Below are 136,798 nucleotides of genomic sequence, written 5' to 3' on the forward strand. Positions count from 1 at the left end.
AACCTGGAGATCGACCCCAACGCGCAGTGCGTCAAGCACGAGGAGAAGGAGCAGATCAAGTGTCTCAACAGCAAGTTCGCTGCCTTCATCGACAAGGTCGGTGTCCTGGAGCGCGCCCAAACTCTGTGCCCTGCCTGAACCTTCAGCTCCTGGGTTAGTTGTAGAAAGTTCGTGCCTGGAGTTTTTAAGCAAGCTCTGGGGTTGATGGAGGACGCTGACACACCTCAGGTGCTCAGAGCGATGGAGGCAGTTGGTTCTGGGGGCAGGGGCTCCTGGACTGTTAGCACAGTTTTCATGCTTGTATACAATCTTTGTCCAGATGGGAGAGTGTTCCTACGGAGAGGCAAGGACAATTGAAACTGCCTGTCAGATGGAGGAAACAATGTATGCACACTGGGTATACAGAAAATGGGCACAGACTCACAGCGTCATTCTACGGGATGGATGGTCTTGCTGCCAGGAACTCTGGACACACACACACACACACACACACACACACACACACACACAGCCATCTCCACTGTAGACATGCCTGAGCTCACAGGAGTGGCAGCTAGAGAGAGATTGGAATCACCTGCAGGGGCATGAGAAAAGGCTCCCCACGTGATTATGGGATGCCAGGATGCAGATCGGCATGCCAAGGCCATGGGGAAGGGAAGGGCTGAAGTGTGTGGTGGAGCCTGCAGGGCGCTAGGATCACGGCAGGAGCACTGCATGGCTGTTCCCTGGCAGGTGCGCTTCCTGGAGCAGCAGAACAAGCTCCTGGAGACCAGGTGGCAGTTCTACCAGAACCGGAAGTGCTGTGAGAGCAACCTGGAGCCACTGTTCAGCGGTTACATCGAGTCCCTGCGGCGGGAGGCTGAGCACGTGGAGGCCGACAGTGGGCGGCTGTCCTCAGAGCTCAACCACGTGCAGGAGGCGCTGCAGGGCTACAAGAAGAAGTGAGTGTGGTGGGGCGGGGGACAGCCTGGATCTCAGGTCAGCAAGTTCATGTATTGGGCTGAAATACAAATAAAACCAAGAGTGTTAAGATGAATCCCCTGTTCCAGTGAGAGGAACATCTTCCTGGAGGTGGGACATGACTCACCTGGTTGGGGTGGCCCCTCTCTCTCCAATGTCCCATTGCCAGCCAAATCGCTGCCTGATTCTCCCCATTTCCAACCCCTTCTCCTTCTGCAGCTATGAGGAAGAGGTTGCCCTGCGGGCCACAGCTGAGAACGAGCTGGTCAGAGTCAAGCAGGTGACTAAGGCTGCATGTGGCTCACCCACATAGGAGTCTGGCGGGTCTTGGTGGGATGGGAGGAAGCATCTGATTCTTCCTGTATTTCCTCAGCTATGAAAGGGAATTTATGTTTTAAGATTTGTTTTTATTGGAAAGGCAGATTTACAGAGAGAAGAGACATAGAGAAAAGTCTTCCATCTTCTCTTCACTCCCCAAGTAGCCACAATGGCTAAAGTGGAGCTGATCAGCAGCCAGGAGCTTCTTCTTGGTCTCCCATGTGGGTGCAGGGTGTTAAGGACTCGGACCATCCTCTACTACTTTCCCAGGCTATAAGCAGGGGCTGCATGGAAAGTGGAGTAACCGGGACATGAATTGATGCCCATCTGAGATGCTGGCGCTTATAGGGAGAGGATTAACCAATCGAGCTATTGCACCAGTCTTAAAAGGGCATTTTTTATTTTTGGCACCACAGTGAGTCCACAGGGCAGGATTTCTCTGGATTGTTCGTGAGAGAGAACAATCCCAAAACCTCTCACTCACTACATGATGCTGGGGTTGGAGGGGCGCTCAGACATCCAACTTGCAAATCTGTGCCTGTCACTCAGAGGGAGAGGGGGCACTGGGGAAACCACTGGGGCAGCTTGGGACTGCTGTGTGTGTGTGTGTGTGTGTGTGTCTTCAGGAAGTCGACAGGGCCTACGTGCGCAAGGGAGACCTGGAGGCCAATGCTCACAGCCTGGTGGAAGAGCTGGGTTTCCTGAGGACTTTGTATGAGGAGGTGAGAACGGGGTGTGGAGGGTTGGGGGGCAGTCACCTTCCTCTCACCTCTGTTCAGCACCAGTCTTGGCATGAAGGAAGTAAAGTGACCTGGTGGCTGGGAGGTTTGGTGTTTGCATATATGTGTGTGGCGGCGGGAGGGCAGGGAGGGCGGCAGCTCTACTCTGCATGGATTTGGTTGTTGAATGAGACAGAGATGCTGGTTGGCTCTACAGGAGATGAAAATCCTCCATGCCCACATCTCCGACACCTCAATCATCGTCAAGATGAACAACAGTCGGGAACTGAACATGAACTCGCTTGTGGCTGAGATCAAGGCTCAGTACGATGACATCGCCACCCGCAGCCGGGCTGAGGCTGAGTCATGGTACCGCAGCAAGGTGGGTGGCACAGGGGTGCCTGCATCCCCGACAGGGCAGTAGAGGGCTGAGCAGTACCCCTGAGTAAGACTTGTTCCTTCAGGGGGATCTGCCCTCACTCCTCCACCATGAGAGAGTTCCTTCCCAGGGCTGGGTAGGAGACTGGGGCCACACTGACAGGGCAGCTGTGTGAGTGGTGCGTGTGTCAGGGGTTGCTCTTGTCACTGTGTGAATGGAGCCCTCCAGGTATGCAGTGTCCAGTGGGCAGGGCTGTGCACGGTGATGTTTGACATAAAGACTCAGGGATGAGGAAAATGACTTGATCTGAGCCTTGGGGACTCCTGCTCTTCCCCTCAGTGCGAGGAGATGAAGGCCACGGTGATCCGGCATGGGGAGACCCTGCGCCGCACCAAGGAGGAGATCAATGAGCTGAACCGCATGATCCAGAGGCTGACGGCCGAGGTGGAGAACGCCAAGTGCCAGGTAAGGCTCAGTGTGTGCCAGGCCAGAGTGATGGGCCCACCCCAGTGTCACACAGGACACCTGCCCTAGGGGAGTCCATTGTGTGTTGTCTGGCCAGTTTGCAGGACTGGAGTCCCAGTTCCTGATCACTCAGGGGCCTGGGTGGTAGGTGTCCCTGGCCAAGTGGGGGAGCCTGGACCCATGTAGGACATAGAGGGAGAGTCCCAGGGGTCAGAACCTACCCTGTTTTCTCCTGGGTCCACAGAACACCAAGCTGGAGGCTGCTGTGACCCAGTCTGAGCAGCAGGGCGAGGCGGCCCTGCGGAATGCCCGCTGCAAGCTGGCAGGGCTGGAGGAGGCCCTGCAGAAGGCCAAGCAAGACATGGCTTGCCTGCTCAAGGAGTACCAGGAGGTGATGAACTCCAAGCTGGGCCTGGACATTGAGATTGCCACCTACCGCCGCCTGCTGGAGGGCGAGGAGCACAGGTGAGAGCCCCTGAACAGATGGATGGAGCCTTATTTGCATGCACCTACTCTAATTATTTGATCCACCACTTGCTCTGTCCCCTTCCCTTCTTCTGCTGCCACTTGGAACCCTTTCAAGGCCTCTGTCTGCTTTGAGGTTCATGAGAGCACTCTACAAAAGGTTCAAGAACTTCAGGATGCTTTCTTTGTCTAGTCACTGTTGAACAACTAGTAATTGACAAGCGGTCTCTGACCCTGAGAAAAGGCACCCTAATTTGTACCACAGTGGATTTCAGGTTCCTCTGTGACTTCACACAGACGTGCCTGGAGTTGGGTTGCCAGGTTCCTGGGAGCTGATAGGAACTGGGGGTCAGACTAACAAGAGAGATAGGGGAGCAATGGCCTGGAGCTGAGTCCTTGGGGATATTGCTGGTCCTGCTCACTCTAGGACAGCCTGGCTCTACTCTGATCCCCTTTTGGGGCAGGTTGGAGGGAGGATGCTGGGATTCTGGGAGTGCTGGATTCCACATCTTCTCTCCTCTCACCACCTGAGAGAGGCTTCTGGGGGTGGGGTGGGGAATGCCTTCAGAGTGGGTAACCGTGTGATTTCCGGGATCCTGGTCGGGCATCAGTGCCCTGTGCTAATGCTGACTTTTCCTTTCTGCACCAGGCTGTGCGAAGGCGTACGTGCTGTGAATGTCTGTGAGTAATCAGGGCCCTTAAAGGGAGGCTGAAGTTAAAAGGCAGGAGGAACTTTGAGGCTGAAAGGGCGGAGTGCCCAGGAGAGCAGTGGCTGCATTCCTCCCTAGCCACATGCCTTGAACAGACTAACTCCTTCCCTCCGTGCACACCCATCTGCCCATGAGTGCCATTTTCCCATCTAAACACATGTGTCCCAATGTTCCTGGGTGCTGTGGGCTGCCGGGGTGGGGGGTAGGGGACGCTATGGTGGGAGGTGGGGCTGTGCACCCCTCCTAGGGTTCTGATTCCTGACCTTGTCTGTTGCAGGTGTAAGCAGCTCCCAGGGTGGAACCGTGTGTGGGAACCTCTCTTCCACCCGCACCTGTGGCTATGACTCCCGTGGGATGGGTCTGTGCGGCAGCACTTGCAAGAAGTGTTAAGCTGGCAGAACTCAAGGCTGCACTTGAGCCCTCAGCCCCGTCATCCTGCCCGTGGGTGGCAGCTGGTCCTTCTGTCCCACCTGGGGGCAAGGCGCGGTTGCTCGGTAGCATGCTGCCCCACCTTCCCAGCTCCTGCTTTTCATGTCTGACATGAGGAGTGACAGGCCTGCCCCCACAAAGGGGATGGCCTCCAGACCCCCACCTCTCAACCTGCCCCTTCACCCACTCCCTTGTGTTTCCCTGCCTTTCTCCATTCTCTGCTGTGTGTGATGAAAATAAAATCACAGCTCTGTGGTAATGCATGTCAATCCTCCTGTCCCTTATTTCAGGCTTAGAGGGGATGAGGGAGGTCTCAGGAGGGAAGAGAGGCAGTGAGTAAGACACACACACACACACACACACACACACACACACACACACACACACACACAGAGGTAGATAGAAATGCCACTCATTGGTTCACTCTCCAAATGCACAAAATGGCCGGGGCCAAAGGCAGGAACTGGGGACCCAATCCAGATCTCTCAAGCAGTTGGTAGGGGCCCAGCTCCTGCAGGCATGCCTGCCGCCTCCCAGGTCTGCATTAGCAGGAAGCTGGAGCCAGGTCCTGAATGGGCACAGTGATGATGTGGGCTGCAGGCATCTTGGCTGCATGGTGAACCACCTGTCACGCCTGACTCCTTCGTGTGTGTGTGCCTCTTGGTTTGTGTTTATTGAGGAGGATTCAGTGCTAGTGAGTGTCAGGCACAGTGCTGGCTCACGGGAGCTGCTGAGCCGTGTGAAGAGAATGAGTAACTCTTTGTTGGGGACTCCAGCTGTCCCCAAGCCACCTCTGGGAATATTGCAATGATGTTTGGAATTCAGAAGGTTCCATGGTCTGACTGTGGAGTGCATGTGTCAGAGCTGGACCTCCTTAGAGGTTTAGTTGGAGCAGTGAACAGCACATCCAGGTGCACATGGAGGAGATGGCAAAACATCAGAGTCTGCAGAGGACACCTGGTACCACAACAAAGGTCGGAGGACAGAACAAATTGATCAACTACCCCAACTAAGTATTGGTAGTGAATATCTGGGTAAATGGAGACTCTAAGGTGGACTGTATCAGCCAGTGGTTTCTGGGGGAGATTTCATCGTGCTTGGAGTGGTGAGATTAGCAGTAATTCAGAACTGTTGAACTATCAAAACCTCTTAAGCAGGACCCTCGGAGCATGCCCCACATTGGGGACCCTCGGGTGGTGTCAGGTGGTTGTCCTCCATCCCAGGGTGCAGAGGCATTTGGGAGGCGGGGTGTGGCTTCTCCCCTTATCTGCTCCTTTCTCCCAGATACAGGAAGGAAAAAAAGAGAATGTGGAACTGGTGGTCTCACTCACCTTCTTGTAGACCTTGACCCTTATCACCCTAATCAACTATGTAAAAATCATCCAAAATAAATTAAGAGTTAGGAAAAAAACTCATTATTTTCTCTCTGCTCATACTTTTAGCTTTTCCAAAAATATTTCGTATTTTTATTGGAAAGGCAGATAATAGAGAGGAGGAGAAAAAGAGAAAGAATCTTCCATCTTCTGGTTCACTCCCCAAATCACTGCAATGGCTGGAGCTGAGTTGATCTGAAGCCAGGAGCTACTTCTGGGTCTCACACATGGGTGCAGGGTCCCAAGCACTTGGGCCATCTGCATTGCTTTCCCAGGTCATAAGCAGAGAGCTGTATCAGAAGTGAAGCAGCTGGGACATAAACCAGCTCCCATATGGAATGCCAGTGCTTGCAGGTGCATTAACCAGTTGGACCATTGTGCCAGTCCCTAGCTTTTGTTTTAATTTCCTTTTCTTTGCAAGGCCCTGCTGTAGCCAAGGTTTGAGCTAGGCTGAAGCTGGGGGCAGAAACTGCATCCTGGTCTCCCCTGTGGGTGCAGGGCCCCAATGATTGGGTCATCATTTACTACCTTCTCAGGTTCATTAGCAGGGAGCTGGATCAGAACCAGAACAGCCAGGATTTGAACCAGCATTCCAATATGGAATGATGGTGTTCCAGCTGGAGGCTTAACCCACTAGGCTACAACAATACCACCCTGGTCTTTAGTGTGTTTTTTTTTTTTTTTTGTCAGTTCACCAAACCACATTCCAGCTATTTTTTGAAAATTGCCATTGACAACTATTTTTTTTTTTTTCAGATACAGAATTCTGAAAAACCTAATTGGCCTGAATCATCTAATTCCAAGATACTATAGACTATCTGGAAAAATGGAATTAAAAGAGACTTAACCATGGTTGAAAAGTTTTTAAAAGCCAAGTATAGTCTTTTTTTCATAACACCTGCTTTCCATACCTTTCTGTGACTCACTATGTACATCGAGTTTTTAAGACAATGAGACAGTGGATGAGATAGCAGGATTCAGGTCATTTGCTGTGTTTAGGCAAACGTGCTATAGGAAGCTGGTGGGGAAGTAGGGGGTGCAGTCTGCCAGGGGAGTGATGCCAGCCGTTCTCATCCCTGATGGCTGTCTGCCCATAGTTGTCTGGGTGTGGCAACATTCTCATGCTGACTCAGCAACCTCTGCCATCTTATGCCTGTGATAACAGGGGTAGTGAGTTTGAAGACAAATGATCGGAAATGTTCTGATCTGGGGACCACACAGGAGGCTGTGGGACAATGTTAGATAGTTCAGCCTCTAGGTCCCCAGCATTCTGGGAGGGAAAGGGGACAGGCATGAGGCCAGAGAACATCTGAAGAGGTCCATTTTTGTGTTTGAAAGAGACCTCCTTTCCCAGCGTTCAGGAAACCTTAGGCACATTCGACAAGGGAAATGTGTGGCGCTCACAGGCACACCTTGCTGAAAATCTCAAACCCTGAAGGTTTATAAAGCCTTGGAGAAACGAGCGGAGGGAGTGGGGAAAACCGCCTCCACCAGCAACAACAAAGAGATTCTCAGGATGGGGTGGGGTGGGGGCCGAGACCAGTGAGAACTAGAAAATAGCAAAAGCATCCTTCAAAACAAGGGCGAGGGCAACACAAAAGGCACGTGGATGTGTTGTCCTCAGACATGTGCTGTGAGCAGGTGCTGAGGGAGAGCTTCTTCGGGATGCAGACAGGTGGCCCCGGCTGGAGGGAGAGGCTGCCGGCTGGAGCTTGCCGTCCAAGGGAAGAGAGAGCTGCTGGAAGTGGCCAGGTCAGTGAGTCAATTTGATCTGTGTCTGTCTTGTAAGATAAGGGACTGTTTAAAGCCAAAATCTGACATTTTCAGTGGTGTCTGTAGGAGTGGAAGATGTGCCACGATGCTGTGGGTTGATGTGGAGGTGAGCCAATGAGCTGGCACCAAAGTGAAGTGTTGACTGTCAGCTGAGAAGTGGCAGTTGATGATGTCCACTCTAACTAGGATTGCTCCAGTAATGTTTGCATTGTTAGGTTTAGAGACGGCACTGGAAACAAAACATTGCTAGAAAGTCAACAGAATAGATAAAGCTAAACACTTTTGTATTTAAATAACAAAAAGGAAGACAGGAAAGAAACAGTAGAGGTAAAAAAAAAAAAATGACCCCTGCGGCCAGTGTTAGTGGTATGGTTGATAAAGATGGTGCCTGTGGTGCCTGCATCCTATGTGGGCACTGGTTCAAGTCCTGGTTGCTCAATATCCCATCCAACTTTCTGTTAATGTGCCTGGGAAAGGGGAAAGCAGTGCTTGGGCCCCTGCACCCCCGGGAGAGACCTGGAAGAAGCTCCTGGCTCCTGGGCTTGGCCCAGCTCCATTAATGTAACCATCTGGATAGTGAACCAGCAAATGGAAGGTCTCTCTCTCTCTCTGTCTCTGTCTCTGTCTCTTTCTCTCCTCTCTCTAGCTCTGTCTCTTCCTGTTTCTCTGCAAATCTACCTTTCAGATAAACAAACAAACAGGTAAATACTTTTAAAAATGGAATGGAAAGAAGTCTCAAACAAAACACAACAGCTAGGATGAGTGGAGAAAGTAAGCCAGTTGACTGGAACCCACGCACACCCATAACCACAGCTCATGTAAACGTAAAGTCCCACCTCCTCCATGATGAGGAAAAAGTTCAATCCAAAAGGGCAAGAAACCTGAATTGATATGTCGGAAACAAGATACGTGAGTAGCTGTGTTCTTAGTTGCCAGGGAAATTCAGATTCAAACCATAGCCAGGACAGACAGAACAGCCCCCACTGTCTCTCCAGGTCTCTGCGCTCTCCCCTGGGGCTCTCAGGCAAAAACCACAGGATTCCCTGGACGACAACATGCAGAAGTCGGAGAGGACAGTCAGGAAGAGACCCCTGGGAAAAGAGGACCATTTGGTGCCTTAGCCCCGTTTGTCATGTTGTCTCTGAAGTGCACCGTGCAATCCAGAGGCCCTGAAGTGAGCCACTCAGGGAGGCCAGAATGTTGGGGTCCTTCGGCTGTGATGAAATGGGGATTCATATAACTGAGCCTCCATCTGCCCCAGGTAGCTTTCTGAACCTCGCAGGGCAGCACGATGGGAAATCAAAGGCTTCTGTTGCTTCTCTCTGCCTGTCTCTAAGTAGTAATCCCATTTCGTGCAACTTCTTGCCTAGGAGTAGTTTCTGTTTGCACATGAGCCCCACTCCCACTAGAAGGCTAAAATTGAGCATGCAAACCATCCCAAGTGTGGATCCACTAGAACTTCCATGGAAAGTGAAAGGATACAACTATCCTGCCAGAGCGTGGCACCATCTCACAAAATTCAACATGCTCTTATCAAACGACATAGCGATTTCCCTCCTGGGTATTTCAAGAGAGACAAAAACAGGTCTAAGTCACACAGATCTGTCCCTTTGATAACAGACTTGCAGGAGCTTGGTTCATAATTGTCCCAAATTGGAAATGACCCAGATGCTTATTAACAGATGGAAGGATGCACAAACTGATGGATGGCCATACAATGGGTATCACTCAGCAGTATGAGACATTGAACTCCTCCTGACTCGTGAACAGTACGGAAAAACCTCAGAAGGACCATGCAGGATCAAAAAGGACAGACACAGAAGGAGAGCAACGGTGTTCCTAGTCTTCTGTAGTTCTAGGTGTAGCATTGCCAGAGGCCGGCGTGGAGCAGTGGGTAAAGCAACCACCATGGGGGCATTGGTTCAAGTCCTGGCTGTCCCACTTTGAATCCAGCTCTCTGTGTATGTGCCTGAGAAAACAGCAGTAAATGATTCAAGTGCCCGGACCCCTGACATTTGCATGGGAGATGTTGTTGGAGTTTCAGATCCCTGGCTTTGGTCTGAACCAATCCTAGCCATGTGGCCACTTCAGTAGTAAACCAGTGAATAAGTATCTCTTTGTCCCTCTTCTGTTGTAAATTTGCCTTTTAAGGAAATTAAGTCTTAAAAAAGAGCTAGTGGGGCCCAGCGCATTAGCCTACTGGCTAAAATACTTAACTTGCATGCGCTGGGATCCCATATGGGTGCTGGTTCGTGTCCCAGCTGCTCCACTTCCCTTCCAGCTCCTTGCTTATGGCTTGGGAAAGCAGTGGAAGATGGTCTAAAGCCTTGGGACCCTGCACCCATGTGGGAGACCTGGAAGCTCTTGGCTGCTGGCTTCAGGTCAGTTCAGCTGTGGCCATTGAGGCTACTTGAGGAGTGAACCAGCAAATGGAAGATCTTTCTCTCTGTTTCTCCTTCTATCTGTAAGTCTGCTTTTCCAATAAAAAAAAATCTTGGAAAAGAATTGGTGATATTGATTTACACAGTGATAAAAATTAGACCAGTGTGTGCCTGGAGAGTGGGGCGGGTAGGGTGGGAAATTAATGTCAAAAGGACATACAGGAACTCTGTGATGATGGATGTGTCCAATATTTTCTTTCAGTGTTGTTAAAATGGTGTGTACATCTACCAACATAGTTGAACTGCACTCCTAGCATGTCTAACTATTTTGTAATCCTATATTGTATAAAAATTACATTTAAATAAGTTGATAAAGTAGATTGAGATCCAATAAGATATTTAGAAATAAATCTAACAAATAAGTGAAAAACCTATACTTAGAAACATTATAGGCGATGAAAGATACTAATGATCTAGCCAAGTTCGTGGAAAGCTTTACTAACATAGAAAACTCACCCATCCTTAAATTGGTCCACAGAGTTAATTCAACTGCGATAAGATGAGTTGGTTTTAGAACGAATGGGGGAAGGATGCAGACCAAGAATAGCCAAGGCACTGATGAGAAAATATAAACGAGTACTCTCTCTTTACAGATTCTAATGTTATAAAGCTACAGTAACTAAGCTAGTGTAGCCAGTGTTGTGGGTATTTGGGAAGTGAATCAGAGAATGGAAGTTCTGTCTTTCTTCCTATCTCAGATAAAGAAATAACAATTAAAGACATAGTCTTCTTATTCTGAGCTGTAATTTAAAAGCTTGGCTGGCAGTATCCTCAAGAACTGCCTATGGAAGTGTGCCGGAAGCTAGGTCCCAAGATGTGCACATTGGCATTGCTTATTGCAGTAAAAAGCAGAACCAATCCCACAGTCATACTCTGGAATACCAGGCAGCACTGAGAAATGGACAGAGCTACATGCATCATCAGAACAGAATGCAGAGGGAGGACAGCCAGTCCTGTCTTAGAAACTCGTGGGCGATGCAATTGTCTTCACGAAACTTGCAGGGAGGCTATGCAAAGCAACAGTTTGAACCAGAGATGAGCAAGGCAATGATTAGCTTAGCATCCTGGGACAGTGGCTGGGGCGGGGGTGGGGAGGGGGCGAGGCAGGGAAGGAATAGAACAGGGTTCAGGTTAGAGGAGCTGGGAATGGCATGGGCTCCAGGGGTGGGGTGGGGCTTTGGAGGCAAGGGTGGGTACACAGGGGGTGGGTATGGCTATGATATTTACATCATGAACTGCACTTTACAACACTCTTTTGAATGTGAGAAGTTTGTAAGACAAAAGGAGCACACAGGCACTCTAGTCCTAATGACTCTTTCAGTTCAGGGTGCTTGCCTTACCTGATTTCCCAACAAGCTTGGGAACTAGCATCCCAGTCTATTTTTTTGCCTTCTTGTCAATTTCCCACTCTGCTAACCAGACAGGTCTTCCTATGTCATGATTTCACATCTGGTTATCGTCCTGCCCATGCACCCTCTATGGCTCCCCACTGCCCGTTTCATAAGCCGGTTCTCCTTAACGCCACACACTTCCTTGGCCCGAAAGTGCCCTTATCCCTCCTGCACTTTCCTTTAGCACTCACTCCTTCAAGCCCCAAACTGGGGTTTCCATTTCCCATCTGGATCACTGGGGCTTCCAGTCAGAACACTAGACCACAAAGCCCTTGGACAGAGAGGCTCGGTGCCCAGAGCTGGGCATTCTGGCATCACTTGGCTTGGAGGTGGTGCCAGCTGCTTCTATCATGGTGAGGCTCACCCGTGGAGTGGAGCTTGCAGGTCACACACAGTCGGGGATCCTGGATGCCACCTGGATCAGCTGGAGCCAGCAGGGTGCAAGCTTGCCTGCTGTGCCTGAAGTTTGTGGCTTGGGAGCAGTGAGGGGCTGAGAGGCATCTAGAGCGATGATGACCTGCAGTGTGCTCCCACCTCTTGCCACCACTCCCCCTTCTGTGGAAAGCCCCCACCGTCTGTGCTGGGGTGGGGTGGGGCTTGTGGCTTTCTCTGTCCCTCAAGCTGTGGAACGAAGTGCGTGGGCTTAAAATGTCATCCGGCTGGTTCAGCACTGCCTCAGGGCCACAAGCCTTGGCTCCCTCTGCCCTTGGCAGAGATGAGGGGCAGGGGCTTGCCAGATCGTCAGCTCAGTGCACCTGCCAAAGCCCCCAGGAGATGGTGGCAGGAGAAAATTGGGAAGAGCAACAGGCACTGGGCATGGGCTCCTGTCCCTAGGCAAGGGCAGGAAGGGAACACTGTGTTCCACTGACTGTGTCCCTGGAGAAGGCCCTGCCCGCTGTGGCCTTCCTTGTGTGTGGGCAAGCAGCTGGAACCAGGACGCCTGGCACTGGCTTGTGGGTCATGGCATTCACTGAGTTAAGGAGGAACCTGCACATGCTTAGATTTTACAGAAGTTTTTTTTTTAAAAAATTGGAAATGATTACAGAATATAAATGATTTTCACACTTGTTTTGACGATCATAGAAAGTCAATGTAGTCAGAATAATATGTTGTATATAATATAACATATGACATATAATAGGTTAAGCCTGTTCTAGGACAAAGCCCATGTGATCCTTAACTAAGAGCTTGCCTTAAAGGATGGTCACCTGCCTCACTGACATTGTGCTTGGGTGCAAACGACACTGGGCACCCCCATGTCCCATGCAGCAGGGGAGCCTTCTGTGTTCTCTTTGTAACCCTGGGACAGGGCCAGAGAGCACACAGGACTTGAAATCTGGTATAACCAGCAGGCTGGTTTTTACGTTAGTAATTCTGTATGACGTATGAATGATGATATAAATATACAAATGGCCCTGGGCAGATAAAAGATTCCTCATTCCTGCCTTGGGGACAGCAAAGATTGTCAGGTAGAGACATGAGGATTGTGACACAGCTATTGTTGGTGGGGTGCATATGGAGGGGCTGGTTGGGATCTGCCTTCCTCACCCCACTCTACCCTACTGCCTCCACCCTGCAGTGTGAGGATGCAAAAGTAACTCTCCAGAAGCAGATGCAAAGCCCGAGGCACAGCAAAGAGGAGCTGAACAGGCTTAACCAGGCTCCCCAGAGGGCTAGCTGTGCAGATGGACAGCTCTAGGAGTCAGGTGAGGGGTGGGAGCAGGAGGGGAGGGAGGTGTCGGCCCATCACTTGGCAGAACAACAAAATACCTGGCACTGGGTCCTTTGCAAAGAGACTCCTTCAGCCTACAATGGTGCTGTGTGCCAGTCCAGTGGTGAGGACTGTGCTCAAGACAGTAGATAAGCAGAAAGGAAAAGCAAGTGCATGCAGAGGGTGCCAAGCCAGGAAGATGGCGTGGGCAGCTGTGAGCACTTGCTCTTGTGAAAGCGCTGGGTGGACTTGGCTTTGCTGAGTGTCCAAGCAGACACAGCTGTGGCTGTGCATGTGTTCCAGGTTCAGCTCTCTGTATTCCAGGTGGACACTCAGCGCATAGGTAAGTATGGATGAAGGCAAACACCTGTTGGTACCAAGCTATTTTGGGGGATGCACACCTTTGAGCATCTGTGAGATTTGTAGCTAAAACTCAGTTTTCCGAATCTTCTTGGAAAAAAAACCCCAGATATTCAGCTAAGTGAAACACTGTGATACCCTCATATTAGGCTGAAATAGAGGTCCCTGTCTTTTCCATATGGCGTGTTGGCTTCCTGGGGACCAGAGTCACCACCATACCCGATTGCATCCCTTATCACCAAGGCCGAGAGAGGGACCTTGGTCATTTATCCCTGCCTTGACTCTTCTTGGAGAAGAGAGATGGTGCTGCATCTTGGTCTCTAAGGTGGAGAAATGAAAGACTCAGAACACGAAAGAGCATTTTTCTTGGTGTAACTGGGCACTTCAATGCTTTAACATATGGCTTTGGCCTGGATGCTCCCAGCCAGCTCAGCCCCTTCAGGCATCTGCATTTGTGATGCAAGCTTAGAAAGAAGAGGTGTCCCATGGCTGTCTTCCTTCTCTCTCTCTCTCTCTCTCTCTCTTTCTCTCTCTCTCCTCTTCGTCCCCAACAGCCTTCTTCATGGCATTCCCATGGCTCCCTTCTCTCTGTGTGCAGGTGCAAGCATCTTAGAGTTGGAAGCATATTTATCCTAGGAATGGGTGACTTTGGGGAGAAGCAGGGCACTCGGGCTCAAGGGCTGGCAGAGTTAGGGAGAGGTGGAGCCTGTCCCGCTCTTCATCCTCTCACTAGTTGCAGCTGCTGCTCTACTTTCCAGAGTGACAAGCACACCCCACCATGGCCAACATTTGCAAGCATCTCCCTACCCTGAGGCCACCTATTCTAGTCTCCTGGGGAAAAAGCTGGCATTCCTGCTGGTGGGTTTTTCTTTTTTAAGATTTACTTATTTATTTTTTATTGAAAAGGCAGATATACAGAGGAAAGGAGAGAAAGAGAGGAAGATCTTCGATCTGCTGTTTCACTCCCCAAGTGGCCACAATGGCCAGAGCTGAGCTGATCCAAAGCCAGGAGGCAGGAGCTTCTTCCACGTATCCCATGCAGGTGCAGAGTTCCAAGGTTTGGGGTCATCCTTGACTGCTTTTCCAGGCCACAAGCAGGGAGCTGGATGGGAAGTGGAGCAGCTGGGACTAGAACCAGCGCCCATATGGGATCTCAGCACTTGCAAGGCAAGGACTTTAGCTGCTAGGCTTCCATGTCAGGCCACTGTTTTTTTCTTATAAAGTCATCACTACAGCGCCATCCTGTGGGAAGGGGCACTCACTGCCTGCCCATCTCAGGTTCTTGCAATAGTGTCCTCAGACATGATACAAGAGGTGACGGCTAGTCCCAGAGCTTCACCCTAAGATCAGATAGTCATCACGTTGTTTGCATCCTGTGCCACACACACACACACACACACACACACACACACACACACACACACACTTTGCAGCACGCATGCTCCCTCCTCACAACGATGGACAGTCTTTGAGCCCAGCCCGGTCCTGCAGCCCCTGAGGACGCTCTGTAGTCTGGAAGGGGAAAGAGAGGGAGGCAAAAATGTCTTTGTCTATGATTTCCTCTTCCCCACCAGCCCTGCCAAGCGGAGAAAGCCAAGCAGCTGCCAGCTCTGCAGGAAGAGGGTGCCTTAGGCAGTGCCAAGGGCAAGCTGGCTGGCAGTGGGCCAAGCAGGACAGGGTGCAACGGCGTCCTGAGTGCAAGGAGCCCTGATCGGCCAGCTGGGACAGGACTTGGAGATTGCCACTTACTGCCAGCTGCTGGAGGTGCAGGATGGGGAAGCGCTTCCGGTATGACCACAGGGATTGTAAGGTAACCCACCCGTCCTTGTCAACCCTAAAAGGCCAGTTGGGGATGCAGAAGTTTGTTTTCCTGGACCTGAGTCTAATGAACAAACCAGAAGGCTCAGCTTAACCTACACCCTGGGCCAGTGGAAAGGAGCCTGGACAACTCATTCCCTCCTGGGATCCATATCTTCTTGTCACTGGGCCTAACTCCCCCGCGAGGAGGAAGGCAGGTTAGAGAAGCAGGCAAGGACTGGCTTTTAGCCTCAGCAGGAAACACCGGTGAGGCAGTGGAGGATGGGAGGTGGGGGGACATGGGGTGCAGAGTGAGCGAGCTATTGTAGGCGGGGTACACCATTACATGGCTTATTTCTTCTCCCTGCAGGCGTCCTCTAGGATTTGGGGCAGAGAGCAATAGTGAGTAAATAAGAGGCAAAGGGCGTGGGGGAGGGGGGATGGAGGGATGAGGGCGTGGTCTAGTTGATGTGTCACGGTGGGTCTGGATAGTGTGCTCAGCAGTCCGTGTGCCCGTGTGCTGGGGCAGGGAATGAATGGGAGCACTTGAGTGCCTCGTCCTTGTCAGGCGGCTCTCGGCTGAGCCTGGAGCAGTGCTCTGGCCCTGCGGTCCAGCTCAGCCTCGGCCCGCACATCCACCTGCTCCTGACCGCCACCCGCGGCTCCGAGTCCTGGAGACGAGCGCCCCTGGCGTCGGCTGCGCGCTCTGCGGCTCTGCGGGCTGTGCAGGAGACTAGCTGGTCGCTTAATGCTGATTTTTCTGGTTGCTGACTCCTCCTCCCCAGAAGAAAAGCAACTCCAGTACACCGCGTCCCCTACATCGCGCGGGGCTAAGTCGCCCCTTTCCCTGTTTTCCCGAATCCCCTCCAGCGGGGCATTTAGGGTCCTGCAGCATAAGCCTGTTCTTAGATGCAGTACATAGCTAGGTGCTGGTGCAGATGGTACACACGGCCTGTGGCCCAGCACCCAGCTTCTCGAACCAGCTACCCCTTTACTCCAGGGTTTTCTTATTTGCAATAAACAGTTGTGCAGGGGCACTGAGCTGTCTGGTTTTTGAGCAAAGATATAGTTGGTTGGATGTGGGGGTTAGGGGGGACAGAGGTGTGTGTGTGTGTGTACAATATCAGGAGTCCAGCTCAAGCCTGCTCTGGGCCAGGTGATGTAATTTCATGGTGATTTGATATTATAGAACCAGGATGTGGTTGGGGGAGGAGTGTTCAAAGAGCCCTGGGGAAAGTGAGGACTGGGGGCTGCGCAAGTCCAGCTTGGGGCCCACAGGCAGCTTTTCCAGGCAGAGGGGCTGAGAACTGTATTTGTTCATGAGTTCTCCTGCTCATGAGCACTTGCCCAGCAGCCTCCTGGGGTCCTGTGTGGACACTGATCCCAGGGATGTGGTAGTGAGTAAGGACTGGACAGCTGAGAACTCCCAGGAGGGTGTGTGGGCCATAGCAGGGGACACAGACCCAAAGGAAAAGAGAGAGGGATGGGTTGAGGGCCCTCATCTCCTAGTGCCCCTGGCACTCTGGGAAGGAATGGCACTGACTCCTGAGTTCTGGCTTCACAGTGTGGTTCAGGGGTGGGGCAGGTCCCTAAGATGAACTGCTTGCAAAGGGAGAATGTGTTGGCTCCCATCTCTGGTGGTTCTCAGTCTGAGTGCTCGTCTGGTGATGGTGTTCCTACAGGTGCAGGTAACCGGGAGGGGTTAGGTGGGGAGGGCTCTCTGTGGTCTGTTACAGAACTCCTGGGACTCAGTAATGGAGGCTGTACCCTAGCAGCCCCATCTAATCCAGTCACCCCAAGAGCCCCCTGGGAGAGTAAGCTTCTGTCCTGTTAGTGGTGGTAATGTTAGACTTTGGGGACTGTCGCACCTTCAACACACAGTCCTGGGAGGGACGTCTAGCATCCCCAGTGACATCCAAGCCATAGCTGCAGGGCAGTGACTTACAGGGAGGCTGCTACAGGGGCTGACCCCTTCTCCTGTTTCCACATCTAGAGTGTGGCTTGGGGTTTTGCAAGGATGTTGGATGTTAGGGGGCAAAAGGTGGACCTGTTCTGGGGAGTGAAATGAGCCCCAGAAAAGTTGTTTCTCCACCAGGCTGTCGGGAGAGCTCACATTCTTTTCTGTTGCGCAAAGGATGACATCACCCATGCACCTTGAGAACAATGGCTCCTGCCTTGTGTGTCCCTGGGTGCGGTGAGGTGTGTCATTGGCCAGAGGCTGTGCCTTTACCTTTTAAGGTGTTCTAGTGCCAGAGTGTCTGCGTTTGCTGTCCTGCTTCCCCACCTGGCAAACAGGTATCCCAGAGGCCCCCTGCCTGCGTCAACAGAACCCTGTCACGCAGGAGGAATGGGACCGAAACTTGGCTGGCAGGCGGCCACTCACCCGAGGGACAAGGAGGCACTGCCTCCAGCTGGCTCGCCTCAGCTGCAGGTGATCAATGCCAACCTTCACCTACAACGTAAATATCATCACAACAGCCCCGGTTCCCAACACACTGCCTACCAGTGGTCCCCCCTCTCCTGGATTCATACTGCTCTGTGGGTGCTGTGTTCCACTGGGAGGTGATGGAACGCTGCTGCGCTGGTTCAAGTTGGCACCTCCCGACTCCTCTGTGGGTAGTGTGGGCAGAGCTGCCACCCAGCACTCTCAGGCAGGCAGGAGTTAGGGTGTCCATCCCGCATCCTGTAGCACCAAGGGCACGTGACCCATGCTTTCCTGTGCAAACTCCTCCCCTCGCCCCCAATCGGGGCTTGCCTGCTGTCAGTCTGGGAGATTCCCCAGCGGATGTGAGGGGCAGCCTGGAGTCGCTTTGCTAGGCCAGGGTCATATGCATCACCACCAATGTCTGTCTGTGGTTTTGGGACTAACCATCAGAGAAGCTTCCCTGGCCACGGGACCACATTCCAGGTCAGGGTGGGAGAGCCTTGGCTGGCATTTCTCTGTACAGTCACGAATCAGCCATTTATAAGCTGTGTGCATCTGGGAGACTTCTGAAGGGAACAGGATGACCACTGGCTCAGCCGTTCTTTCTGAGTGGAAGGTGGGCCCAAGGAGTCAGAGCCAGCTGCTGGCGCACCAAGCCTGCCTCACTCGTCCCTGCCTTTGAACCTGCTGACTGCTGCCTTGGCTGTGTTCTTGGCTCTGTCTGTACCCCCTAAGGACAGGGGGTGGCTGTCTCATCCACGCGTCCCTAGGGCCTGCCAGATTGGGAGACATGACCGATGTGAATGAGTGGGGGTCTTTACAGCCCTGAGGGGTCTGGCTTCCTCTGGGAGGAGTTGAGTCCTTTTTCTTCCTGATTATTTGTACATTTCAGCCAAGCCCATGGCAGAGTGGCAAAGAGATCCTTCCTGGCCACTACTCCAGTTGCTGGACCACAAGCTGACCAACCTGGAATAAAGAAGCAAAAGCCTGGATTTTCTTCCCAATCTCATTCTGACCTTGGCCAAGGTCCTCACTCCTGTCTGGGCCCCAGTTCTGCCTTTCCCCAGATCTGAAAGGGTGGAGTGCATGTCTTGTCTTCGGGTGTCCTCCCTTCTTTGTCTCTCAGAGCCCACATTTAGCTGCAAACCAGAACAGGACCTGTTGTAGGGTTGTTTGAGGATGAAAGAGGCTGCTTGCGAAGGATGTCAGACACAGCGCGAGATCCAGGAACACTGCTGAAAGTTTACCTCCAAGAGTTCTTTAGGGAAGGCGCTCCAAAGTTGAAGGCCCGCTGGCCCCTCTGTGTCCCAGCTGGAGTGACAGTGGGAGTAGGCCAGGAAGATAAGGGGTAAGCAGGTGCCAGAGGACACCTCCCCAGGTGGACAGAGCACCTGCCCATCACTACTGTCACATGAGCTGTCTTCTCCATCTGTGATCCCTGCACACAAGGACACTCATGGGGCCAGAGATGCCCCTCTGTAGCACACACGTTCACATGTCTAATCGTGCATATGGGAAAGAAGTGCACACACACACACGGCATGTCCCTGGAATCAAGCATATTGCTCCAGCCCTAGCCACTTTTACACACTGAGCAACGAACGCACAACGAACACTCTGGGGGACACTGGTGCAGAGCAGTGAGTTGCCACTAGGGGCGCTGACATTTCCGAGTGCCTGTGCAAGTCCCCACAGTGCTGCTTTCTCTGATTCAGCTCTCTGCTAATGCAACCTGGGAAACTCAGTGAATGATGGCCCTGTCATGCACGCGAGAAACCCAGATGCAGTTCCTGGCTCCTGGTTTCCACCCAATCTATCCCTAGCTGTTGTAGTCATTTGAGGAGTGAAACAGCATATGGAAGATTCCGTCTTTCCACATCTCTCTTCTTCAGTAACCAACAGGTGAGCAGAGAGCACACACACAGCATAGTTTGAATGCCACCCGGATGTTGATTTATCTGTAGATCCAAATCCTACTTTTATTTTGTTAATGAATGCACTCAAATCTAGAGATGGGAGGTGGCTGGCTAAAGCCACACAGTGTGGTATTCATTTTTGTCTTGTATTTCACCCTTGCCCCTCTCTACAAGAGCCTGTCCAGGTATGGGAACTGGAGAGAAGTGAGGGCTATGCAGCCAGGGTGGGAAGCAGAGTCAGGGTCAGAATTCAAGAGGAAAGGGAAAGAATGAAAATGTGGGTCATGGTTGGCTGGGCCCGTGAGGTCTGTGAGGCTGGATGGAGAGGCCACTGGAGGCCAGGGCAAGTCCAGTAGGGCTGTGCTTACAACTGGCTCACGAGCTGGACAGTGATGCGCAGGCAGAGCCAGGGCTTCAGCCGGGACTGGGCTCTGGGCAGCTCTTGCTTCCAGCTGTGTGGTGACATGGCACAAGGGGGTAGGGAGTGTGCTTAGGACAATCACACCCTCTGAAACTTTCCAAGGTTCTGTCCTGCTCAGAATTCCATCAGGGATGGCTGGCAGACCTTGGTTCGATTCTTTATAAGGGTTTGATTTCTGTAAGAGTCTGAGTCTTTTTCTTAAATATTTTAAAAACTTTTATTAGAAGGCAGATTTACAAAGAGAAGGACGCACAAAGAAAGGTCTTCCATCTGCTGGTTTACTCCCCAAATGGCCACAGTGGTCAGAGCTGAGTTCATCCAGATTTCCTAGTTGATCAGGGTCCTAAGGCTTTGAGATAACCTCCACTGTTTTCGCAGGCCACAGGTAGTGAATGGGAAGAGGAGCAGCCGGGACATGAACCAGTACCCCTATGGGATCTAAATATTTACTAGGGGAGAATTAGCCAGTTGAGCCATTGCAGCATTTTTGCACCATCCCCCCAGAGCCTGACTCTTGTCACAGCACCTACTTCTGGTCTCTCAAGATGGGTGGGAGTGGGGCACCTCCATTCCCACTCTGTTTCATGGTTCTGGATGTTTGCAGATTTACTCTGCTGTCAAGATGCATGTTGGGGGCTTCACATGGCCCACAGCTCAGCTGACATCCAGTAAGACCCTCATGAGCTTCAGGACCGAGGAGCTCCAGATCCTTGGGTGACACCTCCATCTCCCCCTGCGCTTGCGTTCTCTAATGACAGAGACAAGCAGCGCTGGTTCGGTGGCAGACACTGAGTGTATTACACAGCTGCTGAGTCCCCCTTGGCCTCCAAGCCAGGAGCCCTTGCCGTCCTCTTCCCTGTGCGGACAGGCACAGAGAAGCTGAGAGTGCTGTTTAAGGTCTCTGAGCCAGGCGGGAACACCCAGTCTGGACCCGTGCCCTTGCCTCTCGGGGCAAGTCATGTCACTACATTGCTATGCGCTGTTTTCTGTCTTTGAGGTGCTATTGGTTAATATGGTAGGTCCCCAAGCCTCAAAGTGACTCCATTAAAAAAAAAAAAAAAGAAGAAGAAGAAAGTAGGCCTTGTCAAAGGCTTTTGGAAACTTTAGATGACATTGACATATTCAGCCCTTGAAGCATCCCAATAAATGACTCAGGCACGCGTCTTCCCATCAAAGCAGTGAGTCATGTTTGCTTAAGCTTTGGAGAAGGCAATTTTCATTACCCTTAGCTTACAGACAGGCCTGAGTGCTGGCCGGAGGGCAGCGATGAGCCAGGATACAGCAAGGCACTCAGCCAAGGGGACGCCTTGAGCGCTGCTTTCTCCACCTGCAGGATGTGTGTTGAAGGGTGTGTGGATGAAATTGCAACCTGTGGGGGGGAGGGTCCAGCACTGCTGGCCAAACCTGAGAGGTAACGAGCCAATCCCTGGGCCTGTCTGTTCCATGTGACTTTGGACACAAAGCCCAAACCCCGTCTGACGAGACAAGGCGAATGCAGACGTGCCTAGGTTAACGCCATTGATTTATTGGGGAAGGCACAGATGAAGACATAGATGGATGGGACAGAAGGAGGGAAAGGCTGGCAGGTCCATGGGAGTCCCCGAGGTCCAGTTCCTGCTGTACTCTGCCCCTGTACCCCCTTCCTATGCACGCCTCAGTCAGAGGATTTCCTAGTGGGGAGCCCCCGAGGGAAGGGAGCTCAGGAAAATGAGAGGCCAGAGTATGAGGGACCTTTCAAAGCACTAGAGGGGGGCCAACTGAGGCAGGAAGGAGCCAGCGCAGAGCCAAGCAGGTAAGGTGCCGGGGCCTTGGAGCTAGACAGCGCCTAACATTTTCGGCAGCTGGAAGTGCCTCCGCAGGAGGTGTTGAGCTGGCCGCAGGGTGCACACAGGCCGGTGCTCACGGCCACGTTCCCGGTGCAGGGGGCACTGCACACGCTGCCTGTAACTGGCCGGGAGCCGGACACACACAGGTCCCCGCATACGACCCCACCTCGGGAGCTGCTGACACCTGCCAAACATGGAAGAAGACATCAGAATAGCAGCGCACAGCCCGCCCCTCCCCTTGCAGCCAGCCGCCCAGACCCCTTGCCAGTCACTGTGCCCCTCACTGGTAGTCCCAGCTCCCGACAGCTATCTGAGCCTTGCCAGATGCTCTGCCCATGTCTGAACTCTGGGTAGTCAGCAGCATATTATGGACTATTCAAGCTCATGTAGACACAGGGCTACAGTCGTCCTTTCCGATGCCAAATTACTCCAGCTAAACGGCCAGCTCAGCTTTCAGTTTAGCTATGACTGGGGCCCCTTCTTCCCGACTATAGCCTGTCTAAGAAGGGAGGCAGAAACCCTGTTCACCCATGGGGAGAATACTCACAGACATTCACAGCCCCAACGCCTTCGCAGAGCCTGTGGGACAAGGAGGGATGCAAGACTGAGTGACAGTACCCAGCCTCGCCTGGGATCTACTATCAAGGATTGAGAGAGAGAGCGAGAGCGAGAGAGAGAGAGAGAGAGAGAGAGAGAAGTCTCCCCTTAACCCAACCATGTATCAAAGGAGAGATGACAGTTCTAAAATGTGCCAGGACAGAACACTGGTCATGGCTCAGGCACATACAGGGGTGGGAATGTATTGAGGTTAGGGGACACTGGCTGTGGGCTAGACTAACTTGACCCTCACCTCTGCTCCTCGCCTTCCAGCAGGCGGCGGTAGGTGGCGATCTCAATGTCCAGGCCCAGCTTGGAGTTCATCACCTCTTGGTACTCCTTGAGCAGGCAGGCCATGTCCTGCTTGGCCTTCTGCAGGGCCTCCTCCAGCCCTGCCAGCTTGCAGCGGGCGTCGCTCAGGGCCGCCTCGCCCTGCTGCTCAGACTGGGTCACAGCAGCCTCCAGCTTGGTGTTCTGTGGACCCAGGAGAAAACAGGGTAGGTTCTGTCCCCTGGGTCTTTCCCTTCATGTCCTGCTTGGGTCACCAGCTCCCCCACTTGGCCAGGGACACCCACCACCCAGGTCTCCTGAAGATTAGGATGAGGACTCCGTCCTGCAACTGCCAGACAACACAATGGACTCCCATAGGGCACAGGTGTCCTGTGTGACACTGGGGTGGGCCCATCACTCTGGCCTGGCACACACTGATCCTTACCTGGCACTTGGCGTTCTCCACCTCGGCCGTCAGCCTCTGGATCATGCGGTTCAGCTCGTTGATCTCCTCCTTGGTGCGGCGCAGGGTCTCCCCATGCCGGATCACCGTGGCCTTCATCTCCTCGCACTGAGGGGAAGAGCAGGAGTCCCCAAGGCTCAGCACATTGCCAGGGTGACTCAGAAGGAACAGCGCTCAGCAGGTACACCCATATGAAGCAGGTGCACCCACACACTCAGCAGGTGCACCCACACACTCAGCAGGTGCACTCACCCACACACTCAGTAGGTGCACTCACCCACACACTCAGCAGGTGCACTCACCCACACACTCAGCAGGTGCACTGATGCACAGCAGCCCTGCCCTGCTGAAGGCCATCAGCCTCCTCAGGGACCAGAACCCCAGCCTTTCTCCTTGTCCCTCCCACTGTCACATCCTGTGCTGCTCACCTTGCTGCGGTACCAGGACTCAGCCTCAGCCCGGCTGCGGGTGGCAATGTCGTCATACTGAGCCTTGATCTCAGCGATGACGCAGTCCATGTTGAGGTCCCGGCTGTTGTCCATCTTGACCACAACCGAGGTGTCTGAGATGTGGGCATGGAGGACGCGGATCTCCTGCAGGGGGTAGGATAGAGGCAGGCAGGAGCTGATTGGGATCACAGCCTACTCTTGTGGTGCAGCATGCCCAGCTCTCACACAGAGGTACATGGTCTGTCCTCACACGGTCTCCAAGGCCCAGCCCACAGCCCCAGCCCAAGCTCTCCCTTCTAGGCGCCCTGCCTGCTCGCTGTCAGGCCCACGGCCCTCACCTCCTCATACAGCTGCCTCAGGAAGTCGATCTCCTCGGTCAGGGCCTCCACGTTGGCCTCCAGGTCTGACCTGCGCAGGTAGGCGCAGTCCACGTCCTGAAAGGTGGGAGGGGAATGGTCAGAGGGATCCTGCTGGTCACGCCCCTCAGACCCATGTCCTGACCCAGGATGGCCTACCAGGATGAGGTTCCCCAGTTCCCTGTCTCCAAGATGTCTCTTTGTGTTGACACCTCCCTGGGTGCACCCAGAAGCCTCCTCCCTCCCCCACCCGCCCCCCGCTGTAAGCACAGATCCAACAGTGACTGGAGAGGGTTCCTCATCTGTCACCCTGTCCTGAAACATCTTGGCCATCCATCCACCTCTCCTTTCTGTCCTCAACTCTCCAGGAAACCTGCCCTGGTTGGCTTCCAACCTGCCTCGCCAACCTCTCCATCCCATGGTCCTCCAAGAGGACACTTGGTCACTCCTGGTTCTGTTCCATCCACACAGCTCCCTGTCCCAAGGTCCTCACCTTCTTCAGGGCTACAAACTCATTCTCAGCCGTGGCTCTCAGGGAAACCTCCTCCTCGTACCTGAGACACAGAGGGAAGGGGTCAGAGCGGGCGGGACTGTCAGATCCCTCCTGTTCAGGCAGATGAGGCCACAATACCCCCCTCCCACCAACACACACACACACACACACACACACACACACACACACACACACACCGGCAGGGCATCTGAGTGTTCCAGGGGAGCCTGGCCTTGGAGGGCCATGTCGGAGGCTCCACTGTGATTTGCACAGGGATACCACAGTCTCCCAGCCTGAAGCTGCTCCAACATGGCTAGGACTCTGCCCTGGCCCAAGCAGGGAGTGGACATGGTCCCTCGCTCACAGCAGCACCCTGATCTGACATCTGAGTGTCAGCCCCAGCTCAATCTGAGACCATCCTCATGGTCTCAGTGGCCATCTGTCCACCTGGGGAGATGGACACTGCCTCTGTCTGGACCTGGCTCCGTGCTGCCCAATCCAGCAGCCCTTCACATAGGCCCAGGCACAACCTGCCATGCTGCTGGGCCACACTCACTTCTTCTTGTAGCCCTCCAGCACCTCCTGCACATGGTTGAGCTCTGAGGACAGCCGCCCACTGTCGGCCTCCACACACTCGGCCTCCCGCCGCAGCGTCTCGATGTAGCCCTCAAACAGAGGCTCCAGGTTGCTCTCACAGCACTTGCGGTTCTGGAAGAACTGCAGCTTGGTCTCCAGGAGCTTGTTCTGCTGCTCCAGGAAGCGCACCTGCCAGGGAGGGAGAAAGACGGGGGAAGTGGAGGTGTCAGCTGGCTCCTGGCACCTCAGAGCCAGCTCTGACCTGGAGTCCACACTGGGGAGAGGGACCAGAAGACATCCTCATCTCCTGCTCCAGGTCCATGCCTGGGTTTTCCCAGACATAGGGAATGAGAACAAGGTGCTGGCATATGGCTGCTCCCATCCTCAGGTGAGCTGCTGGGTCCCAGCTGGTGGCTCTGGGTGGCAGGTGGCAGGTGGCAGGTGCCACATCCCAGGCCAGCCTCATCCTCTGAAGCCTGCTGAGGCAGCAGCCAGGCAACTGTGTGCCCTGATGCACAGCAGAGCACAGCACGTCATCTTGAGAAGGGGTCCGAGGAGGTGGTGTCACAGGCCTTCTCCGGGGGAGCTCAGCTACCGCAGCCCCTCCCTCCACTCCCACTGCTTCTCACAGCTGGACCACAGAGGACACAGGCCTCACTCTCTGGCCTCAGCGTGGCAGCTGTGGTCCTGTCACTGCCAACTGGCCACATGCTCCCTCTGCAGGCTCTGCAGGCTCTCAGAACTGGAGCTGAGGCTGTCTGGGTCTCTAGTGCCCGTGCCTGCCTCTTCCATCAGTCTGGCATCTCAGAAAGCCCAAGACTGGTCGGCCCATGACCACTCCCAGTCCCCAGGTCTGCCTGGGCACAGAGTGTGGGCGCAGGCAGGGCGCGCTCCAGGACACCGACCTTGTCGATGAAGGCAGCGAACTTGCTGTTGAGACACTTGATCTGCTCCTTCTCCTCATGCTTGACGCACTGCGCGTTGGGGTCGATCTCCAGGTTGAGGGGCGTCAGCAGGCTCTCATTGACAGACACTGTGGTGATGCAGGGCGCGCTGGGCCCGCACACGCCGCCTGAGCGGTAGCCGAAGCTGCGCCCACAGGAGCCGGCGCGGAAGCCCCCGCACACGCTGTGGCTGCCGAAGCCCCCGGTGAGGCCGCGGTAGCAGGAGATGCCGCGGTAGGGGGCGGCGGTGATGCAGCAGCGTCCGGGCCGGGGTCCGCAGGCCGAGGCGCAGCTGAAGGTGCGGCCGCAGAATCCTGATCCGCAGGTCATACTGTTTTGGAACTTAAGTGCCAGAGGACTGGATTGAAGTGCTGGATGCCTCCTGGAAACTCGGACATGCACTCTTGTGCGCCCCACTCCTATTTATGCTCCGTGTTTGGAGGGGCTTGGTTATGCAGATGGGTTGGGGCAATTTTCACTTTATGGGCTTGGGCGGGTGAGCCGGCTCCATAGCCTTGGCAGAGTTTGCTTTCATGGTGGAATGCCCGCACCCTCCCTTTGTAAAGGATGCCAACCCTGGGGCCGTGATGGGACTCAGAATGTTTCATCTTCAAAGTGCTGGGCTGGGCGTGGGGGAGGGTAGGCAGGGGAAGGAGGAGCCTGTGGACACTGGAAGGGGCGGGTCTGGCTACTGAGTGTGATGTGGGGAGGAGGTGATGGGCAAGAATGTAATGTCCAAAAGTGGCTTCTGGAAGTTTCCAATCCACTGAGGGGTTCCTGTGCCCCCTCACACCAATCTTTACATTGGTGAAAGCATGCGACACACCACCCATGCTCCATTTGCACAGCTGAGTTCACCCTATTCCAGTCTTCACGTCCTCGACAGGGGCTGAAAGCAGAGGGAAGCATCAATTGCTGCTGTACAGCAGCGTCCAGTTCTTAGCTTTCAAAACTGACCTTGAATGTTTCCTAAGCCTCTTCTCATTTGACAAGCAGCGTGTGAGCGAGGCATCGTTTACTGACCCATTCCCAAAGGTGCATCCCCACGAACTTGGGTGCAGTTGGGTTGGTCTGAAGCCAGAAACTGCGAACCACAATCTGGATCTTCTATTGGGATGCAAGTACTTGAGCCTTCCACCACCTGCTGCCTCTTATGGTGGTCACTAGCAGGGAACTGAACTTGGGAACAGACTCAAATCCAGACATTCTGATATTGAATGCGGATCCGCCCAGCAGGATATTAACCCTTGCACAAAATGTCTGCCCCAGCATGCGTCCGCTGTCCGCAGCCCTCCTCTTTATTTTGAAAGGCTGAGAGAGATAAAGATAGGTATTCTATGCTAAAAATGCCCACCACAGCCAGGGCTGAGCCAGGATGAAGCCAGTAGTTTGGACCTCCACCCTAGTTTCACACCTGGTGGCAGGAACCCAAGTATTTGGGCCATTGTGGCTGCCTCCCAGCCACACTTACAGCGGTTGGATGAGAAGCAGATGTGAGACTGTACCTTATGATCTCTGACGTGGAATGTGGGCATCCCAAGCAGTGGCTTAACCCCCCAGTGCCACAACCCCTGCTTCCCAGCATGCATTTCCTTTTATTTTTAAAAGATGTATGTTTTATGTGTTTGGAAAGCAAAATGAGAGAGATAGAGATAGATAGATAGATAGATAGATAGATAGATAGATAGAGACATGAGGACGAGAGATGTTGACGAGAGATGATACGTTGTAATTCATTTATCTTGGCAGGCTACCCTGTGGTCGTCATTATGTGATTCTGAATTCTCACATCCACTTAGGAAGTCAGCACCACACAAGCAAACTGAGGCCTGGACGGGTTAGATGACTTGCCAAAGTCTCCCAACCGGCAAGCGGTCGAGCAAGGAGGTGTCATCTCACCTGCAAGCCATGGGGTGCGGGCTTGCTAAGGAAGACAGGCAGAGTCTGAGTGCGTTGCGATGTTCGGCACCAGAAGGGATGGTACATGTTTTGGAGGCTGGAGACGTGTATGAGTTGGATGTGCAGGACCATATGGCTAAGGACTGGGGGGTTGGTGGATAGAAGGCCAGTGTCTTGGCTGGGTGCCTACCTCTTGCGTGCTGTCATTTCCTTGATAGATTGTACGAGTGCGCTCACCCATATTTACTCTGTCCCACTCCAACAGAGCAGGGGCTAGAAAAGCCATCCCATAAAGTACAGAAGAGGAGGAAGCAGAAGTGAAATGGCATGGCTGCCAGCCCCTGTCAATGCTGTGCCTTAGTGCAAAGGGCAGACACAGCAGCCTTACGGGAGGAGGACGTGGGAGGGGCTGATAGAAAAAGACCTGGAAGGAGGAAAACAGAAGACCCCGGGTCTCAGGGTGGCGGCTTGTGTCAGCTCGGACAGGGGTCATGGACGGTGCCAGAGAAGGGTGTGGCACCTGCTGTCAGGTGCTCTCAGCTTTGTACCCTCAGTCCTAGGCTCCCGAGCCAGCTGGCTGGCCGTGAGTGCAGAGGAGAAGGGCGACTCATGGTGCATGTCACATGCATCTCACCTCTCTGGCCAGCGTAACTCCCCATAAAAATGACATTATGTAAACAAGAGCTCATTACTGGGGGCTGGCCCTTGCCAGGCAACTTTAGAGGTGTAAGAAGCAATTTAAAAACAAGGTAGAAAGACATGCAAATGTGACAGCATTTCATTACACTTCATGAATGATTAATTGCTGCTAATTTTTCCAGATCTGAAAGGACATTCAGCTTGTTTTCTTGGAGTAAGAAAACTGCTTGTGGTAGGGGCAGGTGGGGCAGGTTGGCAGAATTACTGTGTAAGATCTTGGCTCTTGAAATATAAGATCAGTTCATTTTAACTTTGTGGAAGTTTAGTTTATTTTTATTATGCAGCATGACAACGCATCAAAGGATGCATAGCTATTCTCTATATATCTTTACCTATAGAAAGACATAGACTGTGGGTGGTACCTCGTTCTTCTGGCACTATCTTTCTTCCTGGTCCATAGTGACCCCTCTCCTGGATCTTGTTTTTCATTATTCTTTTGCTTTATTTCTGGATTTAAAAAGTATGCATTTATTTGGAGGAATGGAGGGATACAGATTGAGATCGTCCATCTGTTGAATGCACGTGTCTGTGTCAGCTGGGGCTGGGCTGGGCCGAGCACTCCTGGACACTGCTCCCTGTGCATCATGCTCCTGTGAGAATACGCACAGTGTACTCCACAATGATGGGCTCCCAGTGGCTTCCAGAGCCCTGTACTGTGGACAGAGCTGCCCTGAACATCAATTCCACAACTTCGGCTGCTTCTGTGCAAGAATGTTCTCAGGGTCCGGCAAGGTGGGATGGTGGGTGTAGCTGCCCCTGGTGTCCCATGCTGGAGCTCCAGTGCAAGTCCCAACTGGGGCATTTCTGATCCAGCTTCCTGCTAATGTGCACCTGGGGAGGCAGCAGATGAGGGTCCAAGCACTTGGGCCCCTGCCATTATGTGGGAGACTCTAATGGAGTTCCTTGGCTCCTGGCTTCAGCCTGGGTCAGATGTTGTGAATATTTGGGAAGTGAGCCAGCTGATGGAAGATCTCTTTCTGTCTTTCCCCTTGTCTTTGATGATCTACCTTTCGAATTAATAAATGTATCTTTTAAAAATGATTTTCCCAGGGAATTTGGTTATTTGAAGACATTCTGTGTAGAAAATGATTTCATAGATATTCTTCCTAATTGGAAAAAAATAACATCACTTGATGTTCAGCTTAACTCACTTCTCTGCTAAGAGCCTGACATGCATGAACTTACCTATTTGTTACTGGCACCCTCTGCGTTGGGGTTCTAATTCGAGTTCTGTGGAGACTAGAGGCCTGGGGTGGGGGACTGGAGGCTGGCTCAGATTGTCGCTATGGATACAGCTGATGGGAGGGCCGGGCTGGTGGCCCTGTACCCCGACTGACTATGTCTGCAGTCATTGAGTGTCACATGTAGGTGGTGTAGAAACACAGTCCTCTGTGACTTTCTCAGGGTCCTGCAAGATGCTCTGTGGGCTCAGGGCCAGAGGATGGGTGGGCACACCTTCTTTGTGTGCCTCAGCCCCTGGTTTTAGGAGAAAGGCAGCGCATAAGCAAAAAAAAAAAAAAAAAAAAGATGGAAACTCTGCAACATGCCTACACGCTGTGGTTTGTTTATGGTTCCGTGCTTTGAGCTTGGTGCGTAGTAGGTGCTCCCTGAATATTTGTTGAGTGAATACAAGGAATCCCCGCTGTACATGAAGTGCTGAGTAATGGAGCCATCCCAGCTTGGTGATTAATTGTGTGAGGCTTTGTGGTAGGACAGAGTGGGGTGGGGATGATGGCAGCCATTCCTGCGGGCGGGGCTGGCGAGTAGTGTGTGTTCTTGACTGGTGCCTGAAGCAAAGTGGGAGTGATGAAATGTATGCTTGCCCGAAGCCAGCCAAATAGCCAACCAGGGAGGGCAAAGATCCATAAGGTCTTAAGGCAGAAGATAGATGGGGGGAGCAGGGTTTAGGTTGGGGAGGGAAAGAGGGGGAGCAGATGGGATTTCTAGGGAAAAGAGTAGGGAATGTGTGCTTTTAGACCCTGACTCATGTAGACCACTCCGGGGGGCGGGGGCGAGTGTAGGGGCTTGGTGGGGCGAGGTATGGTGGTTGGGGAGAATGGGGGAGGGAAGAATATTGGAGGGAAGTGGAGACAATGGGAGAGACTATGGGAGAAAGCCCTGGGGAGAATAGGGAGGGGGTACACCAAGGATGGAGGAGCAGATGGGGAAGGGGTGCAGCTGTAAGGTAGGGGCTTGTCTGAGGCAGGCAGCCCCCATCTAGATCTACAGGTACGGATCCTCACAGGGCAGCTGGAGTGCGGGGGTGGGGGGAGTCCAGGGACTCCTGGTGAGGGGGACCTCTCTCCCCAGGGCACAGCTGCTGCCTCAGCCTCCAGCCCCACCCACTGCCAAGTGCTCCTGGCTCATTGACCAGCATCTGGGCTGTCTTGGCTTGAGGGAGTGGGACTCTGAGTTGGGCCCCGCCTGGTGGGCAGAACTCAGAGGGACAGCTCCAGGGTCAGCAGTTCCACGGCTCAGGAGGTTGTGTTTCAGCCACTGTGCCACTCATTGCTCACCACCCTGCACCTGCTTTCTGTGAATGGGTTAGGAAGGGTGCAGCCCCTAGGATCCCTGCACCCTTGGAATGTGTCCTCTGGAGGTGGTGCTCACGGGCGGTCTTGCAAAAGACAGTGGGCAGTGGAGTTACAGCTGTCCATGGCTCTGCCTCAGTGGCTTCCTGTTTCTCTCCATGGCCCCAGCAGCTCAGAATCTCTGCTTCTTCAAGGGCCTTCAAGCTCCGCTGCTGCCCTCTAGCTGGCCCAGCTGCCCCCTCTGCTCTCCTGCTCTCTGAGACATCTCATGCACGGTTCTCACCACCGCTGCTCTGCTGGTCTTCTGTTCTCAACTTTTCCCCGCTGACTGGCTGCATTTCACAGCGACTGAGAGTGGACATGGCCAGCCTCGATGGAACATCCAAAATGCAGCTGTCTTTGCATTTATGCCCTGTCTCAACTCTGTCCTCCCCATCACACTGGAGCTCCAGATCCCACGTCTCCTCCCTCTTGCCTCACGCCTATCTCTTGCCAAAGTGGAGAACAGAGCTCAGTATACAGCTAGGGCATAGCAGCTGCACAATCCTTGAACAGGCCAACTGAGAGATGATGTCTTCCACAAGAGTGGATTGGGGTGAAGGGAGCCTTGAACAAGAACGTCCTAACATTGTAGCCATCCAGCTTGCCCATCTCCCCGGGCAACCTCTGGAGCAAGGCCCATTTGGATTCAAAGAATGGATTCAGATCTGCAGGTGTGAAGGTCATGCAGTCCACTCTGTCTCCATAAGCACAGTTGTCCTTCTAGAACAAGGAGGATTTTCCTTTTATGCTAAGCTTCCCTAAGAGGAAGATGAGGTAATGCAAGCTGCTCCAAGAAACCGTGGCTGCCAGTCCACCTACGAGTTGTCTTGAACTCTAACTCTGTTGTCCAGCTGTGCTGAGGTGGGCCTTGCCTTGCTGTCTTTGGAGTTCCATTGCACTTGGCTGGATTCCTTAAGATACATCCTCCAAATAAGGCCCCAAGTCCCAGCCCCTCTCTGTCCCTTGGATTGGCCCTCACGGTAGAAGAGTAGCTAACAGTCTTGGAGCTGTTTCTGTGTGCCAGGGGCTGTAGTAAGAATTGCCCGTATATTACTTTCCTGAAAGCTTCTGCTGGTCCTCTCAGTCAGGCGCCGTTGATGACAATTGAACATAGTTGGTTCAGGAATGTGGGTGAGTCTTTTCCAATCCAGTCTTTCAAGAGACTTGCAGCAGCTGCGGCAGCAATGACAAACATGACTCTTTCCTTTAATCCTTCCACCAGCCTTAGGAAGTGAACATTATTATTATCCCTTATTTTACAAACTGTGAAATGAGGTGTTAGAGGGTTAAATCATTGTCTGAGATGACATAGCTCAAAAGTGGCAGAGCAGGGATGTGAAACCAGTTTGGCATCTGTGTTCTTTTCCCTCCTTAGAGGTTTACTTTTTTTTAAAGAGAATGAGAATGAGAGAAAGAGGGAGAGGGAGAATGAATGAGAGAGAGCCCAACAACCTGACAGAAAGAGCCTCTATCCGCATAGTCACTTCTCAAATGCCTCTGATGGCCAGGGCTGGGCTGGGCCGGGAACTGGAAGCTTGATCCAGGTGGCCCACATGGACGACAGGGTCCCTTGAGCCATCTTTGCTGCCTTCCAGGAATCTGATTAGCAAGAAGCGGGAGCCAGAACTTGAAACCAGACATCTTCACATGGGAAACAATCATCCCAACTGGTTGCTGAGGCAGCACACCCAGTGCCTGCCCTAGAGCCAGTGTTCCCAGCTGAGAAGCCATGCATTTAAAGCTTTTGGCAACAGTCATGTTAAGGATTATTTTTATATAGTGATTCATGATACACATCCAAGAGTATTTCAAAAAGCTCACATTGAAAAATTAAGTTTAGGGCCCGGCGCGATGGCGCAGTGGTTAAGGTCCTCGCCTTGCACGCCCCGTGATCCCATATGGGCGCCGGTTCTAGTCCCGGCAGCTCTGCTTCCCTTCCAGCTCCCTGCCTGTGGCCCAGGAAAGCAGTGGAGGATGGCCCAAAGCTTTGGGACCCTGCACCCACATGGGAGACCCGGAAGAGGCTCCTGGCTTCGGATCTGCATAACATCGACCGTTGCACTCACTTGGGGGGTGAATCATAGGACGGAAGATCTTCCTCTCTGTCTCTCCTCTCTGTATATCCGCCTTTCCAATAAAAAAATAAAAAAAAATCTATAAAAAAAAAGAAAAACTAAGTTTAGGAGTGAGCATTTTGTGAGTGGTGAAGGTGCCACTTGGGAGCTTGCATACCGTATCTAAGTGCCTGGCCCCACTCCTAACTCCAGGTTCATTCTTGTGCACGCTGTGGGAGGTGATGGATGATACAGTTGTATCTCTGGTACCCACGTAAGAGGTCGGATTGAGTGCCTGTATCCTGGGTACCTACCTAAATGACAGATTGAATTCCTGGCTTTGGACTGGTCCAGTTGCAGCTGTTGTGGGCATGCGTGGAACGAACTAGCTGATGGGATGTCTGTCTATCCACTTTTCAAATAAAAATAAAGTAAATACAAATTTTAAAATGTAGAGTTACTTGTTTAGCCTACTGATTAAGATGTCGCTGTCGCACGTTAGAGGGCCAAGGCTTGAACCTGGTTTCACTCCAGTTTCCTGCTAATACAGACCTTGAGGCTCAGCTCAGGTAATTTCTGCCACTCACTTCGCAGACATGGCTTGAGTTACTGGCTCTCAGCTTTGCCCTGGTCCAATACTGGCCTTTGTGGACATTTGGGGGGAATGAACCAGCAGATGGAAGTTGCCTCTTGCCATCTTTCAGTCTTTCCCTCTTTTTACTCTTTAAATAAATTAATTAATTTAAAAGAAAAGCTTACTTAGGTGCAAAACTTTTCAAAATCTATGGAGTTTTTTTCATAACATGTATTTCCATCAACTTTTGAAGACCTCATACTAAAACAAACTTGTCTTTTAATTCTATTTTTTGTGAACTTTGTTTTTAAGTTTTCTTTTCTTATTTGAAAGGCACACTTACAGAGACAGAATGATCCTTCATCCACTGGTTCACTCTCCATATGGCCACAATGACCAGGGCTGACCCAGGTTGAAATCAGGAGCCAGAAGCTTCTTCTAGGTTTCCCACATGAGTGCTGGAGTCCAAAGATTTGGGCCATTTTCTGCTGCTTTCCCAGGTGCATTGAAAGGGAACTGGATCAGAAGTGGAATGGCTGAGAGTTGAACTGGCATCCATATGGGATGCCAATGTTGCAAGCAGAGGCTTAGCTTGTTGTGTCACAACACCAGTCTCTCCATGAACTTTTTTTTTTTTAAAAAAGATTTTATTTATTTTTATTGGAAAGGCAGATATATATAAAGGAGGAGAGACACAGAGAAAGATCTACTGTCCAATGCTTACTCCCCAAGTGGCCACAACAGTTGCAGCTGAGCCAATCCAGAGCCATTCTGAAGCCAGGAACTTTTTCCAGGTCTCCCACGCTGGCACAGGGTCCCAAGGGTTTGGGTCATCCTCGACTGCTTTCCCAGGCCGCAAGCAGGGAGCTGGATGGGAAGTGGGGCTGCAGGATTAGAACCGAGGCCCATATGGGATCCCAGCACATTCAAGGTGAGAATTTTAGCCGCTAGGCTACAGTGCTGAGACCTCCATGGACTTTTCAACATTAGTATTTCATAGATACAGAGCACAAACCAGTGCAACAACAAGGTCATGGAGCGACTCTCCTTCCTATACTCTGATGGATTCTTTTCTGTTCTAGTTTTTTCTGTTCTATTTTTTGCCTTTGTTAGTCGGGCATTTCAAAAACTTTGTGGAAAATGGGATTAGGCTAAGCCTCTACCGGCAGCCCTGGCATCCCATATGGGCACCAATTTGTTTTCTGGCTGCTTCTCTTCCACAACATCTCTCTGCTTATGGCCTGGGAGAGCAGCAAAGGATGGCTCAAATCTTCAGGATCCCGCAAGCACCTGGAGGAGGCTCCTGGCTTCAGATCGGCTCAGCTGCAGCCATTGTGGCCAGCTGGGGAGTGAGCCAGTGGATGGAAAAATCTCTGTCCTTCCTCATAACTCTGCCTTTCCAATGAAAATAAAATAAATTTTAAAAAATGGAATGGGATTACAAGGTAAGTTTATTTTGGTGCAAAAAATTTTTGATACCCATGCACTCCCCCCACCCCCATGACATGCCTTTGCATGAATTTTTGGAAAAGCTTTAAAATAAAATTCTGATTACTTCTGGTAGGCCACACTGTAAACTTAGAAAGAAGAGTTCCACAGATCCTTTTTGCCTCTCAGAGAGATGAAAGCACAGCCCTCTGCTTTTTGCTGTGGAGTTTACTGAGCGTATCATCTCTCTCTATATCCCCAAGGCAGCAGTGGAAGGAAAGCCTTAGCTGTTTCTCAGAAGAGCAAATGGCTTTGCCCCAGACCTTGGTCCTGACCCAGCCCTTGTGAGTTCAAGGCCCATATGAGGCTGGGTGGATGGCATGTGCTGATATGGATCTGCTCTGACACCTGCCGAGGTTGTTGACAAAGGACTGAGGAGCAGCAGGGACTTGAGCGAAGGATTAGCATGGAAAGCAGCAGGAACTCTGGACCGGCTGAGCTAAGGGTCTCTGCTTGGGGTCTGTTGGAAATGCTGGAGCTTCACAGGGGTCAGCAAGCTGCAGTGTGCTACTGGGTCTCCAAGGTATACCCCAGAGAGGAAGTGTCTTCTGTTGGCATGTGGTGGCTCAACGGCTGGACGACCAGCCAGTATCCTAGTGAGGGCAAATAAGTGGCAAGTTAGCACCTGGGAGTGGTGAGTAGGCAAAAGGACAGCAAGTGAGAACCAAGTGTCAGAGTGAGGGCCAGAAAGGGAAGGAGGAAGGAAGGAAGATGTTGATATGTATCAAAAGATAAGTGATTTGGGAACAGGTATGTATGCCGGTGTTGGGTTAGTCCACCAGTGATTAACTTAAAGACTGGCTCCGGAGCATCAGCACCACGGAGAGCGGCACCGACCCTCTCCAACTGGGCGGAGCACTTGGCACAGAGACCACGCCCTACTGGATCCCTGCCCAGCCAATTTACACACCTCTCAGTGTCTCTCACCATCTTCTGGAGGCTGAGGTGGGTGCGAGGGCAGTGAGCTGGCCCTTTGAAGAAGAAAATTGTGCCGTTTAGGGCAAAGGACCATAAACACAGCCGCATCTGGTCACCAATTAAGCATATTAAGAGAAGAGCCACAGTAGCTAAACAGCCCAAGCCCATAAAGCACTAATTGCGTGTGTCCACGTGGTCCAGGCAGGCTGCGCATATATAAAAGGCCTGCGGAGATCGGAAAAATAAACATCCAAACCAACGTCCGCTGGGCCCTCGCTAGGACGTCTCCAACCTCACAGTATCCCTAAGCTCAAACTCACACCATGACCTGTGGATCCTACTGCGGCCGCGCCTTCAGCTGCGCCTCGGCCTGCGGACCCCGGCCCGGACGCTGCTGCATCACCGCCGCCCCCTACCGCGGCATCTCCTGCTACCGCGGCCTCACCGGGGGCTTCGGCAGCCACAGCGTGTGCGGGGGCTTCCGCGCCGGCTCCTGTGGGCGCAGCTTCGGCTACCGCTCGGGCGGCGTGTGCGGGCCCAGCGCGCCCTGCATCACCACAGTGTCTGTCAATGAGAGCCTGCTGACGCCCCTCAACCTGGAGATCGACCCCAACGCGCAGTGCGTCAAGCATGAGGAGAAGGAGCAGATCAAGTGTCTCAACAGCAAGTTCGCTGCCTTCATCGACAAGGTCGGTGTCCTGGAGCGCGCCCTGCCTGCGCCCACACTCTGTGCCCAGGCAGACCTGGGGACTGGGAGTGGTCATGAGCCGACCAGTCTTGGGCTTCCTGAGATGCCAGACTGATGGAAGAGGCAGGCACGGGCACTAGAGACCCAGACAGCCTCAGCTCCAGTTCTGAGAGCCTGCAGAGCCTGCAGAGGGAGCATGTGGCCAGTTGGCAGTGACAGGACCACAGCTGCCACGCTGAGGCCAGAGAGGTCCAGCTGAGGCCTCTGTGGTCCAGCTGTGAGAAGCAGTGGGAGTGGAGGGAGGGGCTGCGGTAGCTGACACCACCTCCTCGGACCCCTTCTCAAGATGACGTGCTGTGCTCTGCTGTGCATCAGGGCACACAGTTGCCCGGCTGCTGCCTCAGCAGGCTTCAGAGGATGAGACTGGCCTGGGATGTGGCACCTGCCACCTGGCACCTGCCACCCAGAGCCACCAGCTGGGACCCAGCAGCTCGCCTGAGGATGGGAGCAGCCATATGCCAGCACCTTGTTCTCATTCCCCATGTCTGGGAAAATCCAGGCATGGACCAGGAGCAGGAGATGAGGATGTCTTCTGGTCCCTACTCTCCCCAGTGTGGACTCCAGGTCAGAGCTGGCTCTGAGGTGCCAGGAGCCAGCTGACACCTCCACTTCCCCCGTCTTTCTCCCTCCCTGGCAGGTGCGCTTCCTGGAGCAGCAGAACAAGCTCCTGGAGACCAAGCTGCAGTTCTTCCAGAACCGCAAGTGCTGTGAGAGCAACCTGGAGCCTCTGTTTGAGGGCTACATCGAGACGCTGCGGCGGGAGGCCGAGTGTGTGGAGGCCGACAGCGGGCGGCTGTCCTCAGAGCTCAACCATGTGCAGGAGGTGCTGGAGGGCTACAAGAAGAAGTGAGTGTGGCCCAGCAGCATGGCAGGTTGTGCCTGGGCCTATGTGAAGGGCTGCTGGATTGGGCAGCACGGAGCCAGGTCCAGACAGAGGCAGTGTCCATCTCCCTAGGTGGACAGATGGCCACTGAGACCATGAGGATGGTCTCAGATTGAGCTGGGGCTGACACTCAGATGTCAGATCTGGGTGCTGCTGTGAGCGAAGGACCATGTCCACTCCCTGCTTGGGCCAGGGCAGAGTCCTAGCCATGTTGGAGCAGCTTCAGGCTGGGAGACTGTGGTATCCCTGTGCAAATCACAGTGGAGCCTCTGACATGGCCCTCCAAGGCCAGGCTCCCCTGGAACACTCAGATGCCCTGCCGGTGTGTGTGTGTGTGTGTGTGTGTGTGTGTGTGTGTGTGTGTGTGTGTGTGTGTGTTGGTGGGAGGGGGGTGTTGTGGCCTCATCTGCCTCAACAGGAGGGATCTGGGAGCGCCACCCGCTCTGACCCCTTCCCTCTGTGTCTCAGGTACGAGGAGGAGGTTTCCCTGAGAGCCACGGCTGAGAATGAGTTTGTAGCCCTGAAGAAGGTGAGGACCTTGGGACAGGGAGCTGTGTGGATGGAACAGAACCAGGAGTGACCAAGTGTCCTCTTGGGGGACCAGGGGATGGAGAGGTTGGCGGGGCAGGTTGGAAGCCAACCAGGGCAGGTTTCCTAGAGAATTGAGGACAGAAAGGAGAGGTGGATGGATGGCCAAGATGTTTCAGGACAGGGTGACAGATGAGGAATCCTCTCCAGTCACTGTTGGATCTGTGCTTACAGCGGGGGGCGGGGGGGGGGGGGAGGAGGCTTCTGGGTGCACCCAGGGAGGTGTCAACACAAAGAGACATCTTGGAGACAGGGAACTGGGGAACCTCATCCTGGTAGGCCATCCTGGGTCAGGACATGGGTCTGAGGGGCGTGACCAGCAGGATCCCTCTGACCATTCCCCTCCCACCTTTCAGGACGTGGACTGCGCCTACCTGCGCAGGTCAGACCTGGAGGCCAACGTGGAGGCCCTGACCGAGGAGATCGACTTCCTGAGGCAGCTGTATGAGGAGGTGAGGGCCATGGGCCTGACAGCGAGCAGGCAGGGCACCTAGAAGGGAGAGCTTGGGCTGGGGCTGTGGGCTGGGCCTTGGAGACCGTGTGAGGACAGACCATGTACCTCTGTGTGAGAGCTGGGCATGCTGCACCACAAGAGTAGGCTGTGATCCCAATCAGCTCCTGCCTGCCTCTATCCTACCCCCTGCAGGAGATCCGCGTCCTCCATGCCCACATCTCAGACACCTCGGTTGTGGTCAAGATGGACAACAGCCGGGACCTCAACATGGACTGCGTCATTGCTGAGATCAAGGCTCAGTATGACGACATTGCCACCCGCAGCCGGGCTGAGGCTGAGTCCTGGTACCGCAGCAAGGTGAGCAGCACAGGATGTGACAGTGGGAGGGACAAGGAGAAAGGCTGGGGTTCTGGTCCCTGATGAACTGATGGCCTTCAGCAGGGCAGGGCTGCTGTGGGTGAGTGCACCTGCTGAGTGTGTGGGTGAGTGCACCTGCTGAGTGTGTGGGTGAGTGCACCTGCTGAGTGTGTGGGTGCACCTGCTTCATATGGGTGAGTGCACCTGCTTCATATGGGTGTACCTGCTGAGCGCTGTTCCTTCTGAGTCACCCTGGCAATGTGCTGAGCCTTGGGGACTCCTGCTCTTCCCCTCAGTGCGAGGAGATGAAGGCCACGGTGATCCGGCACGGGGAGACCCTGCGCCGCACCAAGGAGGAGATCAATGAGCTGAACCGCATGATCCAGAGGCTGACGGCCGAGGTGGAGAACGCCAAGTGCCAGGTAGGGATCAGTGTGTGCCAGGCCAGAGTGATGGGCCCACCCCAGTGTCACACAGGACACCTGCCCTAGGGGAGTCCATTGTGTTGTCTGACCAGTTTGCAGGACTGGAGTCCCAGTTCCTGATCACTCAGGGGCCTGGGTGGTGGGTGTCCCTGGCCAAGTGGGGGAGCCTGGACTCATGTAGGACATAGAGGGAGAGTCCCAGGGGACAGAACCTACCCTGTTTTCTCCTGGGTCCACAGAACACCAAGCTGGAGGCTGCTGTGACCCAGTCTGAGCAGCAGGGCGAGGCGGCCCTGAGCGACGCCCGCTGCAAGCTGGCAGGGCTGGAGGAGGCCCTGCAGAAGGCCAAGCAGGACATGGCCTGCCTGCTCAAGGAGTACCAGGAGGTGATGAACTCCAAGCTGGGCCTGGACATCGAGATCGCCACCTACCGCCGCCTGCTGGAGGGCGAGGAGCAGAGGTGAGGGTCCTTAGCCCCTTTCCCTCCCAGCTCTGCCTGGGCTTGTTAGTGTCCCTGTCACAGCGCTGGCATCATGCAGCCCGTGTCTCCACAACTCCCCCAACTGCACCTGGCCAGGTAATTTTTGGATGTCCTTGAGTATTCCCTAGGGCTATGCAGGTCTCTCCTTCACACTGGCATTGCTGTGTCACTTGCACCTCTTGCTCATGTCAGAACCTTGTGTCTGGCAATTGTAGCAGTTCCTGAGCAATTTGCTTGAGTCTGTGTGGGTAGCATTCTCTTCCCTTCCAGCCCCATCTTTAGGTCTGCTTAGGGTCCCAGTTTGCTTTCCTAGTCTGACTCTGACCCCGTCCCAGCCCTAGGAGTTGAGCTTTATCCCATAAGTTTGCCTTCTTTCTGGAAATCCATGAGTTTGCTGTCTGTTGCCATGAACATCTCCAGGTGGTGTCTGGTGTCTGGCAGCTGGTGACACTGAGTTAGATAAGCAGCAGATCCTGTGCTTAAGCAGGTGTGCATAGCTAGCAGGATTTTTGCCTGTGTGACTGCCTGGCAGGTGAGGGCGTGGAGAGGAACCAGGGCCAGTCAGCCTTTCAGTGGCTGAATGGCAGCTGCCCAGCTCCAGATCCCGTAAGATCAACATCCCCAGCGTATCTACCTGGTCTTTGTCTTTGGTTAATTTTTGTCCTGTCGCTCAGTTGCTGACTTTCTCAGCCTTCAGTTTAGTTTTTGCTCCTGTTGCGAGTGGGGAGAGGAGGGTGGAGGGAGTGGTCTGGAAGCATCCTGTGGCAATGGGAACCCAGGTTCTTGGAAGTCAGGTGATTCTCTAGTGAGACTCCCAATCCAGCTCCCTAGTAATCCCTCTGAACTCTGAGATGCTGGGGATCAGGCTCCGGCTGGCTTTGGGGATTACCTGTAGGCTGATTCGGCCCCTTCCACTGTTCTGCTTTAGAGGCCAGTGCTGTTTGAGGGAGCCTACATCTAGAAAGCTGGCAACTCCAGCTGGGTCTCTCAGAAAGTCAGGAGTGGGCATGGGATGGGCATCCTGGCACCCTGAGGTTGGGATCAGGTGTCTGGCAAGGGTCCAGCCTAGTGTCTGCTTTGTGTGACATCATCTTCATAGATCCCAGGAGGGGATTTTCCTAAGGGAATTGAGGCAGAGAATGGCTCAGACTCAGGCCTTTGTGGGTTTCTGGGGGTGCTGTGCCCCTTTAGCCCCCTCTCCTCCTCCCCCACACGGTGGAGTCCGTTTCTGTGGCCCAGGGATGTCACCAGCCCCCAGGCCGCGCAGTCAGGGAAGCTTTTCTGCCCCTCTGACGTTTGCATTCTGCTTTCTCTCCGCAGGCTGTGCGAGGGCGTCAGCTCTGTGAATGTCTGTAAGTAGTCCTCCCTGGGTCACTGCGGGGCGCGGCGGTGGTGGGGCGGCGGGCGTCTTTGGAAATTGGGGGTCCCCGCACGTGCGTGCCCACGCGAAAGCCACAGGGCTGGGGCAGCGGCTGACGCACGTCCGTACCTTTTCTTTCCCCATCTCCCCATCCAGGCGTCAGCAGCTCCCGCGGTGGCGTCGTTTGTGGCGATCTCTGCGCCACCGGTACTGCCCCTGCTGTCAACACTCGCGTCTGTAGCGCTCCTTGCAGCGGCAACGTGGTGGTGGGCACCCCCAACGCCTGCGCCCCCTGCGCCGCGCTCAGCACCTGTGGCAGCAGCTGCAAGAAGTGCTAGGATGTTGCAACCTTCCCCAGCCACCGCCACCACCGTCACCTCTGCCCGGCCAGGACCTCACGCACCCTGAATGCACCTTCAGTCTCCACCTCGCGCTCCAGCTCTGCTTACTTGTGCCTGCCGGGTCCGGGGGCTGGGGCGGCGCCTCGCTCTCTTTCCCTAGCCTTTCCTCGTAGTCGGTTTGATGTTCCACTGTCTCCTCCCTTTTTTCTGCCTAATGTTCTTCGCAGGCTTCATGGGTCCCTCCAGATCCCTGGCCCCCAAGCTTGGTGGAACAGTGCCGGGTCCTGGAATCTCCATTCCGCATGGAAGTGACCTGGAGCTTCTGCCCCGGGCAGGGCTGGGTGGGGCGGGGCGGGGTGGGGGTGAGGCCAGCCGCTTGCTGCTGTGGGGACGCGCCTCCCGTGGAATGGGGACACGCCTCCCTCCCCTCCAGCAGGGCTGCGTGTAGAAGCATCTAGAAGGCCCGTGACTGAAGTGCCCGCACACTGCTCTTGATTTCACCCTCTGTTTGCAATAAAGTCACGGTAGTGAATCAAACCTTGGTGCCTGAGACTCTTGGAGGTGGCGGCGATGGGGCACTCCTGGGAGAGTGCCTGGTGGATTTTTGCAGGACCTGCTTATTTTGTTGGTGGGGTGAATGTGAGTACTGGAGAGCTGGCCTTTGTGATCTTGGAGTAAACAGGGAAGACCCAAGGGTATTTCCTGGAGGGACGCAAGGCAGGAGCCAAGGTGGAAGTGAGAGTGTGAGGGCACGTGAGAGAGGCAGAGTGGCAAGGAGGAGGAGCAGCGGATTGGGAGCCAGGAAAACTGTGCTTTCTTTTTTTCAGATTTACTTATTTTGAGAGAGAGAGAGAAATTTATCTTTTGTTGCACGCTCGCTTCCCAAATGGTTGCAATGACCAGAGCTGGACTTCTATAAGCCAGGAGCCAGGAACTTCCTCTAAGTCTCCCACATTGGTGCGATGATCCAAGCACTTGGTCTGTCCTCTGCTGATTCCTCAGGCCATAAACAGGGTGCTGAGTGGGAAGTGGAGCAGCCAGGACCCCAACTGATACTCCTTTGGGATGCTGGTACCACAAATGGGAGCTTAACCTGCCATACTGCAACAACAGCCCTCAAAGAAAGTTTAATGCAAAGAGTTACCCACTGTCACAGGGAAATGGAAGAAGGAAGACTGGACTAGTAAAAGGCACAGCCTCGGAGGGACCACAGGCACTGCGGTCCTTGCGCCCAGGTCTTTTCGGTAGCAACATGTGCTCATTTCCTTGCTGCTCGCCCAGCTTTCCTTAGGAACTCCCTGAACGCATTCAGGTTCTGTTGGGTCCAGGTTGTAGCCTTTGTTAAGGGAGCACCCCTACTCCTAGGCACTAGTGGTCCCCACTTCTCTTTTGCCCATCTTTGTGAGCTCACCAAGCCCAGCAGCTTAAAACCAGACCATTGTTCATGTTTGATGGGTGGTTCTTTTTTTTTTTTAAAGATTTATTTTTTTATTGGAAAGGCGGATATACAGAGAGGAGAGACAGAGAGGAAGATCTTCCGTCCTACGATTCACTCCCCAAGTGAGCGCAACGGCCAATACTATGCAGATCCGAAGCCAGAGGCCTCTTCCAGGTCTCCCACGAGGGTGCAGGGTCCCAAAGCTTTGGGCCGTCCTTGACTGCTTTCCCGGGCCACAGGCAGGGAGCTGGATGGGAAGTAGAGCTGCCGGGATTAGAACCGGCACCCATATGGGATCCTGGGCGTGCAAGGCGAGGACTTTAACTACTGCGCCATCACAATGGGCCCATTGATGGGTGGTTCTCATGTTTCAGATGGGATGCTGGGATATCTGGGCACTGGGACTGGCTCAGCACAGATGGTGTTTAGGAGTCTGTTCTCTCTGGGCTGCCCGCTCTCTGATGACCTGGGATCATGTATTCTGATGACCTGGGATCAATATTCCAGAATTCCCGTAATATTGCTTCTGGTATGGGATTAAGCAGGGGTTAACTGAGCTGGAATTACTGCATTACATCTGCACCTGTCTATCTGTCAGTTTAGCATTCTCACCTTCCCAGAATGTACCTGTGTCTCCTCCGGGACTAGGAAGGAGGAGAAGTTAATATTCATGTGGAGGCATCATGAACATTCCAGAAAGCCTGACACACACTGAAACATCACCCCATTTGTAGCCTCCATTAAGGCATCACCCCCTATCGCATGGAGGAGAGTGATGGTGGGGTAGGGTCCCGCTCCGGCACTTCAGAACTTCCCTTAGCACCTCTCTGCCCACATGCTCCTGTGGGTGTTTGCCTTTCCTTTTCCAACGAATCCTGTCCTCACTTGGCCAGTGTGCACACTCCCTGCCGCCCTTTGAAATTTGATCTCTGTGGGAGTAAGAACTTGGAATCAAGAGTAAGATACCTCCACCCAAGCTGCCTTGCTGCACATTGGTCTGTTGGTTGGAGCACTGTGTGTGTGTGTGTGTGTGTGTGTGTGTGCGCGCGCTGGTGGAAGTGGCAGGTGTTTGGTTAGCAGGTAAGACACTGTGTCTCGCATGAGGGTCAAGCGCTCAGATTCAAGGGCAGCTTCTATTCTTAATTCTAGCTTCCTGCTAGACCCCGCGAGCCAGTGTTGATGGCTTGATAGGTTAGATGTTTGCAGTCATGTGGGATGGAGGGGCAGTCATATTTAGTTTCTGGCTGGTGGCTTTGGCAGAGTCTGGCTTCCACCACTGTGGGTATAAGAGGCGGGTGGACCAGCAGGGGGCGCCCTGCCTCTCTCTCTGATTCTCACTTGAATAACTGTGTGTGTGTGTGTGTGTGTGTGTGTGTGTGTGTGCGCGCGCGTGCTCAGTCTTAAAGTCAGCCGAGATTCAGGGGGAGGGGAAGTTGGCTGTATCTCTGATCAGGATTGTTGGGATTATTTCTGAAGACTGCTGCAGCAGGAGGACTCAATATGCAAATACAGTATCGGGACCTGGCACGATGGCTCAATGACTAAATCATCACCTTGCAAGCTCCCAGATGCCATTTGAGCACTAGTTTGTGTCCCAGCTGCTCCACTTCCCATCCAGCTCCCTGCTGTGGCCTGGGAAAGCAGTCAAGGACGGCCCAAAGCCTTGGGACCCTGCACCCACGTGGGAGACCCAGAAGAAGCTCCTGACTCCTGACTTCGGATTGGCTCAGCTCTGGTCATTGAGGCCACTTGGGCGTGAACCAACAGATGGAAGATCTTTCTCTCTGTTGATCTGATCTACCTTTTCAATAAAAATAAATAAGCATTAAAAATAGACACTCGACAGCTGGTATTTGTTGCTGCTGCTCTTACTGTTCCTGGTATATTTTGCCAGTTCCGTGTGCCTGAACTGTATAGCTATAGGCATATCAGGGCTGATATGGGGCAAGGAATATACTCCTTTTTCATCCCCGTTCTTGTCTCCTACAGAGTAAAGTTCCTATGTGGGGACCAGTGTGCATATGGGCGCAGGCTTTGTTCAACAGTGAGGGAATAGACACCCTCACATCCCTCGTCTGCTTCTGCTCTCATCTTCGAGACAGTAATTGACTTTGTCTGGTTAAAGGTCTCCCAGGCCGGCTTCTCATCTTTTCCTAGTACCCAGACCTAGAGCTCTTTGCAGCTAGCCTTACCCATTCCTTCATGGGAATGGAGCAGTAGGGGAGAGGTGGAGTTTAGGGTTGTGGGTTTGCTGCCCCGAATGGGCAGTAGCAGGATGGAAGGAAGGCATGCCACTTTGGGAGGGCTGGGAACCTTCCTGGCCTCCTCCCAGGCGACAGGGTGCTGATGTGCCAAGGTTGCCGGTCCCTAGGATAGCCTCCTTAAGGAGGGGAAGATAGGATTAACCTTACAGAGTATCGCGCAGAACAGAAAACAGCCCTGAAGGGGCTCGGCTTCTGCTCCTCACCGCATGGGTGCTCAGAGCATCACTGTGTCAGGTGTGAGGGACGGAAGGAGCAGGGATCAGGAGGAGTGGGTAGTGGGGCCAGGGGTGAAGTGTCAGTCTGAGCCAGGCATGTGGGACCAAGGGTGCTGTGTTTACAAGTTTGGACTTTGTCTTGGGAGCAGGTCAGGTTCATGTTTTGTGGAACTCGTTCTGACTGTTGAAGAGGAAGTGACCGGAATTCTAGGCGAGATGGGACTGCCAGGGGCACGGGGGTCACGGGTAGGAGAGGTGCATTCAATAGCTATTTAGGGAGCAGGCATGCAGTCCTGACGTTAAGACACAGAGGAGGGCCTTGACATGCTTTCCTGCTCTGGCTCTTGACTCGGCCTTCCTGCTAGTATAGACAGCAGGTGGCGGCTCAAGTGATGGGTCCCTGGTACCCACGTGGGAGACTTGCATGGAGTTCCCAGCTCATGGTTTGGGCTGCAGCCTGGCCATGGTTGCCGGGGTGTATTTAGGAAGTGAGAATGAGTTAGCTGCTGGGGCTCTGTCTCTGCCTTGCCAGTGGATGCAAAAAGCTTACAACAGGGAGAGGCACTGGGAAGGCGGGAGAAGAAGGTACATAGGGGTTAACTGATCGGAGGGAGATGCTTGGTTAGGCCATAAATTCTGGTGGGGGCAACCATGCTGATGGACTCAATCTGGGGAGACAGGAGGAGACTCTCCGAGTGGCTGCCATGTGAGTGTCGTGTGGGAAATGGGGGAGAGGAGAGTCCTTTCATGTGGAGGCCCAGCTTGTGGCGTGAGCCAGAGAGGATGTTGACCATGGCCAGGGACTGCTGGGAGACCTGAGCGGGAGCTAGAAGGTCCTTGGACCTGTTCTCCTGTTATTCTCTGGAGACATGGGACAGTCAGGCTGCCTGGGGAGCGGGAGAGGAGAAAGTGCCAGAAAGTGGAAGGGACAGGAGGTGAAGGGGCTGAGGGGGGTTTGGGATCGGGCCTCCAGGGACTGTGGCGTCCAGGGGTTCCTGTCGATGGGTGGGAAATGTCATAGAAGAGGTGAGGGAAGAAGACAGATAGTGCCCGTGGGAAGAGCTGGGCTGCAGAGGAGGCGGACACACAAGGACCCCTCCAGGTTCCTGCGCCCCACAGGTGGGCGAGGGGCTTCTTAACTCTGTCCTCCTGGGGCTGCTCTGACTCCTGAGCAGAGCCTGAGGGGCCGGTTGAGAAGGGCCCAGAAGCCGGCTGTGCCCTGGGCGGCAGACCTCGAGGAGGGGGTCCCCGAGCCATGAGTGGGAGCAACGGGGAGAGCTCTGTGTTACCTCCTCCTGCTCCCGCAATGCTTCGTTCCCAGCAGGCTGCAGGTACTGGCAGGACGAGTGTGTGTGAGGGCAGGTCGGGAGAGGTGCTGACGGGGCTGCATCTCCCCTGGTTTGGTGGGCAACGTGGGTTAGACAGTGGTGGGAGGTGGGGTCCAGGCTGACACACTGTGGGTGGTTTTGGACATTTCTGGTGGCTGTGGGAGGAGGCTAAAGCCACACACATGCACACGCATGCATGCATACGTATGTGCAGACACACACACACACACTCGCTGTCTTCCAACACATCCTGTGGTCTCCTCTGGAGGCACAAGTCCCCAGCCCCCACAGGCTGGGAGGTATGTCTGAGGTTGACAGAGTGGTGATCACTCCCCAGCCAGGGCAGGTGACACAGTTGGCAGTCAGCCCTACAGGTGTCCAGGTTGGGCACAGACCACAGTGACCCTGGTCCTCAGCAGTGGGTGGGCACTAGCTCACCCCGCAAAAGCAGGGCAAGGGCTGCTGTTGGGGTACAGCGGGTTGAAGCACTGCTTGGGACACTGGCATCCACCATGTCAGGAACTGGTTTCAGTGCTGGCTGTTCTGCTTCCGGTCCAGCTCCCTGAAAGCAGTGGAGGAGGGCCTGATTCCTCCGGCCCCTGCTCCCCAGGTGGGAGACCAAGATGGGGTTCCTGGCTCCTGGCTTTGCTTTGGTCCAGACTATTCTGGGGGAGTAAACCAACAGGTGAAAGATCTTCTCTTTCTCTGTCTAGTGAGTTTCCATTTCTCTTTCTTGCTCTGTCTTTCAAGTGAATGGATCCACATAAAAGAAAGAAAGAAAGAAAGAAAGAAAGAAAGAAAGAAAGAAAGAAAGAAAGAAAGAAAGAAAGAAAGAAAGAAAGAAAGACAGACATGGACACACGACATGCATGTTCCCAAGTTTATTGGAAAGTGGGAGAGTAGAGGCCAGCAAAGGGAGGCAGGGCCACCATATGTCTGCCTTTCCTCTGGGAAGTGGCTGGAGACCGCCACATGGGAAGTGGGCTCCAGCCAGGTTGGGGGGGGGGATGTATTCTCAGAACACAGTTTGGGGGCAAAACCCGGGCACACGTCTGTGCTCAGCTGGTGTGGGGGCAGCGACGTGGCGGGTGGGTATAAGCAGCTTCTCCGGCTCTCTTCCTGCCCACCTAGCACCTGCCCTGGCAGAAGGAAGTGCCTCCGCAGGAGGTGTTGAGCTGGCCGCAGGGCGCGCACAGGCCGGTGCTCACGGCCACGTTCCCGGTGCAGGGGGCGCTGCACACGCTGCCTGTCACTGGCCGGGAGCCTGACACGCACAGGTCCCCGCATACGACCCCACCCCGGGAGCTGCTGACACCTGCAAAAACAAGGACAGGGTCAGCAGGGCCTGGAAGATGGACACTCCACCCACCCCCCTCCTTTGGAGTGGCTGCTCCAGCACTCCTGGGAAGGCTGCCTGCCAAGACCTTCACTTCAAGTTCTGGAGGTGGGGAAAGGAGGCATGGATCTGAGTTCAGTGGCCTTGAACTAGACCCTTCCTCATGCTGGGACTCAGTATCCTCACCTGTTCTTGGGGAGGGAGAGTTCTACTGAGCACCCCCTGAGCCCTCCCCCACCCCTGCACCTGGTCTCTCTTGCTGCAGCCTCAGCCACGTCCCGCGGGATGGCACGGGACAGGAAGCACCTCTCCAGCATCTGTCTAGGGAAGCCTTAGTGTTACCCCACCTAAAGCTCTCCATACTCACAGACGTTCACAGCACCAACACCTTCACACAGCCTGAGTGGGCAAACGGGAAAGGAAGGAAATTAGTACGAGACCATCAGATGTCCCCTGGGTGCCAGCACAACACGGGGATATGTTGTCTAGTGAACAGAGGGGAAGAGTTCTGTTACAGTCCCTGTGTGCCCCTCCTCTGGTTGCATTGTGCGGTTTACAGCCTGTGCAGCCACACATGGCAGACCAGCTATGGGAGAGGCTTAACTGTAGGCAAGGCAAAATCCAGTTCGGTACAGAAGGCCAGGATGAGCTTGGTCAGCAAAACAGGCAGCATGTGGATCTTGGGACTTGGGGGCTTGACTGGAGGATGTTCTGAACCCAGAGTCAGGGTCCTAGTAGGATGTCAGTGCACATGTTGACCCTGGCCTTGAAATAGAACAGATGTGCCCAAGTCATGGTCCTCTAGGTTCTGGGACCCTAAAAGCCATGGATTTATGGTGGGGCTGGTTTTTGGGACTGATAATGGGATGTGAAGAGGTGGCAAGTGACTTGGGGAAGAGGGGGCACTGTGCCATTACAGTTCAGGGTTAGGAGGGTAGGGACCCACCTGTGCTCCTCGCCCTCCAGCAGGCGGCGGTAGGTGGCAATCTCAATGTCCAGGCCCAGCTTGGAGTTCATCACCTCCTGGTACTCCTTAAGCAGGCAGGCCATGTCCTGCTTGGCCTTCTGCAGGGCCTCCTCCAGCCCTGCCAGCTTGCAGCGGGCGTCGCTCAGGGCCGCCTCGCCCTGCTGCTCAGACTGGGTCACAGCAGCCTCCAGCTTGGTGTTCTGGGGGAGCAGAGAGACGTTGGAGAGGAGAGGGTGAATTTAAGTTTCTTGAAATTTCAGCCAGATCCAATCGGGTCCTTTGATGTCAACCTTGAGCGTTATGTCTCCAGTCAGCTTCTCTCCCTTCTGTCCTATTCACTTCACACACACACACACACACACACACACACACACACACACACACACACACACACAGAGAGAGAGGCCAAGAGAATCAAGGCTCAACTGGCATTCTCCATCTCCCTGACTTTCCAGAATTTCAGCCTAGCCCTCCTCTTTCGACACTGAGGCTGGGCCAAGCTCCCATACCTGGCACTTGGCGTTCTCCACCTCGGCCGTCAGCCTCTGGATCATGCGGTTCAGCTCATTGATCTCCTCCTTGGTGCGGCGCAGGGTCTCCCCGTGCCGGATCACCGTGGCCTTCATCTCCTCACACTGAGGGGAAGAGCAGGAGTCCCCAAGGCTCAGCACATTGCCAGGGTGACACAGGGGGAACAGTGTTCAGCAGGTGCATTCACCCACACACTCAGCAGGTGCATTCACACACTCAGCAGGTGCACTCACCCACACACTCAGCAGGTGCACCCACACACTCAGCAGGTGCACTCACCCACACACTCAGCAGGTGCACCCACACACTCAGCAGGTGCACTCACCCACACACTCAGCAGGTGCACTCACCCACACACTCAGCAGGTGCACTCACCCACACACTCAGCAGGTGCACTCATGCACAGCAGCCCTGCCCTGCTGAAGGCCATCAGCCTCCTCAGGGACCAGAATCCCAGCCTTTCTCCTTGTCACTCCCACTGTCACATCCTGTGCTGCTCACCTTGCTGCGGTACCAGGACTCAGCCTCAGCCCGGCTGCGGGTGGCAATGTCGTCATACTGAGCCTTGATCTCAGCAATGACGCAGTCCATGTTGAGGTCCCGGCTGTTGTCCATCTTGACCACAACCGAGGTGTCTGAGATGTGGGCATGGAGGACGCGGATCTCCTGCAGGGGGCGTGGGGGAAGCAGAATGGCAACTGTGTCACATGAAATTCTCCTCATTGGTGGATGCCTTACCGCCCTTCCCTGTCACCCCGGAGGTCATGTGAAGTCCCCTCTCATGTCTGGGTAGAAGCAGTTGAATGAAATCTATGTAACTCTGCCCAGATAGGACTTGACTTTAGGAAAGAAACTCAACTGTTTTCCATGCTGGCTTCTGTCTGGGCAAGGTGGCAAGGGGTCCTATCAGTGCCCACTTGGGGCCGAGAGCACCTTACCTCCTCGTACAGCTGTCTCAGGAAGTCAATCTCCTCCGTCAGGGCCTCCACGTTAGCCTCCAGGTCTGACCTGCGCAGGTAGGCGCAGTCCACGTCCTATAGAGGAGGAAATGTGGGGTAAGAGAAGGATGAGGCCAGCTCTTTGGGATGGAGCCTGGAGAGCCTGCTGGCATGTATCAGGGACCCTGGCACAGGCTGGAGCCAGCACTCACCTTCTTCAGGGCCACGAACTCGTTCTCTGCTGTGGCCCGGAGGGCAACTTCCTCTTCGTACCTGAAGTGGGCAGGGAAAGCAGACACTCCTCTGAGCAGCTGTGAATCTGGGCAGAATCCCAACCCCTGTCTGCTGGAGAATCCGTACAGGGTCAGGGAGGAACCAGCTGGATGTGGGTGGTGGGGGGCATTGAAACACCTGCTCCTGTGGCACCCTGGGCCACTGCGTAGCAGGTGACAGAGGAGAGGAGCTCGAAGCTGTGTGTGCATGTGCATGGTTGGGGCAGGGATGGCTGCTTCTCTCACATTTCCTTTTTGTCCGAAGCCTCTCTGTCTCCCAACTTCACCCTGAGTCTTTCCCTCGTGGCCCTAAGCTTACTCCTGTGGGTGGGAGGACCAGCTCAGGGACTGAGAGAGGGTGTGTGGTGGACTCAATGTTGTGGCTGAGGCACTGAAAGATGCCGGCTCTCCCTTATCCCCAAGGCTGGCGTCTTGGGAGCCTGCGGTGCTGAATCCCATTGTGTGCCTCATTTAGGAACTGAGGGTCCAGACACATGGACCCTTCCCCAGCACACTGCAGACTCTACAAGGAGAGGAGCCACATCTGCTCGAACTTGGATAGCTGGCTGTTTGGGCTGAATGTAGGAGTGAGCTGAAGCATATCTGAGCCGCTGAGGGCTGGACCACAAGGGGCCAGGGAGGATGAGTTCTGAGCAAGGTGTCAGCATCATTGCCCTGCTCCCTGAGCATCCACACCCCAGAGAGCCAGAGCCCTATCCACCCACCACTGGGAGCCTTTGCTTAGAGGAAGGGCAGGGCAGGGAGTGTGGGTTCCTTCCCACTCTCAGGCAGACTCGTGCTCCCAGGTCCTTCCCCAGTCAGCTCCCGTGGCCACACTCACTTCTTCTTGTAGCCCTCCAGCACCTCCTGCACATGGTTGAGCTCTGAGGACAGCCGCCCACTGTCGGCCTCCACACACTCGGCCTCCCGCCGCAGCGTCTCGATGTAGCCCTCAAACAGAGGCTCCAGGTTGCTCTCACAGCACTTGCGGTTCTGGTAGAACTGCCATTTGGTCTCCAGGAGCTTGTTCTGCTGCTCCAGGAAGCGCACCTGCCATCCAGAGACAGAGAGCCTGAGTCCCTCCTTGCAGAATCAGAGGACCATAGAAGGATGGGGATCCTGGCTCCCGGACCAGAAAGCTCCCTGACTCTCTGACCCAGTGCCCTCCAGAGTGACAGCTTTGTCACTCATCACGGCACCATTTGGATATTCTTCTTGACAAGTCATTTTCTTCTGCTTTAAGGCACTGCGCCAGGTGTCCTGAAGGAGTTCCAAACCGTGCTAAGTGTTGGCTGTTCCACATAGGGCATTGCACCCTTGGACAGAGCATTTGAGCCCTGGGCATCAGGCAGAGGCCACAGCTCATGTTGCTATGAGGATCAAATCATCCTTGGCACACCAAGCCCTGCTATTGCACCAAGCTGGGTGTGCAAATGCACAGGGGTCTCCTTGGGAAGGCTGACCATACAGGTTGGCATGTGAAGCAGGTGTTGATTGGCCAGGCCTTACTACAACAGGACAATTAGCAGCAGCAGTGTCAGCAATGCCTGAGAAGTGGGAGGCCGGGTTGGAGCTCAGAGCTGCAGAGCCGAAGGCTGAAGGCTTCCCCTGGGAGCTTCCGCCCTGCCCTGGCCCCCTGCTGTGTTTCAATCACAGACTGCTGAGTTCTGGAGAGAATTTCACACCTGTCTCCTTCCCACTGCAAGGTAAACTCAGGTCTCAACTTGGAAACCTCTGTCAGACAGCCTTGCTGTACCCCTGGTAAGTCCTTCCTCGTGTCACCCTCAGTCTCACATGCTGTTAGGAGCTCCAGAGTATCTCCTCACTTTTGTTTAATTTTTTCGGTTCTGCCTCCCTGAATGGGATTGGGGGGATGTCCCTCTTGAGGTTGGCTCCCGCGTTGCTCCCAACTAGGACCCTTGGTCTCCAGCTCCCCTCACACCCCTGCTGCAAGGTGGTAGCCTGCCGTAGGAGGAAGGGGGCCGTGGACTTGAACTGGATTCTGTCTGGGTAAATGGTTTCAGTCAAGTCCAGACTGCACACCCTGCCTGCTTCCCCAACCTCCCCGCAACCCTCTGCTACAGGGGCTGGGCCACTGCTTGCCCCAGATCTCCAGCTCCAGGCACCATGGCTTGGACAAGCTGTTGTGGTCCTACTCAGGGATCCAGGCACCCATGGGATGGAAATAGTGTATGCTGTCCTTGAGATCCACTTCCAGGGTCGCTCTTGCTAACCCTGCTCTTGACAGGAGGAGCTCCTCCTGGCTATACAAGCAACCATTTGGCTCCAGATGGCTTGCATATTCACCTGGTGGCCTCTTGATTACAAGGCAGTGCCACCTCCCATCACTAAAGGCTCTGTCCTTGGTCCTGCTGAAGTCTGCCCAGTTTTTCCACCACCATGCTGGCAGACGCTGATTCTATTCTTATTTCTCTGACTGCCTCCTTTCTCCTGGGCCCCAGGAGTTTCCATGGCAAGCACTCCCCTTCCAACTCCCTTCATTCAGTGCCCAGCCCAAGTTCTCCATGTCAGTCGGAATGCAGGCAGGGCGCGCTCCAGGACACCGACCTTGTCGATGAAGGCAGCGAACTTGCTGTTGAGACACTTGATCTGCTCCTTCTCCTCGTGCTTGACGCACTGCGCGTTGGGGTCGATCTCCAGGTTGAGGGGCGTCAGCAGGCTCTCATTGACAGACACTGTGGTGATGCAGGGCGCGCTGGGCCCGCACACGCCGCCCGAGCGGTAGCCGAAGCTGCGCCCACAGGAGCCGGCGCGGAAGCCCCCGCACACGCTGTGGCTGCCGAAGCCCCCGGTGAGGCCGCGGTAGCAGGAGATGCCGCGGTAGGGGGCGGCGGTGATGCAGCAGCGTCCGGGCCGGGGTCCGCAGGCCGAGGCGCAGCTGAAGGCGCGGCCGCAGTAGGATCCACAGGTCATGGTGATGGTTGGGAGATGCCCGGACTGTAGTGAGAAGGCGGCAGAGGCTGGAGCCGAGGGCTTGTGCTCGCTGAGCTGTGCAGCAGGCCCTTATATGCCCCGGGAGCCGCTGGCAGTTAAAGAGGTGGCAAAGAGGCAGGAGCTGTATTTTATGGGCTTGGCATCAGCCCGGCCACTTAAGCGGCAACCTAGCTTGCATCCTCGGTGTGGCTGCGTCAGCAATCGCTGGCCACGAGCCCCGTTTCATCTTCAAAGCCCTTTACAAGCTTCCTCCTCGTGCAGCCCCTCCCGTGGGCATTGGTGTGAGAAAAGGGCTGCAGGTGGCATGGGTCAGATGCTAGGCTCTGAGTGGCAGTGACCTGGGTGGAGCCTGTTTCCAGATCCTTCTTCTAGAAGCTGGGATGAGGTCCCTGGACCCCCAGCCTGCTTCCAGGGCGAAGAAATGTGTGACCTGTCCCTTTCAGGGAGTGGGCTGTGCCCAGCACAGCTCCTTCTTCAGAATGATCTCACTTTTCCTGTCATGAAGTTCATGGGCCAGTGGGAAGCAGGATGGGTTTATTTAGTGCAAAACCTTTTGAGATTTATTTTTATTTGAAAGGCAGTTATAAAGAGAGGAGGACACACACACACACACACACACACACACACACACACACACACACACACACAGATTTTTTTCCACCTGCTGATTCACTCCCCCAGATAGCCACAATGGTCAGAGCTGTACTGATCTGAAGCCAGGAGCCAGGGGCTTCTTCTGGGTCTCCCACATGGTTGCAGGGACCCAAGCATTTGAGCCATTCTCTGCTGTTTCCCAGGCCATGAGCAAGGAGCTGGATGAGAAGTGGGGCAGCTGGGACATGAACTGGCACCCATTTAGGATGTTGGTGTTACAGGCAGAAGCTTAGCTCACTGTGTCATGGTGCCTGCTCCAGCAAACCTTTGGACTACAGACCACATTTTCCATGGCCTTTCCTATCTGTAAGGTGCCCTTCCTCAGTGCCAAAGCCAGTTCCTTCTGTTCTATTCCAGAGTCTGTCTGGACAGAGCACCATCTCTAGCCTGGGGCAACTCCTCATGTAGGACACTTGCTAGGATCAGGAAAAACAGAGTGAGCGAGTTTAGGACAGAGGCAGGGCTGCTTGTCACGTTTCTGACTGTCATGGTTGGCTAGACACCCTAGAAATCAGGGAAGGCTTCTTGGAGGAGGGTGGGGGATCTGGGAGAGAGGAGTGTTGCACTGAGAGCAGTCCAGCTCTGAGTTAGGGAATAGGCTGTGTCTGTTCACTCACACATCCCTCCAGGAAGTACTGACCCAGGCCTGCCTGTGGATGCGCTGAATGGTGCTAGGTCCTGGGAACTCCTCAAAGACCTGGGGAGGTTGGAGGCAGGAAAGCATGGCAAGCACCTGGGTGGGTGCGGGGTGGCACTCTGCCATTTGGCCAGTGACGGAGGGGAGGAGAAGGGGCAGGAGTTGGGAAGGCCCTGTGGTTTCTAGGCTGAGGGCTTGTGTACTGGTGGGGAGGAGGGCAGGGGTAGTACTTTTGGCTTCTGCTTCTGCAGGGGAATCTCAGCAAAGGTCTTAAAAAATAAAGATTAATTAATTTATTTGAATCTCAGAGTGATGGAAGGGAGGGAGAGAGAGAGAATCTTTGATCTGCTGGTTCACTCTCCAACTGGCCGAAGCCAGGAGCTAGAAACTCCACCTGGGTCTTCCAGGTGGCTGCAAGGGCCCAAGAACTTGAGCCATCTTCTGCTGTTTTCCCAGGGACATCAGAATGGAGCCAGCTTGGTAGCGGGGTAGGCAGAATTTCAACTAGTACTCTAATATGGCAAGTTCCTGGGGCCACACACAACAAAGACTTGGTATGTGTGTGCCCACCAGTGAAAACGGAGAGCATTGTCCAGAGGTGCAGCCACCGGGGTCCTGAAACAGCACCACTTCCTTCCTTTCCCGGACCCCCTTGCTACGTGTGAGGGGTGGGTGCTCCTGTGGCTGCTCCTGGTGCTGAGCTCTGTGCATCCTTTTTGGGCCAGGGTGAGTGACAGCTTCAATGGCGGGACTGAGGGAGCCCACCAGGAGGTACTGAGCTTGGCCAACACTAGGGGGCATAGGCTTTTATGAGCCTCTGTGGTGGGGATGACGCTTGGATGTGTGGTGCCCGACCCAACCACCACCCAGCGCTGGCTAAAAATAGCCCTTTCCACACCCTCTGCAGCCTCACCTTTTGCTCTCCCTGGTGACTTCTGTGGGTGGGGAGGGGTGTGTCCTGCAGTGGGACCTTCGGTGACAGTGGAAGGACCATCTTCTGTAGGAGTTTAGGGGTGCAGCAGGTGCCACTGGGGGATTCAGTGGCAGAGCCCCACCCACCATGCACTTTGCATTAAGTTTCTGGGTCTCTGCACTCCTGTCTGGGCCGCAGGTGTGGCACAGGGACTTCAGGGTGGCGAGGGGGCAGTTACCACACACCTGGGAAGTTTGGGGGTGGCTAATTGGTTGAGTGACTGATCTGGGTTGGGGATGGGGAGGGCTGGTCCTTGTTGCTAAACCTTTGCCAGTTCAGACGTATGTCAGACATCGCAGAAAGAGCCGGTGTCTGCTTCTTCTTGTCTCAGTCCTTTCTGGAAGGTTCTGGGTGTGCTGCGGGTATAGTGTAAGTTCAGGGTCATGCGTGAAAACCATCCTCTGCCAGTGTTCCCATCACTTCATCTCTGTCCCCCAACCAGGTTCATCTGTCTCAACTCAGTGACCTTGGTGTAGGGCTGAGTGCAGACCCACACCGTGGCTTGGGGGAACTGTTAGGATAGGAGCCGGTGGCTGCATGGACCCCAGAGACACAAAGCCACGGTGTGAAGGCCAGCATGGCCCCCCTCTCTTCTTATATTTCCTGGATCCTTACTTGTGTAGTTGGAGCAGCAGAGCCACATCTGGCTGGGCAGGGGGAGGGATGCTACCTTGCTTTCTGTCCCCCCCACCCTCCCCAGCCCCTGTGACTCCGTACAAACACCATGGCTGGGTGTGGGTGCTAGGTGGCCGGCACCCAGTGTCCCAGGCCAGTAGGGATGTCTAAGGTGTCAGGAAACAGCCACCAACTTTACAAGGCCCCTGCGGTCACTCCAGGAAGCCCTAATTAGAGCAGCTGTTTGCAAATGGGCCAGAACAAAGAGAGATGGACAGGAAGCTGACAAAGGGCCAGCCTCAGCCACCTTCCACCCACTGGCTCCCGCCCTGACCACGGACCCATAAAGGCTCGGCCCGAGCCCAGGGCTGCTGTATTAGCTGAGCCCAGCACCCTGAGCCACACTGCCATGGGGGACTGGCAGAGTCCTGGCTGCCAGGGATGACTGTTGGCCCTGTTGGCCAGGGAACCTGACTCTTACCTACTGCCACAGGCCAGGAATGGGCCTTCTTTCTTACCATGTAGGGCTGCCTGTCTGGTTGCTAAGGGTTACTCTGACTTTTGTCATTTCATCTTGCCTTTCAAATTTATGGGCCTCAGGATTTTAAAATTGTTTATTCAGGCCTGGTGCGATGACTCAATTGGCTTATGCTCCCTTGCACACGCTGGCATCCCATATGGGTGCTGCTTTGTGTCCCTGCTGCTCCACGTTCCATCTAGCTCCTGGATTATGGTCTCGGAAAGCAGTGGAAATAGACCAAATCCTTGGTTCCCAGCACCCACATGGGTGACCCGGAGGAGGCTTCTGGCTCCTGACTTCAGACCTGTTTACCTCTGGCCTTTGTGACCATTTGGGAAGTGAACCAGCAGATGGAAGATCTTTCTGTCTCTCCTCTCTTTAAATTTGCCTTTCCAATAAAAATAAGTAAATCTTGAAGAAACGTATTTGTTCACCCATTACATAATTGATTTGAGAGACAGAGAGTGCTCCCACCTGCTGGTTTACTCCCCCACTTAGCTGCACAGTCAGGGCTGGGCCAGGCAGAAGCCAGAATAACTTGGAAGGCAGCCCAGTTCTCCCAGGGGAGTGGCCAGGCCTTGTCTACTGAAGCCATCCTGGCTGCCTTGGATCTGTGTTAGTAGGAAGCTGGGGTCAGGAGCCCAGGGACTCCAATGGGAGTTGTAGGGGGTACTTAACTGCTAGGTTTGACAACCACTCACTTGGTGAGTTTCTGATAAAGGAATGTGTGATGAACCCCAGTCATGCATTTTTGGGCATGTCAGCACATGTAGCTTCAAAATGCATTTCTGGAAGTGTGGAGTTGCTGGGTCCTAGGGCACAGTCTGGGACCTGGCTATGTACCTGTGCAAGGCCCAGCTGGCTGTGGACATCATGTGTACAGTGCAGGAAGGTGGCAGGCAGGGCTGAGTTCTCTGTAGTGGAATTGGAAGATTTGGAAGTCAGGACCCCAGGAGAGGGTAGTTCACCTCCACTAACTCTCGGTATTTTATGATGGGTTCCCCAAGCTTCGGTGAAGGCAAGCTGGGTGGGTGCCCATCGGGGCTCCAGCACTGAGAAGGCTGGTGGGCCCTGGCTTCTTCCCACAGACACCACACGAGGGGTCCTGTGCCTTATCTCATCCTTAACCTCCCCACCCTGGTGCTTCTGGCTTTGCCTTCCGTGGCAGAGCTCACAGTACAACCAGGCTGACAGCTTGGATGTTCTAGTTCAGCGTCATGTAGTCCCTTAGTAGCATGGTATCTGGTAGAAGCTAGCAATGGCGGAGTGTCTTTGTGGGGGCGACCACACAGTGAGAAGTTGGGCTCAGCTGGTGTTTTCAATAATCTATTCTCTCGGGAACTGCCTCCTGAGAGTATTACCCCAAGGACCTCCCACCAGAACCCCCACCCCAGATGCAATCATTTCTCCTTCAAGTCTTCACCCTTAATTCATCAATTCCTTTTTTTTTTTCTCTAAAAGATTTATTTGTTTTTTTGGAAAGGCAAATTTACAGAGAGAAGGAGAGACAGAGAAAGACCCTCCCTCCCATCTACAGATTCACTCCCCAAATGACTGCAATGGCTGGAATTGAGCTGATCCAAAGCCAGGAGCCAAGAGCTTCTTCTTTTGGGTCTCCTACATGGGTGCAGGGTCCCAAGGCTCTGGGCTGTCCTTTACTGCTTTCCCGGGCTATAAGCTGAGAGCTGGAGGGGAAGTGGAGCAGCTGGGACACAAAACTGGCCCCCATATGGAATCTGGGCATTTGCAAGATGAGGATTTGGCCATTGAGCCATTGTGCCAGGCCCAATTAATCAATCCTTAACCTAAAGCTTCAGAATTTAGATGCTGGCATGAGTCTGGGATCCCATCCTGCTCCACCCGTAACAGCAGTAAGGTATACCTCGCCCAGGATGGCAGGGGTGGAGCTGCCCATGGGCCCAAGGAGTTAGAAGCTCTTCAGGGGAAGTCCAGCCCATGCCAGGCTCGGAAGGAGTTTGTGAAGGTCTGAGGGTGGAGATGGGAAGGCGCAGGATTGCACACTGGGCATGGATGTGCCTCAATGCTGAACTTGAGGCACGCTCCAGTGAGCAGGACAAAGGTGACCACCTGTAGAGCCGTGTTGTGAGACGCTGCAATTCCTGGCTAGGTGTTGGGAGAGGAGAGCTAGAATGGGCTCTGCTGTCAGTCAGTGTAGCAGCTGCAGAGAAAGCCCAATGCAGGCATGGCGTGTAGCTTAATGGCAAGATACTCATTTCCCACATGCAGCTGCCTAGGTTCGAATCCTGGCTGTAACTCCTGACTCATGCACACCCTAGGAGGCTGTATGGATGGCTACTCAGAGGGAGGCTCAGATTGAGATTGTGGCTCCCAGCTTTGGCCCTGTCCTGGTCTCTGGAGGTATTTGGGGAGTGAGCCAGTAGGTATAGGAGAGCTCTCTTTCTCTACCTGGTTAAGAAATGAATGGAAATTAAAGAATGAAAGCAAAAAGAAGAAAATCAAAATCCAATATTATCCACTGATAAACTCTAGAAAGTTGAGTGGTGTTCCTAGCTACTAGAGTCACTTACAAAAAGCCAAAAGTACTTTTTTAAAAAGTTAATAACAGAGTAAAGATCTTTACTCTGTTAGACCTATCTTCAGACCATAGAAGGTCTCCCCAAGAGGCCACTGAACTTATCTGGACAATAAGACGCTGAACTTTATGCTAGGCATGTGTTTGCAAGCAATGAATCTCAACTGAACTTGAACTATGGTTATGCAACAAGGTGGAGGAATCCACCATGGGGGGAGGGGTATGGGAGGGGTGAGGGGAATCCCCAGCGCCTATAAAACTGTACTACATAATACAATGTAAGCAACAATAAATAAAAAATAAATAAATAAATAAATAAATAAATAAAAAGAATTTAAAAAAAAAGTTAATAACAATCAGCAAGGAAGCAAATTGAAGATCACATCCTTAGGACAAACAAACGAACAACAACAACAAAAAAGGGATGTATTCATAATACTTACGCAATACCCTAGGAGCATGCTGTCTGTCGGGGACCCTGGGATGACATTGGGTGGCCATTCCCCATCTCTGGGTGCTGAGGCAGTTGGGTTGCCAGGAGCAGCCCTCTTCCCTTCTCTCCACACTTTCCCCAGATACAACAAGAAGGAGGGAGATTGGAAGCAGCTGTCTCATCCACTCCCTCCCACCAAATTCCTCGACCACCCTAATTGGTGGTCCACGTGGGCATGGGTCCTTCCAAACTATGTAAACATTATAAAAATAAAATGAATTTATTCTTGAAAACAGAGAAAAAATAATGTAAAAGTTCCATGAAAAAGGAGGTAAGAAAACCTTGTTAGACAACATTGTATCACATTCAGGAATACGGCCACCTCATGTCTTGAAGATATAAATTCCCTGAAGTGAATTTGTAGGTTCGAAGCGCCATTCCAATTCCAGCTGGACTGAGTTCTTGGCTTCCGGCCTCAGCCTTGGCCGAGACGCGCATTTGGAGGGTAGAGCAGGAAGCCCAGGAGGAAGCTAAGCGAGGGTCTGTGTGGGCAGATCACAAAAGTGACCACAGACAGGTGTGGCTTGTCCAGGCACCTTAGAGAGATGTAGGTCAAAAGCATGGGGGAGAGCTCTAAGCATGCATGCGTTTATTATCTTTTGTTTAAAGGAAAACAGAGCGAGTTATCCCATTCACTGGTTGATCCTCTCAATGTCCACAATACTTAGGGCTGCAGTCAGGAACAAGGGACACAGCCCAGGTCTCCCACATGGGTGGCAGGAGCCCAGTCACTTGAGCCATGGCTATTGCCTCCCATGATGCACATTAGCAGGAAGCTGAAATGAAAAACAGAGCTGGGACTCACACCTAGGCACTCTGATATGGGTGTGGATGCATCAACAAGTAGACCAGATGCCTGCCCCCTGCACGTAGACTTCCTACCACCCAAATGGCAAAGGCCAGGGAGGCAACATCAACTACTGACAGGGAGGGAGAGGAAAGGGGAAGGGCACCTGGCGCGCTGTGGGAGAGTGGGGCTAGTGTCTCCCGGTGACATAGCTACACGGTGTACACGGTGTGGCTGTGAACACAGGCTGCACAGCTCCTGGCCCAGCAGCTACTCCTGGGAGGGAAGCAACACAGCACGCAGGCAAGGGGTCAGACTAGTGACTATGGCCTGATATGAAGCAGAGTAAGTTGGAGGCCAGCAAGGTGACCCCAGATGGCACGGTCAGGGATATAAGGTGGGGAGTGCAAACTGAGCAGGGTACAGAAGGTAGACAGGTCAAAATGGGTAGATGCACTTTAAGAACAGGTGAAACCCAGGGACAGGCTATTTCGGTTTAGTACCTGGCCCTGGCTCTAGCTCCTTGTTAATGCAGAGCATGGGTGGTGGGGAGGCAGCAGGGATGGCTCAAGTGGTTAGGTTTCTTGTCATCCCTGTGGAGACCCGGTTGGAGTTCTTGGTTCCAGCCCAGCCCAGCTGTTGTGGGCATTTGAGAAATGACAGCATATAGAATCTATCTCTCTTTCTCCATTCCTCGCACACACACTCATGAACAAATAAACAACAGTTTTGTTTTTAAAAGAAGATTTATCTGTTTTTATTGGAAAGGCAGATTTACAGAGGGAAGGAGAGACAGAAAAAGACCTACCCGCTGATTCACTTCCCAAGTAGACGCAACGGCTGGAGCTGAGCCGATTCAAAGCCAGGAGCCAGGAGCTTCTTCTGGGTCTTCCACGTGAGTGCAGGGTTCCAAGGCTTTGAGCTGTCATCCACTGCTTTCCCAGGCCCTAAGCAGGGAGCGGGATGGAAGTGGAGCATCCGGAATGTGAAGCAGCACCCAATGGGATCCTGGCACATGCAAAGTGAGGGATTAGCCACTGAACTATCGAGAACAAGGTGTGTATGCCATGGAACACTCTGGAACTGCTGCTACAATCTTTATACCCTTAAGGACTCTGGCATTTGTGTTCTGGCAGGGGCCACTGGGAGTAAGAGAGGAGGGAGAAGTGGAGGGGACACAGGAAGACAGTGCTGGACTCAGCTCTCTGCAACAATGTGAAGATGAAAGCAAGTGGAGAAACAAGAAGTGAACTAAAGTGTCCAAGGGCTGCTGAGAACGGCGGGGTGGGGATGTGGGGGTGCCTTCAGCTATCTCCCCTGAGCCCTGGGTGCCTGGGAACATGTACCCTGGAAGTCTGGGAATGAAGCTTGTCAAGGAATGGGGGTGAGTTGGCAGGTGGGCAGGAGAGTGGGGCCAAGTTAACATAAGGAGGGTGGTGGCTGAGGGCCAACCAGGGTAAGCCAGGAAGAGCCAAGGTATTGAACAACCTGGGACGGGCGTGGGGTGGGGGGAAATTTCTTGCAGGAAAAGGGCTTTGCCAGATGGCAGCTTGGGATACCTACTGACGGCAGGCAAGGGCACCCTCCAGTGGCAACCCTGGGGAGCTGTGACTGCAGCCCAGGGTTGGGTCTGTGAAATGGGATGTACAGTTGGCAGAGCGCCCGGAAGAAGGCAGGAAAGGGATAATTACAAGTGTTTAGGGCCAACTTTGCTTCCTGTTTGTCCGCTGAAACTCCTTGGCAACACTTCTACTGCAGAGGGGGAGTCTAGAGAGTGCCATGTCCCTCCTGCCACCTGCCCCTCCAGTCTGTGTCGTTCACCAAGGGCAGGGGACTGTAGCCACATCTGGCTCAGGCATGCAGTAGGTCCCCGTGTCAGATTCGGAGCTGGGTCCTTGCCATGTGGCATGATTGGTTCATCTCTATCCTCTGGCTTATCCTTCTGGCTTATCCAGTCTGACCCCCTATAGACTTTCTCAGCAGCTCACAGTCAGCCTCTTCCATTCGCAGCCCACGCGGATCCTGGACTTACAGCCAGACTGCTCTGCCCAGGACATCTGCGTGTTGTGCAGGTCTCAGAACTTGAGTGGGTGTACAGTAACCCAGTGGACTTGTCCTGGCCTGCAGGGACCCCTGGCAGCAGGGAGGGGGTTCTGACTAGTCATGCTTCCTCCTGTGGGGCGGGGAAGGGAGGCAGCATGGCCCGCTCTGGACTCCATGGGGCTGCGAGTATTGTGAGCCTCTCATTCCACATGTCCACCTTGCTTTCAGGACTGTCAGCGTGTACTGTGTTGGGGCAGGGACTGTCACAGGCTCAGGGGCTGCCTCTGCTATTGGCTGCTGGCCCTTCCTGGGGTGGTCAGCTCCCCCAGAGGTCCCCTACACTGCGCTGGCTCATGGCATTTGCGCCCACTTCACCTGCAGTGGAGTTTGGGGGTGTTACTGGCAAATCTGTGATCCTTCCCATCCCCATCTCAGCTGTTCCCCAGGACTGCCTGGGTCTGTGACTGCAAACAAGGGGGTGTGTGGCTGGGTCTAAGAGTGCTCTGTTAGATTGAGGAGTGGGGTGGGCACAATGTTATGTGCTCAGTTCTGGGCCTTGGCAGGGAAACTGAGGCCACACACAGGAAACCGCCCCTTGTTCTCACGTGGCTCACTGGGATCACGTGGGTCCCCTGGCTTATGGGCTGTGTGCCTCGCAAGTTGTCTCTCTAGCGATCTAAGAGCTGCCACCTGCCTTGCTCTCAAGAGGCAAGATACCCAGAGTCGCTCCCTGCTATAGTTTTGACCTTCCTCTCCTTATGCTCCCCCATCCACATTGCGTATATGGGGTACTGGACCCTCTCATTCACTTGCTCGTGGTGTAGGAGGTGGGGTCCTTGGGAGGTGATTGGGAGAGAAGGGTGGGACCCTGTGATGCTGGTGGTAGTGGAAGGGAGACCAGGGCTAGCTGGCTTGCTCGCCGTGTGATGCCCTCCACCAAGCAGAGGCTAAGTGCTTGCTACCTGTCAGATATTTGCGGCCTGCAGCATCAGCAGCCGTGTTACCTTCTGTTCTTCACACATGCCCAGGTGTGGCCGTGTGTGCAAGTGTGCACTGGGAATGTGTTTGCCCCTGCAGCCAGTTGAGGTCTCCTCTCTGTGGGCGGCTACGCACCGCACCACACACTGTGCCCCTCGGAAACATGGCTTCCGTCTCCCACCCTGTTCCCCTGTCCACGTTTTGTCCTGGTTGGAGGTTCTTCTGCTCTCTCCTGTCTTAGCTGGTCTCAGTTCAGAAGCTTGTTAGAAGCAGGAGTCTAATTGACAGCAGCGACACTCTACAGATCTTGAATCAGGAAGGCCAGGGGTGTGGCACTTCATTGTACATGTGTAGTCTGACCCCAAACCTTTCTGTGTGGATGGCATATTTCTTGGGGTGACATTGGCTTCCAGTGCATTATGCACGGTGCGGTAGATTGAGTGATGCAGCGACCCAGGGGCTACAGTGCAGCCTCGATAGGCCTCAGGATCCATTCTGGTGCCAACCCCTTCTGTTACAAGGTGGAAGAAGGCTCAGAGAGGGTGCACATGGCTGTCCTAATGCACAACCAGCTCAAGGCCAAGATGGAGCCAGAGCCCCAAGTTCCTGTTTATTTCTTTAGTTGAGAGGGATAGGGGCAAGGGTGATCCCTTCTGTTGGTTCATGTTCCAAATGGCTGGGACTAGGAACCCCATCTGGGTCTCTGATGCAGGAGTCTGGGACCTGACTACTTGAGCCATCAGGGCTGCCTTGCAGGAAAGCTGGGGTTGGGAACTGGAGCCAGGGATTGAGTGTAGGCACTCAAAGTGGGATGCGGGGGTAGCAGACCCTAACTGGGACTAAGTCCACCCAGAGGTTGTTCTTTGAGGAGTTGCTGGAAGGTAGCAGCAATGTTTCAAGTAGCTGGGGGCCCTGGCACCCATGTGGGAGACTGGAGCTGAGTTCCCAGCCCTCAGACTTGGCCCGGGATGTTGCAGTATTTGAGTGAGTGGCCCAGTAGATGAGAACTCTGATTATCTCCTCCTTTTTTTTTTGTATCTTTTTGCATCCCCAATAAATAGACAAAAATTTCTAAGAAGGGATACATTTATTTTGGTGCAAAAAGTATAAATCTATGCATTTTTCCATGAGGTTTTGGAAGATCTTTTGCTTATCTTTGGAGAGTGTCGTCAGCCTGCCCACTGAACGTGTCTTGGTCTCCTCTGTCCCAGGCCCAGGGCAGGGTGGCCTTTTCTTGTCCTTTTACTGTGACGTTTTCTGGGGAAGTGATGTGGTCTGTTCCAGTCATGACTGTGTAATGCCACGGTTATGTGGGCACATGTACGGCCTGTGGGATGTCCTTGGCCAGCTCTGTCCCTTTGCTATAACAGCTAGACACGTGCTAGGGAGTGGGTCCTCTGCCAGGTTGCCCCAGTGTTCTGGGTAGGTTTAGGAAGGAACAGGACACTCAGGCAAACACAGTTATTCCCTGTCCACACAGCTCAAAACTGATCCGGATTGGTGATGAGGCTGTTGGAGGGCCTAGCGTCAAGTCCCAACTCCACTTTCAACTCCAGCTTTCTTGTAATGCAGACCCTGAGAGGTGGTGGCGATGGCTTAACAACTGAGTCCCTGACACCCACATGGGTGACCTAGATGGGGTTCCTGTGCCCCAGTTTTGACTTAGCTAAGGAGAGTTAACTAGCAGCAGGAGATCTCTGTTTGTCTTTGTGCGGCTTGGACTGTTTGTTGATGAAACATGGCCCAACACCCTGTCACACTTGGAGAACATTGGCTGATCACATTCTGTGCTTGGCAGGCCCGTGACAAGGGCAGTGCTTTCTTGTTTTCTCCATCTTGCTTTCCCATGGGCTTTGCTGAACTGGGCGTGTCCAGGACTGAGCTCTGGTACCCACACACAGATATGAAACCTGGACGTCTATTCTGCCTGTTTAGAGTACAGCACCCTTGGGCCCCTTGCACTGGGCGTCAACTCGAAAGCCGTCATTCAAGACGTCAACATGCTCTTTGCCATTTCTTGTATTCCTTTCCCCTTTTCTTTCCGTCTTCTCTGTTCCAGCCTTCTCAATGTCATTGCCATTCCTCTTTCTGTGTCATGGTGCAGCTTTGCTAACTGGAGTGTCCATGTTGTGTACTCACAACCTGTCTGTATCCTACTGCTTTGCTGATCTGGTCTCCGTTCAGCTACCCACCCACTATTTCACCCATCACCGTCATCCCCAGCCTACCCACTCCCACGTGTCCTTATCACATGGCACTGTTTCTTTGTTGGCAGTAAAAGAAAGTCTCGGCTTTCTGGCCCCAGCCCTGCCTGTGTTTGTGACCCCACTTTGTGTCACCTGTATTCTGGCCACTTTTCATTGGCTACCATCCCTGGATTGGGGTGCCTGCTCTTGCCTCCACTCTTTGAAACACAGTTTATTGGGAACTTTATTTTTGGTTCAAGGGCCATTTCCTTTGAATGGAGCCAGAGTCTTTGTATATCTCTACTGAGAGGACCCAACGCTTAGCACATTGTATATAAGGTATCTGATTTTCTGACTGAGCTAGTGGACTGTACGCCACCTTGGGGCAGGAACTGGCTATTGCCCACCTCGGGGTCACTACCATCCAGCATGTACAGACACTAATAGACATTGGATAAGGATGGGCAAGTGCATGAGCCAAGCCCAAGATCCTAGGACGAGAGGCAAAGATGGGCCTTCGGTGGCCGCAGCCGATGTGGTCTTCCAACTGAAGGATTTGGCCAGGCATTGTCCCTTTGCCTTTGGGAACTGAACGGATCACAGGATCCAAGCCGAGCTCTTCTCGGGATGTGATTCTGCTGGACACCCTCAGCCTGTTGCTGGTGTCAATGAGAAATGGGAAGCAAAGCTGAAAGGTGCATCCTCTTACCCTTCCAGTCCCTGGGGCCGAAGATCTTCCAGTTTTTTTTTTTCTTTTGATGATCTGTCTCACACTCTGCAAGGCTTCTTCTTGCAAATTAAGGGATGACAGTGTTTTTCAGAGCCAGGGGCTGTGCTGCACTGACTTGGTATGGCCATGTGGTGGAGCTGCCCTCTGGAGGGGTAAATGGACAAAGGGGAAAACACGCTTTGGTAGTATTTGAGCCCTCTGGGGTTTAGGGAATGAGATCAGGTGTGGTGGAGGCAGCAGGATGCCCCCTCTCTCCACCTCGTACAGAAAACAGGGGGTAAGTTTATGTAGACAGGTGGAAAATGAACTAAAAGTTGGTATGCTTTTATCATCAGCCAGTACCCCTAGTTCCAAACCATATCTGTGATAAGATCTTGCCAGGGTGGGCAGCCTCCGCTCACCCCTCCCTTCTTTCCTTCACCCCGGGTTGGGGGGGGCACACCGCTGGGGCTGCCATAATTGTCTCTTTGCTTAGCCACCATCCTTCTCTCCAGGGCCGGCACAGCGGTGTGCCCTTGACTGCCCAGGGTTCTTCTCTCCCTGCATCATGGCCCCTCTGGAAACATTGCATCATGAGATGCTGGCAATAGATGAGCAAGATGAGGTTGGAAATGTGTATTTGAGCTGCAAGTAACTGCAGCCAATTGGACTATCCAGGACCAAGCCAGTCTGAGCCAGCCTGGGCAGGAGACTTTGCCCAACAGGACTGCTCCCTGTGGGTACAGATGAACTACCTGACCCGGGCCTCTGACTTTGAGAACCTGATAATGAGGCCCGTTGAGCAAAGTAGACGGTCTTTCATTTGAATTAAAAAAATCTACTTTCATCTACTTGAAAGGGAGAACAACACACACACACACACACACACACAGATTTTTAATTACTGGTCCACTTCCCAAAAAACCCTAATCACTGGGGCCAACCCAGGCCAGTGCCAGGAGCTTCAAGTTCCACCTGGGACTTTTGTGTGGGCATCAGGGACCCAAGCACTTGAGCCATCATCTGCTACCTGCCAGGGTGCACATTGGCAACCACCTATCCAAAGTGGGGGAACTTGGCCTTAAATTGCACCCCACTGTGGGTTGTGTGTCCCAAGCGGCAGTTTAATCCACTGCACCACCATGCCAGCCCAGCAGGAGCCACTTTTGAGGTGGAATCACCCTGGTCAAGAGCAATGCTGAGCCTTCTCTCCTGCATTTTTATACAACTTGGTACCCTGAGTGGGTGTTCTGTCTAGGGTCACTGCTCAGCTTCATGGCTGTCTCATATCCCTGCTGGCTGAAGGTCTTATGTCAATCCTGACAAGGGCCAATGGACACAGGGAATGAACCAGTAAATATGGGATGTTGACAAAGGGAGGTATGTGCCCAAGTTGTTGGGACAAAGAGTGCGACTTGGGGACAGTTCACTTGATATAGAAGAAACACTTTCAATACAAGGAGAGGAAGAGTCTCAATGAGATGAAGGCATTTGGAAGCCTTGAAATCAAGAGGTGGGTTTTTAAAAAGATGTATTTATGAAGCTGGCATGGTAGCATAACAAGTCTAGCTGCCACCTGCGACACTAACATCCTGTATGGATGCTGTGTTGTGTTCTTGCTGCTCCACTTCTGATCTAGTTCTCTGATTCAGCTCTCTGGGGAAAACAGTGAAAAATGGTCCAAATCCTTGGGCCCCTGCTGCTCATGTGGGGGACCTGGATGACGCTCCTGGCTCCTGATTTTGGCTTAGTCCTGGATGCTGTGGCCATCTGGGGAGTGAATCAGTAGTTGAAAGATTTTTCTCTGTATATCCCTTCTTTTCTGTGACTCTGACTTGCAAAATAAGTAAGCAAGCCTTTATTTATATATAATTAAAAAGGTTTATTTATTTTTATTGGAAAGGCAGATATACAGAGAGAAGGAAAGAGTGAGAAAGATCTTCTGTCTGCTGGTTCACTACCCAAGTAGCCTCAATGGTCAGAGCTGAACTGATCTGAAGCCAGGAGCCTCTTCCGGGTCTCCCATGCGGGTGCAGAGTCCCAAGGCTTTGGACCGTCCTTGACTGCTTTCCCAGGCCACAAGCAGGGACCTGGATGGGAAGTGAAGCATTTGGGACATGAATTAGAGCCCATATAGGATTCTGGCATACAAGGTAGGGATTTTAGCTCCTAGGCTACTGCACAAGGCCCATATGCAAGTCTTTTAAAAATATTTGTTTAAAAGAGAAAATGAGATAGAGAAAGAGAGAGAGGGACTGAGATACAGAGAGATCATCCATTTGCTGGTTCACATCCTAAATGGCTATAATAGCCAGGGCTGGACCAGGTTGCAACTAGGAGCCTAGAACTTCATCTTGGAGCTCCCACATGGGTGCAAGGCCCTGTCTTGTGGACCTTCTTCCTTTGCTTTCCCTGGTGCATTAGCAGGAAGCTGGATTGGATCTAGAGCAGCCCAGACTCGAACTGACACTCCGATATGGGATGCTGGCCTTGTGGGTGGCAGCTAAATCTGCTCAACCACAACATTAGCCCTGGAAGGTATTGTTTCAATGAGGATAAAAGGAAAGCGATAAAGGAGTTGATCCACACAGAAATAACCATCCTAGTCACAGATGGAGATGATGCTTTTATGATTTTAATGTGGCAGAGTGAAGTTTCATTTACTGGATCACCCACCAGACACCCGTATATGGATGCTAAGAGCAGAGAACCTGTGATTCTTTTAAAAAAGATTTATTAATATTTATTTAAAAAGCAGATTCATACAGAGTGGCACGGAGTGGTGTGGGGAGGGCTCAAATTTCTAAGTGCTGGGCCCGGCACAGTGGCTCAAATGACTAATACACCCTCTTCAATCACCGAAACCCCATGTGAGTGCAGTTTCGTCTCTCTCTTTCTTAAATACACACACACACACACAGCTGCACATGGACTTTTGGGTTAGAAACAAGACAAAGGAAGAACCAAGTGTTCTCACTTTGCCACAGACCCAGGCAACAAGTCCACTTGCCCACGGACGCTGGCACCGGGTCCACCAGGGGATACCAGATTCTGACACTAAGCTTGCCAGTTTGTGGATCCAGATACCAGGCTCACGTGCCTGTAAACCTTGGCATTGGCCTTCCTGCCTAAAGATTTTGGAGTCAAATCTGCCACTCACCATGGGAGGAGGGTATGGGGAGGGGTTGGGGGAATCCCAGAGCCTATGAGACAGTGTCACATAATGCAATGTAACCAATATATATATATATAAACCAGACATCTTGGAGTTGAAGAACATACTGACTGAAGTAAAACACTCAGTGGAGAGCTACAGCAGCCAATTTGGTCAAGTAGGAAAAGTAGCAAGCTTGTAACGAGCCTGTCCATGAAGTACTATAACAAAACACCCAAGAGAAGCTATTCCTGCAGTTTGGGGGTTCGTTTTGAACCATGGTTTTGGAGGTTCACAGTCCCAGCCCCAGTTGTGTGCCTGACTGTCTGATGAGACCAGAAGGTCGTGGCAGAGACAAGTGGTGGGGGGACTGCAAAGTGAGCTGGAAAGCAGAATGAGTGGCTGATGTGTCCTGTGCTCTTGTAGGGAATGGCTGCTGTGTCCTGTCTTCTTGCAGGAACTCCCTCCCATGGACACGCCCCCAGCCACCTGTGACTTCTCTCTGGGCCAGGTCCATGGGCAGCATGATTGGATTAACATTCCACTCTCTTAGTCCCATTGGCTAATGATTTTGAGCTCTAACCGTCTCTGTAAGTTCAGGACCCAGAGCCTTCTCAAACTGGGGCAGGGAGGATCGCAAAGGAAAAAGAAAAACACAATATTAGGAACACTTGTTGTATTCAAGGGACGCCATCAGTAGCAAGCCCATACATGCATTATGGTAGTTCCAGAAGAAGAGGAAAAAGGAAATGGGAGAAAGTAGAAGACATAAAATAAGAATGGCTGGAAACTCTCAAGCATGAGGCAGGGGGAGAAAACAAACTTTCAGGTGGATGACACCAAAGTACTCCCTAACAGTAAAATCTGCAGTAATCCGCAGGGAGGCAGAGTGTGGTGGAATCATCAACAGGGACAGGTAAGGCTAAAAGTGGCCAGATATCAGTAATTCTTCGTATACAAGAAAATGCCCACCTCCTCCCCAAAACCTGGTGAGTCAAAAAAGAGGAAGGTAATAGGTTCAAAGTATGGAAAGACAAAATCTCAACCAAGAGTACTATATCCAGCAAAACTGACCAGGAAGAGCTAAAGTGAGCTCTTCAAGTTGAACACCAAAGGACATGACCAGCAATGGGAGCACACAGGAAGGTGCGAATATTCCCAGAGAGTGAGTGATAGTGCATCAACAAATACAGGATACACAGTATTAGATAGTAATAGTGCATAGATGAATATAGGATACCGTGTTGCTGTGGCCATGGTGCATAAGTCATGTTGTACTCTAGAACAGCAGTTAAAAAACATGAGAAGTAACCATGATCTCAAAAAGTGGGCAATGAATCCATAGTATAAATACGAGTAATTCTGGAGGTCGCTGGTACAGGCATGGTCTCCAGCACTGATCTGTGGTCCCCACAGCTGCCTCTGTGGTGGTCTAAAGGAGTTGGGTGTTGCCAGTGGTACCTAGGAATGCAACTGGACCTGGGGTAACTGCACTGGATCAAGTTTCTGGAGTGGCCAGATTTCAGAGGCCACAAGTGCCCAAAATGCACGTGCCCAATGTAGGGTGAGGTAAGGGCCCAGAAGGTAAGGACAGCAGGACACTTGGGTTCTGGATGGGGATGAGGGGTGAGACAGGGAGGGCAGGATGCATGGAATGGGGGTCTGCAGTGTCCCTGCTGTCCCCTCCTTGAGGCTCCAACTGTCCCTTAGCCCTGCTGTCCTCCCATGCTGGCTCTGAGGCTGGCAGCATCCACATTGGAAAGGAGTTCTGGAACTGAGACCCCTGCCTCATGTGAGGCCCAGATGCGCCTATCCCACTCCCAGGCCTTCCATGCCCGGTGTTTCTCAGATGAGTCCTGGATGTGGTGATTTTCACGAGCCCTGATTGTGTCTGACCTCGCCGCTACCCCATCACAGATCATACCAGGTTGGCCTCCTCATATACCCCTTTGATAACACACTGAGCTCAGAAGTCCAGTATGCTATGCGCAGCCTTCCCAACCTATGAGCATACCGCGGTGGAAGCGTTTCTCTATGATATACCCACACAGCGACTTGTCCGACAATTCCTGAGCTTGAGTTTGCTAAAGGACTTAAGGACCCTGTGGCCATTGTCATAGTCTAGCAGGTGAAGCATAGGATGTTGGGAGACCCGACGAAGCTCCTGGCTTGGCCTGGCTGTTGTGGCCAGCTAGGGAGTGAACCAGCAGATGGAAGCTTCTCTCTTTCTTTGTCTCTCTTTCTCTCTCTCTAACTCTGCCTTTCAGATAAAGAAATTCTTAAAGGGATAGGAAGAAGGCCTACAATTTCTTCCCCATGTATCTTAAGTCATTACCTGATGCCCTCCAAGCTGAAGCCAAGTTTTAAGTAAATGTTAGTGAAATTAGTTTTATTTTTAAAAACAAAAGCCTAGGCTAGTGGATTGAGTAGCCTTTGAGGCTTATTTAAGTTGTCCTTTGTTTCAGTTGGGTGAAAGAGGACTTCTGAAAGTAAAACTTGTTGTAGTTGGGTCGTTGATGAGCCCCTAATGTGCACTGATTGTTGTCAATCATGTGAAGACGGTTTTAATTGTGAATTTGTGTATTTGTGTAATGTAATCAACATGATAATGTAAATTTTAAAAGGAATGTGAATTTGTGTGTAGCAACTGATTCTGTGTGCGCAGAAGGCAAGCACACATTTGAATATACATTCACCGTTTTTAAAACCTTTTGCCTCTGTCTTACTGGCAATCCAAAGCAGCTTTATTTTCTGATGAAGACATTTCTTTCACAATAACAAACCCATGGAATGTCTGAATGTATAAGCAAGAACTTGCTATGCATCTATTGATGTTCAGAACCCCTCTATAGTCAGAAAATCTCCTGTTTTCACCATTCTTGTTAACTTCACGTTGATGGAAACTTCTAATTTTCACTCCGATTTGGACTGTGCTCACTGATTTTGTGAGTGAGGGGATATATAATGGAAGTGTAGCAGAGGTGGATGCATTCAGATATGGAGACAAAGTGCTGTGTATATCTCTATGTATACAGACCAGAGATGGACTCCTAGTGAGAGAATCGAAACTATCCTAACACTAAGATGATGGACTCCCTGACAATGTCCATGCCTACATTGGTGGGAAACACTTCAACAACAACATGATGGACTGCGACTGTTCATGAAGAACATCCACTGTAAAACTAGAGGGGAAATCAATGTGTGGGGGAGGGGCCTGGGGAAAGGGGGAGGCCTGTTGATCTCCATATACAGTGCTGAGAACACATGAAAGGACATGCATCTGTTTGTGGCCGTGTCAAGGTCACTATCTGTCTGTCTGTTCATCCAGCATCTATGTATGTGCCATTCACGCACACACTCAACCGTCTGTTGGTTCACCCATTTACTCATCCTTATGTCTGCCATTCATTCATGAATTCTTCCATCTGCCCGTCCATTCATCCATCCCTTCACCCACCCACCCATCAATATATCTGCCATTTGTCCATACATCCATGCATTTATCCAACCATCCACCCATCTCCCTGTACATCCGCCCATCCACGTATATCTCTCATCCATCCATTCATCTATCATCTATCCATCTGTCCCTCAATCATCCAGCCATCCATCCCTCTCTCCAGCCATCCATCCCTCCATCAATTTATCCCTCCCTTCACCATGTCATGTCACCTCACCTCCTCAAAACCTTGCCCCACACGACCTCCTCTGGTCGCCCTACCGAATTCTACCCTACACGTCTCCCAGCTCTCCTGATTTTCCCGTGTCGACTTATTTTCTTGCTTTGTGTATCACCATCGCTTGTAATATTTACTTGTTTGCTTAATCCTGCCTTTCTCCCCCCTGACCTGTTGTCTTTGCATGGTTTGCTGATACATTCTGAGCTTGTGGAAAGTGCAGGCAGATAGCAGGTATTCAGTAAAATTCTAGCTGCAGGGGCCTCCTCCGGAGCACCGGATGTGGATTTGGTTTTGCTTCCTCAGCTAGGGCGATCCCTGGAGAGCAGCCTGCCCGCTCTGGCTTCTCAGTTCTTTTCCTGCCATGTAGGGCTCGTGTGGCACTTGTGCCACTGTGAGAGGCTAGCTGAATATGTGGCCACAGAAACATGTGTTATGGCCTTTGGAGTGGGCAGCTCCCAGGCTTCCTGCTGACTCGGGACATATTTAGAGCTCAGTACCCTACATGCAGAAGCAAAAGCATCATCTCACACCTGTGCTCCATGGGGCGCCTAGGTTCTACTTGTTCTTTTTCTATCTATCTATCTATCTATCTATCGAGGGGGAGAGACAGAGAGGAAGATCTTCCGTCCAATGATTCACTCCCCAAGTGACCGCAATGGCTGATGCTAAGCCAATCTGAAGCCAGGAGACATGAGCAACTTCTGGGTCTCCCACACAGGTGCAGGGTTACAAGGCTTTGGGCAGTCCTCGAATGCTTTCCCAGGCCACAAGTAGGGAGTTGGATGGAAAATGGGACCACCTGGATTAGAACAGGTGACCATATGGGATCCTGGCTCGTTCAAGGTGAGGACTTTAGTCGCTGCTCGGTCACTGGGCTGGGCCCTGGGTCCTTTCAATCTCACCTCTCCAGTCCCTCTTATACTCACTGCTACAGTCCCCACTGGACTGAGATATATGTGAACATGAATGTGTCCATGTGCATGTGCACAAGCGTGTGTGTGTGTGTGTGTGTGTGTGTGTGAGAGAGAGAGAGAGAGAGAGAGAGAGAGAGAGAGAGATTGAGAGAGAGGAGACCCTCACTCTCTTGCTGTATTTTTTCTTTCCTTGTGTTTCTTCTTCAAGCCTATCTCTTGGAGAGAGAATTCTGGAGACTAACGTGTTCACTCTGGCTCCATGTATGGACCAAGGGCTGTGTGCATGGCTGGTTTCATCACAGTGATGCTCCAAGGGCCAGGTGCTGTCCCACTGCTTCTCACCTCTAACCTGCTCTGGTGTGTCCCAAGTGTCTTGCAAGATGAGTGGGGAGCAAGGACGAGTAGCCCCTGGCCTTGGCTGCAAGGAGGATGTGTCTCATGGATTCACAGTATATTACAGTGGCTGGTGACTCCATGCCTGCCCCCCTGGTCCTGCCTGGATCTCCCCACCAAATCTGGTACCTGGCTTTGGACTGGCTCTGCTGTGACCCTCCTAGCAAGCCAGCCGCACACCCCTATCTCTCCCTGGCAGGGGCCTGTCCTTGTCCTGCCTGGATTCAGCGAAACCTGGATTCTTTAAGGACAAACTGTCTATGTCATTTCTTCTCTCTGCGTGTGGCATTTCAGTCGTTACCTGCCATGGGAAGCTACGTCCTCCCAGGCACAGCTCCCTCAGCTCCCTCGGGCTGGCACAGAGTGGAGGGCCGGTAGAAAACCTGCAGGCCAGGTCCAGTTTCTGTTGTGAGTTGCCATTCAATGTGTCTGAGGCTTTTCCCCAGGCCCTAACAGGTGCTTGTCACCACAGTGGGGTGGAAAAAAGGGCACACAGATAGGCTTTCTGTCTTTAAGGGAGCAGCACAACCACTGACCCGGGCTAAGGTGAGGATGTCACAGGGCAAGGCTTGATGGGGGTCATGCACATGGGACCTAGGGCCCTTCTGTCTCCAGAATGTACAAGGTCAAGTCCCAGCCTGCCTGAGGGTGATGATCCCTTTGCTTTTCATAAGGGTTCATGGGCATGGTTTGGGGGCTTAATAGCTGGGTGCAGGCCTGAGGTCCAGGTGGCAATGGGCAGGTACCCTATGATGCAAGATCTCCTTGACCTGCCCATTAACAGGTTCAAGTTTCAGCTTTCCTCTCCATCTGGCTTTGTCTCGAGGTTGGGGTGGGGGGTGAAAGGGTGAGTGGAGAGTGAAGGGGAGCGGGGTGAGTCTCACGCTCATAAATGGTGTTAATGACTTCCTCCTGCCTTTCATGTTGCCAGATGGGGGCCTGTCCTTGCCCTGATAAAAGGCAGGAGCACTGATGGGTCCCCGCACGACACTTGTCACTCACCAATCCTCGAAGCCGCATGGCCAGCCGCTCCTTCTGCGTTAATCCTGGTGGTGGCGGCAGCATGGTCAGGAACTTCAGCTCCTACTCGGCCGTGGTGGTGCCCAAACCAGGGGCTCATGGCTGCCTCAATGTTGGGACTTTTCATAGCAGCTCCCCTGGGTTGCTTGGCTATAGGCACCTTGGGGTGTTTGGCAGCCGGAGCCTGTGTGCGGCGGGGTCGCCGAGGATGGCTGGGAGTTGCAAACGGCCCCTCCACCATAGCAGGGGCAGCTTTGGTTACCGAGCAGGGGGTCTCGGTGGGTCCGGCACCCTCTGCATTACTGCCGTCACGGTCAATGAGAGCCTGCTGACACCCCTCAACCTGGGCATCGACCCCAATGCGCAGTGTGTGAAGCGTGAAGAGAAGGAACAGATCAAGTGTTTGAACAACAAGTTTGCTGCCTTCATTCACAAGGTGGGCTTGGGGCTCTGGCTTAGAAGGGGCAAAGAGCTTGGAACCTGATGACTGCTCAGGTTCAAGTTCTCTTGTTACTGAGCTGGAGAACACAGCTGACTTGGTCCTGGTTTTCTGATGTTGCTATGTCGGGTGATGGCCGAAGCTTGCCTATGTCAGGGGTTGTCTGTGGGCCCACCTTGGGGACCTTCCTTGCCCAGCAACAGCAGTTGGGCACTTGTGTGTGAGATGCCCTCTGGGCTTCCTTGGAGAGGGTCTGGCAGCCCTGGGGAGAAGTCAGGGGTTCCTTTGCCCCTTGTCCTTGGAGAGGATGATGAGGGAAGGCTGTGGGTTCTGGGAACTTCTGCCTGAGGCACCCTCCATTTCCAACAGTGCTGCAGCGAGCTGAGAGCTTTAATGGGGTCCTGGAAGAGGCTACTGAACTTCACTCTTTTGATGTTGCTGTCCCTGACTCCTTTCGTTTAGGCATAGCTCTGGTGTCCTTTGACCCAAGGATGATGTACCCTCCGAGGGCTTATAGTCTTTTTTTGGGGGGGAGGATTGAGTCCAAAGGCAGATGGGCTTGTCTCCCAGGGCTGTGTGTTGGGGCTCTGCCCAGGAACTGGGTCAGGAACACAGGAGCCAGGTTCCTGGTGGGTGGGCGAGTGCTAGATTCTCAGACCATGCTGCCCTTAGAAACAGACATGTCCACCAGCCACAGCACTGCACATCTGTCCCCAATCAACTGTAGGCTGTGCATGTGGGTGCTCAGTGCTTAGGAACACCCCGGAGACATGTGGGGAGGGGTTACCATGCAAACACCTGTGTGCTGTGCCTGGGAGCTGCATCTGCCTTGAGAGGGGTTTTTTCTCAATAGGCCCCAAAGCACAGTGAGGGTTTCAGATACACAGATTCCGAGGCATCTTGGCACTTGGCTTTGGAACGCTGCTGTCAGAGTTGAGAGATGCACATACTGCACCTGCAGTTGTCCCCTCCCCCATGGGTGCTGGTGGCCACCTGCCAGGCTCCAGCATCCTTCTTTCCCTGTGGGCATGCTCCTGGTTGTAACTATACGGATGTGGTGAGTTAGATCCTGCAGTAATCTGTGGCTGGGGTTGCCCCTGTCTGGCCTGAGGGTCTACACTCAAGGCAGACACCGTTTGGGTAACTGGGGTTTGGGCTTCTCTTGTGGCCAGCATGGACAATTGAGAGGTTTGGTTTGTTCTCCTCTTTGGAGTTGGCTTATGTTGTCTAGAGCTTAAGGCTTGAGAAGAAAGAAATATTGCCTACTTTAGAGCTGGAGACCACAGGGGCTTGGTAGCCATGGGAATGAATCCGAACGAGACACCAGCCTCCGCAGAGGAGAACCAGGGGTCGTGGCTCACCTGCAAGCCACCCACTTGACTTCGCCAGAGCTTCTGATTTGTCCTTAAGGTTGGAGAGACCCAGACTCAGGCCTGTAATCAATCAGTGATCATATTCTAGCAACGGGTCAGGTGTTCATAAAACAACACACAGGGCTGAACAAAGTGGGCCTGTAGGCCTGCTAGGGGAGCCTGGGAACTCCAGTGTGTCCCGGCTATTGTGTGCCTGCAGCCTTGGTTGTACGGTAGCTGAGAGAGAGGGAGGGAGGCAAAGAGGCCTGGTTGGTGGCAAGGTTGGGAAGTGAGAGATCTTGGGGTATCCCCTCTGAATTCCAGAGCTGCAGAGTCAGAGTGTGAGATACCAAATGGGGGTATCGTTTTCGATAGCTGCTGTACTGATACCCACGGACCTAGCTGTTCACAACAGCTTAATCTGACTGGCTGTGAGGCTAACACCAGGGGGTTGGCAAGGCTGCAGGTGCTACTGGAGGCTTTCAGGGGAGAAACTGCTTCCAGGGACTCTGGGGCTTTGAGCAGAATAGAGTGCCCTCTCTTCCTTTGCTGGCTGGCTGCGGGGGTGTTCTTAACTTCTAGAAGATGCCACAGTGCTTAACTCACCTACCCTTTTTCCTCCATCCTGGGCTCCCCTGGAACCTTTTTTTTCCCACCTTAAATGACAGGTCTGCTTCCTGGAGCAACAGAACAAGCTGTTAGAGACCAAGCTGCAGTTTTACCAGAACCGCCGGTGCTGTCAGAACGACCTAGAACAGCTGTTTGAAGGCTACATCGAGTCACTGCGGCGGGAGGCCGAGTGCCTGGAGGCTGACAGTGGGCGGCTGTCCTCGGAGCTCAACCATGCACAAGGAGTGCTGGAGGGCTACAAGAAGAAGTGAGTGTGGTTGGGTTGGGAGGGTGGCTATATTGGATAGGATAGACCTTAGGTTTGTGGAGGTGGAGGTGGCCGAAGGCCAAAGGGACCATGACTCACTACCTATTGAATGGTTCTGCAATTGGCTCCTGGGAAGAAGTGGTGAGAATAACTTGCTCTCTGGGAGGGCTGGGACAGTCATACCAATCCCAGACTCACATAGAGACACACAGAGAGAAACCAAGAACCAAATACAACAGGGAGAACAGACCCCAGTAGAATGAATGGGCAGGGAAAGCTCTGGAAGAGGTGTCTTAGGGAAGCCCTGGTCAATGCCGTACGCCACACAAAGTTTTCTGATGAGCTCTGGATTCCTTCTTTATTTTCTCTACAGATCACCAGGCTCTCTGTAGGCTTCCACTATGCAAACATTGGCTTAAATTCTTTGCATTGGCCTGGTTGGTGGGGTCTGGCCATGACCTGGTCTACACTCTTTCCCTTGCAGAGAGAGCTCAGGGTGATTTTGGCATTACCCTCGTTCCAACTCTGATCTGGGGACATCAGTCTTACTCTTTGGTTGCACGCGGAAGTGGGTCTTCTCTTTCCCTGGGGGTGAAGCAAATTGCAGACATGGGTTCTCAATGTGCAAGTGTCAATTTCTGCATCCTACTCTGGGACTGTGGGGGCTGGTAATTAGAGAGCGAGAGTTTACCGCAGATGGAATTACCCTGTAGTTACAGACTTGTAAAAACTGTGCTCTGGGAATTCTGGATCATCTCATTGGTGGGGGTAGGGCCACTCATCATTTAGGGGAGAAAGGCTGGGGAACTGCCTCCGTGCTGTGGTTTGCTTTCTGGAATGTTGGATGTTGGGAGATGGGAAATTGAACCTCACAGCGCCTGTCTTCCTGGGGCTTCATGTTCTGCAGCTTTCAAGCCGAAAGGCCACACCTGCTGCATTTTGTTGCATCTGGGTCGAGTCATCCTTTGATGCCCAATGCATGAATGGAATCTAGGGACCCCTGTGGATATCAAAATGCACACATGGCTCAAGTTCCTTATCCAAGATGGTAGAGTCTTTACAAGGAACTCAAGGCATCTTATCGCATACTTTGAATCATCCCTGTTCGGCTTATAACACCCAGTACCGTGTAATCAACAGCTGTGAGCACAGCTGTTAGACTCCATTGTCTAGGCAGTGATATTCTGAAAGCCTGTACATGTTCAGTGCAGATGCATTTTCCATTCTTGATTGGTTTACTCAATGGGCTCAGCACAAGTGGGGCTTGAACTCACAGATGTGGAGGGCTGGCCATGCTTAGCGTCCTCCCGCAGTGCCCACCGGATGACTCTACCTAAGAATAAAGTGGGCAAATTACTGGTCTCAGGTGTTGCAGTAACTTGCAGCCAAGACGGACAGATGCCAGTGAGGTGACCCCAGTAGCCAGGAAATCTACAAAGGCACCCAGAAACTGAAGGGAAATCCAGGGACTTTGGCTGACGTGGGTTCAGGCTGGACAGTCCCCCCCATATCCTGGAGCTGCTGTTTTACTCATGTGCTCTCTGCTTAGGTTTGAAGAAGAACTGACCTCCCGGGCCACAGCAGAGAACGAGTTTGTGACACTAAAGAAGGTGAGGGGAAGGAGGCCGCCTGCAGGGCATCCTCCTATGGATCCATCATCAGTCCACTTGCTGGTGGCACTAAGAGCCCAAGCAGGTGAAGGTGGGCTGGTTTGGCTGGGAGAAGCCAGAGTGTGTTGAAAAGAAACCCTCCTGGAGATGCCTTCTGACTCCAGCTACCTCCCTGGTCAGTGGAAATGTCCACTTCTGAAGTTGCTTTGGCCTCATGTGGATATTGGCTCTCCCCACTGTCCCAGATGGCTGGAGGGCCCTTGGTGCTCGGCTTGCTAATGAGGTTGTCAGCATGGTCTCCTTGTGGTGAAACTGGAGGGGTTGGGGAAAACCTGTTAGCAATGTCCCTCTTGTTGCATACATGTCAGTGCTATTCAACAAACACCTCATGGTCACCTAGCGGTTCAGATGTCCTGGTGCCTGGGTTCAATCCCACTCTTGGCTCCTGGCTCTAACCTCCTACTGATGCACACTCTGGAGGCAGCAGTGATGGCTCAAGGAGTTGTGTCATTGTTGTGCCTCCCTCTCCACCCCCAAGCATGAGAGACCCACTTTGGTTCAGGCCCAAAACCAGCCGTTGTGGGCCTTCGGAGAATGAAACAATGGATGAGAGCTCTGTCTGTCCTGGTGTTTCGTTCCTTCTCTACAGTAAATAAATATTAGAAACAAAGCAGGACAAATAGGGTGCTTATCATCTGCTTTTTTTTTTTTTTTAACTGGAGGACTCTCCTGCCATGGAAAGATGGGTTGCCACAAATCAGCCAGTAGAAGCGTGACCTCCATCACAGGGAGTAGAACTCCTCTTTGGGCGGGGGTTTGCCTAGAGGGATCAGATCTCTTTTCCCTTCCTTTCCCTAGGTGGTCCCACTGATGTTTCTGGTGTGGAGGTAGTGTTAGAAGCAAGAGAGCCAACCACCCTGTCCCTCTTGGAATGACCTGGAGGATTAAGGGCGAGAAGTACAAGGGTATTTTGTTACTAGAATGAACTGCCCAAGACGCCTACATCACAGAGAAAAGAGGTTTATTTTTGGCTTGTTGCTCTGGAAGTTCACAGCCAACGCTCAGTCGGCCCCACTGGTTGGGTCTCTTGTACAGCCCCGTTGTTGGCAGTCATGGTGCAGAGCGGAGCACTGCACAACCAGAGGCAGGGTGTGCTGTGCCTATCTGTCCACCCGCGGTCTTTCTTTCTCCCCTAATAAAGCACCAGATTCAGTTGTGGAGGCTTCACCCTAATGACTGTCTCAATCCCTTTCCAGGGACCTGCCCATTCAACAACACCATTAGATCGATTCCACCCTCTTGGTTCTGTTAGCTTACGGTCTTGTGGTTGAAACTCTTCCATTATGCATTTGGGGTCCGAATCCTGTGCACACCTGAGCAATCGCTGGGCCTTGGCAAGTGCAGACTGGATGAGCAGTGTCAGGTCTGAGGCAGAGAGCTGGGCCGGGATACGGTGGCAGGGGGTAAGGCTCACTCCCCTTCTCTCCGGTGTTGCTTGTCTCTGTCAGGATGTTGATGCGGCCTATCTGCGCAAGGCGGACCTGGAGGCCAATGTGGAGGCGCTGAGGGAGGAGATCAGCTTCCTGCGGCGCGTCTATGAGGAGGTAGCTCTCTCCCCACTTCTGGAAGAGCAAGCAAAGGAGGAGGTGGAGGAGCATGTTGGCTGCACCCTGGCCAGCTTCTGGGTTCCAGGGGGATAGCTGTGCTTCCCACTCCTATGAGTAGACGGGGGTTTTCTCTTGCTCAGGCTTCCTTTCAAGCAGGAAGTAGCACGGCAGTTGAAACACCAGTTGCATATTAGAGAACGTGGGCTTGGGTCTCTGCTCTGCCTCCTGACTCCAGCTGCCTGCTGGTGGCAGACTGGGGTGCAGCTGTGCTAATTGTAGGAGTTGGGTTCCTGGCAGCCCCAAATGGGAGTCCTACGTTGAGTACCCAAGGCTCCTGATTTTGGCCTGGCCCAACCCTGGTGGCTAAGGGGATTTGGGCAGTGAACCAGAGGATAGGAGCTCTCTGTGCCTATCCAATGATGGTGATGTTGATAAGGAAGTGGGTGATACCCTTCCTTAGGTGATCTGAAAGTCTGTGATTCATTCCTTGACTACACAGAAAGACCTAAAATGGAGCTATGACAGATAATTTATGACTGTGAATAATGTGAAAACCTAACGAGTTCATCCAGGACTCTAACTACAGTTCCAGCTAGCATGGAGAACTCAGACCCCCCGTGGGATGACCCAGTGTGTGCCCGTATATGCAGATAGGCCTTGCTTATGTGGGCATTTGTCAGGAATATTCCCATTCTGACTCCTTTTCTGCATGCCATGATCCTGTGCCAGGTTTTCCTTGGAAAGTTGCATGCCTTCACTTTCCCCAGACTTCTTGTTGTCTAATTTCCTTGCTAAGGTGCCCAGTTCGGGGACCTGGTTTGGAGATCACCTGCAGAGTGAGGGGTATGGGTGTGGGATATGGAGCTGAGCATGCTGCTTGCCCTCCTGCAGGAAATCTTCCTTCTCCACTCACACATCTCTGACACCTCGGTGGTGGTGAAGATGGACAACAGCCGGGAGTTCAACATGGATGCTGTGGTGGCTGATATCAAGGCTCAATATGACGAGATTGCCAGACGCAGCCGGGCTGAGGCCGAGTCCTGGTACCAGACCAAGGTGACCTGGAGGATTGGGCAAGGAGGAGAGTAGTGGACCTGGGGAGTCCCTGGGGGCTACAGTTGAGACCCCAGGCAGAGTGTGGCTTGTGCAGGGCAGCCTTGCCGTCCAGCCAGTTAGCACTTGCCTCCCAACCCACAGTGTGAGGAGATGAAGGCCACAGTGACCCAGCAGAGCGAGAGCCTCCGCAGAACCAAAGAGGAGATCAACGAGCTGAACCGCCTGATCCAGAGGCTGACAGCCGATCTGGAGAATGCCAAGCAGCAGGTGTGTGTCTAGGAGGTGGGCTGGGGGAGTATGCTGACCTCATTGGGGGTCCTGCCACCACCCACCCAACTTGTGTCCCGTCCAACCGCAGAAGCTGTGAGCTGCTGGAGAACATCCACCTGACTCTTCTGTCCCAGCACCTGTTCTGACCATGCTTTCAAACCCCTATGGAGCTTGCATCTAATTGCTATCTAATTATCACTTCTTCAGTTCTTCGGTGATAGCGAATGCCTCCTCATAGAGTCACTAGCCATATGGAGGACTGTCACCCCTTCTAAAGAATTGCCTGTTCCTGTCACCTGCCCGTTTTCTATTGTGAGCCCTTCCTGCTTCAATGGTGACACGCAGCATTTCCTGGTCCATTCAGTCCAGATCATCACCCATGGTCAGTTATCCACATCGTGATCACTCTTCTTTCAATCTTGTCTATTGGCTTTGCTTGGTGGCCTTTTTAAAAAGATTCGTTTATTTTAATTTGAAAGGTAGACTTGTAACAGAGAGAGAAGATACAGTTGAGAATGAATGAGAGTATGCTGGTTGATTCCCCAGATGGCCATATCGGCCTGAGCTGGGAAAGTTCGAAGCTGGGGGCCAGGAGCTTTTTCTGGGTTTCCCACGTGGGTGCAGGGGCCATCCTCTGCTGCTTTCCCAGACTTTAGCAGGAAGCTGTGTTGGAAGTGGAGCAACTGAGACTAGAACCAGTGTCTGTGTGGGATACTGACATCACAGGCAGAGGCTTACTCTGCTTAACCAAGGCACTGGCCCAATTTGCTGTTCTTTATTGATTCATCTCTTTAACCCACATGTGGCCAAGTCTGTCAGTTCTGTGTTTCATGACTGATGCTCAGGAAGTTTCAAGATACAAAAAGCAATCACTTATATCTTTGTTCTCTAATAGTTTTGTGTTTTTTTTCCCCTCACATTTAGGTCTCTAACTCATCTGAACTTTATTTTTTGTGCACACACTAAGTAGGGTTTTAATTTTGCTTTGTCCACAAGATATAGAATGTTTTGCACACTGACCCTGCCCATTTGTGACCTGCCTCTGCGGCAGTGCTGAGTCTTGACCCTTGCCTGGCTCAGTTTGCTTGCTCTCCCTTCTGTGCTGCAGTTCTTGGCTGCTCTACGGAGTGCCACCCAAGTAACACGATATGGGTCGTAGCTGAGGGCATAAAGCACAATAGTTTGCAGACAAAAAATTTTATTTAATTCAGAGCTATGGCATAGCAACTTAAGTTACTACCTGCAATGCCAGCATCTCATTTGGGTTTAGAGAATTGAGAGAGAGAGAAAGAGAGAGAGAGAATCTTTCATCTGCTCATGCATTCCCAAATGACCATAGTGGCTAGGATTGGGTCAGGCTGAAGCCAGGAGCCCGGAATTCCTTCTGGGTCTCCCACGTGGCGAGCAGGACCTGAGTGCTATCTTCTGCTGCCTTTAAATGCATTAGCAAGGAAGCTGGATCAAAAGCAGAGCAGTCGGGACTCGAACCAGTACCCAAATGGGATGCTGGCATTGCAGGTGGCTCACTATGCCATAGCTCTGACTGTGGGACATTCAAAAAGGCAGTTTCAAACACTACCCATTCTCAATAGAAGTGGAACAATGACTTGATAGGGTATCTCCTGCCACATTAATTTCAAATTCCTTCCCTTACCCACCTTCCTCACAGCGCGCCAAGCTGGAGGCTGCTGTGGCTGAGGCCGAGCAGCAGGGCGAGGCCGTCCTGAGCGACGCCCGCTGCAAGCTGGCAGGGCTGGAGGAGGCCCTGCAGAAGGCCAAGCAGGACATGGCCTGCCTGCTCAAGGAGTACCAGGAGGTGATGAACTCCAAGCTGGGCCTGGACATTGAGATCGCCACCTACCGCCGCCTGCTGGAGGGCGAGGAGCACAGGTGAAGACATAGGCACGGTGGGGGAAGGGGGACCTCAGCTCTGCCTTCAGAAACAGTGGGCACATCCTCCAGGCAGAGGATGATCAGGCCGGGCAAGATCCTAGCCTCACCACATTTTCCAGACAGCAAAACAGAGTCCCAGAGAGGAGAGCAAGGGCTTGTATGTAGATCCATTCAGGGCCACTTGACTTGGGAAGCACATGAACAGAATCCCGCTGACCCTGGTGCCTAGTGGCGAGATGCAGCAGTGCAGGGTACTTGCCTCGCAGGTGACAAGGACAGATGCAAAAGGAACCAGCAGGTGGCTGTCAGGAGGCTGCTTGGAGAAGGAGCAGAAGAGTAGAGGGTGGGACTGGGGCAAGCATCTGAGGCTGTGCTGCCAGCTTGAGCCAAGAGATGCGGACAGCGGGGTGAGCATGGTGAGAAACATCATGGATTTAGGACAGAGGGCTGGGGTGGTGTATGGTGGCTGCACTGTCCCCAGCTAGGTGCCATTGGAGGGACCTGGCTGGGCTGGGGAGTGGTGCATGGAGGTGAAGAGCCCAGGTTGCCAGCCAGATTTTCTGGGTTCAAGTCCCAGTTTTGCCATTTCTTAGCAATGGGACCTCTTTAAAAATAGGGTGTGTTTTTCTTTAAAAATATTAGTTTTATTAATTTGAGAAGCAGAGAGAGAGAGAGAGAGAGATCCTCCATCTACTGTTCACTCTTCAAATAGCTACAATGTCTACATCTGAGCCAATCCAAAGGCGGGAGCTTCTTTTGGGTCTCTCATTCTGGGTACAGGGTCTTGAAGAGAGTCATGTTCTGCTGTATTCCCAGGCCACAAGCAGGAAACTGGAAGGGAAGTGGAGCAGCCAGGCCATGAACCAGCACCCATAAGGGAAGCTAGTGTTGCAAGCTTCCAGTTACGCACCAACACCAGCCCCACCAAGGGGACCTCTTTACTAACTGAGTATCCTTAGCCATAACCCCGAGGTAGCCAGAACCCCATATCTTCAGTCTGTTGCGAGGGGTGCATGAGTTTTTACTGGATGTGGTGAGCAGGATGGAGGATATTGTCATGGTGAGAATACACTGGGGTCCGTGACTTAACCATTTGTTGTCTTTACGATGGTGTGAAATATGGGAAATATTCAAGAGGAGATGAGCTCTGAATCACTCATTTGGAGCTTTTCTCTGGGTGGCCCCAGGCACTCCCATCTTCTCTTAAGGGACTGGGTGTGACCCAGCCAGAACCCGCATGCCCTGCCATGTGTTCTGCCCTGCTCAGCTAGGTTGGTTAAGTCCATGAGGTTCCAAAGGCACTGAGTGCCCTTGTGGATCCTGCCATCTGACACAACCCTGTCCCTTTGGGACCCACCAGCAAGGCCAAGCCTCAGGACACTGCATGCCCCAGGCATAAAGCCAGCTGCTGCCACTGTTGCCTCCTCCTGATGCCCAGGGACCTGGTTCTGAACTTCACCTCCTTTCTCTTCCCTGCAGGTTATGTGAAGGCCTTGGCTCCGTCAACATCTGTAAGTTGGGTTCTTGTGCATCTGGCTTTCTCAGTGTCAGTCATCTCAGCATCAGCTGCCATCCACCTGGGGTCTGGGCTCTGTCTTTGGGGTGCTGAGAGAGTGGACACCAGAATCGAAGTCTCTGGGATGTGTACAAATGCTTGGCCCCAAATCCTGGGCTCCTAAATGGATGCATCCAGGACTTTCATGGAACTTGTGTGGTGGGTTATGACCCCCTCATTTGTTAAAGATTGAACCAGTCAGTGACGCACAGAACATGGCTCAGATCGTCCCAAGTTTTCAGTTAAATGCATTTTTTTTTTTTTGTACTCACTTGCGACTTCTACAGGCAACTTGAGTCCCTTTTTCTTGAGTCACGGTGGGATGCACAGTCCTGGGGCTAGATGCCTGCTTCTGACTCACCTGCTCCTCTCTCTGTCCCATGCACCATAGTTCTAGGTGATTTCTTCTAATGGGATCCAGAAGTGTTTGCTCGGAGGTGGTGCAAACCACACATCCAAGCATTAGTCTGCCCCAAGTGTCCGGTTTGTTAACCATACTCCTGTAAGAAGAATGTGGTAATGGGTTTGGGATAGCCTCTACTTTTTCTCTCTCTCTTTCTTTAAAAGATTATTTTATTTTAAAAGTGGTTATCAGAGGGACAGAGAGAGAAAGAGAGAGAGAGAGAGAGAGAGAGAGGGAGAGAGAGAGAGAAGAGGAATAAAAGGAGTACACACACACACACACACACACACACACACACACACACACACACACTACACATATCTTCCATCTGCTGGTTCGCTCCTCAAATGGCAAGGGTGGGGGGGGCCAGGTCAAAGCCCGAAGCCCAGAACTCCACCTGGATCTTCCATATGAGTGCAGGGGTGCAAGCACTTGGGCCATCTGCTGCCATCTTTCCAGGTGCATTAACAGATAGCTGGATTGGAAATGGAGCAACCAGGACTTGAACTAGTGCTTCCATGGGATGCTGGCATCACAGGCAGTGGTTTAACGCACTGCCTCCAACCCTATAGTTTAAAAAAAGACTCATGTTTCTGTTCCCTGAAAGCACCAAAGGAATGAATGAGTGATTGGTTCTAAAAGATTCTGTTTCATGTTATACCTGGAACAGTAGAGCATGCTAACCTGGTGTTTTCGTCTACAGGTGTGAGCCGTTCCCAGGGAGGTGTGGTCTGCGGGGACCTCAGTCCCACCATCACGCGTGGCCTTGGGGGTTTGACCATCAGCCCTGGAGCTCTGTGCCCCCTCTCTGTCACAGGGGCCTACTCCAGTGCCAAGTCTGTGCGGTTCACGTGAGGAGGGCAGGCACTCTAGATGGAGTGGGTCTGCTGGGAACTGCTATGGGGCATGAGGGGAGGTTTTGCTCCTGCAGGCCCACCCTAATGCCAGGAGTCCCTTTTCACAGGGGATGCAGAACTAACTGTCCAGTTTCCTTCTTACTGTCACCAGGAGTGATACTTGTAGTGTCACCTGGCTCTGCCAGGGAAGCCAGGGAGAAGGCTGACAACTGTGGGGGCATCTTTGAGCTTTGTCCAGGATGGGAGAGGCTGCAACTGTCGCCTCTGCATTAAGGGAGCTGATGGTTAGGGTAGGCCAGGAGCTCCCAAGAGCTCCCCCCATGTTTGGGATCTGACAATTTCTGTGTTCCCCAAGCCCTCCCAGCTGCTCGGAGGCCAGGCCTGACGGATTGACGGATTCGTTGTTTGGAATTGCATGATGCTGGCCTAATTCCTCCTGCATGGCTCCTGCTTTCTTTTCACGAGTCTGATAGATTAAATGTGAATAGCCAAAGGCTTTCTCCTGCCCACCCAGTAAATATGGCAGGCCTCCATCATGGTGTTCTTCATTTTTCTGAAGTTGTATTTACTGGCCCAGGAGTGGGCACTGCGTGGGGCTGTGCTCGTTGCTTAGCTGTTTGGAGAGGATAGAGGGAAGGTGACATAGCAGAGCTCCCGGGAGCCTAAGTAGACACATCTCCCCTTGTCCTTGCTTCTAGAGGAGTGAACATAGAACTCCCAAACCTGAGTCCACCCCCCAGACATGCAGAGGAAGTCAGTCGCTGACATGCTGGGGTGGGGTGGAAGAAAGGAGGCATTTGTCAAGTGCACAGCTTGCTGCCCAGGCTCCCTACGGAGGAGCGAAGATTGTTCTAGATTGAAATTGGAACTGAAAGGTGCATGATTGGCTCTTGTCCAAGTTCCTTTGTGACCGAGGTCAGTGGTACTAATGGCGTTCCTGTGATGGGTCAGCAATGCTATGCTCTTGAGGGAATTTTTAGGGTGGCCAAGTGGTTACCTTCTTCCCCCAGACCTGGGATTCTCCGAAAGAGACTTCTTGCAGACAACACCGGCCAGCGGGGTTGTATCTGCTGGAGAAGCGAATGAGTTGTATGTGGTTGTGAGAGCTACCGCTGGATTCGCACCTGGGGCCAGCTGTACCATTCTCTCAATTCAGCAGGTGCCTTTGGATGTGCGGTTAATCCTGAAGGACAGTCGAGGACACCGTGGACTAAGGTGGAGGTCCAAGAGGCTGCATTTTAACCTCCACATTTAGGACGTGTATGTTGGGGTTCTGTTTCAACTTCATGATGAGGCAGTGAAGATAGCACCCCAGATTTAAAATCCAGACCCCCAGCCTTGGGGCAGACAGAGGCAGCTGAATGGTGCTTTCTGTCTCTGGCCACTTTCCTGAGTCCTTGTGAAGCTTTCTGCTGTGGGCCCAGGGGCGCCGTGGTTCAAGGAGTCAAAGACAAGCTTAGACTTTCCCTTGCGTCCTTGACTTGAGTGTGGGGAAGTGAAAGGATCATAGATGCACACACAGAAAAGCAGATGTGTTTATCAATGTGCACAGATGCATGGGGGCCACACACAAAGGACGAGGCTCAGAGAACATTCCAGATGGCTGAAGTTGATCTAGTGTTTTGAGCCACAGAAAGAAATAGGGGCTGGAGGATTCTGACTAAGGCTAGGTAAACCAGGTTTTAAGAGGCTGCTGAGGGACAAGGACTGGAAACTGAGCTGTCTGGTAAAGCGTAGGAAGTCTGCCAGGGAATCTGAGAGCTGAGAGAGGGTGGCCGGGGGAGACATATTAATCCCGAGGCTGTTTCTTGGCTCAGCTTGCTAAAGCATTGTATGTTGGGATCTCATTCTCTGAGTGTCAGTGCAAGGCCATGGCCCAGGGTGACCATGCCTCTCTTAGGAGTGCAATGAGGGCTGCCCTTGCTTCCTGGCCACACTGCATTCTGGGAGCCACCACATTTGAACAGGGATGTAAAACCAGCATCAATGCAGGCTTTGAGGAGGCACAGGAGGGAGTCACATGGGGCACTCAACACCCGAGAGGGCAGAAGATGTGATGGAGATCATGAGGTTGGCCTAGGGAGGGCAACTGTGTTGCTTTTCTTCAAAAATTAATCTATGAATTACTTGATTTTCATTTTATTTGAAAGGAGAAGTGGGATAGAGGGATTTTCCATATCTGGCTCACTCCCCAAACGCCCCCAACAGCTGGGGTTGAGCCAGGCTGCAGTTGAGCGCCTGGAGTGCCATCCAGAACCCCCCAATGGGCTCGCAGGGGCCCAAGCATCTGAGCCACCCCTGCCGCCTGCCAGGCTGATCATGGGCAGGAAGCTGGATCAGAGGGGGAGCAGGCATGCCCACCTGGCCAGTGAGCATCCTCAGCAGCGTCCTACAGGTGCGTTGAACACCATTGCCTCTTGTGAAATGATTGCCACCCCATGCCTCACCGTTTCTGAACTTGGCATGGTTTGCAGGGTTCATGAAGATTTGTTTAACAATTAAATCCCAGCAGCATGTGTGTGGGCCTGAATGGTGAGGCTGCAGAGCCATAGTCCCTGGGCTCTCACCTCCCTCCATGGTCTCACTTGCCCTCGGCTTTCCTTCCCCTCTGAATTGCACACCGCCTGACCTCCCCTTCAGCTGCCTCCCTAGTTGCATGCCTGTCCTTGGAGGACTATGGCCTTGGTCTTCCGGAGGGATGGGCTCACACATCAGGGGAGGCTTCATGACCCCCAGGAGCCTTGGAACAGTTTGCTTTGGGTTTTTGTCACTGATTGTAAAAAGGGATAGGTTCACGTATATGCACGTATGTAAGTATTGCGTATATGTACCTGAGTGTGCATAAGAGGATATGTGTAAACAAGTGTGCGTGTGTGCAGGTATGTGTGTGTGGGTGTGCATGTATGCAAACATCTGCACATACATGTGGGTGTGTATGTGTGTAAGTATGTGTGCAAGCATCTCTGTGTGTACATAGGTGTGTGTGTATTTGTAAGTGTGTATGTATGTGTGAGGGTGGGTATATGCCTTCAGGAGCCACAGGCATCTCTGGCCAGCTCAGTTGGCTGCCTACTCTCGGCACGCAAAGCATGGAGATGGATTAAAACACTTCTGAATGCTCCTCAGCCCTGTGGTTTGACTCTTTAATGCACAGTCCTGTGCTCGCTGGGTTTGTGGTGCATGGCTTGCATCCGTGCAGACATCCACCAGTTCTCCCCAAAGGCAGCCTCTCTTCAGCCCCTCGGCACCCCAAGGAGGCAGTAGGGCTGGAATGGGCTCACAGATTTGGGGTGCTGTCCGAGGGCTCCCGGAGACATGGCTGTGTAGGCAGGATTGGGTCTCACATGTCTGATCCTTTAGCCTCCGAGACCAGCCCTTTCTGCTTATAGCATTCCGCAGGCCTCTGCTTTACCCAACTCCCAGCCTCCTGTCCCTGAGGACAAGGTCATGGTCATCATAGGCTACTTTCCATTAAGAGCCAGCAAGCCGATCACACAAAGGGTGGGCTAAAAGGTCAGGAACTGGGGCTGTGTGAGTGGATGGTCAAGTATATTCAGATCCTGGCAGGCAGCAGGAAGGGGCGGGGCCACTGGGGACTGCAGAGGGGGTAGGGACACGGCGTTCACCAGACCACGTGGCCTTGCATCGCAGCAGCATTTATTGAAACACAGCTTGATTGAGTCAACCCAGAAGGCAAAACACTGTAGACAGCCACAAAAGAGGGGGACCCAGGCCCACCTTCCCCATCCCACCCTTCCAGAGGGCAGCCCCTGCATACGCAGGGGCAAGATGGGCGCTTCCGCAGAGGCTTTGAAATGTATAAAGGTGTTCTGAGAGTAAGACCGGCCGGAGTGCCCTGCCAGGCAACCTAGGCCAGAAGACTTTCCAGGGAAAGGGGCCTTGGCTGCAGCGCTTAACCCAGGAGTCGGCCAGAGGCACAGCGAAGTGCAAGCAAACACAGGCTGCCTAGGGGTCCCCAGTCTTCCTGGCTAGATGGGCCTGCTGGGAGGGCTCCTGGGTTGCCGTCTTAGGCTGCAGGAGGCCTGACTGGACAGTTAGGGTCCTGGCTTTCCCAGCGGAAGCTTGCATGCTGCCCGGCCTCTCTCTCTCTCTCTCTCTCTCTCTCTTTCTGGAGCCGGGCTATGGTTGGGTGAGGGGTAGGGAATTAATCTAAGTTGAAGCAGAGAGGAGAATGTAGAAGACAGCCCCCCTAATATAAGGAGGTGGAGGAGAGCGGCCCCTGGGGTCTTGTCCTCTGCAGGAACTCTGGAAGGTTCTGGAAGCAAGCACACGTCTTCCCATTCACACACCAGTCAGTGCCAGGGCGGGAGGTGCGGGTCCGCAGGGGCAGAGGCACTTGGCGGGTCATCCGGCTCTAGGCAAAACGCACAGACCGGGTACTCCCACAGCTGAAGCTGGAGGCGCGGGGTTGGCAAGGGCTGCAGGAGTCAGGTGCCATCACTGTCATGCTGCCACCCATGGCTGAGGGGCCTGACGCAATCTGGCGTCCTGGGGTGGAGCTGTAAGTGAGACCGCCACAACTGACTCCGCCTCGGGAGCTGCTGACACCTGTGGGCAGAAAGAGATGTGGGGCGTGGAGGGGTGAGGGACTGATGCTCTCACAGCTAGCTCCAAAGCCCAGGGCCTTGTAGGAGCAGTCGCCACTTTAAAGGGTTCAGTTAAACCAGGGAGACTAAGATACAGGGAAGCAAGATGGTGATGGTGGGGGGGGGAGGTCATCGATGTGGCACAGTGCGTTAAGCTGTCACATGCAGTGCCTGCATCCCATATGGGTGCTGGTTTGAGTCCCGGCTGCTCCACTCCTGCTTCAGCTCACTGCTGATGTGCCTGGGAAAGTAGTGGAGGATGGCACAAGTGCTTGGACCACTGTGCTCACGTAGAAGACCTAGAAGAAACTCCTGGCTTCTGGCTTTGGATCAGCTCAGATCCAGCCATGGCGGCTGCTTGGGGGAGTGAATCAGCGGATGGAAGATCTCCCCCTGCGTATGTGCGTATCTTTCTCACACACTCTCTCTGTCACTGTCTTTGAAGTAAATCAATAAATGTCTTAAAAAAAGAGGTGAGCCAGGAACTCTGGACCAAGGGGGATAAAAGTGGTCCACACCCAGCCCCTGTCCTGTAGCTCACTGTCACCTCCAGAGACAGGTGCCCAGCCAGGCCTTGCCCACCTCCCACAGAGGGGAGGCCAGAAGCCCTCTCTCAATTGGGAACACTTGAGGCTCAGTGGGTTCAACCCTGCCCTTTAGGAGGGTCATTTTCCTTGGGGTCTTCGGAGCAGATACTTACACACGTTCACGGAGCCCACGCCCTCGCACAGCCTGTGGGCAAAGAGCACTGTCAGTTTCAGATGCTGAGATGGATTCCCAGAGACCATGGGCTACCATGGGCCAGAGAGGGTCTTGGCGCCTGCAGGGTCTACTCCCCAACCCCGAGAGGCAGGAAGAAGTTCCCTCAAATCCGCAGGGTCTCTCTGAACTTGTAGATGAGCCCTGACCTACGGCAGCCCAGGAGGAGGACGCAGGGAGAACCTGGGGCTAAGGACTTCTGATTGGTCTATCTTGGAATGGAGTGGGCAAGCTCACAAAAAGGGTGGTGAGCTGAGTGGAATGCATCTGCACAGGGCAAAGTACTTGTTGCATGCTTGGGGGTGGGGACGGGGGGCGGGAAGGGAGAGGGGATGACTGAGTTGCCACCAGAAGCGCTTGACAGGAGCACATGCTGTGGCCGCAGGTGTGAGTCCCACTGCTGAGTAACTAGGCAGCGGTGAGAACGGAGCTGAGGCTGATCCATTAGGAAGGGAAGAGTGGTTGTTCCCCATGCCACCGGGAGGAGTCTATAAGAACGCTGTGCACAGGCCTGGGACAGCACAAGCAGTGGGCGGATGGGTGTTATTGGGAAAGCCTGGGCTGTCCCAGTGTGCTCTTGGCCACAGCTCATACTCAAGCTCAAGGTGGTTCACTCCCAAGGGACCCAGACCTCTACCGTCTAAATCCCTCCCTGCCCCACCTGTGTTCCTCGCCCTCCAGCAGGCGGCGGTAGGTGGCGATCTCAATGTCCAGGCCCAGCTTGGAGTTCATCACCTCCTGGTACTCCTTGAGCAGGCAGGCCATGTCCTGCTTGGCCTTCTGCAGGGCCTCCTCCAGCCCTGCCAGCTTGCAGCGGGCATCGCTCAGGGCCGCCTCGCCCTGCTGCTCAGCCTCAGCCACAGCAGCCTCTAGCTTGGCGCGCTGTGGAGGTAGAGGTGGGAGAGGTGAGGTCAAGGAAGGATGGGTTCAGAGGGGAAGGCCCAGCAGGGCGCACCCAAGCTGACAGAACTAGGCCACAGGGAAGAGAGGCTGGGACCTTGCCATCTGTGCAAGGAGGGAGGAGGTGAGTGGACTTGGATGGTCCTTGCACACTGGCCAGGGCAGGGGCTCGATCCCTCCTGTGAAGTTAGTGATGTGGCTCACCCCATTGCATTTACTTTGGGGTAGGGTGGAATCTCTTCCCCCTCTCTCTGGGATCCCTGCTGCCTCAGGTGCATGTCATAAGGACACATTAGGATGCCTACCTATCCTGGGAGCCTGAGACCTCCCCCTACTTTTACCTGGCACTTGGCGTTCTCCACCTCGGCCGTCAGCCTCTGGATCATGCGGTTCAGCTCGTTGATCTCCTCCTTGGTGCGACGCAGGGTCTCCCCGTGCCGGATCACCGTGGCCTTCATCTCCTCGCACTGGGGAGGAAGAGTAGGGGTCCCTGAGGCTCAGCATCCCATCAGGATGGCTCCAGGGGACCAATGCTCAGCAGGTGCACCCACACATATCAAGTACAGCCACGTACTTAGCAGGTGCACCCATACACTCAGCAGGCACACTCACACATTCATTAAGTTCCTCGCACATGGAAGTCCTGACTCCTGATGGCAGAGATGCAGCTCTTCCCTTAATATCCAGAGTTCGCAGTGGGTACCTTCCACTGTCCCCAGTGCCATGTTGAGGAGGCAGGCCCCCCTTGCCGCTCACCTTGCTGCGGTACCAGGACTCAGCCTCAGCCCGGCTGCGGCTGGCAACATCATCATACTGAGCCTTGATCTCAGCGACGACGCAGTCCATGTTGAGGTCCCGGCTATTGTCCATCTTGACAATGACCGAGGTGTCTGAGATGTGGGCCTGGAGGACGCGGATCTCCTGCGGGACCAAGGGTTGATACATTTGCATCTGGGGCCTGGTCTGGGCCCAGTCCCCGGGTGTGTGTGTGTGTGTGTGTGTGTGTATCACATGGCTCCTGTCCCCACCCCTTTTGTTCACATATGGACTCAGGCTACATCAGAGAGCCGGAAGGTACGTCTAAGATCAAACAAGCCCTTCATTTGACAAATAGTAATGTCAAGGCCCAGTGTGTTGAAGAAGGCTTGACTTGGAGATGCCCTGCAGCACCTCCTGCAGAGGGGCTGGCTTGTTCATTAACACCTCTCTTTAGGTAGAAGCCCATCACCCTGAGCCTCCTATCTCACTTCTATATGCATCCACACACCTGCACTCGCATAGTTCAGGGAATGAGCACAGCACTCCTTGCCCAGGTGCTCTCACAGAGTCCCCAGCACATGTGCACACCAGCATCCTCATGCATGCAGATATGGGCTGGGCACATACAACCCACACAGCACACATCTGTATGTTCTATCACGCACTGAAGAACACACATACAAGTGCATATAGATGTACATCCATCTTCACCCCTCTCCCCTGCCTCCCCCAGGGCTCCACACCTCCCCCTGCACCTGCTCCACCTGCCAGGCAGGTGCCCCCTCACCTCCTCATAGAGGCGCTTCAGGAAGCTGGACTCCTCCACCAGGGCCTCCACATTGGCCTCCAGGTCTGACTTCCGCAGGTAGGCGCAGTCCACGTCCTGGTGGGGGGACAGGGGAGAGGGGCCGTGCGTGTGGGAGGAGCCCACAGAAGGTGTCTCCTGTCAGTGTGGGAACTGTGGTACCCTCCTGCCCCGCCTGGAGGCCAGCCCCCTCACCTTCTTCAGAACCACGAACTCGTTTTCTGCTGTGGCTCTTAGAGCCACCTCCTCTTCATATCTGGACATGGGAGAGAAAGGGTTGGAGTGTGCGAGTTGGGGCTTGAGTACTGGCCCCGCTCCTGGGCCAGCTCTTGCAGGGCTCACAAGGATAGGCTCTGCCTGTCCGGCCTCTGCTACCTCGTGTACCCAAGTCCCAGGAGCTCATGCTTGCTCCACATTACCCTCCGCCAAAGCAGCCCTTCTACCTCTAGAATGAAATTGGGACACATGTCCTGGCCCCTGCACTTCAGGGTATCCTACGTCCACAGAGGGCAGGTGCTACGCATGGTACACCGCACAGGTGATTGGGGGGAGGGCAGAGCACACAGACAGCTGCTGGCCACCCTTGGGATTATTTGCTTAAACCCTAGGAGGCCACATGGAAGGTTCAGAGCAAGGAATTGGAAGACACTGCACCCATCATTTTCCCACCAGACATCTGCCCAGGGGTCCCAGGCAACCCCCGGTAGAGGGGAGCTCAATGCAGCTGGCAAATAAGGGCTCTTTTGGCTTTCTCTGGGCCCTCTCAGCTGGCTGGCACACTCACTTCTTCTTGTAGCCTTCCAGCACCTCCTGCACATGGTTGAGCTCTGAGGACAGCCGCCCACTGTCGGCCTCCACACACTCGGCCTCCCGCCGCAGGGACTCGATGTAACCGCTGAACAGCGGCTCCAGGTTGCTCTCACAGCAGCGCTGGTTCTGGTAGAACTGCCACTTGGTCTCCAGGAGCTTGTTCTGCTGCTCCAGGAAGCGCACCTGCCAGGGAGGGATAAAGGAAAGAGTGGTTGGGGTGGGGGCATGGCAAGCCTGGTGGGCAGATGCCTGGTCCTCTCCTCCCTGTCCCCCACAGCCGTCTCTGCGTGTCCTTAGCTCTGTCCCGAGGTCCTCCTCCTCCCCAGCCTTGCCACTTTGAGCGGGAGGGTTGTTTAACCTCTCGGGGCTTGGTTTGCTCATCCCTAAAGTGGAGATAATAGAGGTAGGAGTTACGGTGGTGACTGAGGCCATTAAGATACTCCAAGGGCTTAGAACAGTCCCTAACATGCAGGGACTATTAACATAACTACCAGGTACCGCTGGTTTACTCACTGTTACAGCAAACACGTGGACTGTTTACCGGCTCTGTGGGCCTGCGCTGACGCCCACGTGTGTCTGTCCGTGTCTGAATCCGTCTCCGTCTCTATACCCACGTTTGTTCCATCCCCCCACCATCACAACCCTGGGGAGTAAGATGGCATGTGCCCTGAACTTCACATGGGGAGGGTCAGGGTGGAGTCAGCATCCCATGTCCTGCAGGTCCCTGTCCCCTGCCATCCTTGCTCGTTCACTTTGCATATCTGTCACACAGCAAAACCCTTCTACTCTAACTTGCCGTTTGGAAAATGCAGATGAGCACACCTACCCCATTGCATCTTGAGGGTTGTGAAGGAGAAAGAGACCAGAGGAAGGTCCCCAGTGCTTCACACCCCCATGCCCTGCTATCCCCGTAAACCTGAGTCTGGACCTTCTGCTCTCCTGGGAGGCGGTTTCTGGCCGTCCTGTGAAGTGTCCTCTCTCTGTCTGAACCGGGGACCCACTGCCAACCTCGCTACCTCACTCCTCCAGCCCCATCCTTCATGCGTGAGGAGGCTGCCCTCTGGTTGGCTCCCTGTTGCCACATCCTTTGTAGTCCTTGGAAAGCCAGACTGGACCAGAAGTCACCCCCACAGGCAGATGAGGCAGGTGCTTTCAGCCAAGTGGGTGATGTGCCCAGGATCTCACACTGCTGGGGTTGGGGAGGTGGCATGACCTGGGGTGGGACCCAACCACCGATATGTGCTGCTTGTCCCCGGGTCCCCTGTCCATCACTCCCCAGAGCCCCTGCAGTTGGGTATGTCAGGGACAGACCACAGACTCGATTTCCAAACCCACCCCCTAGACCTCAATCAGCTCCTTTTTTTTTTTTTTTTTAAATGAACGATGCAGAACAATCCTGCTTTCCCTCGCCAGTGTCCCCCGAGGAAGGATGGGGCCACAGTCTTGCTTGGCACTTCCAGGGCACCGACCTTGTCGATGAAGGCAGCGAACTTGCTGTTGAGACACTTGATCTGCTCCTTCTCCTCGTGCTTGACGCACTGCGCATTGGGGTCGATCTCCAGGTTGAGGGGCGTCAGCAGGCTCTCATTGACAGACACTGTGGTGATGCAGGGCGCGCTGGGCCCGCACACGCCGCCCGAGCGGTAGCCGAAGCTGCGCCCACAGGAGCCGGCGCGGAAGCCCCCGACGGCCATGCGGGGCCCTCCACCTGAGCCCAGGTTACACAGGCTGCGGCTGCTGAAGCCAGTCAGCCCCCGGTAGCAGGATACCCCCCTGTAGGGGGCGGCGCTGATGCAGCAGCGATTGCCAGTTTTGGGGGCCACTGCGGAGCAGGAGCTGAAGTTCCTGGTGACCCCGCATCCTGAACTGATCCTGTAGGAGCGACAGGACATAGCGGTGTTGGGAGGAACGGCGTGCGTGGAGGCTGCGAGGCTGCGAGGCTGCGAGGCTACGGGTGCGAGGCGTGGGGAAATCTGTGCTTCTCTGATCCTGCCTGCTCCTTTTATTGGTGGGGAGAGCTGGGCTTGGCGGCATAAAAGCAGTGAAAAGCCATTTTATGTTGTTTATTGGCTTGGGGAGTTTGCCAGCAACTCCCTAGAGACTCCTGTTAAAGGTGAGCTCAGCGGCGACTCCAGGGCCCCCGAGAAGTGGTGGGGATGTTATTAGGGACCGTGTTTGCACTTTTCATCTTCAAAGCTCGTTTACATATGTTAGGTCATTAAGCTCCTCTCTCTCTCTCTCTCTCTCTCTCTCTCTCTCTCTCTCTCTCTGGGACTTGGCCTCAACCCACACCCACTTCCGACAGAGTTGAACTCACGAGTAGTCTGGGGGTGGCTGGGTTGGGGATCTGGGCAAGAGACTGTCCTCTTAAGGGCAGGGTGGGAGCAACCCGGGATCTTTGCCACCTGCCTGGCTCTCAGTGGGACCGAGTGTGCCTCACTGGTGATGGATCAGACGGGGCCCACGGTGCGGCCTGGCAGGTGGCTGGGGACCATGGGAGTCATTCTGACCATAACTCCCTGCCCCCCCTCCCTCCCCACCTCCTACCAGAGGGCTGGAGCAAAATGTTCTCTTGGAACCTTCTGGATTCCAGCCCAACAGGCCCTGTTCCAGGGCGTTCACTTTTCAACCAGTCAAAATGCAAGCCGCTTGACTCCTCGTGGCTGCGGTAATGACCGCTTGCGAGGCTCCTCTTGAACCACTTTCTTCCATGTGGTCACCAGGATGGGTGAACCTGGTCCCAGGACAGCCTGGTGGCTGTAAACCTGCCCTGGGCACCTTCTGCTTCAAGAGGAAACGTGCTCCCAGCAGCCCCTTTGTCCCAAGAGCAAGACGGCCTGCCCCCCCAGTGGTCCCTGGCTGAGGAGTAGCCTGAGGCTGCTGGACACAGAAACAGGGCCTCTTGGGGATCTGCAGCCACTGTGACTTCCAGCTGCTGGAGGCTACGGGAGCCTCTTGCATTGACCATCCCTGCTCCCCTGTGTGACCTGGGCCACTTATTAGGATAATGACTGCTATTCGTGCCCTGTTTCCTGAGCACCAACCTTGGGACCTGGTGCTCTGCCCCCAGGGAGGTCAGCTGCACTCCCACGTGCCAGACCTCATGGTCTTCCTCCTCCAGGCAGCCCCCAGAACTCAGCACTGCCACAGCTGGGTCCTCCAAGAGAGGCTCTGGACTCTGTCCTGGGACTTCCCCTAGGCCCAAGAGCTGCCACCCCACAGCCCATTCCTCTTGTTCCAGGGAGACAAGGTAGCGAGACCAGGCCCGGCTGGGGCAGGGAGAATCGGGGCCCCAGCAGCTGGTTGTGGAAGATCTCTAACTCACAGGGGCCACCTGTGCCAGTGGGTCAGCAAAGGGTATTGACCTGGTTCAGGGGCAGCCTAGACCTTTCCACTAGCGTGGCCTGGGCTGGGGAGGGGAAGGGGATGTTCTCCACTTCTCTGAGTCTCCATGAATTTGAACTTGGCTTCCACCATGCGTTAAGGACCCTAGGCCCTGCTTGGAAGGGAGGGGAGGGTTGCTTCCTGCTGAAGGTGTCCCAGTCAGCCTGCACCCACAGCGTGGGCCTGCGCCTTGCTGGCCTCTGCCCCTTGCTTCCGGTGCACATTTACCACCCCCGGCCCTTTCAAGGCCGCCTTTCATGTTCCCTTGAACCTGATTTCACTTGCGTAAAGGCTCTGGGGGCGGAGAGAGGAGCACAGTGGGGAGATTCCCCAGGCTCCACCTTTAGTGGGGGTGGGAAAAGGGGCCCTATGGCTGGAACTCAGTGTGCACGGGGAGGGGGCGCGGGGGATGGGGGAGAGCTCAGGGCAGTGGGCTTCCGGCCCACTGGGCTGGGGTGTGCTGGTGGAGGCTGAAGGGGTGCCTCCTCTCAGCGGGGCTGCTCAACCCACCCCATCTCTCCAGGTGGATGGAAAGGGCAGAACCAGATCCACTTCCGTGTGTCTCCTTGGCAGGGTGGGGCATGAAGGCTTTGCCTTGTCCAGAAGAAACACACCGCGCTCACACACACACACACACACACACACACACACACACACACTTGAGTATGCATATATTGAACATGCATACATATCTGTACATATCCCCCTTCCTCACCCCAAGCCTTCCCCTGGGCCACATCTTTGCCTAGACTGTTCCTGAACAAATAGCTGCCTCTTCCAGGAAGCCCTCCCGGGACAGGTTAGAGGGAGGCTGGGAACTCCTTTCTGGCACTGTGCCCAGGTGACTCCTGCATTTTCCTGCCACACCCTCTGGTCCTGTGTTCCCAGCCTTCACCTTCTTTGGTCTGGTTCCCACCCACCCAGCATCAGGAATGTCCATCCCAGGCTCCTTGACCTGCCCGGAATATGGAGACCACCTCATCTGAGAAGCCCTCAGGAGCTCACTGGATGGGAGAGGTTCCTTACCCCGTCTGCTCTGGAAGTTGAAGCAACTTCCAGCACCCCTCCCTATCCCCAGAATTGGGCTCTGCACTTGCCTCCGGCTTGCCCCCGGCTTTCCTGGGAGGCCTCACCTGTCATCCCTCAGCCCCTCCTTCACTCTGTCTGAGCTGGAGTGCTGGGGGGGGGGGGGTGTGGCTGGTTCTTTTCCACGCCAGAAGCTCACTACCTCCCTTCCTTCCCTTTTGCTCTTTGTCCAGGCATAAAATCCCCCCTACTTCCAGGAAGACTTCCTGGATTTGTCAAGAGAGGACACTGACCCCTTATCCCTGCCCGGCTCTGCCCCCCCGTCACACCCTGCCACACCTTGCCCCACCCTGCTAGTGGGCCTGCCCGGTTTCGCTCTTGTCTCAGCCTGGGCGGCCATGGTTCATCCTACCACCTTCCCTGGACAGCTGGTTCTCCTGAGTTAACCCAGATGGGGCTGTCCAAGGGGGCTGGAGTGTGGCCCTGGGGGTTGCCTCCTGGCTGTTGAACGTCACCCCACGGGCCCTGCTGGTTGGCCATCTCTCCAGCTTTTACAAGACCAGTGAGTGACTGGGAGAGCCTGTGGTTGGAGCAAGGGTAGGGGCCACAGAGAGCAGCTGGATGAGCCAAATCTAACCTCTGGGGGTGGTGGGCGGGCCTCCCCCCGCTGACCACCAGCCACTCCCACACTCTCCAAGCTCCTACCCAAGGGCTGCCATGCTTGGCCTCCCGGGGCTGACTCTTCCTCCCTGCACAGCCTCTGGTGCCGGAATCTATCCAATTTAGGATTTCAACATTCTTCACTTCTTTTCTGTTTTGGTTATAGGATCGATAAAGTCGCTGGGCTGGAGCTGGTGCGTGGCACAGTGAGGGAAGGCTGCTTCCTGTGCTGCTGCCATCCTGGCTGGAGTCCCAGCTGCTTCACAAAGCAGTCGAGAGTGGCCTAAATGCTCGAGTCCCTGCACTCCTGGCTTTGGGTAGGCCCAGCTCCAGCTGTTGCAGCCATTTGGGAAGTGGACCAGCAGATGGAGGATCTGCTGTCCGTCTCTCCAGTTTGCACACTCTTGGCTCAGCCACATGGCTTCCTTCAGGGTCTCTACTCTTATGCCACCTCTATGACCCTCCTGGTTGAAGCCACAGCGTACCCTCCCACCCCTACTTCTGCCTGCATCCAGCTTTCCTTGTTCCAATCTGTGTCTTTACCCTATGGCATTTGCCACCTTCCAACAGCCTTAGCATGGACTCTTTCTATTGGTCTATTCTGGTCATTCCCTCCTAGGATCCCAAGATAAACTGGTTGGTAGAAGTGGGGAGGGAAGGAGAGGGAGTTTATGGATGGGTCCAGGCCTCAGGCACCAGAGAGAAGCCTGGACCTCCAAGCCCCAAGGGATACCCCCTGTTGGGGACCCACAGAGTCCAGGGTCTTCGTCGGGGCTTCTGATGCTGCAGACTGGGGTTCAGGAACACAGCGGGGACTCTGAGCACTGCTGGGCAGGGGAGAGGTGAGAGACCTTGCCAAAGCTGCTCTTCATCACTGCAGTGTCTGCATGGCAGGAAACAAAAACAAAAACAAAAATAAAACTTAAGTTTCAAAAAACTCGTTGGCTCCTTGGCTGGCTGCAGCTGACTCACCATGGTGACCAGCAGAGGGCAGCAAACGCCCACAGCTGGCCAGGCAGCCCGGCAGCATGCCGGTGTCTCATGTCTCCGGCCTGTGGGTTGCTGGATGAGGCCTGGACTCTCCTGTGTCCACCTGTGGATGGTGCGAGGGTGGTCCTGGTACGGCCCTGTGATCCTCCATGCGTAATGAAAAGGCGAACACCACCACGGGGCGAGTAGCAACTATTTGTTGTGTACCCACTATATGCCAGGCTGCGAGCTCAGCACTAGCAAGTATGCCAGGAATCTATATCTCCCCTTCCACGCTTTTTTTCTTTCACCTCTTTGGGCCTCAGTTCTGTCACCGATAGTAGCACCCATCCTACAAGGTTATTAAAGGAAAAAACGAGTTGCCTGGTGAGTGTTAACCGCTGCCTGTCATTGCCTGTGGTCTCACAGCTTCATGTACAGAATCTGTGATTGAACTTGGTGCTGTCCACATCAGGGTCCATACGTGTGACCGCTGTGTGGGCCTTGGGAAAGAACTGATCTCTCTGTTCTTAAAGATTTATTTCATTTTTATTGGAAAAGCAGAGTTACAAAGAGAGGAGTGACAGAGAGATCTTGCATCCAAATGGTTCGCTCGCCAAATGTCAGTAATGACCGGAGTTGTGCCCATTGATGAGGCCAGGAGCCAGGAGCTTCCTCTAGGTCTTCCATATGGGTCCAGAGGTCCAAGGACTACGACCATCCTCACTGCCTTCCCTGGCCATAAGCAGGGAGCTGGATTTGAAGTGGAGCAGCTGAGACATAAACCAGGGCCCTATAGGATTCTGGCAGCCCAGGCAGAGGTTCAGTCTACTAGGCCATGAGCCCTAAGAAATGGCCTCTTAACCATGCAGTGGCTTCTGGGTTACTGTCAGCCACCAGTCCTCCGTCACATACTTTTTAAAGAGTTCTAACTAAATATTTCACTCTTCTGGGTGTTACTGCAAATGGCGCTTCAAGATCTTTTGATTTGCAAGTGTTCATTGCAAGACTGTAGACACAGAATTAATTCCCATGTGTTGGCTTTGCCTCCCATAAGCTGGCTTAGCACATTCGCTGAAAAAAAAAGATCTAGGAATTTGTTAGGTAGAGAAGTCTGTCTCATGAAAACACTTTTGTTTCTTTCATCTCTTCTTCTTCTTGCTTTAGTACACCAGCTGTGACTGCTGAGTGACATTGGCCATGGGCAGTGTGAGTGAGCAGGTGTCCTCGTCTGATTCCCCATCTTAGAGAGGTGCCTTCAGTCTTTGTCGATGCCACGAACCAAGTGAAGGAAGCTCCCTCCCATTCCTAATTTGTTGTGAGTTTTTTTTTTTTTAACTCAGGAATAAATATTGAATTTCCATGTTTACACACATCTATGAAGCTATTCACCTTGTTTTTGCTCTGTAGTCTGTTGATATCAAGGACTACATGAGCGAAATTTTGAAAGTTGACCCAGCCTTGCACTCCCTGGGTAAACGTTACTTGGTTATGATGTGTTATTTGCTATTGTGCTTCATTTGCCAAAACTTTGTGAAGATTTGGACATATGCATAAACATAGATACCAGCATCTACTTTTCCGCTAATACCTTTGTCTGAAAGGGTAAAGCTAATCTTATAAAAAGCAGCTGGGAAATTTTTACAGCTCCTGTGTTTTCTGGAAGATCTCTCTTATGTACTTGGTGGAATTCACCAGTGAAGACATTTTTTTGTTAAAGGGTTTAAACTACTATCAATTCCTTTCACAGAAATAGCCATTCGGGACTCAGACTGCTCAATTTATGAGCCTCTATCCTGTTGATTTCTCTACTGGCTCATGGAAAGAACATAGGTGTATGTTCTAGAATATTCTAGAAATGTCAATTAAGTCAGGTTGGTTGATAAAGACATAAGTTGAACTGTCTTGTGCCAGGTGAGTGGGCAGGCCCACAAGCATGGGGTTTCAAGTGGGTAAAGCAGGGCTTTTTTTGTTTTCAATGAGGAATAGTGTTTGACTATTTGCATTATAGGTAATTATCAGTATGGTTTTATGCAAGCTGACCATTTTATTATTTGTTTCTTTTATTTGTCTATTTTTTTTGGTCCTTCTGCATTTTACTTTTCTAATATCCCTCTCTTACCTATTTTTGAAGTATTCTGAGAGTTATTTATTTATTTGAAAGGCAGAATTATAGAGAAAGAAAGATAGAGGGGAGGAAGCTATGTTCCAAAGAACCACTGTTTAATAACCAGAAATGGTTGCAATAATTAGAACACAACCAGGCCTAACCCAAATCCCTAATCCTCCGTTGCATCTCCCACGTGGGAGACAGGTATCCAAGCGCTCAGACCATCCTCTGCTGCTTTCCAAATCTCACTAGCAGGGAGCTGGATTGGAAGCAAAGTAGCTGGGACTGGACCCATATGGGATGCTGGTGTGAGAGGTGGTGGCTTAACCCGTTATGTCACAGTGCTGGCCCTCCTGTTAGGAGTGTGTCCTGCTTGTTCATTTTGAATGCATTTGCCTTGGTCTCGTAGGACATAATCATCCCCAGTGCTTTGAAACCTTTGTGAGGTCATTCCAAGATCTGCACCCTCTGGGGTCTGGCATTTGTTGACTTTCTTTTTCCTTGTGAGAATGTTCACCGTTTCCTGATTTATTGAAGGTCAAATTCATTTTGAATTGCAGCCTGGGCAAGGTGACTGGCTTGATGGATGGACTCTGGGCCCTTGTGGGTTGAGTTTTTGTAGGAATCAGCCTCATCTGCATCCAAGTACAGGGTCAACCTCTCCTGCTGAAGGCAGCGGTGGCCACACGCGAGGTGAGAAGTGGTCACTGGGATCACGGCCAAGCTGACAATCCAATGACAATGGATGAAGTGGTCGTGGGGGCAATGTGAGAAAGAGAGTGGGATTGAAGATGACGTCACAGTTTATCAGATTTAGTTGCTGAACAATATTGCTGGGAATGTGGCAGGAGAAAGAGGAAGAAGAGGAGTGGTTTTGGGACATGGATTTGGTCTTTCATGCTTGTTGGACACACAGTGGGCCAGGGGGTGGGGGGAGTCAATGAGCTAATTTGTAAATATTTATTGATTCACTTTATTGGCAACAAAGGAAGAGAGCAGACTGGGGGAAGAGGGAGGAAGACTGGAGAAGCCTCGCAGTGGCTGTCCTGTGTGTGTGGGGGTAACTGCATAGTGAGAGATGAGCTGGGAAGTCAGGGGTGCCCAGCAGGGTCCAAGGCTGGGCCCCACACTGAGGCTGTAAGCAGCACTGAGGTTGGTGGGCCACAGGGCTGAGCAGGATGTATCAAGATGCAAGGCGTGCTCCCGGCTTTCTGGGAAGGCCTGCCTCCGGGTGAGGCTGACCGGCAGGCAGGTCCGACAGAGCTCAGGCGCCCTGGTGGGCTGTGGGTTGGGTGCTGACCACACCTTGGGGTCCCCACCCAGTGCTCTGGCGTGCCCTGGTTGCCGTAGTCACACCTCTAGCCAGAGCTCCTGACTTGTTGTGCTGTCTCCTTGGTTCTGCACATACACACAAGGCTGCTTCCTTATGTGCATGACTAACTCGTCATCCTTGCTGCTCATCCTTCTGGAAGCTTCTAGTGAGTCCAGGCTGGGCTTCTCTGTGTATTGCACTTAACAAATCATCCCTGCTTGTCTACCTCTCAGGCTTTCAGGCACAGAGAGAAGTTTCTTTGAGCATAAGGATTGGATTCTCATGGACTATTCTTTTGCTGGCACCATGCCCGGCTTGTGCCAAGTATTTGTTCCATGAGTGACTAAAAGGTGAGGGGCCAGAGGTGGAATGCTGGGGGAGGGGTGAACAGAACCCACACGCGCTGTCCGGTGTGGGTGAGGGCCAGGGGGAGGAGGAATGTGCCCAGCACTGTACCAGGAGCTAGGGGCAGGGTCAGTGTCTGGGTGGGATAGGCACCTCCGGCACAATCAGGATGCGCAGGCTGGAGGGGACAAGAAGAGTGGGGACAGGAAGTGCTTGCAGTGACCTCAGAGGACCTGGACAAGGACTGGAAGCTGGCAAATGGTGAGAAGTTGTTGAGAAGGCCTTGGCTCAACGTCTCTCCTGTGGCGAGTCCCACCCCAAGCCGGGGAGGAACTGATCCCTCTCCTTGCTCCTCTCTTCCCTTGAGGGTCCAGGACCCCTGCCCCCACCAAGTCTGTGCCAGGGGTGCTGGTGCAGTCTAGGCGCAGCCATCCTAGCTGAAGGAGAGACCAGAGTCGTTGTGAAGTTAGCTCAGCAAGTTTATTGCAAACACAGGAACACAAACAGGCAACCCAGGCCTCCAGATCAGCCCACAGCCCATAGCACAACAAGCCATTTCACATCACCAGCCACAGGGGGTGGTGTAAATCCTCCCTCTGCACCTGTTCCCACCTGCCTGAGATGGAGGGAGGGGCTGCCACACCAAAGTTAAACCAGCCACCCAGGAGAGAACCACCCAGGACATTAGCCCCTGGAGAGAAGAGCTGCCTCGGGGGTCTAAGGAACCTGTGGACGGTTCTGGAGTAGGAGAAGACAGAACCTTCTGCCAGGGAGAGGAAGAGGAGGGAGAAAGGGGGTAGAGCTGGGCCGCCCATCTGCTGCACGCACCCTCAGTCCTGGTCCCTCCGGGCCACAGACACCAAGGGAATCCCAGTGTCTTGCTTCCTAGCAGGAGGGGTGGCATGCCCTGGGGTGTAGAGACAGGAGGCTGTGAGCAAGCAGGTTCTTCTCCCAGGCTGTTGGGGCCTGGCTCTCAGTACTTGGTCCGGTGGGAAGTGGTGGTGGTGGTGGACGCGAAGCGGACGCTGGAGCTGCGGCCACTGCTGCTACGGCCACCGCTGCAGCTGCTGAAGTTGCCCTCCGTGGACTGAGGGCAGGGGACGCTGGGGGCGCAGGAAGTCAGGGCCCCACCTGACGTGGTAGTGTGCATGCTGCCTCCGCAGCTGCTGCTGCTGCCTGAGAAAGTGACCCCCGACCCGCACAGCAGGCCGCCCCGGGAGCTGCTCACAGCTGTGGGAACACAAAGCAGAAAGTGGGTTGATGCCAGGGGGAGCTGCGTCCCAGATCTGTTCTGGACGCCCCCACCTCACACCAGGCCTGGAATCTAGCTGAACCTTCCTTGCACCTGCCCCTTGGCCACTCGCTTTTGGGTCCTTCCTTCTCAGCAGACTCCTGTCTGCCAATTCAGCTTCACTTGAGCTCGCCTCACACACCTATGGCCTACTGTCTGCTCTGCCCCTTGAGCAGAGCTGGCTCCTCAGAGCGGTACTTGGTCCAGTTGGGGTGCTGCGTGTTCACTTGTGTCTTTGTAGTGATGCATTTGAATTTGGAAACTGGCAGTGAACTTGGAGGCTGACACCCTTGAGTTAGTGTCATAGCGCCTGGAGTCGCTTTCCGCCTCCAGGTCCTGATGCAGACGCTGGGAGGCAGCCGTGGTCTCCTGCCACACAGGTGGGACAACTGCCAGGTCCTTGGTTAGGGCCTAGCCCAGCCCTGGTTATTGTTGCAGGCATGTGGGGGGAGTGAACTAGCAAATGCAATTTCTCTCTGTCTCTCAAAAGAAACAAAATAATCTGGCTACCTCTGCGACTTCTGATGAATCATGCATGTTCCTCCCCGCCCCCCCCCCCCAGTAAATGAAACGGGCGTGGCCCTGCGGCCATTTTGCCCTCCCCTCACCCCTACCAGTGCTGCCTTGGCAGCCGCTCCTGTTCTGAAGCCCCCACTCTGCAGTGCCCAATCAGGTGCCCTGGACGTTTTGGGCACAGCCACCACTAGTTGGTCTGGCATGGGAACAGCAGCAGGTGGGAGAATTCTATCCAATCTCTCCCTTTCCTGCTGTCATAGGGTGAAAGATCTTCCCAGCACAGCCCTTGCCATCACTGAACCCCCAAAAAAGTTCTCCTGAAGGTTGTCCTTCCCTCTCAGAGTCCCCTGCCACCTAGTGGCCTCACCCCGGGGAAGGCTGGTCTCAGGATGGTCTTGGATCTCAACTAAGGAGATAGTCCCAGCCCAGGGGCTGGAGGAAGGTCCTTGCTCCCCATTCAAGCCACTGTGGAAGCCCCCCTCCCCCCCCCGAGGAAATTGGAAGGGAAGAGAAACACGTGAGGGAAAAAAAGCCCCAAAATCACTCACATATGTTTACTGGTCCAACGCCTTCACAGATCCTGGAGAGAGAGAGAGAGAGAGAGAGAGAGAGAGAGAGAGGAATCAGTTACCCAGAACACCTGCTTGTTCTCCAACAGAGCATTTTGTTAGAACTGCCCCAGGACCCGATGGCTTCATCCCCGAATGCACCTACCATGTTGACAGAGCTTGGGAAAATAACCAATTTCTCCAGCCTGCCCCAAAATGACTGAGTGAAAATACTGGAGGAAATATATTCTTATTGCTTGTTTGAACAAATAAGTCAACAAGCAGAGCCCCCTAGGCATCTGGCCAGCTCTTGCATGTGATGGCATTTGAGAGACAAGATCTGGAACCTTCTTCCAAGCCCCCAGCGAGGGCATCCCGACGGGTGTCTGCACCAGGGTGCTGTCACATCCAGAGTGGGTCAGCCCAGCGGGTAGTACCCTTCTGCTCTGACTCTGCCCCTCGTCCCGCACCCCAGAGAACTCACCGGCTCTCCTCGCCCTCCAGCAGCCGCCGGTAGGTGGCGATCTCGACGTCCAGGCCCAGCTTGGCATTCAGGAGTTCCTGGTAGTCGCGCAGCTGCCGTGCCATGTCCTGCTTGGCCTGCTGCAGGGCGGCCTCCAGCTCGGCCAGCTTGCACTTGGCATCGCTCAGGGCCGCCTCACCCTGCTGCTCGGCCTCAGCCACTGCGGCCTCCAGCTTGCAGCGCTGAGGGGTGGGGAAGGGTGCAGGTGGGCAGGGGCCGGGTGACAACCCTCCCTCCTCTTTGAGCAAAGGTGGGGTTAGAGACCCTGTCCCTTATTGGTGGGAATACAGACAGCCTCTAGGGGCTCCAGGAGGTTGTCTTCCCCAGGGACCCACAGCATGGCTTGGCTTCCATTTCCACTACTCTGCTGCCCTAGACCCTGTCAGTTCCCCACAATATTCTATCTGCTTCCCCTCTGAATCTATCCTAGACTTGTACATCTTTCTCTAGGAAGCCCTTCTGGACCAGCCCCTCCTTTCTTCTGGTTTCTGGCACTTGGCACTCTCCCCCACCTCACCAGATTCAGGGTCCTGCCTGTCCCTCCTGCTAGGGTCCACCCTGCGCCACTTGCCCTTTGCCTACCTGGGCCTTGGCGTGCTCAATCTCTGCCTTCAGCCTCTGGATCAGGCGGCTCAGGCAGTTGATCTCGTCCCGTGTGTTGCGCAGGTTATCACAGTGCTGACCGGCTGTCGTCTTCATCTCCTCATACTGGGGAAGTGGGAGAGTGCAGAGGCAGGTGTTTGGAGAGTTCAAAAGTCACTGATCTGGGGCCTTCAGACCCCCCGTGGAGCCTGCCCCTGCAGACTAAGAGTCTGCCTCCTTCCCAGGGTCGCTTGCACACAACCCTTTGCCTTCCCTGTTGCCCACCTTGGTCTGGTACCAGGCCTCAGCCTCCGCCCGGCTGCGCCTAGCCACTTCCTCGTACTGGGCCTTGACTTCGGCGATGATCCCATCCAGGTCCAGGTTCCGGCTGTTGTCCATCTGCACCACCACCGAGGTCTCTGAGATGTGGGACTGCAGCAGCTGGATTTCCTGTGGTGGAGAAGCAGCCACACAGGTGGGCTTAAAATCCCCTTGCTTGGCAGGGACTCTGTCCCGGGGTCCCCCAGAATGAGGTGTCAGGGCTAGAGAACATTGTTCATTGGCTCAGAGCAAAAAAAAAAAAAGGCCCCCAGACTGAGAGGAGAGAGACAGAGAGAGAGAGAGAGAGAGATTTCAGGACCCTTATTCTCTGCTTGGAGATGTAGTGCTTGAGGGAATACCAAAAGCTTGGGGACTCGGTGGATGTCATGCTAGGCTTCCCGGGGGGTCTGGAGGACACGGCCCCTTTTATCAGGCTGTCTGGAGTGGCTCTGCTGGACACGGTCCGTGAACTTTGGAAGATGCCCCTCTAGGCCTTCCTGTGTTCCAGGTGCTTCACAGAGCTGGGGTTGGGAGCCGCTTGCAAGACAAGCGCTCCACGGGGCACCTTGGCCGCTATGTCAGCCAGAGCTGCAGGTTGGTCACAGAGCCAACAGATCACCAGTAGAGCCAAACAGGGTTTGTTGGTGTGGATCATCAGGTCAACCACGAGAACAAGTTTCTGCTTCCTGGAAGATTCGAGAATCTTCTCTATGAAGAGGCATGAGTCAGGCTCCAGAGAAACCACCTTCTGTACTCGTGGGTGTCTTGGCATGGAGAGTGCGCAGATTGGAGGGGGAGGAAAGACGCATGATACTGTGGGCTGGTAAATACGCCAGCTCAGACTCAGCCCTTAGGAGTCCCGGCTAAGCTCCCTGCCTCACCTCTGCATACAAGGCCTTCAGAAAGTCAAGTTCTCGTGTTAGGGCATCCAAATTGGCCTCCAGGTCAGACTTGCACAGGAAAGCCGTGTCCACATCCTGCATTGAAGAGAGAAGAACAAGCTTTCCATGCTCTGCCGAGCTTTCCCACCTGTGCAGGAGCTGGGGACCAGTGGGTCAAGCATGCTAGCTCCATTGGAGCCCAATCTGATGGGCTTTTGTGATGGGTGGTGATGTCTTGGAGCGGTAGCCAAGCTTGGTGACATTGCTTTCTTGTGCCTCCTATGACATGAAAACTCCCCCAGCATCTGCTGGCCACTTTAAAATGCTATGGAGAGGCAAGGGACTTGAGATGGGGGCCTTGTCGGATCTGCTCTCATGTGACCTGATCCCAAACCAACCTAGGCCAAATTGGAACTTGGAGGGGTACCCTGTGGTGGTCTTGGAGAGCTTCACCACTGCTGTGTGAGCAGGTGTTTCAGGTGCCTGGGCGGCTTCCCGGGGGGTCTGGAGGACACGGCCAGTGGGGTAGAAGTTGGCTTATATCTGGTACCACCCCTTACCTTTTTCAGAGCCACAAAGTCATTCTCGGCGTTGGCTCGACATACCACCTCCTCTTCATACCTGCAGTGGAAAGCCGGATTGGGATGAAGAGGGTGAGTGTGCCTGAAACCAGAGCCTGTCACTCCCAATTCCCACTTCCCAGCCCACTTCACAAGATCCTGGAGTTCCATCCAGAAGCCTTGTCCCCTGCCACCCTCCCTGTTGCTCTCAGTTCTGTTCCCTCTGAGATGGCTGTGAGGAGCCACGGTCCCTTCAGTTTCTCCAGATCCATTTCACTCTCTCAGCTGGCATTCAGGGCTCTGGAAATCTGGACCCTTGCTGGGCTCCTCTGTTACAAGTGAATCGGGGTCATTGTAATTGAATGTGAAGGAAGCAGCTAGGTCCAGACTGTAGGCTGAACATTATTCTCTTCAAAAAGGCAATGCCGGGCATCCATCATGCCCAATTCCAAGTCTCCTTGTTTATGTACAGTGCATCTCCCATCCCCACCCTCACCCCTTCTGCTCCCAGGCTGGGCACTGGAACCAGCAGCATTCAAGTGGGGTCCTTTGAGCAACTCTGTTTCAGCTTGGCTGTGGCTCTGGGGCTGGCCCGCTCAGGCTTGTCCTGGGCCTGTGCAGTCCACACATCACTTACTTCTTCTTGAGGCCCTCCAGGATGTCTTGCATGTGGTTCCTCTCTGCCTGGAGCCGGGCCTGATCGCTCACTAGGCTGTCTAGCTCCCGGCGCAGATTGGCGATGTGGTTCTCAAACAGCGGCTCCAGGTTGCTCCTAGCACACTTTTGCTCTTGCAGGAAGCTCCACTTGGTCTCCAGGAGCTTGTTCTGCTGCTCCAGGAACCGCACCTGAATCCACACGGACAAAGACACGGTAGCTGACCACTCAGCATGGCAGCCCATGGCATGGCCAGTTCTCTGGATGGCTAGTGGTGATGGCCAATGAAATGTAAATGGCATCCTGCTCTCTAACCCTGCAGAAGCCGGGACGATAGACCTGTGGCTCCTGCTCACCTTTGGCCGGGTTTAGTCACAGGTGGGAACTTTTAGGCAAAGTGCCTTTGTGGTGCGTCCCCATGTACTCCTCATCCCAAGAATAGGGTGAGCCAGGGATATCAGAAAGATGGACAGATTGAATCTGCTACATCTGGGGTTTGCCACCCCTGGCAGAGAAAGAGGGGTGGAGGAAAGGCTCTTGGGGTGGGATATGGTCCCAGCAGGTGGGACTTCTTGGCTAGAAAGTCACCATCTTGGATATGCCCTTGGCACAGTAGAAGAAGCTACAGCTTGCGGCAGCAGCCAGAGGTGTGCCTTGGACAAGGTGGTGTGAGGGAGGTTGTGTGTTGTTAGATGAGCCGTGTCCTGGTTCCTCCGCACCAGCTTAGGAGCCACAGTGGCTGTCCCCTGTCACGTCCTTCAATTGGAACAACCTGGTGATCTGAGACCCTGGGGAGTATGGATTTTTTTTTTTTTTTAATGCAGAAATGACTCAACTTCATTCTTTACTTTCCTAAGCTCAAATGGGACAGGCTGTGCAAATTCAGATATCTTAGAAACCTCCCCAGGGCCATGAAGCCAACCTTGAACTTCATATCAGCAAGCCCCAAGTCTTAATGCTCCTGGCCTTCCTGGGAGCTGCTTGCAAGTCATCACATGGCAAGCTTTAGTTCGTCAGGTGCCCTCAGATGTGTGTGTGTGTGTGTGTGTGTGTGTGTGTCGGGGGGGTAGGGGGTGGGGGGATGCTCCTCCTCTCCCCAGCTGAAAGCTAGCACCCCAGTCAGTCCTGGCACGTGGCCATTTCCCTGCATGAGAGGAAGCCAGAGGGCACAGCATGATGGCACCGGTAGATGCCCGAAGGAGCTCCTTTCCGAGGAAGAGCCCCCTCCCTCCCACCGAGCCTTTCTCCTCTCCCATCTCAGGCCCAGAGACCCAGCCCCGACAACCTACCTTGTCAATGAAGGAGGCGAACTTGTTGTTGAGACACTTGATCTGCTCCTTCTCGTCTTTCTTCACCTTCTGGGCATTGGGGTCGATCTCCAGGTTGAGGGGCGTCAGCAGGCTCTGATTAACAGTCACAGCAGTGATCGATGGGGCAGCTGGGCCTCCCATTCCTCCGACTCTGTAACCAAATCCAGGGCCACCAAAGCCACAGCCAAGGCCATTACCAGCCCGGAACCCCAGACCGAGACCTCTGCCATTGCCACAGCCAAAGCTAGCTCCACAGCGGCTGGTAAGGGGGCCTGCGGCTGCCATCCGGGGAACGTGTGACCCAAAGTTGGTGACGCTCCGACTAGCAAAGCCTGTGGACCCCCGACAGCTAGATCCACTTCTACAGGAGACCGAGCTGGACCGGAAGCGGCTCGGGTTCTGGGGCGTCATGGCTGAGCAAGAGCTGAAGTTGGTTAGCCGGCGGCCAGAGCTGACTTGGTAGGAGCGGCAGGACATGGCGGCCTCCTGGGTTGCGAGTCAAGGGGGTGACTGCGGAGTGGGGTGAGCTGTAGCTGAGAGTCCCTCTGAGGCTGGTGGGTTCCACTCACCCCTTTTATGTGTGTGGGGAATCTGAGGGCTGGCCCCATAAAAATGAGAAAAGCCATTGGAAGGCATTTACGAGCTTGGGTAGTTTAGCAGAAACTCTTCATGCCTATAACCCCGAGAACCATGAGCTAAGTTGGACACACCTATCCTCACTGGAGTAAGAATTATACTATCCAACCTATAAACATTAAAAACACATCAACACAAGACCATTATAGTCCCATTTCTGCCCCATAAGTCCACCACAATTACCATAATGGGGACATTAAGTTGCTTTGGTCATAAACCCAATGGGGGTTTTAAATTTTTGGTCACTGTTAACCACCAGAAAGTTAGGATGATAACAGTTCCAGTTAAGAGGCTTACAAGGAATGTGGTTGTAAGGAGATGAAGGGGCTGTGTGTGCAGTAGGGGAGATAACACCTGAACAGCCCTGAATTAGAAATGGCACAGAGCGAATGCAGCAGGAGGTATGCCTGCAGGAGGGTCTAGCCCTGGAGGAGATGTGTGCGGTGCCTTGTCCTTCCTCCAAGACACGCTTTGGCTGTCTACACGAGGGCTGGATGCACGGTGGAGTTTAGTGGGGCTTGTGTAGGCACAGCTCTGATCCGAGACACTACGGGAGCTTCATTTGTTCATTCATTCCTCCAGCATTGGTCCTGCAGAGGGCAGAAGCGAAAGGCTATTCTCCATCTTCATGGCAGGACTTCTGCCAGCCAACATTTTCTCGCTAGGACTTCTGCCAGCCAACATTTTCAGGGCGTGACCTGAGGCCCAGGTACGCCGGTGAGATGCCCGCTCATCTGTGCGAGAAGCCCATCATGTGAGCCTGAACCCCTGCCCCATATGCTGTGCCCTACTCTGCCAGGTTCCTTGGCTTGACAGTGAATCTTTGGTGAGAGGGAGGCACCCAGCAACCAGCATGTGGACGGAAGTTGGACAGGTGGACAGAAGATGACCGGGTGACATTACGATGCTTATCCACTTTGCAGTCATTTTCAGACTCAGAGACCAGCTGTTGTCCACCCTGCCCGTGCGAGTGCGTGGGATGTGGTTTGGCCTGTGTCCTGACTGTGTGCTCCTTGGGGGAATGTGTGGGATTCTGCTTGGAAGCGATGAGTGCTTGTGACAGTGCTGGGTCCCCATATACTCACTCCGTTACTGAGATCACACTGTCTCATGATTTAGAGGATTCCTCTCGGTCATGGCCAAGGCCCAGGGCCTGCCCTGACCACGCACATTCGTCAATCCCTGTCTCTATTTGGAGATCAGAAAGGTGTCTCAAGCTTGTTTTCTGCAGACCTAGTCATCAGCTGTAGCTCTTGGAGGAAGCAAAAAAAGATGGTCAAGAATAGCTCTTCTCCATGTCACCCCTGGCCCGCACTGCGCCATGTTCAGTGGCCTTGTCGTTGGCCTTGGGTCTCCCTGAACTTATCAGGGGGATTGGATGTGGCTTACCACACCCTTCCCCTGACACGTTCTTTTCATTTCCAGACCCCACACTGTCTCCATTCCTTGCCTCTCATTCCTGTCTGCTTGTCCAGCTCCTCCTGCTATTTTCGGTCTGCAGTGTCATCAGGCTTAAGCTGGTGGCTTTTCTCATCTCTGTCTCCTTCCCATTTCCCTGGTGATGTCACACAGACTCATGACTTAAATATTCTCTATCAGTGAGTCCACTGTCAAGGCCTCTCGTCACCCCGCAGCCTCCCCTGCCCTCTGCACACCTTCGTAAATCAATGTCCTCATGTGGATAACCACAAACGCATCTTAAAGTTCATCTGACTTCTGAAATATTTCCCCCAAACATGTTCCCTTGCCAACCTTACTATCCCTGACTCAGCACAGGCCAATAAGTCTTGGGGTCATTGTTCCCCCATCCCATGATTCTATTGGTAAAAGTTAACTTCCAGATATGTCCAGATCCTAGCTACCTCACCTCGCCCACTTTTGCCACTCTGGTCAAAGCAGACCAATCTCAGGGAATACTGAGCTCTCCTTCTTGGCCCCCTCATGTCTTTCTCCATGCTACAGTCAAGCATGTGAGAGCAAATTCCCAATGCTCCAAACCCTCCAGTGGTTTCCCAGCACACTCTCAGCCACTGGCCTGGGACACCTCACTCAGGGGGTTTTGCCCTTCACCAACCTCTTCCTCCTCTCCTGACTCCCTGCTCTCTCTGTTTCAGTCACTATGGCCTCCTGCTTGGCCACTCAACAGGCATTTACTCATCGGCTGTTTTCTTTGCTGGGAAATGTTTTCCCTCCAATCCCACATGGTTGGCTCTGATCACCCTTGCAGGTAGAGGTCCATAGGTCATCTTCTCATCGCTGCCGAGAGCTCCTGGCCCCTCTTCCCTGCTACATAGCATACCTTAGCAGCTATCACCATCTGGGATCTTGTTCCTGGATTCACTGCTGCTGCCCACCTGCCCCAACTGTGGCCTGAGCTCCAGCTGGCAGTACTGTTGGGTTCTCTGTCCAGGCTCTTGCCTGGGCTTGGTAGCGAGGGGGCACATGGTACGTATGCTGTCTGGTTGAATGAATGGATGTCATACAAAGGACGAAAGAGCAGGTAGGAGCTGGGTCATCTGGCTTGACTGATATTCTTGGCAGAAATATTTAGGCTCTGGCAGCAATGACGTAGGAATTGGGAAGCTCCCTGAGGAGTCAGTCCAGTTTCCCTCCTTGGGCCTGGAGGTGGGCTGGTGGAGAAAGCTGGGGGGTCCTCCACCTCCTCACCCCCGAAGTCAGACAAAGGGGTTCCAGGAGACTGAAAAGGAAATGAGAAGGGGACAGAGCAAGCAAGGGGCAGCAGTGTGAACAAAAGACTTGATCCAGACTTTGGAGTCAGAGGGGCCAGGGCTGAGTCCTGGAGGCCTTGCCTCCCATCTTGAGCACAGCCGTGGACAGTGCGCACTGTGGAGCGTGACTGGGTTCTGCTCCGGTCACTGACAGGAAGTGGTGCTTCCTCTAAGGAACTCAGAAGCAGTGGGTCAATGTAGCCAGGGTCAGGTTAGTCTGTGTTTGGTGCTCACAGTCATTTCAAAGCAGGGATCAGATTCAGATACTACTTTCACAGGCCTCGGGGACAGCTCTTGGCTTTTCCCAACCTCAGTTTCCACATGGGAAATGTGTGGTTATCCCTGCTTTCCTGGGCGACAATGACTCCATGAGGACATGTCCATAGGTGGGGGTGGGGGTGATGTTGAATGGCACCTGCTCCTGTACTCCACACTCCCTCCCTTGTCCTCTGTGGCTTCTTTCGTGTCCTCTGCTCATCACACCCCCCTTCTCACGGACACCCCTGTCCTATTCCTGCACCCCGCCTTCTTCCCAATGTAGCAGTTGGCCAAGGTGCTGGGACGTGGGAGAGCCCAGCTGCCTCGTGCCCTGACTCGGCCCCAGGGGTGGGGGTAATCGGGGACCAGTCAAGCAGAACCCTCTCTGCTTCGGGATGAGCTGTCAGCATCAGCCCTTGACAAATCCGAGGCCTTGTTTCGCCCGGTGGTTCCCAGCGCTCCAGCCGTTGTTTAGGGGGAGGGCAGGTGGCGGCAGCAGCAAGGCTGGAATGGAGAATTCTGGCGACTCTGAGCTGAAGGTTTTGCTGCCACCACGGTTTCTTTGCCCCATCATAAGTCAGTCTGGGTGTAACCTCGGCTATCTATGCTCTGAGCCCTGCCCCCAGGGCCTCCGGGCGGTTTAGTGCTGACGGCTGGCTCAGGCTGATGCCATCTGTGGGCTGGAGAGGATGGCAGGAGGGAGGGGTTCCCTGGCCAGCCCGACCCTGTCCCGGCTGGCTGGGCACGGTCCGTTTCGGGAATCCTGGGCATGCCGTGGCTGGGTGTGTGTTGGGGTGGGGGAACAGGACAAGAGGGAAAGCCCAAGTGCTTGAGAAAACTTGGTAGGAAGCTGCTTGCGTCAGGGAGCTGCCCGCCAGCCTGGGGATGAGTTGGTGCTGGCGGGAGGCATGCTGGCTGGAAGAGGAAGTTTCATGCTGAGACCTGTCTCTGTGGGCAAGGAAGCGGGGGAGTCCCTTAGAGAAGGAGCCAGGGCGGGGAGGGCTGTTGAGACCCCCTGGCCGGGGATCTGCACTCTCACCGGCTGACAAACACTCAGAGGGAGTTGGTGTGGCTTCTCCCAGGGTGGGGACGCAGCGTCGCTCCCCTCTGGATTGCTCCCCCACCCCTGTCCTCCAGGAAGGCCGGGGTTTTCCTCTCACTTGCCCACGCGGCTGTCAGCTATCCAGGGCGAGAAGGCTGCTCCCAGTGGGCGTGCAGCTCGGCTGCTCTCTGTAAGCTGTTGCTGATGTTGCATAGAGGCGCTGGTGGGTGGGTGCCTGGAAGCTGGGGCAGTCCTCTTTCCGCCACCACATCTGGAGACTGCCAGCTCCCCTGGCATGGGTGGGGGAGGGGGAGGCATCCGATGGGGGATACACAGAATCCAACACTTCCCACCCCCATTCAGTGCTGCTCCAAGGAAGTTTTGCGTTCATGTGGGTGGCTCTATCCTCATCAAAGCCCAGTGGTGGCGCCAAGGGGGAAGCGGGGCAAAGGGACAAAGACATAGAGAAGGGAAATGTTGCTTAAGGGACTGGAGGGAGCTGAGGCATTGCTCTCCGCCAGCCAGGCATCAGCCACTCTCAGGGACTGTCGTCGTGCCATGGGGATACCCATTCCCACCTGCACAGAAGTCAGAAGCCAGCTCTGGGACATCTGGGGTTTAAACCAGGGTCAAATCTGCCACAGGCCAATTCCCAAGCCCCACAGACTCTTAATAGCCAATTTGTGGGGTGAGGGTGATGGTGTAGGTACAGGGTGCATAAAGGTTTGTGGCTGCCATCAGGTGTCCTGGGGAAGACAGGGGGAGCCCCAGAGTGTGCCCTGCTTTGTCCAAACAGCTAGGAGTCAAATTCTCTCCAGAGCGCCCCCATTCCTCCCAGCCCGGCAGGAGGCCAGCAGAGCCACAGCCAGGGGGCGCGCTTGTCCCGCGGGCTGCCTGGCTGCCTGCTGTGCCCTGGAGGTGGCAGGGGAGAGGGGAGAGGAGCTGTTGGGGCATACTGGGTTTGGGGGTGGGGGGGTTGGAGGGCACTTCTGAGGGGCATAGACCTCTGAGCATTACGCCTGCCCCTTGCTGCTGCGGGCAGTGAGCAACGCTTGGTGGATGGCTAGGAACACCTTGTCCTCCCGAACAGAGCTCCTGGGGATGGGGATGGCTGGCACCCCAGAGGGGTGGCCACCTCACAGGGAGCATGAACGGGCATCGGCCTCCCATCTCCTTTACCCCATCCCTCACAAGGGTAGTTTTGGGCCTTGGGTGTGATAGAGGTGGGTGGACCCTTCAGGAATCGCTGATTCTACAGCGCCCCCACAGTTTCCCCAGCTCTAAGTTATCCAAGCCGGGAGCCTTCAGCCCCAAGGCCAAAACCAGAGTGAGGCGGCACCTGTACCTGCACCTGGGCCCCCTCTGCCCTGCCCTGCCCCTCCAGCGCGGGGATGTTTGTCGGGGTTCTGGGCATATGCTGGGTGGGACAGCCTGGAAAGAGGCCCTTCGCAGCTCCTTCCCCACTGTCCTGCTTCGTCTCGGGCAATAAGGTTCAGGGGCTGCTCCTCTGGGGGAGCTTTGGGAGATCTGAGACTGAAGTGGGACCTGCACCCTCCGCCCCTTGCAGTCTCCTGCACTGGCATCTGCACAGTTGTCATTGCTGCTGGAGTTTCATGTTCCAGGTCTGGAGTGCCTATGTGGTGTGAACTTGAGCCAGAACTCCCCCTTCTTCCTTTATGGGTGATTGATTTTCAAGGCAAAGTGAGAAAGAGATGGAGAATCAGTGTGAGATAGAAGGAGATTCCATCTGTGGATGCGCTCTCCAAATGGTTACAACAGCTAAGGCTGGACCAGGACAAAGCCAGGAGCCAAGCACTTCGTCTGGGTCCCCCTCGTGGGGGCACCTGAGCCATCCTCTGCTGCTTTCCCAGGAGCGTTAACAGGGAGCTGGATCAGAAGTGGAGCAGCCAGGACTGGAAGCAGCATTCTGATGTGGGGTGCAGGCATTGCAGACAGAGGCTTTACCTGCTGTCACAACCCAGCATCCTTGACTTTCTAAACAACCTAACAATGCCACCATTTGTATCAGCACCCACTTTGGTCCTTTAAAATGCATGATCAGGCCTGGTGTGACAGCCTAGCAGCTAAAGTTCTTGCCTTGAATGCTCCAGGATCCCGTATGGGTGCCGATTCTAATCCCAGCAGCTCCACTTCCCATCCAGCTCCCTGCTTGCGTCCTGGGAAAGCAGTCGAGGAAGGCCCAAAGCCTTGGGACCCTGAGTGGGAGACCAGGAAGAGCTCCTGGCTTCAGATTGGCTCAGTACCAGCAATTGCGGCTGCTTGGGGAGTGAATCAGCGGGCAGAAGATCTTTCTTTCTGACTCTCCTCCTCTCTATATATCTGCCTTTCTAATAAAAATAAATAAATAAATATTTTTAAAAAATGCACGATCCTGGGGATTTCAATGTATTGACAAGTGCAATCAACAACAGCATTCTCTTTTGAAGCATCTTCGTCACTTGAAAGAGAAAGAAGCCCTAGCCATGATCCCCACCATTTCCTTTCCGCCCCACCATCTCACCTCTGCCCCGGCCCACCATCCCCTCCCGACCCACTATCCGCCCCACCATCCCCCAACCTGGCCCACCATTCCCCACCCTCCCGCCAGGTTCAAGTCTGCTTTGCTTTGGATCCCAGCTTCCTGTGTGCTCACGTTCACTGTGGAAGGCAGCACGTGATGGTCCAGGACCCTGCTGCTCACATGGAGGACCCTGACCGAGTTCTGGCTCTTGACTTTGAGCCCTGGCTCCTGGCTTCAGTCACTTCCTCCACCAGGGACTCGGGGAGTGAGCCAGCAGAGCAGAATGCTCTGTCCCTCGAATACTCGAGTGGAAGTTTCGAATGTGAGATGTTGGACTATGTTGCCTGAGAGTCTGCAGCAATGGGCTTCCTTGTAGTCTTTGTTCCTACACCTGCTTCTAGGCGGCTCTCCCTGTCCTTTTTCCCAGAAGTCATTGGGGTTGCCCTTCCCAATGCTCTCCTCTCCCTCACACCCCCATGTGTGAGTCTGCTGTGAGGCTGAGAGTCCCTGCTTGCTCATTTCTGTATCTTGAGCCCAGGTCATGGGGCAGGGCATAGCACAAGTGCTCTGCGTGGGTTGTGGGCGAGGAGAGCAACATCCTGGCTCTCAGGGGTCCGTGCAGGTTGCATGGAGACCCCCCTCAGCGGTTTCAGGAATCAGTAAGGCAGCATGGAATTCAAATCTCATCTCCAGGTGTTTTTTTTTTTTTTTCTTAAGGAAGTATTTATACACTTGAAAGGCAGAGTTACAGAGAGGGGAGAGAAACTAAGAGAGAGAGAAATTTTCCATCCACTGGTTCGTTTCCCACATGCCTATAACAGCTAGGACTGGGCCAGGCCCAAGTCAGGAGCAGAGAACTTAATCCAAGTCTCTTAGTTGGGTGGCAGGGATTCAACTATTTGGGCCATCATTGATGCTTCTGCAGATGTGTCTTAGCAGCTGGCTGGATGGGAAAGGGAGGTGGCCCTTGAACTCAGACACTCCCATAGGGGATTGCAAAAAGCCTCTGGTGCTTCCCAGATACCTGCCCCAGCCTCTGTTCTCTGGCACGCAGCTGATATGACAGCTAGGCAGTGATGCAAAGACCCCGAGCATGGTCTGCGTGCAGTCTTATCTATTCCACAGGCCCCTTTAGATACCATATGATAGACACTTTTCTACCTTGTATCCCAGCCTTTGCTGCCAATCCCAAACCTCCTGGTCCCAAAGGCTGCGCACAGGTCACCCCTCAGCTTTCCTACAACCCAGACAGAGCAGGATGAGTAATTCCATCCCACTTGTCTGTCAGCTGAGTCAGTTTATTGGGAAGAGAGAGAGAGAGAGAGAGAGAGGCCCAGAGCTTGGGCCAGCAAACTCGAATCCCCGGGTGGGTGGTAGGGGCAGGGATGGAGCTCAGCAGGGGTGGGGGCTCCTGGGAGATGGGGTCAGCCCAGCACCAGTTCCTATTCCCTCTCCCAGCCCCAGGGCCAGAACCCCCAAGTCTGCCTTCACATCAGACATTACAGCAAGAAGGGGCAGGAGCCACAGCCATGTACCCAAGTGGGACGTAGGTGGGGTCAGTGTCAGCTGTTGATGGTCAGTCTGTCCAGTCAGCACTCTGTGTCCGCCAAGCCCTTTGCTCCAGATGCATCCCAGCCATCATGTGCTGACATGTATAATTTGTTTCACCCATTAGAGCTCAACAGCTCTAAGCCAGGATCCCTATTGCTCAGTGGCCACTGCCAGGTGTCTGGGGCTGAGCTGCCCTTGGCAGGCAACTTGACTTTGGAATTCAGCATGGGATCTGGGGGTGTGTCTCGTTGACATTGGGGATGGTGCGAGTTTGAAGTGTGTGAGAGCCAGGGCAAGGCAGGTGGGGAGCCTGGGGTGTAAAGGGACAGGAGGCCAGCTTCCGTGGGACCATCCAGAAGCAAAATGGACATGAACCCCTGTTACTTGGAACCATTCTGTTGCCACATGAGAACTCCATGGAGGGTTGGAAGCAGGCATCCTTGGTCTCTGCACCCTACCCCTGTTCCTCCATTCCAGCTAAGAGAAAGGGATGTTGAGTACAGGAAATGAGGTTTAGGAAGTGTGTTTTCCTTCGGCAGTGTTAACACTTGTGGCCGGAGCCCTGCCTGCTCCCACAACTCAGGAGCCCCTGGGGTTCGCAGGGGATGTAGAGGTCGCCAGTGCCCACCACGCTGCAGCCTCCGGTGCTCCTCATCATGCTGGCACCCCCTGTGCAGTAATCGGTCCTCAGCATGGGCGTGCTGACCACACATGGTTCGTACAGGATGGCACCCTTGGAGCTGCTCACGGCTGTGGGGCAGGAAGGGCTGTTCAGGGACACCCCTCCCCTCTGCATGGTCTTAGGGGAGTCACCCTGAACAGTGCACCACTCAGACCACGCCTCCCCTACTGCCACGCCCCTCCAAGGGCACGCCCCTTCCTCAACCCTTCTGCTTGGTTCCTCCCTCCTTCCTGTTGGTCAAGAACAGCTCCTTGGGGGCTACTGCGGTTTTTCTGTGAACTTGATCCCAGCTCAAGCTCTACAGGAGGCTTGTCCTGCCCATCAGGGTTGCCCAGTGGACAGTGGGCAGAGCTGGTGTATGGGGAAGGGTCCCATGGGTTAATCAATAACCGCCCCCCACCCCCAACAAGTTCCTAGGGACCTGAGCTCATGACCCGACAACTTACAGATATTCACGGGTCCAATGCCTTCGCACAGCCTGGGGATGCAGGGAAAAGATGGACAAGGTGAGTCAGAGTATCCAGGACTGTCCCCTCTGCGGATGCATGCTGCCCCTCCCCTGCTCCAGCATGTTGCAGTAGGGACCACATTGAGGAGGGAGCTTACACACTGTGCTGCTTTGCACTTGCCACGGCTCCAGGATGAGCCATGCCTGTAGCTACTGCTGCTGCCACCACAAAGCTGGACAGATACATACACCTGTGCCTGCCCTTGACCAGTGTCCCTGACCCGTCTACCTCCCAAGCCCAGCATGGGAGCTCACCTGTGCTCCTCGCCCTCCAGCAGGCGGCGGTAGGTGGCGATCTCGATGTCCAGGCCCAGCTTGGAGTTCATCACCTCCTGGTACTCCTTGAGCAGGCAGGCCATGTCCTGCTTGGCCTTCTGCAAGGCGCCCTCCAGCCCTGCCAGCTTGCTCTTGGCATCGCTCAGGGCTGCTTCGCCCTGCTGCTCAGCCTCGGCGATGGCGCTCTCAAGCTTGCAACGCTGCAGGGAAGGCACGGGGAGCTGTCTGTGGGGATCTCAGGATGGGGAGAACGTGGTGATGGTGCATGCTGGGTGCAGCTCTGCTCTGGGCCGGGACCTGTTTTCTGTCTACAACAACTCCAGGAAGCCTGGGACTTTCCCCTTGGATACGTTAAGTCCTATCTACTAGAGGGCAAGTGCCTGTAGATCCTCACTAGCCTGGGTGAGCAGACCGTGTCTGATTTTAACAAAGACCCTGGGTCACTTTGAAGGTCAAGATCATGGAATTAGGGAGTGTGGAGGCAGAACACCTTTCTATGCTCCTGGTGTTGATGCATCTGTGCTTTCCCCTTTGTTTTTAAAATAATTTTTGTTTTCATCCATTTGCAAGGTAGAGTGGCACACACACAGAGTCAGAGAGGGAGCGAGAGAGAGCGAGAGAGCGCTCTCCTGGTTCACTCCCCAAATGCCTGCAACAGCCAGGCTGAACCAGGAGCTTGGAACTCCATCCACAACTCCCATGTGGGTGGCAGAGGCACTTGGTCCATCATCTGCTGACCCCCAGGATGCCCATCACAGGAAGCTGGGTCAAAAGTAGCTGTGCAATGGGATATGGGATATAGGATTCCCATGCACAGGCATATCCCTCTGTGCCACAATGCTTGTCCCTGTATTTCATCTTTGATGCCTCGCCTCTGCTGGGGATCCTGGCTGCTTTGTGGGTCAGCTCTTTCATGGGAAGGACTCATTTCCTGTTAAGCGAGGCAGCAGGTCTGTGTGCCTTCTTCCCAACTTGTCCTGGTGGAGCAGGCAGCCCTAGGCTTTCACAGCGTCAGGACTGCTCTCTTCCCCCGACCCGGGGTCCTCACCTGGGCTTTGACATTCTCGGTTTCTTGCTGCAGCCGCTGGATCAGCTTGTTCATCTCCAGGATCTCGTTCCGGCGGTTGCGGAGGCTGTCGCAGTGGGTCCCGGCTGTCAGCCGCAGCTCCTCATACTGGGTGTGGGGGACAGAGAGGTCAGGATCCTGACCCTGCCCTGTGGTCACTCTGTTGGCTAGGCCTCTTCTCAGGTGCGCTCCAATTCTTGTGCACCTGTTCCAGTCCTCAGCTCCATTCCAAAATCCAGTTGAGCTTGGAGTCCACAAATGTGTGACTCCTTGTCCCCACCGCATGGGCACCGTCCCCTGCCAGCTTTGTCTGCTTCTTAGGTTCTCCTCCATGCTCCCTGCACCTGCACCTGCTCCTTTGTTCTCTGTCCCCCAAAACCTGAGGTCTCTCCTGGGGTCATTTTCTTTTCCTGGTCCCTCTGGACCTTGAAGGGAGGCTTCTGTGGTCAGCCTAGCTAGGAGGCCTCAGAGGCCATGGACTTGCATGAGCACACCCTCAGCCTTCTTGTGGCTGGGGACGGGGTCCTGAAGTCCTCACCAAGGCAGGGCTTCTCCGACAGCTCAGTGAGTTTGGGGGTAACTCTGTGTTTTGCTCTCTCTGTTTGCTGCCTTCTTCCTTCCCACTCTGAGCAGCAGACAGGAACTGCAGCAGCTGTGCTGGGATGCAGGTGCAAGCTCCAAGTGATACAAAGGGAAGCTGGGAGGACTGTGGGTTCCTGATGGGGTGCACATGCCCTGGATCATCCTGGCCAGTCTGGCTTTTGTACGTCAAGTTACCCAAACAATAGTCAGAACTGACTTTGTTTTAATTATTGTTTTGAAAATCCTTGTTCCTCCCCAGTACATGGGATCCCTGGCTAAAAGATTTCTCTGTGGTTCTGGCTTAGGAGACTGGGAAAAAGCTGGTGGTGTCCCTGTGAGTCCTATTACTGTTGGGTGGCCTGGGGCAGCCAGAGGTAGGGTGTGTTAGGGCAAAACCAAGCCAGCGATCCCCAGAACAAGGGAATAGCATTGCTAGGGGCATTCCTTGGGCAGGGGTACCCTCTGCCTTACAGATGTCTTCATTGCAACCCTGCAGATGTGCCCTTCCTTTGACCGCATGACACTCAGCATAGCACAGTGGGTACCTCACTTGGCACGCCTTGGAGCCGTGGCCCCTCTGTCCAGGACTAGATGGACAACAGCAACTCTGCCCCTGTCACTTCTGTCATCACATTCCTTTCACCTGCTACTGCCCCGACCCCCCACACTCCCGGCATTGCTGCCTGCCCTCTGGAATTTCAGCTGGGTGAATCTCCGCTTCTGCTCCCTGGGGGACTAGTGTCTCCTTGTTCTTGGCATCCGATTGCCCTTTCCTTAATGTCCACTGATGTAAAGCCGCTCTCCTGCCATAACCTTAACCCTGATGTGCCTGCTGCATGGCATGGGGCCCTGCCTAGGCTACCCCTGTCCTGTGTGTCTTATTTTACTGTTGCAAGCCCCTTGCAAGGTGAAAGGGACTCGAGGGAGGGACGTTGCTTCTGCTCCACTCCCTGCTGTCTCCACACCTCTGGGATCATGCCCAGACCACGTTGGATGCCCAGAAAGCGTCCTGAATATGTGATGGTGGGTGGCCACCTGAGCAGGGGCAGCTAAGATGATGGATGCCAGCCCGAGTTGCCCTCAGGGGCTCCCTCTGACCTCCCAGCAAGCTAATTACCCAGTCTGAGGCTGACTTAATCACTGCTTCTGTCCCCCCTGCTAGTTATCACGCCATGCAGCCAGCCTCCTCCCACGCGGTCCTCTCTGCCCCAGCTCCGCTGGTGTTTACTGACGCTGGGTGGTGGGGCTCTTCCGATGCCTCTGCAGGTAAACAAGGTTGTGCTCCTAATGACAGGCCCTAGCTGTCTGCATGTGTGCGTGTGTGTGTGAATACCTGGGAGAGGCACTGGCCCTGGTGGGGTCCCCTGGCTCTGTGGTATGGCCCTCATTAGCTCCAAACCCATTTCCATCTCTGCTTCCCCTTTCTTCCCTTTTCCCTCGGTGCCACCTGCCCCACTGCACCCCATCCCATCGGCCCCAGCCTGGCCCTAGGGCCTCACCCGGGACTGGTACCAGGCCTCAGCTTCGGCTTTGCTGCGGCTGACAATGTCGTCGTACTGGGCCTTGATCTCAGCGATGATGCTGTCCACGTCCAGGTCCCGGCTGTTGTCCATCTTGACGATGACCGAGGTCTCAGAGATTTGAGACTGCAGCAGGAGGATCTCCTAGGGGAGGGGTCAGGGTGAGAAGATGGGACATCTCTGAGGAGGGGGAGACTAGGACTCTGCTGTGGCTGTTCTGAGCCATCCTCTGTTGATCCAGGGCCTTGGGGTGAGGCTTTCCTGGGGTGGGAGGGATTCCCTGAAAGCCTGTGGCCAGTGGACTTCTGGAAGTCCCATTCAGCTCTCTGCACCTGCTTGTGCCAGGCGGATGCTTCCCTGGCCACTGCCCCCTTGCACAACCCCGCCCGAGCCCGGGGCACACAGGCATGTAGAAGGTACCTCTTCGTACAGGTCTTTGAGGAAGCTGATTTCTTGCACTAGTGCCTCCATGTTGGTTTCCAGGTCAGCCTTCACCAGGAAGGCCGTATCCACCTCCTGCAGCCGGGCAGCGACAGGACTGTGTCATGGGTGGGGGCTGGACTGGGGCTGCATCCACCCCTGGCCAGGCAGGTGGACAGCAGAGTCAAGGGGGAGTGTGGGGGCAGACAGGGCTGGGCATCCTCTCCTCACTGAACCTGAGTGAAGCTGAAGGGGTATTGGGGCTGGGCTGGGAGGGAGGGTCTGCAGGGAGCAGAGGTGAAAAGGGGCCGTGAGGCAGCTTCTTAGGGCTTAGAAGGAGGAGGAATGCCTGAAAGACCTGGGTGCCTGCTCTAGGGGAAACCGCTCACTGGTCTTCCCACTGTGGACAGGGTATGAGTCAAGGTTTCTGTCCTGGTTTTGAGCTGGCATCAGCCGCATCGTCGGCTATGTGGGCAGGGAGTAGGCATGGCCCTTATCTAGCCTTGACCCTACACGGGCAGGGGAGATGCAGAGGCCAGGCCAGTTTTGGGATCCTTGCAAGGGGACACAGGAAATTGGTCTTCATCTTTCAGGAAAGGGGAGGGTAGTGGGGCCGGCATGGGGGTCCAAGATGCTGAAGAACCTTTTGGGGGCTGGGGTGAGTGGTCTCCCAGGCCGGGTGGTAGCCCTCACCTTCTTCAAGGCGACAAACTCATTCTCAGCACAGGGTCGCAGGGAAAGCTCCTCTTCGTACCTGACAGGGAGGCAGCGAGAGGGTCTCAGCGGGCATGGCCACCTGTTCCCGAGGAGGTGCACCAAGGCGTCCCAGCCCTGCCTCTGAGCACCTCTACCACTGCCGGTGGCTCAGGACACGGAGTTATTCCCATGGCTTCTCTTGTCCCTTTCTGCCCCAGGAGCCTATTCTGGGATGAGTCAGCCTCTGGATAGTCCTCCTTAAGGCTAACTACATCCTGACCTGCTTTTGGAGCACACCCACTCCACCAGGCTTCCTGCCAGGGCAAGCGGGACCAGGACAGGAAAGCTGCCTGCAGTTGGAGCCTGACCTCTCCCTTAGGTGCTGGTGCAGCAGTAGCAATTACCGTTCCCTCCCCCTCCCACCTTTGCCCGAGTCAGCTGTGCTGTTCCCTTGTGTCCTCAGAGGTTTCCCAAGGCACAGGGACTCTGTGTTGGGGGTTCAACTTGGCCTATATGACTCAGTTTGATGAGCGACGCTAGCTGCTTCCTCTCACCCTCCTCCTCATCTCCTCTCTCTCTCTCTCCCTCTCTCGTATTTCTGGTGCAGCTGCTCTGCCTACACTGGCCTGATGATGAGTCCTGGTTCTGCCCTGTGCTAGTGGGGAGGTCCTTGTTGCATAAGTGATGCGGACTCCCTGGGCTTCGTCTTCCATGGGACAAGTAGAAACATCCCCCCATCCTAACCCTGCTTGGCTGTGTCACTACACTGAGGGGGTTGCTTGCCACCACACACTCAGACAGCGCCTGGTCCTAGCTGTGTGTACCACCACTGTGAAAGCCCCAGCCTGCCCTTACCCACCAGCCTCTGTTACCAACTACATCTCTAAACTTGCCTTCCTACTGACTCCTCAAGACAAGTGCTACTCCTGCTCAAGGGGTGCCCCGCAGTCTTACCTGCTTAAGGGGTGCCCTGCGCCCCAGTCTTACCATATCTGCTAGACTTGTCTGCTGCCTGGGGATACTCTCCTGCCCCTTCTCTCTGGGGTCCTGAGCCATTGGAATGAAAGTCATCAGTCATGGCTCCAACCCAATGGCGCCTCCTCTGGGAAGGCTTCCTGGGCTCCTCACCCTGCCACCCTGCACTCCGTTGGAGAGGTCACATGTCTACTTGGTGATCTGTGTCACCTTGACTGAGGCACAGCTGGGGGCACCTAGAGGGAAGGAGCCAGCCTCTTCCCAAGCTGCGTCCTCCTGTAGCCCCATGTAGCCTCAGGCACTGGAAGGATCTCATTCCACAGACTCACATCCTCCATGACCTGTTACTCCGCGTCTCCCTCTAGTTTCACCCATCGTCATGCACCCTCCCCAGTCCACCACACACACACACACACGGCCCCAGCCCAGGACGGAGTCCTTCTGGCCCTGAATTCATGACCCATGGGGTAGTGGATCTGGGCTTTGGCTTCTTACAAGCACACTGGTAAGTTCTCCCACTGGCACCTGTTTAGCAACACCTGCTTGGGGCTGGGGACCAGACCTGGAGCTTGTCTTCTGGGAGCAAATGGTGGCGGGATGGAGAACAGGCTACCTCTGCAGCCCTGAGAGGGGAAGAGGCAACTCAGGAGGGGAGGGGATGTTGGAAGCCAGGAATCAGGAGTGAAAGTGTGGGGTGCAGGCAGAAGCTGAGATGGGGCCGGGTAGGGAGAAGGGCATGGCAGGAACACAGCTTGGAGTGGAAGAGGCCTGGGAGCAGTTCTGGGGGTGGGTAAAAGTGCCCCAGATTCTGCACAGGGAACCATGGAAGAAAAAGTAGAATGGGAAGTAGGTTGGGGGTTGAGGTCCAGAGCTTGGAGTGGCCAGGAGAACTTGCTTCAGTGAGGACTTCCTTCAGGTATCCGCCCTGAAACCCCGGTTTCAACATCCCCACTTTACAGGAGGGGGAAGCTGAGGCCGCCCCCCTCGTGGCCCAATGTGACACCGGCTCACTTCTTCTTGTAGCCCTCCAGTGTGTCCTGCAGGCTGCGCAGCTCCGACTCGAGCTGCACGCGGTCCCCGGACACACAGTCGAGTTGCTTGCGCAGGCTCCCAATGTAGGCCTCGAAGACGGGCTCGATGTTGTTCTGGCAGGAGCGCTGCTGCTGCATGAAGTTCCACTTGGTCTCCAGCAGTTTGTTCTTCTGCTCCAGGAACCGAACCTACAGCCAGAGAGTGGAGCATCACCCTGAGGGCCATGCCGTGGGTGTCTCACAGCATGGGCATCACCAAGGAAAGTGCTAGAACTCTCGAAAGATTAGAGTCTGCATAGTCTGACAACCCTCTCCACCCGCTGAGGCTGGGCTCTTGCCAAGGCCCCGTGTTGGAATTGCACTCCGCACACCCAGCAGCCCAGGGTCATGCCGCGCACAAGGTTAAGGATTTTGTCCTGGACTTCTGCTCTTGTCCTCTGCTCTGCTGTGCCCTGCAAGACTGTGTTCAGGTTACAGTGATGTGGGCAGCCCATGTCCTCTCTCTCTCTGTGCTTTGGAAATGGGGGTCAGGGACAGCAGGATGGGGTTGTCCCTGGCCACCCAGCTAGTCCCTGGCAAAGAGAGGCATGGTCTTGGGTCCTAGCCTTGCATTTTCTCCAGGGTGTACCTGTCCCTGTGGAAGACTGCCCACTGCCCATTGGGGCCTAGCACAGTGGGGGAACAGGTCCGCATGGCTGGCAGATGTGTGCAGCCAGAAAGAACAAAGCCGAGTGAGTAGTGAAAATGCTTGTGTCTCCTACTAGAAAACTCGGTTCTGTTTCCTGACTCCAGCTTCCTGCTAACAGACTTGGAGACAGCAGCGGTGGCTGGAGCAATTGAGCTCCCGTCATCTGCCCAGGGAGACCTTAATGGAGCCACCCGGCTCTGGTCCAGCCCAGCCCTGGCTGTTGCTGGCATGTGGAGAGTGAACAACCAGTAGATGGGGAAGATTTGTCTGCCTGGTTAGCTTTCTCGGAGAGTGACCCTGTCTGTAAAATAGAATACAGAAAGGAGGAAGGAGGCTCTGAGGGACTCAACAGGCTGTTCCTGAAGCACCTTAGTATGTACCAGCACCCCTGAATTTCCCCTGCCCTCTCCTGTCCCCGGGGTCCCCAAGGAGGTGAGTGGGTGTATAGCTCAGAAGTTCAGGGGAATGGGAGTGGAGACAACAGCAGGGGCTAGGTCTTCAGGATGTTTGGCCTTAAAGCTTGGGGTCACCCAAATCCCCCGCCCAGCCCTTGGTGTGGATCCTGGCCCTGCAGCCTCCCCAGGGTGTATGAGTGTGTGTGTGTGTGAGGGGGTAGGGTAGGCCCAGCTGTGGGCTCTGCAACTGACATCTGGATGGCCAAGAGTGCCCCCCATTAATGGCAAATTCTGGGGTCGGAGTGCCCATCCCGGCCTTCAGGGCTCAAGGGTTGACCTAGTTCGGTCACTCTGAAGGCCATGGCTGTTGCGTTATCACAGCCTGCCCAGGATGGGTCATGTCCCTGCCTTCTGTTCATTCCTTGGAGGGGGGAGGGTTCCTCTTATATAGTCTGACCGCCCACGGCTTTGGTGATGTGGTCAGACAGGAGAGAAAGGATACACATTTGAAATAGGACTGGGAGTAGAGGTGTGTGGTGCTGGGTCTGTCTTAACCAGCTTTCGTCTGCCTCTCTCTGGGACCCCCTCTGTGGAGCCCATCCCCTGCCCGCACCCCTGGGGGCCCCTCACCTTGTTGATGAAGGATGCAAAGCGGTTGTTGAGGCACTTGATCTGCTCCTTCTCATCGCGCTTCACCTTCTGTACGCTCGGGTCGATTTCCAGGGCCAGTGGCACCAGCAGGCTCTCATTGACGGTGACGGGGGCGATGCAGGCGGAGGACCCGCAGGGGGCCCCTGCCCGGTACCCAAAGGCGGGCAGGCCACACCTGGAGGCCACCCGCGGCCTCCCGAAGCCCACGTTGCACAGGCTCCGTGAGCCAAGGCAGCCCAGGGCACGCAGACCCCCGGTGCCCCCGAGCCGGCACGAACTGCTGCTCACTGCATAGTGGGTGACCGTCCGGGGCATGACGGCTGAGCAGGAGCTAAAACTCCTGTTGTTGCATCTGGAGCCTGCCTGCATGGGGCGACAAGACATGGTGGAGGCAGAGGCAGGACACTGGAGAGGGAGCGTGGGGACAGAAACAATGGAGATGCAGCCTGGCTCCTTCCCTTTTTATCTGGGAGGGGAGAGGAGGGCTGAGTTGGGTCAAACCCTAAATCACTATTAAATAAAGTTTATGAGCTTGGGACATGGGCAGCCGCCAAGAAGCAAGGTGGGTAATTAGGGTAGCGTGGAGCTCAGAGGAGCAGCCCAGGGGGCCCTGGGGAGTGGGGCAACCAGATTGGGGTATGTGGGACGCCCAGTGGCTCCACCTTGAGGAAAGGGAGAGTAGGGCTTCCAGAGATATCCCAAGAAGGGAGGGAGGGCCGTGGGTTACAGTCCCCTGGGCTTGCCAGGGCATTGGGGTGCAAATTAAATGTGCTTATGGCTGCTCTATTTCCCCAGGGCTGTCTCCACAGCTTCCTGCAGCAGACCCTGCTGTCTGAGCAGCTCCCAGGGACTGAAGCTTCTTATGGCACGCAGGTCCTTGACCCCCCTCAGGTCAGCGAGGAGGGTGTGGGGGGTGAGAGTAGACATGTGCCAGGCACAGATGCTGTTGGCTCAGGCCCCTCAGCCCCTGTCAGGGCCGGGGCTTGCAAGCGGAATTCTTATCTGCAATACTGTGGGTGCTTAGGCCTGGTGCTCCGTGCCCCCCATTCCTTCTCCTGCATCTCGGAAGCAGCAGGTATGTGCTGTGACCCCAGGGACACCCCTGGGGACAGAGACTGCGCTCAGAAATGATTCTGGTGGCCAGGGAGTCTGACTTTCTCACCAGCACCAGGTCCTGCACACAGCCCTCGTTGGAGATGCCTGAAGCCCCCTCCTCCTCTTCCTCTTCACCAGTTCCACAGGGGAAGAGTTTGTTAAGTTTTTCACTGCCGCTTCTGCACTGATATTGGTTTCCTAGGACAGAATGAAGCCATTTGTCGTTGAGAATGGTGATGTCCGTCAGGTACTCCTTGTGGACAGCTAAGGGCACTGAGGAGTAGGGAGGTTAGGAGCTGGGGTGGTGAGTCATGCACTTGCGGGGATGGGCCTGGCCTTCCATCCTGGTCCTTGCATATCACTGTGCCTTGCTGCTCTGCAGGGAGAAGCCTGTGACAGGAATCGGGCACCTGCTGTCCACTGTGCTTCATGTCGTGGCTGGCCGCCGGCCCCTGGAGGGTCCCATTCCAGATGTGCTTGTGCCTCCACCGTTCTCAGTCTAGCTGTGACATTCAACACTGCCCCTTATATTTCTAGTTTTGACCTTGGGACCAGGAGCAGCGGGAGAGGGTATGGGTCCAGTGGGGATCTCTGCGTGACAATGGGGACAGAGGTCGAGATGGGGGGGGTCCTGTTGCCTGGTTGTTCATTCTACTGGGAATGCTTGGCACAGAGGCTGGTGTGGGAAACTGGGTTAATGGCGAGGGTGATGCTGAGACATCCAAACAGATGGCAAATTGCTGCTGCGGGCAGAAGTGACATTGGGGGTAGACCTTTGAGACTGACATGTCCCGGGACCACATGGATGCAGTGGAGCACCTCTAACTGTGCCTAGGCCAGAGGATAGGCTCAGTGGGGTCCAAGGATCCCAGCCAGAGAGCAGAGGAAGCATGGTTTATAAGCCTTGCTGTGGGCTCCATGCACCTGCCTGCAGAGCCTACCTGTGCAGGGCCACCCAGAGTGTGAGACGGGCCACAGGCTCAGACATGACCTGGATGGTTTTATTGCCATGGCAGCAGGAAGCAAGCCAGTGTCTGGTAGCAGGCAGTCTGCAAGGGGTTGACTTGTAAGGCAGCAGCTAGCCATCTGTCCATCTTTGGTGAGTCAGTGGTGGACAAGGCAATCTCAGCTTGCCCTTTGTACCTTGAGCTTGTGCCAGGTGTTGGGGCAGAAGGTGGCTTACAGAACTTCTTAAAAAAAAGGGGAAATTAGTCAGACTTGAAAAAGACCCCTCTGTGCCTGCCCTGCCCCCTGCTACCTTTGATTCTCATTGTCCTGCCTCTGCTCTTTTTGGGGGGGAGCACTATGACCCTCAGGGCAGGGACAAAGTCCCCACCTCCCTGCATTACACCCTGCGACAGATGTGTTTCTCCTCCCAGTCTGCTCTCTCAGAGCCTTCCTGGTGGGTTGGGAATTTGGCCTGCTGTTCAGGAAGTTTTGCAGGGTTTGGCACATGGACTGGATGGGGGTGAATCTGTGTGGGGCAGAGGACTGGATAAGATGACTTGAAAGTTCACAGGTCCCCCCGCCCCCCGCTTCCTGCTGTCTGGGCCTCGTCCTGCTAACTTTTTGTTTTTAAAGATTTATTTATTTTTACTGGAAAGGCAGATATACAGAGAGGAGGAGAGACATAGAGGAAGATCTTCTGTCCGATGATTCACTCCCCAAGTGAGCGCAGCGGCCGGTGCTGCGCTGATCTGAAGCCAGGAGCCAGGAACTTCCTTTCAGGTTTCCCACACGGGTGCAGGGTCCGTAGGCTTTGGGCTGTCCTCTACTGCATTCCCAGGCCACAAGCAGGGAGCTGGATGGGAAATGGCACTGCCAGGATTAGAACCGGTGCCCATATGGGATACAGGCACATCCAAGGCGAGGACCTTAACCACTATCCTGTTGTGCTGGGCCACCTGCTAACTGGTTTTGCATGTGGTGTCAGCAGAGCATCAGGCTGTGTGGGTTCGGAAGCCTGGGGGCCTAGGGTTAGCAGCTGAGGCTGACCGGCTCCTCTTGGTGGATGTCTCAGAGCTATGCACCTGCTGGAGCTGCTGCCGCCCTAGCTGTAGGCGCTCCCACCCGTGGATAGCTGCCTCCCCCACCCCCAGCCTACACTGGCTGCAGCTTGCATGGCTCTTCCTCCTTACTGCTCATCCTCCAGCCCGTGCCGCCTACTCCCCACTGGCCCCTGTGAGAACCTCAGGGAACGCAGCATGACCTGGTCCCCCATCTCACATGCTCAGGCTGAGCACCTGCTGCAGGGTATAGTGATTTCAAGGGCCCTTCTCAGCTGTGGGCACCCTCACTGATGTCAACGGAGGCTGCCATCACTACGATGCACCCTCGTTTTCTCCAGGAAAACTAGAGGAACAAAGAGATCGGGGGTTCCCTCAAGGTTGCGCCTGCTGGAACCCAGGGTGTTGAGCTCCTGGGCTCTGTGCTGGGAAGCCCTTTCTTGGACCGACCCTGAGGGCCCCAGGGGCCACATCCTCATTTTGCACACCAAGAGACAGTTATTGAGGTTTTGCTCCTGTGTCTCCAGCCACAGGGAACTGTCCCCATCAGATGCATGCTGGCTGCAGCTGTGCCTGCCTCTTTCTACCCATTTTAGGGTTCCACGCTCTTTCCTGCAGCCCCCTGGTCGGGTGGGGTTCCCATGGCAGTACTCAGTGCTCCGATAAGGCCCTTTAAGACCCCAAGCTTCTTATAACTCCTTCATCCGGGCAAGGCACTCTGGATGCTTCTCTCTTCCTGGCCTTCCTCCTGTGAACTGAGGCTGGGCCACATCAGGGGTGTCCAGTTAATCTGCTTACATTTTACATTGGACCTTGATGTTGAACCTGTCTCATTTGGGAGGTTGCGCTGCTACTGAGTTCCTCATGGAACCCACCGAGGCCCCAGGTGGGTGTCTAGCCTACAGGCCAGGGCTGTCTGAGTGTAATTCAGTCCTGCAGTGGGAGGACCCAGGGCCACTCCTGTGGGCAGGCATACTCGCTGTGCTGGCCCTGAGGCCGTGGACTCACCCTTTGCTCTCTACACAGAGGACATCACTTAAGGTCATTCTAATCCTTCCTTGGAGACATGGAGGGTCCCCCTAAGTGGCATTGAGCTCCCTGGGAGGATGGCCAAGAAAGAGAAGGGGCTCTGTCTCCCTAAGAGAGTCTAAAGCCATGTCTTGGTGTTTTTTATTTTGTAGCCCCTGCATCCTTCAAGATGAGGAGGGAGGGAGACATTTAATTTACCAAAGAGTGAGAGAGTGCTGGGTTCCATGTGCTCCAGGTTCTCAGTCTGGTGCACCAGGTGGGTACCACAGGACATGCTTGACCAGCTTTTAGGCTCCTTATTGGCTTTAGAAGCTTGTGCGATGCTGTGAGGGTTGGTCCAGATAATTCAGAAGAGTAGTCAGTCAAAAACACTAGGGGCTTCCAAAAGTTCATGGAGAAGTTCTGACATGTGGACTCCAAACTTCCTTGGCATCAAAATAAAATGGCCAGTAAACTCCCCTTT

At 54.0% G+C, this 136,798-nt stretch overlaps 8 protein-coding genes across 9 annotated transcripts in view; 3 read left to right on the plus strand and 5 right to left on the minus strand.

The window, feature by feature from the left end:
• The window catches only part of LOC121154783 (keratin, type II cuticular Hb6-like), a 4,658-nt gene extending 252 nt beyond the window's left edge, over nt 1-4,406 (plus strand). The window contains exons 1-9 of the mRNA XM_040977821.1: nt 1-96; nt 733-941; nt 1,180-1,240; nt 1,905-2,000; nt 2,215-2,379; nt 2,716-2,841; nt 3,086-3,306; nt 3,956-3,987; nt 4,294-4,406. The exon at nt 1-96 is cut by the window's left edge and continues 252 nt beyond it. Coding sequence (XP_040833755.1) covers nt 1-96; nt 733-941; nt 1,180-1,240; nt 1,905-2,000; nt 2,215-2,379; nt 2,716-2,841; nt 3,086-3,306; nt 3,956-3,987; nt 4,294-4,406 — 1,119 coding nt within the window. The remainder of the gene's footprint in view (nt 97-732; nt 942-1,179; nt 1,241-1,904; nt 2,001-2,214; nt 2,380-2,715; nt 2,842-3,085; nt 3,307-3,955; nt 3,988-4,293) is intronic.
• Nucleotides 4,407-21,878: 17,472 nt separating this feature from the next.
• Nucleotides 21,879-26,357, minus strand: LOC121162048 (keratin, type II cuticular Hb1-like). The gene is made up of 9 exons (XM_040988859.1): nt 25,989-26,357; nt 25,064-25,272; nt 24,508-24,568; nt 23,997-24,092; nt 23,638-23,802; nt 23,192-23,317; nt 22,730-22,950; nt 22,427-22,458; nt 21,879-22,063 (listed from the first exon to the last, which is right to left on the minus strand). The coding sequence occupies exons 1-9, from the start codon at nt 26,355-26,357 to the stop codon at nt 21,879-21,881; spliced, it is 1,464 nt and encodes a 487-aa protein (XP_040844793.1).
• Nucleotides 26,358-36,490: 10,133 nt separating this feature from the next.
• LOC121162055 (keratin, type II cuticular Hb6) lies at nt 36,491-41,925 on the plus strand. Its single transcript, XM_040988872.1, has 9 exons — nt 36,491-36,921; nt 37,618-37,826; nt 38,332-38,392; nt 38,808-38,903; nt 39,098-39,262; nt 39,559-39,684; nt 39,927-40,147; nt 41,489-41,520; nt 41,685-41,925. The coding sequence occupies exons 1-9, from the start codon at nt 36,556-36,558 to the stop codon at nt 41,864-41,866; spliced, it is 1,458 nt and encodes a 485-aa protein (XP_040844806.1). The 5' UTR covers nt 36,491-36,555; the 3' UTR covers nt 41,867-41,925.
• Nucleotides 41,926-48,122: 6,197 nt separating this feature from the next.
• LOC121162065 (keratin, type II cuticular Hb1-like) lies at nt 48,123-54,104 on the minus strand. The gene is made up of 9 exons (XM_040988883.1): nt 53,727-54,104; nt 52,000-52,208; nt 51,099-51,159; nt 50,887-50,982; nt 50,450-50,614; nt 49,927-50,052; nt 49,397-49,617; nt 48,818-48,849; nt 48,123-48,429 (listed from the first exon to the last, which is right to left on the minus strand). Exons 1-9 carry the CDS (start codon nt 54,090-54,092, stop codon nt 48,242-48,244), a joined length of 1,464 nt encoding a protein of 487 aa, XP_040844817.1. The 5' UTR covers nt 54,093-54,104; the 3' UTR covers nt 48,123-48,241.
• A 22,320-nt stretch (nt 54,105-76,424) lies between these two features.
• LOC121154793 (keratin, type II cuticular Hb5-like) lies at nt 76,425-88,343 on the plus strand. The gene is made up of 9 exons (XM_040977833.1): nt 76,425-76,862; nt 78,886-79,094; nt 80,644-80,704; nt 82,213-82,308; nt 83,203-83,367; nt 83,509-83,634; nt 85,307-85,527; nt 87,010-87,041; nt 88,192-88,343. Exons 1-9 carry the CDS (start codon nt 76,425-76,427, stop codon nt 88,341-88,343), a joined length of 1,500 nt encoding a protein of 499 aa, XP_040833767.1.
• Nucleotides 88,344-92,720: 4,377 nt separating this feature from the next.
• Nucleotides 92,721-98,877, minus strand: LOC121162072 (keratin, type II cuticular Hb5). 2 transcript variants are annotated; one of them, XM_040988896.1, is made up of 9 exons: nt 98,455-98,877; nt 96,960-97,168; nt 96,371-96,431; nt 96,158-96,253; nt 95,368-95,532; nt 94,953-95,078; nt 94,373-94,593; nt 93,653-93,684; nt 92,721-92,914 (listed from the first exon to the last, which is right to left on the minus strand). In XM_040988896.1, exons 1-9 carry the CDS (start codon nt 98,875-98,877, stop codon nt 92,721-92,723), a joined length of 1,527 nt encoding a protein of 508 aa, XP_040844830.1. The 2 variants fall into 2 exon arrangements, with proteins under 2 accessions (XP_040844830.1, XP_040844838.1); XM_040988904.1 differs by having other exon boundaries at nt 92,721-92,907; nt 93,649-93,684.
• An 8,887-nt stretch (nt 98,878-107,764) lies between these two features.
• On the minus strand, nt 107,765-114,455 carry KRT84 (keratin 84). Its single transcript, XM_040988918.1, has 9 exons — nt 113,958-114,455; nt 112,651-112,859; nt 112,014-112,074; nt 111,454-111,549; nt 110,537-110,701; nt 110,252-110,377; nt 109,631-109,851; nt 109,147-109,178; nt 107,765-108,021 (listed from the first exon to the last, which is right to left on the minus strand). Exons 1-9 carry the CDS (start codon nt 114,453-114,455, stop codon nt 107,765-107,767), a joined length of 1,665 nt encoding a protein of 554 aa, XP_040844852.1.
• Nucleotides 114,456-123,256: 8,801 nt separating this feature from the next.
• KRT82 (keratin 82) lies at nt 123,257-132,608 on the minus strand. Its single transcript, XM_040977845.1, has 9 exons — nt 132,185-132,608; nt 130,452-130,660; nt 128,463-128,523; nt 127,770-127,865; nt 127,329-127,493; nt 125,230-125,355; nt 124,161-124,381; nt 123,832-123,875; nt 123,257-123,465 (listed from the first exon to the last, which is right to left on the minus strand). Exons 1-9 carry the CDS (start codon nt 132,587-132,589, stop codon nt 123,257-123,259), a joined length of 1,536 nt encoding a protein of 511 aa, XP_040833779.1. The 5' UTR covers nt 132,590-132,608.
• Nucleotides 132,609-136,798: the final 4,190 nt, after the last annotated feature.

The sequence above is a fragment of the Ochotona curzoniae genome, unplaced genomic scaffold (assembly GCF_017591425.1).
Source record: "Ochotona curzoniae isolate NIBS_2020 unplaced genomic scaffold, NIBS_Ocur_1.0 contig_1014, whole genome shotgun sequence".
Classification (NCBI taxonomy): Eukaryota; Metazoa; Chordata; class Mammalia; order Lagomorpha; family Ochotonidae; genus Ochotona; species Ochotona curzoniae.

What these genes read in the sequence shown, in the direction of transcription:
- LOC121162048 (XM_040988859.1), bottom strand. Translation starts at nt 26,357, where the DNA reads ATGACCTGCGGATCAGGATTCTGCGGCCGCACCTTCAGCTGCGCCTCG. An exon ending in CTGGAAGGCGAGGAGCAGAG is followed by an intron (nt 22,459 to 22,729) that starts GTGAGGGTCAAG and finishes CTTGTCCCACAG; the next exon opens with GCTCTGCGAAGGCGTTGGGG. An exon ending in CGTTGGGGCTGTGAATGTCT is followed by an intron (nt 22,064 to 22,426) that starts GTGAGTATTCTC and finishes CATGTTTGGCAG; the next exon opens with GTGTCAGCAGCTCCCGAGGT.
- LOC121162055 (XM_040988872.1), top strand. Translation starts at nt 36,556, where the DNA reads ATGACCTGTGGATCCTACTGCGGCCGCGCCTTCAGCTGCGCCTCGGCC. An exon ending in AGTCCTGGTACCGCAGCAAG is followed by an intron (nt 39,263 to 39,558) that starts GTGAGCAGCACA and finishes TCTTCCCCTCAG; the next exon opens with TGCGAGGAGATGAAGGCCAC. An exon ending in CTGGAGGGCGAGGAGCAGAG is followed by an intron (nt 40,148 to 41,488) that starts GTGAGGGTCCTT and finishes TTCTCTCCGCAG; the next exon opens with GCTGTGCGAGGGCGTCAGCT.
- LOC121162065 (XM_040988883.1), bottom strand. Translation starts at nt 54,092, where the DNA reads ATGACCTGTGGATCCTACTGCGGCCGCGCCTTCAGCTGCGCCTCGGCC. An exon ending in TGGAGAACGCCAAGTGCCAG is followed by an intron (nt 49,618 to 49,926) that starts GTATGGGAGCTT and finishes CTGCTCCCCCAG; the next exon opens with AACACCAAGCTGGAGGCTGC. An exon ending in CTGGAGGGCGAGGAGCACAG is followed by an intron (nt 48,850 to 49,396) that starts GTGGGTCCCTAC and finishes TTGCCCACTCAG; the next exon opens with GCTGTGTGAAGGTGTTGGTG.
- LOC121154793 (XM_040977833.1), top strand. Translation starts at nt 76,425, where the DNA reads ATGGCCAGCCGCTCCTTCTGCGTTAATCCTGGTGGTGGCGGCAGCATG. An exon ending in AGTCCTGGTACCAGACCAAG is followed by an intron (nt 83,368 to 83,508) that starts GTGACCTGGAGG and finishes CCCAACCCACAG; the next exon opens with TGTGAGGAGATGAAGGCCAC. An exon ending in CCTTGGCTCCGTCAACATCT is followed by an intron (nt 87,042 to 88,191) that starts GTAAGTTGGGTT and finishes TTTCGTCTACAG; the next exon opens with GTGTGAGCCGTTCCCAGGGA.
- LOC121162072 (XM_040988896.1), bottom strand. Translation starts at nt 98,877, where the DNA reads ATGTCCTGTCGCTCCTACAGGATCAGTTCAGGATGCGGGGTCACCAGG. An exon ending in TCGCTGCCTTCATCGACAAG is followed by an intron (nt 97,169 to 98,454) that starts GTCGGTGCCCTG and finishes CCTCCCTGGCAG; the next exon opens with GTGCGCTTCCTGGAGCAGCA. An exon ending in TGAAGCGCCTCTATGAGGAG is followed by an intron (nt 95,533 to 96,157) that starts GTGAGGGGGCAC and finishes TTGGTCCCGCAG; the next exon opens with GAGATCCGCGTCCTCCAGGC.
- KRT84 (XM_040988918.1), bottom strand. Translation starts at nt 114,455, where the DNA reads ATGTCCTGCCGCTCCTACCAAGTCAGCTCTGGCCGCCGGCTAACCAAC. An exon ending in TCGCCTCCTTCATTGACAAG is followed by an intron (nt 112,860 to 113,957) that starts GTAGGTTGTCGG and finishes GTGTGGATTCAG; the next exon opens with GTGCGGTTCCTGGAGCAGCA. An exon ending in TTGAGCACGCCAAGGCCCAG is followed by an intron (nt 109,852 to 110,251) that starts GTAGGCAAAGGG and finishes CCCACCCCTCAG; the next exon opens with CGCTGCAAGCTGGAGGCCGC.
- KRT82 (XM_040977845.1), bottom strand. Translation starts at nt 132,589, where the DNA reads ATGTCTTGTCGCCCCATGCAGGCAGGCTCCAGATGCAACAACAGGAGT. An exon ending in CTGGAGGGCTACAAGAAGAA is followed by an intron (nt 128,524 to 130,451) that starts GTGAGCCGGTGT and finishes CCTCCCTGTCAG; the next exon opens with GTACGAAGAGGAGCTTTCCC. An exon ending in CTGGAGGGCGAGGAGCACAG is followed by an intron (nt 123,876 to 124,160) that starts GTGAGCTCCCAT and finishes CTGCATCCCCAG; the next exon opens with GCTGTGCGAAGGCATTGGAC.